The 121,896-nt window shown below is 39.4% G+C and overlaps 1 protein-coding gene and 1 long non-coding RNA gene across 5 annotated transcripts, besides 7 other annotated features; one reads left to right on the top strand and one right to left on the bottom strand.

Annotated features, from left to right (window-relative positions):
* Positions 4,406 to 4,700: an enhancer, noted in NCBI's record as "tiled region #10710; HepG2 Activating DNase matched - State 6:EnhF". NCBI's record gives its function as "activates a minimal TATA promoter and a strong SV40 promoter by Sharpr-MPRA in HepG2 cells {active_cell/tissue: HepG2}" and the evidence as "EXISTENCE:reporter gene assay evidence [ECO:0000049][PMID:27701403]".
* Positions 6,844 to 7,828: an enhancer, noted in NCBI's record as "NANOG-H3K27ac-H3K4me1 hESC enhancer chr18:54305861-54306845 (GRCh37/hg19 assembly coordinates)". NCBI's record gives its function as "activates a minimal SCP1, AML or CMV promoter by ChIP-STARR-seq in naive H9 embryonic stem cells {active_cell/tissue: H9 hESC(naive)}" and the evidence as "EXISTENCE:reporter gene assay evidence [ECO:0000049][PMID:30033119]".
* Positions 6,844 to 7,837: a biological region, named in NCBI's record as "NANOG-H3K27ac-H3K4me1 hESC enhancer GRCh37_chr18:54305861-54306845".
* Positions 7,628 to 7,837: a silencer, noted in NCBI's record as "silent region_9476". NCBI's record gives its function as "represses an Ori minimal core promoter by ATAC-STARR-seq in GM12878 lymphoblastoid cells {active_cell/tissue: GM12878}" and the evidence as "EXISTENCE:reporter gene assay evidence [ECO:0000049][PMID:35858748]".
* Positions 7,829 to 8,814: an enhancer, noted in NCBI's record as "NANOG-H3K27ac-H3K4me1 hESC enhancer chr18:54304875-54305860 (GRCh37/hg19 assembly coordinates)". NCBI's record gives its function as "activates a minimal SCP1, AML or CMV promoter by ChIP-STARR-seq in primed H9 embryonic stem cells {active_cell/tissue: H9 hESC(primed)}" and the evidence as "EXISTENCE:reporter gene assay evidence [ECO:0000049][PMID:30033119]".
* On the top strand, positions 7,866 to 49,249 carry TXNL1 (thioredoxin like 1). Of its 4 annotated transcripts, none has more exons than NR_024546.2 (9): positions 7,866 to 8,115; positions 20,001 to 20,097; positions 20,192 to 20,296; positions 21,997 to 22,170; positions 28,332 to 28,454; positions 30,144 to 30,213; positions 31,862 to 32,034; positions 35,361 to 35,465; positions 43,402 to 49,249. NR_024546.2 is itself a non-coding variant. In XM_024451289.2 (9 exons), the coding sequence occupies exons 1-8, from the start codon at positions 8,018 to 8,020 to the stop codon at positions 42,016 to 42,018; spliced, it is 879 nt and encodes a 292-aa protein (XP_024307057.1). In that variant the 5' UTR covers positions 7,866 to 8,017; the 3' UTR covers positions 42,019 to 42,022; positions 43,402 to 49,249. The 4 variants fall into 4 exon arrangements, 3 of the variants coding, with proteins under 3 accessions (XP_024307057.1, NP_004777.1, XP_024307058.1); XM_024451289.2 differs by lacking the exon at positions 20,192 to 20,296 and adding an exon at positions 41,980 to 42,022; NM_004786.3 differs by lacking the exon at positions 20,192 to 20,296.
* Positions 7,988 to 8,047: an enhancer, noted in NCBI's record as "active region_13363". NCBI's record gives its function as "activates an Ori minimal core promoter by ATAC-STARR-seq in GM12878 lymphoblastoid cells {active_cell/tissue: GM12878}" and the evidence as "EXISTENCE:reporter gene assay evidence [ECO:0000049][PMID:35858748]".
* Positions 49,250 to 71,292: 22,043 nt separating the features above from the next.
* LOC105372135 (uncharacterized) lies at positions 71,293 to 72,961 on the bottom strand. The gene is made up of 2 exons (XR_935514.4): positions 72,756 to 72,961; positions 71,293 to 72,081 (listed from the first exon to the last, which is right to left on the bottom strand). It is a non-coding gene; the product is annotated as an uncharacterized LOC105372135 (long non-coding RNA).
* Positions 82,625 to 83,126: an enhancer, noted in NCBI's record as "H3K4me1 hESC enhancer chr18:54230563-54231064 (GRCh37/hg19 assembly coordinates)". NCBI's record gives its function as "activates a minimal SCP1, AML or CMV promoter by ChIP-STARR-seq in primed H9 embryonic stem cells {active_cell/tissue: H9 hESC(primed)}" and the evidence as "EXISTENCE:reporter gene assay evidence [ECO:0000049][PMID:30033119]".

Raw genomic sequence — 121,896 nt, 5'->3', positions numbered from 1 at the left:
TGTAGTTTCTCAGTTCCAAAGAGTTAACTCTAATAATGCTAGAGACTAAATGTTCATTTCCCCAATATTCATATATTGAAACCCCAGTGTGATGGATTTGGAGATGGGGACCTTTGGGAGGTAACTAGGTCATGAGAGTAGAGCCCTTATGAAAGAAGAGACAAGACAGAATACTTGTTCTCCTGCCTGCCCTTTTCCTCTCCTCTCTTTCTCTCTCTCACCCACTTCTTCCCCACTGTATGAGGATACATCAAAAAGACAGCCCTTTTAAACTGGCAAGAGAACCCTCATTAGACACTGGATTTGGGCCAGCACCTTGATCTTGGATTTCTCAGCCCCCAGAACTGTGAGAAATAAATGTTTGTTTAAGCCACCAACTCCATGGTACTCTGTTAGAGTAGCCTGAACCAAGACAAAACCCTTAACATACTCCTTTAAAAAATTAAAATAAAATTTAAAATGCAGTTTTTATTACAGAGGCTGAGGTGTTAGAAATATTTTTCTAAATATCTGGGCTTCTTAATAGAAACTCTAAGCAGTTTAATGACATCAGATATAAATTTAAGAATAAAAAACTATTTTACATATTTGGCAAACACCCGAACTGACTCTGAGAATTGCCAGTGAGTTTCTTTAGTATGCTGCAGGAGATTGCAGCATGTATGTGACAGTGTGGAACACTCTACAGCTTCCAAGGAAACCCTCTCCTCCAAGGCATAGCCTAGTGTCCAAAACTAAAGAATATAATATTAGCGCGATAAATGGTACATCTGGAGACTTGATGGCATCTAAAGAGACACTTGCTATCAAAGGGGAAATGAGATCCTTTTGACTAAAAATATATTGCGCCACCTAGGGACACCTGGGAAAATAATGTATTCAATTTTCAAATTCAAAGCATACAACTAGAAAGTGTTTGGAAATTATGAAGCAGGATTTCCTTTTTATTTAATATTTATATTACATAAATATCGCACAAATTACACCAGGCTGGAGTGCAGTGGCTCAGTCCTAGCTCACTGCAGCCTTAAACTCCTGGGCTCAAGTGATCCTCCCACTTTAGCCACCCCAAGTATCTGGAACTACAGGTGTATAACATCATGCCTAGCTTGAATTCTTAGATATGACAGCAAAAGCACAGATAACAAAAGGAAAAAATAGGTAAATTGAATTTCATTGAAATTTAAAACACTTGTGCATCAAATGACACCATAAAGAAAGTGAAAAGACAACCCGTAGAATAGAATATCTGAAAGTAATTTACTCTATAAGGGATTGATACCCAGAATATATAAAGAACTCCTACAACCCAACAGCAAAAACAAACAACCTGATTCAAAAATGGGCAAAAGACTTCAACAGACACTTCTCCAAAGAAAATAAAGAAATAAGCATTATGCACATGAAAAGATGTTTAACATCTTAAGTCATTAGGGAAATGTGAGATATCACCTCACCCACAAAGATGACTATTATTAAAAAAATTAAAATTAGCAATTGTTGCTAGGACGTGGAGAAACTGGAACCCTCATACATTCCTAGTAAGAATGCAGAATGGTGCAGGCACTGTGGAAGACAGTTTGGCCGTTTCTCAAATGGTTAAACAGAATCACCATATGATCCAGCAATTCCACTCCTAGGTATATACCAAAAAGAACTGAAAAGCAGGGACTTGAAGAGATCCTTGTACACCAATGTTCACAGCAGCATTGTTAACAACAGCTAAAAGGTGGCAACAGTCTCAGTGTCCATCAACAAATGAATAAGTAAATAAAATGTGATATGCCCATATAATGGAATATTATTGAGCCTTAAAAAGGAATGAAATAAATTTTGATATATGCTATAATACAGAAGAAATTTGAAAACATAGCGCTAAGTTAAATAAGCCAGGCCAGATGCGGTGGCCCACACCTGTAATCCCAGCACTTTGGGAGTCTGAGGCAGGCAGATCACTTGAGGTCAGGAGTTTGAGACCAGCCTGGTCAACATGGTGAAACTCTGCCTCTACTAAAAATACAAAAATTAGCCGGGCATGGTGGCGCATGCCTGTAATCCCTTCATGAGAAGGTTCTGGAAATGGATAGCAGTGAGTGCACTTAATGCTACTGACTTGTGCACTTTAAAACTGGTTAAAATGGGCCAGGTGTGGTGACTCACATCTGTAATCCCAGCACTTTGCAGGGCTGAGGCAGGAGAATTATTTGAGCTCGAGGAGCTCAAGACCAGCAACAAAGTGAGATCTCGTCTCCACAAAAAAATAAAAAATTTGCTCAGCATGGTGGGATGCAACTGTCAGCCCAACTACATGAGAGGCTGAGGCAAGTGGACCAGTTGAGCTCAGGAGGTCGAAGCTGCAGTGAGCCATGATCATGCCACTGCACTCCAGCCTGGGTGATAAAGTGAAGCCCTGTCTCAAAAAACAAAAAGTTAAAATGCTAAATTTTATGTAAGTATATTTACTCAATATATATGTATATACATATATATGAGGAAATCCTGCTTCATAATTTCCAAACTCTGTCTAGTTGTATGCTTTGAATTTGAAAATTGAACACATCATTCAATCATATATACACATAGTGAGTATATATACACACATATATATACACACATACATACATATATACACACATATATACATATATACATACACATATATACATATATATATACACACACACATATATATATATATATGAAACAACTATGGGTTGATCACATGTCTGTGCCTTCCATTTTAGCCCGTACCCCTGGACATGGAGCTATCACAAAAGTGTGTACTCCAAAGGACAGGAACATGTAATAATCATGTTTAACTTCTGAGGCTATGGCACAGTGCCTGCCATACGGGAGGTCCTGAAGAATTTGTTGTGGTTGTCAGTGAGCTGATTCCAATCTTAATTCACTGAACTGTGCGGGTTGTTCAGATAAAAACCAATGACTCCCTTGCTACATTCAAAGGCATTTCACATCTTTTGGTCTTTGACATCCTTCATCCTTTTGGTCTTTGACACTTTACTTTTGTGATAGTCCTCCTGATTCTCTGCTTCTCTTAACTTTTCTCATTTTACTCCCTATTTGTATTTGTCTTTAAATTTCTGTTGTAACTCTTTGCTTTTCTGTATACTTCCTTATGATCTACTTTAGTGGTATCATCTATGACCGCTATGCTGCAAACTCTCATATATTTATCTCTAGCCTGTATGTTAATCCTCTAACCTCCAATTTCCCTGGTGTTAAACAATTCTTAAATTTTTATATCAGGCAGAGTCACAAAAGGAAAAAGCACATTCAAAATGGGTAATCGAGGATAATTTGGTAAGGAGGGTATTAACAAACGTGTAGATAGAGTTTAGGAAAATCAAAAAAGCAATGGTGGGCCGGGCATAGTGGCTCACGCCTGTAATCCCAGCATTTTGGGAAGCCACGGCGGGCTGATCATTTGAGGTCAGGAGTTGGAGACCAGCCTGGCCAACATGGTAAAACCCCGTCTCTACTAAAAATACAAAAATTAGCCCGGTGTGGTGGCAGTCGCCTGTAATCCCAGCTAGTCAAGAGGCTGAGGCAGGAGAACTGCTTGATCCCAGGAGGCAGAGGTTGCAGTAGGCCAAGATCGCACCACTGCACTCCAGCCTGGGTGACAGAAGGAGAGAGGTCTGTCCCCACCCACCCAAAAAAAAGCAATGGTGTTGCTAAAGAGAAAATAAAGACAATGACAGCAAGGATTGAGCAGTGAGTAGAAAAGTTTAACTGTAAAGTAGGGGACTAGATTCATCACACAACTATGCTCTGGGTGGGAAGGGTGGTTCTTTTTAAACCAAAGGATCCTTATTGGTATTAGGAGAGTGAAGTTTCTGGATGTTGCCCATTAGCTGGTGGTATCTGGGCTTACCAGTTAGGCTAGTGCTAGGTGGCTGGAGATAGTTCATGCTATAAGCCTGGGAAGTCCATTTAGGAATTATGGCTTCCAGGTACCTCTGTTTCCTATGGGTGCCTGCCTTGGGATTACAGTGGCAAGTGTTTCTGCTCTTTATGTGAACTATCCAATTCAGTACTGTCTTGTCTAGTCAGGTCTAGGTAGCATCAACAGGCTGTCATGCCCAGTGTCTGGTTCCAGCCCATGCTGAGGTCTGAAGGGAGTAGGTTGATGGGTGGCAGGTAGCTGAAAGAACACTTGGGAGGCCATAGGCCGGTGAAAGATGGTTTTACTCAGCAGCTCTCTTACACTGTGTGTCTTTGTCTCGGCTGCCTGCTCCGGCTCTGCCACTCCCACGCCTGCAGCTGCATTCCCTGGTCTGCAAGGCCAGCTCTCCCTTACAGGGTCAGCAGCTTAATTCTCTCTGGGCATGAGTCGAGCCATGCCGTGCTGTATGTACAGTGTCAGCAGGGCAGTTATACCTTTTACAAACAATAGTGCCTCCAAACCAGGCGATGAGCCTTCCCATGTTATAGCTACATAGCTGTGATTATATAACAAGTGGAGTTATGTGTCTGTGCTCCAAACTCAATGAGTCACACAGGATGTTTACCTTGGCCTATTCTTGACCAAATCACATCCATTTTCCTTACACTAGGTGACTGACCCGGAGTTTCTCTGTTGGTATCCTGGTGCTGCCAACACCCAGGAGTGATTTCTACTTCTATGTCTAAAGAGACAATAGAAGACAGTGTTTGCAGGAACTCAAAGAGGATAATGGTATGACAAGAGCTGTGGCCTTTGGTGGAGACACAGACAACCTGTGGCAACACAGCAGGAAGGGAGCTAAGGGAATTACTAACTGGATCTCATTTTCTTCTACCCTCCAATCTCTTCAAGAAGCTCGAACAGAGGATCCTATTGATGCAGTCCATGTAGGCAGGTTCCTAGGGCTGAGAGCAGAGGGAAGAAAGGTAGAGAGTAGATCTGGAGGGACACATAGTGTCTCTATCAGAGCTAACTTTTACAATGCCTCTTTTCATCTTGCTTCTCAAGAATCTATAATCTATCTTGCTTTCATAAGCCCTGTTCCTCCCTTCATATCTACTATAGCTGCTGTAGTGGAGACCACTTCTACTTGCTTCTTAGGCAAAACTGGAAGGACAGTTGAGAATAATAATAATCCATCTGTTCTGGATAAATTGTGCTCCCTCACCCCACCCAAATTCATAGGTTGAAGCCCCAACCCCCAATATGACGCTAAGTGGAGATAGGACCTTTAAGGAGGTAATTAAAGTTAAGTGACGTCATCAGAGTGGATCCTTAATCTAATAGGACTGGTGTCCTTGTAAGGAAGAGAAACAGACTAGTACTGTATGTGCATGTGTGTGTGTGTGCACAGAGAAAAGGCCATGTGAAGACACAGTGAGAAGGCCGCCATTTAAAAGTGAAGAAGAGAGGCCTTAGGAGAAACCAATACCAGCAGCACTTGGATCCTGGACTCCAAGTCTCCAGAACTGTGAGAAATACATTTCTTCTGTTTAAGTCACTCAGTCTTTGGTATTGTTATAGCCAAAGACTGAGTTGTTATAGCAACCCTAGCTGACTAGCTGAATAGACACCACTGTTTATAAACATTTTTATCAAGTATCTTATGATTTGGTTCTTTATAAACATCATCCAATATAACCTTTTACCATCACAATCCTAGAAGGCAGGTGTTATTAATCCAAGGCTCACAGACAAGGAAGCTGAGGTTCTGAGAGGTTAGTAGTTTGTGCATGGCCATAAAATTTAAGTAGCAAGGCCGGTCATGGTGGCTCATGCCTGTAATCCAAGCACTTTGGGAGGTCGAGGCGGGCGGGTCACCTTAGGTCAGGAGTTTGAGACCAGCCTGGCTAACATGGTGAAACCCCGTCTCTACTAAAAATACAAAAAAGTAGCCAGGCGTGCTGGTGTGTGCCTGTATTCTCAGCTACCCAGGGCGGGCTGAGACAGGAGAATCGCTTGAACCCAGGAGGCGGAGGTTGTGGTGGGCTGAGATTGTGCCACTGCACTCCAGCCTGAACGACAGAGTGAGACTCCGTCTCAAAAAAAAAAAAAGCAAATATTTATTATGGGGACTTCTGTCTATTAAAACCATTACAATGTGCTGATACCACATGAAAAAGGAATGTAATTACTGTGCCTCTGGTGTGGCTGGGTTCAGTTAAGAATTAATTATTTTAATATGTTTCTGCAACACCTTTAGCTTTCTCTTTTCACATGTCCTGGGCTTCAACTATCACCCAATCTGATGACTCTCAAATCTGTAACGTCGTCCTAGTCCTTTTTCTTTAGTTCCAGGCTCATCCCTCTCACGATCTACTATATCTCTCACTTGGATGTCCTACAGGCATTTTAACTCATTTTTAAAAAGCTACACGATTGAAATGTTTTGAGTTATTTTAAATTCCTCTGTCATCTCACTAAATTGGACCAATAATTGTTTCTCAAACATGTTCTTTCCTCTTCATTTCCACTGCAGATGCTTTCCTAATTTAGTTCCTGGATCACCACAGTATCCTCCTAAATGGATCTCACTGCCTTCCATCCTCCTTGATGCTACCTGAGGGCTTTTCTGAAGACACTTTTTCTTTTTCCTTTTTTTTTTTTTTTTGAGACAGGGTCTGGCTCTGTTGCCCAGGCTGGAGTGCAGTGGCGCAATCATGGCTCCCTGCAGCCTTGACCTCCCCAGCTCAAGGAATCCTCCCACCTCGGCCTCCCGAGTAGCTGGGACCACATGTGCGCGCCATGACGCCCGGCTACTTTTTTGTATTTTTGGTAGAGACGGGAGTTTCACCACACTTGTAATTGCAAAATTGCCCTGAAATGATTTTTCCATTCTCTTCCCGACAAAATCCAAATTCCTTAGCTAGTCATTATCTGACCTTGGCCTTCCCTCCAATTTCATCTCCCCAGCTAAATCCAAAGACAGATAATTTGCCACCTAGCCTAATATTTAAAAGAGTACACTGGCGTTAGCCTGCCTTGACTTGAAATCACAGAACCTACTTCACAGGGATTAAATGAACTAGTACACATATAAAGAACTTATGTCTTGCCTGGTACATCATGTGGTAAATATTAGCTATTCTTCTTATCCACCCTCTCAACTCATGCATTTGCACCTGGTGGTCCCCTTGCCTGGAATATTACCTCTCACCATCCATCTAACCCCTGCTTCTCTTTAAAGATTCAATCCAGGAGTCAGATTCCTAGCAAGTTTACCCTGCCCCACCCTTCCATCTCGTTAGTCTCCACCGCTTCCTATTCAAATTATTGTTTGCGTCGGTCACTAGACCGTGAACTTCCTAAAGGAGGGATAGTGTCTTCATCTTTTTGGTCAAAACCTAAAGACAGGTGCACGATACTTTCTGAATGACTGCACAGAAAGCGCCCCATATGTAATTAAGTCTGTTAATAAATATTCCTAAACGTTATTTTGTCTTGTATGTAGACCTGCCCCGAATACAGTACAGGAGCATCTTCAAAGTACTTCCAGTGGGTGCCCTGGACAGCAGCTAAGAACCCCGGGGTAAAACGAGTTTCCTCTCTACTGTTACAAATCAGAAACCTCCTCCGTAAAAGCCTCAGATCTGGGAAACGCGGATGCATATGCCAACTTTTGAGTCTCAGTCTGCGCCTGCGCACGTGACCTCTACACGTCTCCTCTGCGCCTGCGCCGCTCAAGTTAGCGCGAGGCTACTCAGTCGAGGGTGGGACTACGCTTCGCGTTTTGGGATTGGGCGCTGAAGGCCAAACCGGACGACGCGGAAATGACGTCACGCCGGGGGCCCTGCCGCGCGGTGGCTGCTGGGTGCCGCACGCCTTCCCATCCTCCTCCTCTCCCCTCCCCCATCCCTCCCCGCCCCCTCGGCCGCTCCGCTCCCTGGCGTGACTCGGCACTGAGAGTCCCGGGAGAAGACTCGGCGGTCGCCACCTCTTCTGTCCAGGCCTCGGCCTTCCTGAGCATCTCTCCTTCCTCTCCCAGATCGTCTTCTCCTTCAGTTTCAAAGCCAGTGGCGTCGCGGCCACCCTGCCGGGCTCTCTGTGAGGATGGTGGGGGTGAAGCCCGTCGGGAGCGACCCGGATTTCCAGCCAGAGCTGAGCGGCGCGGGCTCCAGACTCGCCGTGGTCAAGTTCACCATGAGAGGGTGAGGCCAGGCTCGAGCTCTGTGGGTCCCCGTCTGTCCTTCCTTGCTTTCCTTTCACTCTTTGTTGGCCCTGGTTTCCTAGCCGTCTGCTGCCCCGGAGTGTCCGGCAGTCGCCGCAGCCCCAGGAGCTGCCGGAATTAGGCCTCGTTTCTCGGGTGTGAACCCCCATTTATGCACAGGGGTTCCTAGACGGGCTCGGGGGCCTGGCTGGCCGGCTTCTCCAGCTCAGGAGATTTCTCACCTGCTCCTTTTCAATTCTTTGACAAACTGGTTTTGGGGGTGGCCCGCCCCTATTCCTTCCAGCCTGTGGGAGTCTCCGCAGCCACCCTTGCCTGAGCCTGACCCCTTCTTTCTGCAGAGCCAGCTGTCATTTGCATCTCCAGAGCTCCAAAAGCTTAATTTACCGAACACTTTGTTTCTCTTCACCACCTACATCTCTCTAAAGCCTTTGAAGATTCAGATGGGGCGATCTAACTAATATGCGTAGCTCTGAGTCCTGAATTTCTGCTAATGCATTTCGAACTAAGTTAACGTTGGGTTAGGGTGCTTTTTAAATTATTTGAACTTTTTTCTTCCTCGTTCGGCCACTAACTTGTAGCTTAGGCTCCCCTATGTATGCGATTGCAACTGGTCACACACGACAGTACATATATAATATATTTCAGGTGGACAGTTGGCCGGATGTCTTAGTTTGACCCGGCTCTGTTTTTTCACTTAAGAGGACAGGGATCTTGAAAAATGTTAACTGTCTTTGGTAAATATCAACAAAATTATAGGTCGTAGAAAAGGTGGACCTTTTATAGTGGATGTGTAGTAAAGTTCCTTTGTAAGAATGACATGTTGGAACTCGGCGTTGAGAACCAAGATTTCAGCGTGTGTGTGTGTTTCACAGATCTCTCCTTGTGTATGTCGATAGTATTTAGTTAGAAGTATGAGAGGTTTCCGCTTTATTTTCCTTGACCCCTTGGCGTTATTTATACATCTAACTTGGAGCAGTCTACTGCTGGTATCACTGTTTATGTAACACACTTTCTTGTCCAAATAACTGTATAAACACAAAATTCCATTTTGAATTTCAGAGCAAAAAACAAAGTTTCTACTAGATGGTTCACTAAATGTTGAGTATATAAATGGTGGCATTAGGATTATATCGTTTTAGGGAATGGATGCAGATAGATATGAAAACAAGTTAAGACTTATTTTTGGACCAGTCTCTCTTACACTGAATTGAAAAAGGATAGTACCTTGCATTTCATATGGTGGGCTAGAGTACCCATATGATATACGGAATTTTGCATTTACTAAATTTAAAAGGATAAGTGATGTCATATATATAAAACACCTAAAAGGAATGTTAGAATTCTATAAATGTGTCTTCTCATTTTTAGCAATTTTGTGATGTCTGTATTCTTAATAATAGGGGAATACCTGTAGTACATTAAGTATCTAGGCCACAGTAGAAAAGGGAAGATAGGATTTCAATAAGGAACCTCACCTCACTTTTAGTTCACTTATTCTAATTCTGGCCCGTCGAAGCTTTTATATTTTTGTCCCTCAATGATATATTGTTTTTCTCCCTTACCATAGCAGTGGGAGAGATAATAAAATAATAAATAAATATTGATTGAAGTGAGAAAACTGGGGAAACATTGCTGCGAAGGAAGGTTTTTTCTATCAGTGTGGTGTCACTTAAGCATAAGCATAACTGCAGACATTGATTGGTAAGGAACTGTTACATTTAAAAAGGTATTTTAGTGGAATTAAAATTTTTTTTCTTTGTAAAAACCGAGGGAAAATTAATGTTTGGATTTAGAGTAAGTTCAAAAGCATATTTATATTACGTTTACAAATCTGGTAAGATTATTGTATTTACCTTTAATATTCCTCGAACTTATTGGCCATTAATACATCCTGTCTAAACTCATTGTCAATAGAACCCCAGAATTATGTATATGACGGGTCAGTATTAGACTCAGAAACAACTGTATTCAGTAAAATCTTGTAAGAATCCTCTTAGATCAAAGTTAATGCTGTCCCAGTTTAGACTGAGGGCATAGTTTCTCCAGCACCTATTTCATTTCCTTTCCAACCCTATTTTAAACCTTTTTTCTTTTTTTTTAACCTCTATGCTTTATGCACTCTCAGTCTAAATTTTACTAAAATGATACATAGATTGTTCTCCTGTGTAAGAATCTTTAGTGGCTTATGATAAAATATATATAACATAAAATTGACCATTTAGCCATTTGTAAGAGTATAATTCATTGGCATTAAGGACAGTCAGCCCTCTGTATCCATGGATTGAACCAAATGTGGATAGAAAATATTTGGAGAAAAAAAATTGCATTTGTGCTGATCATGTACACACTTTTTTCTTGTCATTATTTTCTAAACAATACAGTATAACAACTATTTACATAGCATTTACCTTAGGCATTATAAGTAATCTAGAGATGATTTAAAGTATATGGGAGAATGGTCGTAGGTTATGTGCAGATACCATGTCATTTTCTATTAGGCCCTTGAGCATCTGTGATTTAGTGTCTTGCTGGAGGTCCTGAAACTAATCCCCCAGATACCCAGACATGACTATACAGTCACAATGTTGTGCCACCATCACCACTGTTTCCTATAACTTTAGACAGAAATTCTATATCCATTAAAGGATAACTCCCCATCCTTACTTCTCCAAAGGGACAAAACTGTACCCATTAAGCAGTAATTTGCCCCTCCCCATCTACCTCCTTGGTAACTTCTATTCTGCTTTCTGTCTCTATGAATTTGTCAATTTGTGGCACCTAATATAAGTGAAATCGTAACAATATTTGTCCTTTTGTTTTTGACTTCACTTAGCATAGTATTTTCAAGGTTCATCCATGTCTTAGTATGTCTCAGAATTTCATTCTTCTTTATAACTGCATAACATAATCCATTTATTTATATGGCAAATTTTGTATACCTGTTCATTTTTTGATGGACATTCCAGTTGTGTCTTCCTTTGGCTGTTGTGGATAATGCTGCTAGGGGACATTGCTATGCGGGGATCCCTGCTTACTTGCTTGCTTTTCTTTTTTCTTATTTGTTAGAGACAGGGTCTTGCTCTGTTGCCCAGGCTGGAGTGCAGTTTTGAGACGATGGCTCACTGCAGCATTGAATTCCTGGCCTCAAGCAATCCTCCCACATCAGCCTCTCAAGTAAATGGGACTACAGACACATACCACCATGCCCGCTAATTTATTTTTTGTTTTAGAGACTAAGTCTCACTTTGTTGCCCAGGCTGGTCTAAATCCTGGCTTCAAGCGACCCTCCCACGTCAGCATCCCAAATTGCTGGGGTTACAGGTGTGAGTCACTGCGCTGGGCCTTCTGTGCCCATTTTTGAATTGAGTGGTTTGTTTTTGGGTTGAGTTGCAGGAGTTCTTTATATATGCCGGATGTTAATATTTAATTTGCAAATACTTTGTCCCATTCTTTGGGTTGTCTTTTTCTTGATGGTGTCCTTTGATGCATGAGTTTTAAATTTTGATGAAGTCCAATTTATCTATACTTTTGTTGCCTGTGCTTTTGGTGTCATATTCAAGAAATCATTGCAAGATTCAATGTCATGAAGATTTCTCCCTATGTTTTCATCTAAGAGTTTTATAGTTTTAGCTCTTAAGTTTAGGTCCTTGATCCATTTTGAGTTAATTTTGGTATATGTCATAAAGTTAGGGTCCAGTTCATTTTTTGGCATGTGGATATCCAATTTTTCCAACACCGTTTATCGAAAACACTGTCTTTTCCTCATTGAATGATCAGCACCCTTTTCCCAGAGTATTTTTTAAGGATTAAAATAGTCAACGCTTACATATTCCTTAGTCTGTGTAAGGAACTTGTTTAAGCTCTTATATTGACTCAATTCATTCCTCAGAATAACCCTAACAGCTATCCTTGTTTTACAGTTGAGGACATTGAGTCACAGAGAGGTTAAATAATTTGTTTAAGGTCCCGTTAATAAATGCATCGTTTGAATTATAAAGTGCTGTTCTTGATCTTTCCAGCCTAAGGAGAAAAGAAATGCACGTTCATCTCTGTGTATCTGCACAGAGCCTGACAATTTTCAATATGCCTTTCCTTAAATAATTTACACCTCTGCCTGCAATTCATTTCACTCTCTGATATTCTTTTTGGTAATATTTTTAAACAGTGTCTCCAAATTGTTACTTATGCCCAGATACATTTTAGTGGTTATGAGTAGTACCAGTTTTGTTGTTACTAAAGAGTTAAAAGAATATACATTGTGTCGTTCGTTGTCCCTGGTCTCCCCCCTCCCCACCATTAAACAGTGTGAATGATTTTTTTTTTTTTTTTTTTTTTTTTTGAGATGGAGTCTTGCTCTGTCATCCAGGCTGGAGTGCAGTGGCATGATCTCAGCTCACTGCAACCTCTGCCTCCCAGGTTCAAGCAATTCTCCTGCCTCAGCCTCCTGAGGAGCTGGGATTACAGGTATGCGCCACCACACATGGCTAATTTTTGTATTTTTAGTAGAGACGGGGTTTCACCATGTTGGTCAGGCTGGTCTCGAACTCCTGACCTCGTGATCTGCCCGCCTCGGCCTCTCAAAGTGCTGGGATTACAGGTGTGAGCCACCACACCCAGCCAATGGTTTTTATCTTGAATTGATGAATGTATCACTTTTGTAGATAATGTTTACCATGCACTGATTTTTTTTTTTTTTTTTTTTTGAGACAGGGTCTCGCTCTGTTGCTCAGGCTGCAGTACAGTGATGTGATCATGGCTCAATTGCAGCCTCGACCTCCTGGGCTCAAGCAATCCTCCCAACTCAGCCCCAGCAGTAATCGGAACTACAGGCACGCACCACTATGCCTGGCTAATTTTTTTTTTTTTTTTTTTTTTTGAGACAGAGTCTCGCTCTCTAGCCTAGGCTGGAGTGCAGTGGCACAATCTCAGCTCACTGCAAGCTCCACCTCCCGAGTTCACGCCATTCTCCTGCCTCAGCCTCCCGAGTAGCTGGGACTACAGGTGCCCGCCACCACGCCCGGCTAATTTTTTGTATTTTTAGTAGAGACGGGGTTTCACCGTGTTAGCCAGGATGGTCTCAATCTCCTGACCTCGTGATCCGTCCGCCTCGGCCTCCCAAAGTGCTGGGATTACAGGCGTGAGCCACCGTGCCCTGCCTAAGTTTTAAAATTTTTGTAGAGGTGGGGTTTTGTCGTGTTGCTTAGGCTGGAGATACATTGAATTTTCTTAAAGCAGATCTGCCTTTGTAGTTTGTTAGGGTTTGTTACAATCTAAGAAGGATGTCAGTGTATATTAGGATGTTGAGTTCTAATAGTTACAATAGCTTGTCCAAATAATTGTATATTAAACATATGTTAATTACATACCGCAAAATTACTGATAACTGAAGGAAGTTTATTGAAGTACAGAGTAAGCAGGCCCAGTAGTCCATAGGAACCAGGCAGAAAACGTTAGCAAGTAGCTGTAAGACTAGGGCATATTGAAGCCCTGGAGAACAGAGTTGCTTTATTTGTTAACTTTTTATTGAAGTGCAAATATACAAAAATGTGCAAGAAATAGATCATTAACTCCGGACTCCTCGCACTGTCCCAAGCTTCTTCCCACTACTCTTGAATTCTAACACTATAGATCAGTTTTGCCCGTATTTGAACTTTATAGAAACAGAATCATACAGTTATGTAGTTTGTCTGGCTACCTTTCAAGAGTGTTAACACAGTTTAATCTTGGCAATTGATTTGGAAATAACAATGAAAGGCACTGTGTAGGACATTGTTTTGGACTTTTTAGCATAGCTGTTAAGAGTTGGGTTCTGGGATCTAATTTAAACTTACTAATTTGTTGTTTTTTAGAGTCATAAAGCTTAAATGAGGTGACATGAGTTTGTGAATGCGTAACATACAGTAAGTGCCCAATGAATGCTAGCTGTTTTATGTAATTAATAATACCAATTGTGATTAAGCCTGCCGATTAGTAAACATAGCACATGTATAAATTGCTTAAAGTTTTACCCTGCAGGAAAAAAGAAAAAAAAATTCTTTAACTGTGGCTTTAGAAAGCATATTATCCACTTACCAGTTGTGTATATTGACACAAGTTGTTGCTCAAGATAAGACACTTATCTTGAAGGGAAGGACAGTTAGCTAGTTCATGAAATGGAATTTGTTTTATATTATGACTGTAGTAAAAAGTGTATTAAAAAGAAGCTAATGCTCTTTCAAAGAAAGCTGATCTTGGATTATATTTATGAATTGCCTGTTCTAGTGGTGGCCCTGCCGCCAACTAGGATGTTTGGTGTTGGGCAGGTCATCTTATGATCTTCACTTCTTACTTACTGGTTAATTATATTAGGTTATGTCTGTTTTAAAGTTTTAGTTTTGTGGGTTCCTTTTTTTTTTTTTTTTTGAGACAGAGTTTCGCTGTTTTTGCCTAGGCTAGAGTTCAATGGCGCAATCTCGTCTCACTGTGACCTCTGCCTCCCAGGTTCAAACGATTCTCCTGCCTCAGCCTCCCAAGTAGCTGAGATTACAGGCATGCGTTACTAGGCCCAGCTAATTTTGTATTTTTAGTAGAGACGGGGGTTTCACCATGTTGGTTAGGCTGGTCTCGAACTCCTGACCTCAGGTGATCCACCAGCCTTGGCCTCCCCACAGTGCTGGGATTACAGGCGTGAGCCACTGCGCCCGGCTGGGTTTATTTCTTTATACATTGTAGAAAGCTAGCGGTTTACTGTATTCTTTTTCTCAAACAGCATAACTCAAAATCCTTCTAACATACACATTTTATATATTGGACTAAGCAGATAAGTTTTCAGTCAGAAGGTTTAGAGTAGAAAAGTAACTTTTTTTTTTTCTTCATTTTAAATGTCTGGACTAGGTGATCTCTTGAACCTTTTGCAGTGAAATAAGAAATCGTAGATTGTGCAAAGGGCAGCTAATCAAGGTGTGTGCAAGAGAAAAAGGTGTAATTCTGAAATTCAAGCATACTGGGTGCATAATATTGTAGAGCTGGGAAAAGTCCTTGGAGAGTCCTTTTATTTTATACAGAGAAATCAGGTGACTTGTTCATGATCTCAGCTAATGGAAATTTGTTTACTCTCAACTGCTCCTGTTAAGGAGACAGACATCTTATGTAAAATGATCAATTGGCTGGGCACAGTGGCTCACACTTGTAATCCCAGTACTTTGGGAGGCTGAGGTGGGAGAATCACTTGAGTCTAGGAGTTTGAGACCAGCCTGGGCAACATAGGCAGACCTCGTGTCTTCAAAACATCAAAAATTGGCAGGGTATGGTGGCACGTGCCTGTAGTCTCAGCTGCTTGGGAGGCTGAGGTGGAAGGATCACTTGAGCCTGAGGGAATGAGGCTGCAGTGAGCCATGATTATGCCACTGCACTCAACCTGGGTGACAGAGTGAAACCCTAAAAAAAAAAAGAAAAAAGAAAATGATCGATTTATTTGAATGATTGTTTTGTGAAAGTGTGCTGCTGTATATATTTGTGAGTTTGTATATATTTATGCTTCTCTGCTGATGCATTTTGATTTTTGACCAAAGTTCCAACCTCTGATGGCTAACTGAAATTAAAGAATCTAGATAAAGTTAAATCTTGAAACAGTTTTTTGCACAGTAACCATAATTTTAATAGTCTGTTCAGCTGCAAGATGTGTGTCTGTAACACCAGTTAGCTCGTAAATAATTGATGAATAGAGAGATGTCAATGTGATATGGAAGTTGTATTGGTTCATGTGTGATTATTCCTAGGTAGTGAAAAATAGAAATAAAACCTTCATCTGGAAGCAGAAAGCTCTCAGCCACACAGGCAAATTCCCTCTCTTGTTTATTTTAAGAAAGTTAATGAAGTTAAATAAGAGTGCCTACACCTAGCGTTTGTTCCCCAGAAGGGTTTATTTTCAGTGTTGCATTTTCTCCTGTCCCTTCCTTAATGGCAGCCCCACTGGCTCAGAGCTCCACTTCAGTCTGCTTTGTCACAACACCTGTAAGCATCATTTCCAGTTGATTTTGTTCTTTTCAAATATTCCCCAAGGTCGCTTCCAGCTCTGAGCCACATGCTGGGATGTCCATCTTTTTCCTGAATCCTAGTTACTGTCTTTTTTTTTTTTTTTCTTTTCCAAGTTGGAGTCTTGCTCTGTTGCCCAGGCTGGAGTGCACGATCTTGGTGACCTTGGCTTAACTACAACCTTCCGGGTTCAAGTGATTCTCCTTCCTCAGCCTCCCGAATAGCTGGGACTATAGGCATCCGCTATCACGCCTGGCTAATTTTTGTACTTTTAGTCGAGATGGGGTTTCACCTTGTTGGCCAGGCTGGTCTTGAACTCCCACCCTAAAGTGATCCACCTGCCTTGGCCTCCCAAAGTGCTGAGATTACAGGCATGAGCCATCATCGGGCCCAGTCTGGTTACTATCTTTCTTACTGATCTTGTTACAAAATTGCATGGGTTTCAAGTAGTTTGCCAACAAACTTATTTTTCCCATAAATTCTCTCTTTTTGGTGTGTGTTTTTGCAGGAGGGTGGTTTTCATGAATGGATATATTGTACTATAGAATGGATACCTCTGTAATTTGTGACACCTGTGTAAATGCAGTTAACACTAAATTCTTCTCAACTCATTTAATATTTTAAAATGAAAATACCTATTCATCACAAAAAAGCAAAGGATGCAGAATTATGGATACTAACTGTTCATTGTGCCTGTCTCTGTCTTTTTACCCCCTATGCATTTATATATATACATAGGTTTGAAATGTGATCCTAGAGAACATTTTATAATGAGACTTTCTTCCCCCCTAAACACTGCAAAGTATCAGGCTGGGGTGCAGTGGTGTGATCTTGGCTCACCGCAACCTCCGCTTCCCGGGTGCAAGTGATTCTCCTGCTTCAGCCTTCTGAGTAGCTGGGATTACAGGCATGCGCCACCATGCCTGGCTAATTTTTGTATTTTTAGTAGAGATGGGGTTTCACCATGTTGGCCTGGCTGATCTAGAACTCCTGGACTCAAGTGATCCGCCCATCTTGGCCTCCCAAAGTGCTGGGATTATAGGCGTGAGCCAGCGTGCCTGGCCCCTGTCATAACTTTTTAAACTAGTTTTCCATTAATTGCCATTTAAGTTGTTTTCTAACTTTACTATTACAAACATGTTACATTGAACTTCCTTATACTACATGTTATTGTGAAATAGAGTAAGTGTTGTTAAAATGGAATAGACTTTCAAAAGGGCAATTATTGGGTCTTGGCTTGTGTTCATCTAAAATGAATAGATATGACCCAATCAGTGGCCTTTGAAAAACAGTGTAGTGATATATATTCCCATTTATAAAGTTTAAGACTAATTTTAGTTGACTGTAAATATTATTTTCTTAGATTTTTGGTGTATGGCTTTCAGGATAACACAAGGTGAAATGCTGATTGAAATGTTAAGAATGTGGAGTTGATCACAACTTGAGTTTTAACATTTGTTTTTATTTTGTGCATTAGATTTGCTTTTTCTTGCATTTCTTATTTCTGCAAACTTTTATTGAGACATACATGGCACACAATTAGAAATGTATAGTTCAATTAATTTTCACAAACTGAACACACCTATTTAATCAGCTTCCAGACAAACAAAACATTGCTAGCCTCCAGAAGTCTTATTCTATCAGTAACTCACTAAGGTAACCATTGTCTTGATTTCTGATACCATTGATTGGTTTTGTCTGTATTTGAACTGTATGTAGTCATATAGTATATGCTAGTAGTTGCTTTCTTTCCTCAATGTTATTTGTGAGGTTCATCCATGTTTTTGCAAGAGGTTTTATACCAGTTATTTTCATTATTGTGTAGTATTTCATTGTATAACTATAATTAGCTTACCCATTCTTTTGTTGATAAGAATTTAATTGTTTCTGATTTTTGACTCTTAGAACTATTACTAATAATACTTTTTCAAATGTTCTAAGGTGAACATGTGTCTTAGATGTATTCCCCAGGAATTTTGATGGGTTGGTGTATTTTAGCAGTTTGGTTTTTTTCCCTCCAAAATGGTTAATACCAGCTTGCACTCTCACAGTATATAAAAGTTTAGTTGCTCTGCATTCTTGACAATACTTAATTCTTCTTGTAGCTATTTTTGCTGAGTTGGTTTTAATCTGCATTTCCCGGGTATCCCTGATGACTAATGAAGTAGAACATCTTTCCTGCTTTATAGAAAGTTTTTGACTTTATTTATTGACTGTTTGGATAATCTCATTTGTCAAGTACCTATTCAAGGGTTCATTCTTTTTCTTTTGGGTTTCAGTCTTCTCCTTGTTTTGTAGGAGTTCTTTACGTATTAGAAGTATAAGTCCTTTGTTTGATATGTTTTGCAAATACTTTTTCCTAGTCTCTTAAAGACATTTTTTGATGAATAAAAGGTTTTAATCTTCCAGTTTATCAAATATAGTCCAGTCTGTCAAACCTTTTTTTTTTTTTAGTACTTCTTGTGTTTTGTATAAGAAATCATTGCTTAGTTTGAGGTTTTGAAAGTGTCTTCCTGTATTTTTTCCTAAAACCCTCCTTGTTTCACCTTTTACATTTAGATCTACAACCCATCTGGAATTGGTTTTTGTGTATGGTGTGTTGAGATTCATTTCTTTTCCTGTATGAGTATATAGTTGATCTAGCAGTATTTATTGAAAAGACCATCCTTTTCCCACTGCAATGCTACATCAAGTTTTTCAGACATCAGAGTACTGTATGTGAGATGGGTCTGTTTCTAGACTCTTCTTTCAAAGGAAAACTGATTTGATCATTTTGCTTATTCTTGTACAAGTACTATATTCTCTTAATAAAGGTTTATGATAGTTCTTAAGATCTGATAATATAATTTTTTCAGATTAGAACCTCAAAACGACTTGGGCTGTCCTTGGCATTTCTCTATAATTTTTAGAATGGAAATTTGTTAATTTCTACAAGAAAACCTGCTGAGATCTTACATCAGTTGTAAAGATCAAATTGAGTAAAATTGGTATCTTGGCAATATTGAGTTTCAAATTCATAAGCAGAGTAAATTCCTCCATTTATTTAGGTTTTCTTTAATTTCTCTCAGTGAGAACAAAGCTAGAAGACTTAACACTATTAGTTATGAAGACTAAATGTAACATCTGGGCTCATTAAGACAGTATAGTATTGATACAAGTATATGTAAATAACTTACTCAAATAGACCAGAGAATCAGGCCTAGGGTTATGGTTCATGCCTGTAATGTCTGCACTTTGGGAGGCCCAAGGCAGGAGGATCACTTGAACCCAGGAGTTTGAGACCAGCCTGGGCAATATAGTGAGACCCTGCTTCTCAAAAAAAAAAAAAATGTAGCTTGGTAGCTGGGTGTGGTGGCATGCACCTGTAGTTGCAGCTACTTGGAAGGCTGAGGTGGGAGGATTGCTTGAGCCTGGAAGATTGGGACTGCAGTGAGCCATGATCATGCCACTGTACTCTGGCCTGGGTTATAGAATGAGACCTTGTCTCCAAAAAAAAAAAAAAAAAAAAAAAAGACCGGCTTGGTGGCTCACGCCTGTAATCCCAGCACTTTGGGAGGGGCCAAGGCAGGTGGATCACCTAAGGTCAGGAGTTCGAGACCAGCCTGGCCAACCCAGTGAAACCATGTCTCTACTAAAAATACAAAAATTAGCTGGGCGTGGTGGTGGGCGCCTGGAGTACCACTCTGGCCGACAGAGTGAGACTCTGTCTAAAGCAAAAAACAAAACAAAACAAAAAAAACAGAGAGTCAAAAGCCAGCAGTATCAGTGTTTGTTCTATTTTATGTTTAATTGACGAGTGCTTTAGAATTACAATCTTTAGTGTTATTTTACTTAATTTTCCTTTTCTAACAGGTGTGGGCCATGTTTGAGGATTGCCCCAGCATTCAGTTCTATGAGTAATAAATATCCACAGGCTGTTTTCTTGGAAGTCGATGTACATCAGTGTCAGGTAAGGGAAAGGAATCTTTTTTCTTTTTAATTTACTTTTGAATAAATTTGAAATCCAACATTAATATTCTTCATTTATCTCTTGATGCACATAGTACTTATTCCTTTGAAGATAGGAAGATGTTATGTTGATGTCATTATTACAGATGTCATTATGGCTGCATTAGTTAAGAAGAGTAGCACATTATTAATTGCTTCAGGTTTGTATTAATCACCTTCTGATATAAAATTAATACGATGTTGTTAATAGGTCACCTAGCAGTTCTGTGTATTACATTTCCTTATGTTTTGCAAACCTAGAATTATATCTTCTACCCCCGAGGTATTGGCATTATATAGCAGTGGCAAGGAGTTCTTGGTTGTAGTTTGAATTGATCAGTTTGTTATCTTATCTCCAAATGGACACACTGAGCAGAAACTTTAAAATGGTGATTATTGTTGATTGAGCCACAGTGTTGTAGGTGAATTGCCCTGATTATTTAGTTGGAATGGTATGTGGCAGTTCTGTATTTGTATATGCAGAAATGTGGGGAATTGTTAAGGGAAAAAAAAATTGGAAAGCTCCTTCCAATACTAAAAAGTAGAGTCTTTAGTTCTAACTAAGGAACAACTCTATAGCTCTGCAGCTTTATCTTTGTTAAATTTCTGAGTGTGGAAAAAATTTTAGAATATTATGTAGTGTGTAGTTACTTTGGGGGTTTGTTGAAAACCCTACATTACACACATTTATGTTTCAGCACTTAGTTGCATGTTATTGCACTATATCATTGGCCCCTGATTTAATCACTATTTCTAGAATGAAAATGCTTTTCTCCTGGAGCTGTTCTGTCAGGTATTGTAACCACTGGCTATGTGTGGTTACTGAGCACTTTAACTGTGACAAATTCATATTGATATGTACGGAAAGTATAAAATACAGATCAGATTTTAAAGACAGTATAAAAAATGTAAAATATTGCATTATCTTTTTATGTTGATTAGATTGAAAATGGATATATTAGATTTCCTGTAATATTAAACTTGATTTTACTTATTTTGCTTTTTTAATATAGATAATAGAAAATTTACAATTGCATGTGTAGCTCACATGTGCTACATATCCATTGTTTTGGGCAGCACTTTCCTGAAAGGTCATAGTTTTTTCACCTAGAGGCTTTGAGAAGACATTCCTGTGTTATCTTTATGTTCTTTTTCTTTAAAAAGTATAGTAGTGACTTTCATAATATTTGAATATATAAGGTGCCATATTTGCTTTACTGTTTCCTTTATACTTGTCATGAAAAGCTTAAACTAGGATACTCGGTGGTTATTAGGTAATTTCCATTCAGTAGTTAGTCTTATACAATTGTGGAGCTAGGACAGAATTTATAAAGATAGCTGTTAGAATGTGTTTTGATGGGTGACCAAAAGTCATTTCTGTAAGAATAAAAATTGGGTGACGGTTGCAGTGCAAAATACATTACATGCTCTTTTTAACAGGCAGATTGGCTACCGGTTTTCAGACCTGCACTTTTTTCTAGTAGCAGTGGTTTGTGTTGACTTTATCAATACCCTTCTTGGTTATTCTTTTTGAGAAATACCTGTAATTATGAAAGATCTGTCTGGCATTAAGCACAGTTTCTGCATTGGAAGCTAATTTTTCTACTGGATGATGTATTTACCAGTAAAAATGATAAAAACATGGGGAATGTTCTTTATTGTGTGTGTGATGGTAATGTAGCTATGCCCAAAGGGGAACTCTCTTAGGAATAGGTCTATTTTTTCCTTAAATAACAAAAATGCAGTATTTTACATGTTTTTAGTTCATGCTTATGGTATTTAACTTCCATAAAGGTGTAGAATGAATATTCAAAGTGGTTTAAGATTTAATTCATAACACTGTCCAACTTGCCAATTCTAGGGAACAGCTGCCACCAACAATATATCAGCAACACCTACATTTTTGTTTTTTCGAAACAAAGTGAGAATTGATCAATATCAAGGAGCAGATGCTGTGGGATTAGAAGAAAAAATCAAGCAGCACTTAGAAAATGACCCTGGAAGCAATGAGGACACAGATATTCCAAAAGGCTATGTATGTAGACTGAAAAGTGAAATCATAATGTATAATATCTTGTACATGTCATTATTGGGCTAAAATGAAATATAACTATGTTTCCATCTTCTATCTCTTACTGGTTTAGAATACTTTTAAATAAGAGCTTTCAAATTTATTAGCTGACTATTGAGTTTTGTCTGTATGTGTACGTTTGTGTGTGTGTTAAGCCTCTATCATAAATCATTTTTCCTAAATTTCTCCTAATTTTCTTTGCCACTTTTTAAAAATCTGCTTTCTGAACTATTTTAATAGCCATTTAAAAATACTTGCTTTATACTTTTTTTTCCAGAAAATGTAGAAATGTGCATTAGAAATTTTTTTTTCACTTTTTGACAGTTATGTAAAATGACTTACAGGTTTTAGTTATGGCCATTAACTCCTTTTACTGTCACTCACTTCCTATAGTTTTATCTTTTTAAATGTATGCCCTCTTTTCTGGCACTGTATTTAAAAAAAAAAAAAAGTCTAATTACTGATTTTGTTTTAGAATCAAATTTGACTTTGTTATCACATGTATTCTAGGTTTTAAGAGTAAGTTATTTCAAATAACAACATAAAGACTTAAGAATCTAAAGGATAGTGTGTGGAAACTGCAGAGTATAAATAGTTAGAATGCAGCATTTTTAATTTGAGAGCTATTCAAGAAGGAAGCAAAATTTGGAAGTAGCACTTCATGGTATTAGATTTGCTTATACAAATAGGTAAATCTTGTATACTAAGAGATATATATAGTTTTTAATTTCTCTGGTTACAAAGTTACTGCACTGGCAGATCAAAGAATGAATTTTAAAAAAAGTTACCTCAAGTTAAAGTTAATATCTTTTTTTTTTTTTTTTTTGAGGCGGAGTCCCTCTGTCACCCAGGCTGGAGTGCAGTGGCACGATCTCAGCTCACTGCAACCTCCACCTCCAGGGTTCAAGCTATTCTCCTGCCTCAGCCTCCCCAGTAGCTGGGATTACAGGCACCTGCCACCATGCCCAGCTAATTTTTGTATTTTTCGTAGAGACGAGGTTTCACCATGTTGGCCAGGCTGGTCTCGAACTCCTGACCTCAGGTGATCCACCTGCCTTGGCCTCCCCCAAAGTGTTGGGATTACAGGCGTGAGCCACTGCACCTAGCCAAAGCTAATATCTTAAACAATGTATAACAGGCATATTAAAGCAGATCTGTGTCATGGAGCTACAAGTCCTCCCTGTAAGTCTAAATTCATGCCGAATGAAGAGATGCTATAGTCCAAAAAAAAAAATGAGAGATTCTTTCTATATGGGTGTGTAGTAGGAGATTGTAAGGGTGTCAGAAAGCATCAGTAATGTGATACCAGCATTAATTTAAGGAAGTACAATTACTATTTATTTAAAATAGACCTGTAATTTGAAATTGTAATGTCCAATTAGGAAGTATCAACATATCGTTTATGTCAGGGTTGTTACATCTTTTGGACAGTTTTGGAAATCATTTAACTTGTAAACCATTGTGTTTATATCTTTGTATTTTTTTCCCTTTATTACTAAGGGTGTTTGCATTAAAAAGTCTTAGGAACACAGCAGTCTTGTTGCCTAGCTACAGGCATACTTCTTTACACATCCGCTGTGGTATGAGTGTTTTGGCCTCAGATAGGAAATAGGAAAAAATGAAGTTTTAAGAAATAAAAATTTAGTTTTTGTGCAAATGTTATGGATAAAATATGAAAAGCTGTTATTTTTAAATGTCCCTTTTTTTCTGTCAGGTGTCAATCAAGACATTAAAGTTTTGAACTATTTAGGTCTCACAGGGTTATTCAGTATTTAAATTTGGTAATCTTATATAACGATGATACCATTATAACTCCCAAGAAATTTAATATTGATACAATATTTCTAATTATCCTACAGTTAAATTTTCTTAATTATCCCCAAAATATTCTTTATGGCTGTTTCCCACCATTTAGGATCAAATCAAGGATCATGCATTGCATTTAAGTTGTCCTAATTAATGTTCTTTAGTCTAGAAACTTTTCTCTGCCTTTTTTTTCTGTCATGGTTTTCCATTTTGAAAGTCTAAACCAGCACTGGTCTAGTAATATGGTAGCCACTAGGCACACTTGTCTATTGAACATTTTGTTATATGACTAGTGCAACTGAGGAACTTAATATTTAATTTTATCTAATTTTAATTAATTTAATTTTAAATTGCCACATGTGGCTAATGAGTATCATATTGAATAGCATGGGTCTAGGCTGTTTTATTTAATTAATTTTTTTTTTTTTTTTTTTTGAGATGGAGTTTCACACTTTTGTCTAGGCTGGCGTGAAGTGGCATGATCTGCAACCTCCACCGTCCCCCTGGCCCCTGCCCCTGCCGCTCGTTTGAAGCAGTTCTGCCTCGGGCTCCCAAGTAGCTGGGATTATAGGTGCCCACCACCACACCCAGCTACTTTTTGTATTTTTAGTAGAGAGGGGGTTTCACCATGTTGGCCAGGCTGGTCTCAAACTCCTGACCTCAGGTGATCCACCTGTCTCAGCCTCCCAAAGTGCTAGGATTACACGTGTGAGCCACTGCACCTAGCTAGGATATCTGTTTTATAGACTGTTGCGTATTCTGGATTAACCTGATTATTTTCCCATGATTGGCATGTTGATTATAAAGGTAGCAACATTTATTTCTCATTGCAGGTTTTCAGAATATGTCAGTTTCCAGTTATGTCAACTATGCAATGTAATAATGCCAGTTTGTCCCAGACAGTTTTTATAACAAAATACTTTAATGCACCCCTTTAAATATGTTTTGTGGGCTGGGCGTGTGGTGGCTCACGCCTGTAATCCCAGCACTTTGGGAGGCTGAGGCGGGTGGATCACCTGAGGTCAGGAGTTCAAGACCAGCCTGGCCAACATCAGAAACCCCATCTCTACCAAAAATACAAAAATTAGCCAGGTGCAGTGGCACACTGCTGTAGTCCCAGCAACTCGGGAGGCTGAAGCAGAATTGCAGGAGGCGGAGGTTGCATTGAGCCAAGATTGCGCCACTGCAACTCCAGCCTGGGCAACAGAGGGAGACTTTGTTTCAAAAAAAAAAAAAAAAAATACATATATATGTTTTGTGTGCCCCACAATAAATAAAAACAAAAACTATTTAGAAGAATTTACCCACTTAGTTTATTTTTATCATTTAGGTATTGCAAGTCTGACTGTAATGTTGTCTTAATCCTAGATACCATATTGAAGTGACATATAGATAGGATGGAAGACAAAAACATTTTAAAGATTTTGTCAAAACTGCCCTTTTAAGGCAAATGTTCATAATGCTCCGAATAATTCTGCTATAGTAAAACTTTGCTCTGTAGCCCTTTTTTCTTCCCTCCCCATCTTTTAAATTGGCTATACGTTACCCTGAGTAATACATTTACTATAACATTTCAGCTTTGAAAGCATTTAGGCTGTTTTATCTGTAACTAGAGGTCTATACTAATGATTATTACCATTTTCATATTTACTTGACATACAAAGTTTTCTTCAGTCTTTGAGAATTATGTATGTATGTATTTGTATCTTTAAAAAACATAATGAAAACCCTTTGAGATAGAGAGGTGAACATGTGACTCATCTATAATACTTGGTAGACTTGAAAAGTAATCCTTGTTTAGGAGATAAAATGGATACTTTTCTAGAAAAATACACTTTTACCAAAATCAACTCTACTAGAAGCAGAACACCTAAATAGACCAGCACCATAGAGAAATAGAAGAAATAGTAGTAAAGATTTCTTCCCTAAAGGCTTCTATGACTTTACAGGTAAATGTTGCCAAATCCGTATAAAGATCAGGTAATCTACTGTTACTGTAACTACTTAAGATCTTAAGTAAAAAGAAAACTTTTAAATTTATTTTTGAACTGTGACATTGATCTGATAATTTGACAAAGTATGCACCAAAAAAGAAAGCTGCAGACCAGTTTCAATTATGAATATTGATGTAAAATTTTTAAATAAAGTGTTAGTAAACAAAATTCAATAATATCATCATGGGCTGGGTGTGGTGGCTCATGCCTGTAATCCCAGCACTTTGGGAGGCTGAGGTGGGTAGATCACTTGAGGCCAGGAGTTGGAGACCAGCCTGGCCATTGTGAAAGCCCATCTCTACTAAAAATACAAAAAGTAGCCAGACATGGTGGCACACGCCTGTAATCCCAGCTACTCAGGAGACTGAAGCAGGAGAATCACTTGAACCCGGGAGGTGGAGGTTTCAGTGAGCCAAGATAACACCACTGTACTCCAGCCTGGGCGACAGAGTGAGAATGTCTCAAAAAAATAATAATAATAATAATAACAAAATTGAGTTTTTTTAAAGCATGTAAGAGTTGTTTATGTTAGGAAATTTACTTAATCTGTCACATTAATAGACCTAAGGAGAAAAATCATGATCTCCAAATATGCAGAAAAGGCATTTGACAAAATTTAAATACCCCTTTATTCCTAAAGCATTCAGTAAAATCTTAATAAGGGAACATTGGAAGCATTCCTACTAAAGTCAGAAATAAGACAAGCATGACCAACCGCTGTTAACACAACTCTGATGTGTGGGAGGTATGGAAGTGTTAGAATAAAGTATACAGAGATGGGCATGTGCTGACACCACAGGGAAGTAAACGGTAAAATCCAAAGTATTGAGAAATCTATAAGCTAAATGACTAGATTAAAAGAGATTTCAGAGACATATTAACCAAATACAATTTTTTTTTTTTTTTTTTTTTTTGGAGACAGAGTCTTGCTCTGTCCCCAGGCTGGAGTGCAGTGGTGTGATCTCGGCTCACTGCAACCTCCGCCTCCCAGGTTCAAGAAGTTCTCCTGCCTCAGCTTCCCGAGTAGCTGGGATTATAGGTGCCCGCCACCATGCCTGGCTAATTTTTGTATTTTTAGTAGAGACAGAGTTTCACCATGTTGGACAAGCTGGTCTCAAACTCCTGACCTCAGGCGATTCACCCGCCTCGGCCTCCTAAAATGCTGGGATTGCAGGGGTGAGCCACCCCGACCCGGCCTCCAAATATAATGTTTATACTTTTTTTTTTTTTTTTTTTTTGAGACAGGGTCTTGCTCTGCTGCCTGGGCTGGAGTACAATGGCGCAATTTCAGCTTACTGCAGCCTTGATTTCCTGAGCTCAAGCCATCCTCCCAGCTCAGCCTCCCAATTAGCTGGGACTAAAGGCACATGCCACTGCACCCAGCTAATTTTTTTTTTTAAGTTTTTTAGAGACAAAGTCTCACTATGTTGCCCAGGCTGCTCTTGAACTCCTAAGCTCAAGCTGTCCACCCACCTTGGCCTCCCAAAGTGCTGGGATTAGAAGCATGAGCCATCGTACCAGGCCTTTTTCTTTTTATCTCTATTATTGGTGTATACTTTTTTGGATCTTTATTCTGCGTGTAACAATTCAAGTGTGAAATATTTATGAGACAGTGGAGGAAATTTGACCACTGATTTGATGGTGTTAAGGAATTATTGATTGTGATAATGATATTGAGAATGTTTTTTTTTAAGTTCTTATTGCTTAGAAATTCATACTGAAATGTTCATGAATGAAATGAAAAGATGCTTTTTTTTTTTTCAAACTAATCAGGAGGAGAGTTAGGATGTAGTTGGGGGTTAAAGATGAGGCAAGAGTGGCCTTCAGTTGATGATTATTGTAGCTGGAGGTGGTGGATACATGGGATTTACTATATTATTATATTTTTGTCTGTTTGAAATTTTTCATGATAAAAACTTTAAGTCCTTATTTGCTACTCATCTTAAATTGGACATCTTCATAGATATAAAGAGTCCTTGACCACTAGAAGAGGGAAATAGGCTTTCTTTGGATCTTACGGATATTTTAATTTGCATATTTTCTTCTGTAAAACACTTATTTTTTAAAGTATAAGTCAACATTTTATAATCTTAAAGACATCATTTCTGATACCTTATCAAGTAGGCTAAGCCTAGACTTGGCTTTAATAATTGATGGTAGATCTCAGTCAGAAATGCAAATGAAAGGACTACTGTAAAAGTTTTATGAACTGTTTTAAAAGTGTTTTCTTTAAAATTGCCTAAAGAGAATCAGAGATTTAAATTTTTTAAACATTTTTATACCTAATCCAAATATGTTGCCTAAAATCTTGCAATTTTTTTTCAGATGGATTTAATGCCTTTTATTAACAAAGCTGGTTGTGAATGTCTTAATGAAAGTGATGAGCATGGATTTGACAACTGTTTACGAAAAGACACAACCTTCTTGGAATCTGACTGTGATGAACAGGTAATTGAGGGCTGAAGATAAGCTTGTGGAGATTATCACTATTTATGCCTGCTCTTGTTTCTTGTTCCCATTTTGTGGCTTACGTCTCTCCTTCCCAGATGATCACTTCTTCCTTTCATTTCTATAGCTTTTAGTTTCTTTGACTTTTGTTTTTTGACCATACATACCCACCTTCTTTGTTCTTGTATGTGGGCTGCCAGGTGCACTAAGAAAAATTGCTGAACTCTTGGGTGGGACCCACTGCAGAATTGAGCTCTTACCACTGTTTGGTCTTTTTGTTCATCCTTAACCTGACTTCCATACCTTCTTCCCACTCAGATGAATTTGTATATGAGAAATAGAGACTAATGAAATGAGCACTCCCTGTGTGGCTAATTCCTTTCTCCTAGATAGAAACCTGTATTATATTCCCTATGCTTCCCTGCCTTGCCCTTATCACAAAGTAAGTTGGGTGTTACCACCTTGATCAAGCTTTTTAAATCTTCATTTTGGCTGTTACTTTTCTCAGTTTACTTTCTCTTCCATTGTCACTGATTTGTCCCATTCCAGTTCATCTTCTATACGGTAACAGAAGTTATTTTTCTAAAATATAAAGTTGCATGTTTCCATTCCTTAGAAGAGTAAAATGACTCTTCACTGGCTTTAGGAGGAGGCTGACTTGATCTGTTTTTAACTTTCTCATCTCTTCTGCTCTTCACCTACAGTTCAGTTCCCTAATAATGTCATGCTTATTATTTTTTGATACACTATTATGGGTCAAGTATAAAAAGTATTGGTGTAACTAAAGGAAATAGCCTAGTTATTTTCTTAGGCAGATAAACCACAACATGATTCTGAAATCATAAATCCAAACCCCATCTTTCCATGCTGTAACCCCAGAGCCACCATGTTTTTCAGCTTTGAGAGTATCATTCACATTGTGTTTCTTGTAAATGGTGCCCTAAAAATAATGTAATAATGCTAATCAGCAGGACTGGTTCAGGCTTCATGAAATTTTCCTGCTCAGGAAATCTTCCCAGGGTAGATGCATAGGTACGTACATCAAACACACTTTTGGCTGGAAAGAAGATTGAGCAAATGATCCAGAAGAGTTTCGGAGAGAGAAACATTCTGACAGTGTTTCATATTCCTCTTCCCTTATGTGGCCTTCCAGATTCAGTCAGTCAAGTAAATGTAGAATGGAAGTTTGGAGGTTACTTCAGAGCTATAAGAACCCTATTCTCTTGAGTTTGGGATTAGAGTCCATTTCAGGGCTAGTCTCTGCATAACCTGTGTATTGCCTCTAAATCGTCAAGTGATGTGGATAGATACTTGACAAATAAACCATCGTAGAGCTATGTGCTAAAATGTTAGTTTAAATTTTATTTTGAGAATTTTGTTTGATTTGTTAGAAAGCAGGTTGCTTGCCAGTTTATAGCTCATAAGACCTTACATTCCTATGCATAGTTTTAGTATTTACTTGATTAATTTTTTCTTGTATTCCCTTATATACATAACTAATAGTAGTAGTTCTCAGATGTTATCTAATCAAGTGACTCTCCACTTGCTGATTTTTCATATTACGTTGGTTTTGTTCGATGAATTAGGTTGGTTTTTTTTTTCTTGCCTGTTATTTTCATTCTGCTTCAGTAGTTTATGTACTCAAGGTGTGTACAAGAGCCCTTTAAAATGAAACTCTTATCTTCACAGCTGCTTATTACTGTGGCATTCAATCAACCTGTTAAGCTTTATTCCATGAAATTTCAAGGGCCAGATAATGGTGAGTAAAGGATAGCTTTTCTTTAAACTAACTTCTGCTTTGTAGAACTGTTAGCATAAAATTAAAACTTTTTATTAAATAGAGGTACTTGTTTTTTCTTTTTTTTTTTTTTTGAGACAGAGTCTTGTGCTATTGCCCAGGCTGGAGTGCGGTGGTGCAATCTTAGCTCACTGTAATCTCTGCCTCCTGGGTTCAAGTGATTCTCCCACCTCTGCCTCCCAGGTAGCTGGGACTGGGACTACAGGCAGGCGCCACCACGCCTGGCTGATTTTTGTGTTTAGTACAGGATTTCACCATCTGTTGGCCAGGCTGTTCTTGAACTCCTGACCCCAAGTGATCCACCCACCTTGGCCTCCCAGACTGCTAAGATTATAGGCATGAGCACCGCACCTGGCTTGTTTTGGAACGAAGCAAGATGTAAATGAATGAGTAAATAATGTGAGATTATTAGGTACTGAAAGTATGAAAGAAAGAGAACTTAGTTATTTTTATACTTTTTCATTTTAAAATTTGTTTCCTTTTAATCTGAGAAGTGCTGAATCCTTTTTTCCAACTGTTCTAAAACTGTAGCTTTTGAGCAGCCGTATTTTAGAATCAAAACTGAAAGATTTATTTCAAATTCCTTTTATTTTGAGGAAACTGAGGCTCCAGATATTCCTGTTTGTGCCCTATTAATAGTATCATTTTTTTATATCGATACATGTAAATATGATTGTGCAGACTTAGGATTTCTCTTCTTGTAAAATAAAGAATTTTCCTTTTTTGCCCCCCCCCATTTTTTCTTTTTCTGTTAAGCTTTTTCTGAGGGGGAATAGGGGAATGGAGACTAGGGTTCTGATTTTTTTTTTTTTTTTCGATTGATTGGAAGAAATAACCAAGGCCTTATTTAGAAGATAGCATTTTCTTATTTGTTCTGCTAAATTTTCATGTTAATAATTTTTATTAATAAAATTGTACTTTTACTCTGAAATTACAAAGTATTTGTATAAGCAAATGCTGTAGAAATGAGTCTTACTTTTCCTTCTTCAGCCACAAAATATGGGTCTTAAATCGTGCCTTGAAGTTAAAGGGATTAAGGCATTCTATACATGGGACTTTACCACTTATCACATCCTAATCTAATCCCTAAAATGAAATTTGGCAATTTTTATTAATTTTCTTTTGGCTAAATGTTGTCACTGATAATGCTCTCCTCCTAAATAACTGAATGTACCAACTATTGGCAACTATAAGATCTAGCTCAAATGCTATTTCTTTTATGAAACTTTTTGTTAACCTGCATATATTGTCAGAATCTATTGTCACCTTCCTTGTACCTCCTCTCCTGTGGTATTTTGTTTATCGTAGCATGTCTTTTGTAGTTGGGGGGCAGGGACTCCCTCTGTGTGTGTGTGTCTGTTTAAATCTTATATTCCTAATATTTACCACAGTGTTAGCTCGGCCAAGAAGGAACCAGTAAATGTGTTTTGGAAAATAAAGGATTGGCTACCTGAATACTCAGACTTTTGTACAAGTTCTAATAATGGAGTTATTTGAAGTATATGTGTATTGATTTGTGTGTGTCTGTGTATAGTGTGAGTGTAGTGGTAAAGGGAGTATAGTATATTTGAGGTTTTTAAACATTTTATTTTATTCTACCATTGTATAGGTCAGGGCCCTAAATATGTAAAAATTTTTATCAACCTACCCCGATCTATGGATTTTGAAGAGGCAGAAAGAAGTGAACCAACTCAAGCTCTGGAACTGACAGAGGATGATATTAAAGAAGATGGCATTGTTCCACTTCGTTATGTTAAGTTTCAGAATGTTAACAGTGTAACTGTAAGTAGTATTTCGTTCATATGTATTTAATAGGTTTGTGAGTAACAATACTATTTTCAGTATCCTAGGTAAGTCTAAGTGATTCTTTAAAGTGGTATTTATTCACTCAGTTTGAAATGAGTAAAATGTTTAATGGGATAAATTTTCTTCTTTTTAATTTATGTACCCTAAAGAGGAAGGACAGATTGATTTTTGAATATTTGTGGGGTTTTGTCAGTTATTTTATATGTATATGGTAAGTTTTGCTGGAAGTTTATTCTACAACTTTATACTAAAACTGAAGATATTTGTGCTTTATTCTTTATACCTGGTATAGTAGTGATGTGTTTGTAAAATCTTATTTACTTTTCTTGAATATGGAGTTTTTAAGTGTGGTGGTCATGATCTTAGTAAAAATGACTTTTTATTTATTTATTTTTTTTTGAGATGGAGTCTCGCTGTGTTGCCCGGGCTGACTTGAACTCTTGGGCTCAAATAATCTTCCCGCCTCAGCCTCCTGAGAAGCTGGGATTACAGGCATGCACCACTGCACCTGGCTTAAAAATGACTTTTAAAAAGATAATACTACATTTTATAAGATGACCTAAGGTATATCTGAATTTTTTCTTCCTTTGAGGCAGGTTCTTGCTTTGTTGTCCAGGCTGGAGTACAGTGGCACGACCTTGGTTCAGTATAGCCCTGATCTACTGGGCTCAGGTGATTCTCCCTCAGCCTCCAGAGCAGTTGCAACCGCAGGCACGTGCCACCTCACCCAGCTAATTTTTTATTTTTGTAGAGGTGAAGTCTCTCCCTGTGTGGCCCAGGCTGGTCTCAAACTCCTGGGCTCAAGCAGTCCTCCCACCTCAGCCTCCCAAAGTGCTGGGTTTATAGGCTTCAGCCACTACACCCAGCCTTTCTGAAGATTGACTAGTGCTTGAGGTGATTTTAAGTGATGTATTTTAGATGTCATTATTAAAGTGCCACTCTCAAGAATCAGCTAATTTTTAGCAGTTATTAATTGCTTTTAAAAAATTTAGCATTGAAACCCAGCTCACACTTCTCACCTACAGTCATTTAGAGGAATGGGTAGGACAGTTAGAAAAGAATAGCAGAATACTTAGAAAAAGAAAGTAGGAACCAGCACAGAGCCACTGAGAATGTCATGCCAAACTGGTACAGCTTGTTTGTTGTGATGGAATAATTCTATTTTTGTAAATTAGAAGAATGCTAAAGTATGTGTTCATTTAAGAATGTTTTTGAGAGTTTCACAGAATATACATAGTAGTAGTATGAAGAATTATAATTGGCTGGGTGTTGTGGCTCACTCCTGTAATCCCAGCATTTTGGGAGGCCAAGATGGGCAGATTGCTCGAGCCCATGATTTTGAGACCAGCCTGGGCAACATGGTGAAACCCCATCTCTACAAAAAAATACAAGAACTAGCTGGGCATGGTGATGCGCCTGTAGTCCCAGCTACTCTGGAGGGACCACTTGAGCCTGGGAGATTGAGGCTTCAGTGAGCTGCAGTTGTGTCATTACACTCCAGTCTGGGTGACAAAAAAAAAAAAATTATAATCAAGTTGAGTTTTAAGTATTAGAAATATCCTACCCAAATGAAATCAAAGAAAATTGTTATATTAAACTTAGTATACTCATTATCAAATATTTTCTTGAAATAACATATGGCTGCCTATGAAAACAATAAAAACTGACGAATGAGTGGCATCTCAGAATGAAAGAAGTATGTTGTTTAAATCACGAGAGGCAGTTTTTAACTGGTCATGGGAGTACGCTGGTAGTCCCAGCTACTTGGGAGGCTTAGGCAGGGGCATCACTTGCACTAAAGAGTTCAGGACCAGCCTAGGTAACATAATGAGACCTTGTCTCAAAAAAGAGATAGGTGCAATATTTTAAAGTAGACAGCACCTAGAATATTGTGTTTTTAGAAATGGAGCAAATTTCAAAAATCCAATGTATGACAAAGGATCAATGAGTAAAACTTTTAGTTTTTATCGTGCTGAGGGGAGTTATTAAATATAGAGTCAAGCTTAAAAAAAAAATGAGGCACATAGTATTGTTTTAGGAGCTGATTCCCAATACTATTTTTTCTTTTAATATTCTAGGAAATAGAATGGATACAGGAATATCAGAAAGAATATCACTTTAGAGATTTTCCTCAGTGAAAAACTATGATTTTAATAAAATTTCCAATGATAGTCTGTCCCATTGTAATTGTAACTCTTAATACCCTTTCAACATTCTCTATAAAGAATTTAATTGCTGGGCGCGGTGGCTCACACCTGTAATCCCAGCACTTTGGGAGGCTGAGGCAGGAGGATTGCCTGAGCTCAGAAGTTCGAGACCACCCTGGGCAACACAGTGAAACCCTGTCTCTACTAAATTTAAAAAAAAAAAAAAAAAAAAAAAGATTAGCCGGGCGTGGCAGCATGTGCCTGTAGTCCCCCCTCCTCAGGAGGCTGAGGCAGGAGACTTGCTTGAACCTGAGAGGTGGAGGTTGCAGTGAGCTGAGATGGCACCACTGCACCCCAGCCTGGGCAACAGAGCAAGACTCCATCTCTTAAAAAAAAAAAAAAAAAAATTAGCCGGGTGTGCTGGTGGGCTACTCAGGAGGCTGAGGCTGGAGAATCGTTTGAACCTGGGAGGCGGAGGTTGCAGTGAGTCGAGATCGTGCCATTGCACTCCAGCCTGGGCAACAGAGTGAGACTCCATGTCAAAAAATACATATAGAGAGAGAATTTAATTGTGACTCTGCCATACTATCACACCAAGTTACCATGAACTTATATATATGGGTCTCTTGCCATGACATCTCTGGAGAAAGTGAGAATAGCAGGGCAAACAGCCCTATAATTAGTAGTCCTATCCTATAGGAGTACTAGTCTTAATGTTATATAATTTTGATTAATTTTTTTTTTTTTTTTGAGCCAGAGTTTTGCTCTTGTTGCCCGGGCTGGAGTGCAGTGGCACGATCTCAGCTCACTGCAACCTCCACCTCCTGGATTCAAGCGATTCTCCTGCCCCAGCCTCCCGAGTAGCTAGGATTACAGGTGCCAGTCACCACACCTGGTTAATTTTTTTGTGTTTTTAGTAGAGATGGGGTTTTGCCACGGTGGCCAGGCTGGTCTCGAACTCCTGACCTCAGGTGATCTGCCCACCTCAGCCTCCCAAAGTGCTGGGATTACAGACGTGAGCCACTGCACCCAGCCTAGATTAATTTTTACAAAGAATGGAGAATATTTATGTTATTAATTTAAGGAAATTGATTAAACTTAAAGCATGTTTGTGAAGAAGGATTGTAATTATAAATGCAAACTTTTTTTTGGTAGATATTTGTTCAGTCGAATCAAGGTGAAGAGGAAACAACAAGAATTTCATATTTTACTTTTATTGGTACTCCAGTCCAGGCAACAAATATGAATGACTTCAAACGAGTAAGTTTGCTTAAATGATACTTCGGGATAGTAAAAATATAATTTTAATGGAATAATTTCATGTATCTCAACTGTCACACTTTCTTTTAACAAAATAATTCAAAATTATATCATGTCATGAAATTTTACAAGGCTAAACTAGGATAGAAAGTTCCCCTAACTATATTTTTAGATATCCAACAAAGTAATCTTTAATAAAAAATGATGTCTTAACTGATAAAAGAGTCTTTTAATGAATGACATCAACATAAGGGTAAAAATAATGGCTTGGTTATAGAAAGTGGTTAGTAATAATGGAAAAATGAAAGTAAAATCATTTGAAAGCAGTTGTGAGAATTAAATAACTTAGTTGATAGTAAGATTCTGGTGATTATTTCTGATGAAATTTTAAATTACTTGAATAATTTTATTTAAAAAAAATGGACTGAGTTTTAATATACTGACATGTTAACTTTCCAAACCATGTTTGTATGCTGAAATAGCACATTTCATCAAATAATGATGAACAGGCAAGTTTTCTGAAGTATTTTTGTATATCTTTATGTGTGTGCATATAATTTTCTTTTGAAAAGACACAATTATAAGGTTAGTAAAGAATTAATAGGGTACATGGGACCTTTGTTAATCCAGATTAATTCCTTCTGTACATTACTGGAACGACTTCTAATGGGCAACAGTTCCCTAGCGTCACTCTTAAATATACAGCCAGAGATTATCAAAGTGCTACTGAGAGCTTTATCAGTACAGAGCGTTAGTTGCTATATACTCAGTTTAAATGTGGCAGCACAGAATACATAGGTATCCCACTGTCTCTAATGATTGCATCTGGCAGGCAGTCTAGAACTTGAGGAAGAGTTTCCTTAGGCCTGGCAATTCCTAGATGAAGAGGCTCCCAAGAGACCCTTGTTGTGGAATTGAAGATGGAGAACATCTTGAGCACTCTCATTCTTTTTGGTGCATCTACAGATCTTACTTTAATTCAATTATAGAAAAATGTATTAGATTGCATAACAGAGGATGATCTTACAAAATTGTATGCTGTTTTTACCAAATTGCAAACCTGGACAATAGGTATTTTAACTGGTTGTTTTCCAATTACTATTTTCCTGTCTCATAGCGTGATTACCTTTTGGGGACTGCAGGAATAATTATGCACTTTAGAGCTGTTATGTCTAGATGTTTCACATATGTATTATGACAGGTCAGAAGAAGCAGAGATTAAGCATCTACATTTTTACGATATGAAATATGTTTTATTGGGAAAATGTGTGAGCAACAAAGACGTCTTGGCTGCCTGCTTTACCTTTTTGAATTAGATGCCATTGGACTTGGCTTTAAGTGTGCCTTGTGTGGTTTATTCTTAACTTAGTTTTTTATAAGATCTATTACTATTATCTTATTATTTTCTCATATCATTCATTAATTTGGCTCTAGTTTCCTGTTTCTTACCTCAGTTTATGCTATTTGATTTTCATTTTTTTCTGTAACCACCATTCTATCTTGTTTACCTTCTTACCAGCTAGCCATTCAGTTAAAGTTTCTCTAATTTGCATGAATAATTATCCATCTAACTATCTGCCTCCACCTCGTGTTTAACATCCCCCTCACATCCCTTCTAGCCTAGTATTTTCTCTTTTCTGACTGTCAAACTACGTTTTTGGGGGCTGTCTTTAGGATAGCAAAGGTGTAAGACCTTTTTTGTTTGAGAGTATTTGTGCTTGTTTTATAACAGCCATTTATTCATTTGATTTTTTTTAACTTTAAATTACCATATGATAGCAGTTCTCAAGCTTTTTGATCTCAGGACCTCTTTATATTATTAAATACTATTGAAGGCCAAAAAGAACTTTTGTTTATGTGGGCTATATTTATCTGATATTTGCCATTTATAAGTTAAAAGTGGGAAATATAAAAAATATTTGTAAATAATGAACACATGTTAATGAATATTTTTAAATTAGAAATAAGCATATTTTCTAAAAGAAAAACCAATTTGGTAAGAAGAGCATTGATTCAGAATTTTATGATTTTTTTTTTTTTTTTTTTGAGACAGGGTTTTGTTCTGTCACCCATGCTGCAGTGCAGAGGCACAGTTATGGCTTACTGCAACCTCAAACTCCTGGGCTCAAGTGATCCTCCAGCCTCAGCCTCACGAGTAGCTGAGACTACAGGCGTGTGCCACCACACTCGGCTAATGTTTTATTTTTGTGTGGGGACAGGGTCTTACTATGTTGCCCAGGCTTCTCTGTTTACGAGCCTTATAGTGTCCTTTCCTTCTCATATCTGCTTCTGCATTCAGTCAGCTTTCCTGTCACACATCATATAGCCCCTGGAAAACTCCCCTGGATACTTGTGAAGAGAATAAGAGTCTAAAAGGCAAAAAACGATTTAGCATTATGAAAATAGTGTTGACCTCCCAGACTCCTTGAGAGGGTCTTGGAGACCACACTTTGAGAACTGCTACAAGAATAATTTGAATACCATAATCTACTCCCTTGTTGGTGTTCTGGGCTTCTTAGCCCCTTGCTTTTAATGTTTAATAAATTTTAGTTGATTAAGTGATTTTCTTAGGTATATTAATATTGCATTTTCTTGTAATATTTCTGAATGACATTTGTACTGTAGTTATTCTTTGTCTTTTAGGGTTATTCTTTAAAAGTAAGCTAGTATTTCATTGTTTTTATATTGTACAAAGTAACAACTTCAATGTAGTTAAAAAAAGAAAAAGAGGGTTTACATGTAACTGAAATTGGCCAGCTTAGTCCTTGTACAGATAGATTTGCTTATTAAAAATTATAATTGAGTTTGGTTTTCATTGAAGGAAATAATATGTGGTATGGTATCTTTTGTCCCTGTAGTACGATGCTAGTACAATAGTCTCTCCTTATCTGTCGGGGCGGGGGGATACATTCTTAGACCCCCGGTGGATGCCTGGAACCACAGACACTAACAAACCCTGTACATACTGTGTATTTTCCTATACAGATGGTTCCCAACTTATGATGGTTCAAGTTTACAATAGTGCAAAATTGATAATGCACTCAGTAGAAACCATTCTCTTAAGTGTGGGGCAGTTAAGCATTTTTGACTTACAATATTTTCACCTTACAATGGGTTTACTTATTTTTATTTTTTTGAGATGGAGTTTCACTCTTGTCACCCAGGCTGTAGTGCAATGGTGCGATCTCAGCTCACTGCAACCTCTGCCTCCCGGGTTCAAGTGATTCTCCTGCCTCAGCCTTCCAAGTAGCTAGGATTACAGGCGCCTGCCACCATACCCGGCTAATTTTTGTATTTTTAGTAGAGATGGGGTTTCACCATGTTGGCCAGGCTGGTCTCAAACTCCTGACCTCACTGCCTTCCTTGGTCTTCCAAAGTACTGGGATTAGAGGCATGAGCCACCGTGCCTGGTCTTTACAATGGGTTTAATCGGGATATATTACCCCATCGGAAGTCGAGGAGCATCTGTACATATATACATACCGCTGATAATGTTTAATGTATAAATTAGGCACAGTAAGAGATTTAACAACAAAGCCAGAGCATGGTGGCTCATGCCTATAATCCCATCACTTCCGGAGGCCAAGGCTAGAAGATCACTTAAACCCAGGAGTTCAGGACCAGCTGGCAAACATAGTAAGACTCCATCTCTATTTAAAAAAAAAAAAAAATTACCCATGCAAGACGGTGGGTGCACCTGTAGTCCCAGCTACTTGGGAGGCTGAGGTGGGAAGATCACTTGAGCCCAGGAGTTCAAGACCAGCCTGATAAACATAGTAAGATTCCATCTCTATAAGAATACACACACACACACACACACACACACACACAAAATTACCCAGGCAAGGTGGTGGGCACACCTGTAGTTCTAGCTACCTGGGAGGCTGAGGTGGGAAGATCGCTTGAACCCTGGAGTTCAAGGCTGCAGCGAGCTAGGATCACGCCACTACACTCCAGCCTGGGTGACAGAGCAAGACCCCATATCAAAAAGAAAGAAAAATAAAAAAGATTAACACCAACTAATAATAAAATAGAGCAATTACAACAATATACTGTGGTTAAAAGTTGACATGGATATGGTCTCTCCCATGCTTGCTCTTTCTCTCACTGTCTCAAAATATCTTATTGTACTGCACCATAGGCAGTTGAAACTGCAGAAAGTGAAAGCATGGATAAGGAGGGACTACTCTTCAGTCATGATCTCTGTCTACAGCAGTTTATATTCTTGTAGATAACATAGGGACAAACATAGGGAAAGTTAATCAAAATTAATCAAAGCTTAGTTCAAGGGTTTCTTTGTCCACAGAGTATTCTCAGACGTTACCAGCTAGGTGACTTTTCCTTTTCCCCCAACGACTGGGAAAGTCTGAGAATACTTTGTGAAGAAAGAGGGCCTTGAACTAAGTTTTGAGAGTAGAATTTGGACAGTTCAACAGGCAGCTATGGGCACCCTTGATAGAATGGAAAAGTAGGGACCTGGACATGAACTTAGGAAGGTGGAGGATTCAATCGTTCAAGGACAAGTCACATGTGGCATGTCTTTTCTTTTACTTGTTTGCTCAGTCTGAATTAGTATATACATAGTAATTAGAATTGAAATTTTTTTCTTTTTTTTTGAGACGGAGTCTTGCTCTGTTGTCCAGGCTGGAGTGCAGTGGTGTGATCTCGGCTCACTGCAAGCTCTGCCTCCCGAGTTTACCACATTCTCCTGCCTCAGCCTCTGTAGCAGCTGGGACTACAGGTGCCCGCCGCTACGCCTGGCTAATTTTTTTGTATATTTAGTAGAGACGGGGTTTCACCGTGTTAGCCAGGATGGTCTCGATCTCCTGACCTCGTTGATCCGCCCGCCTGGGCCTCCCAAAGTGCTGGGATTACAGGCGTGAGCCACCATGCCTGGCCTAGAATTGAAAATTTTGAAATAGATTTGGCATATATTTTATAGGCACAGGGAGGAAAATTTTGATGACCTCTGTGTAGTGAAGGGCGCTATATAAAATGGCTTAATGAATAATAAAGTAGATCAAATGTTTAGCATTTTCAGTTTATATTTTTATCTTGTGTGAGCTGTTTCTGGATAATTTCCGTTTTTAGTATGTCACTGACTTCTTATGTCACTAAGATATCTGACAGAAGCTAAGGTAATGCTGTTGAATCTCCAATGTGGACAGAAATCTTAGACAACCTTTCATGCTATTACAACTTTGAAGGTTAGACTTTTAAGGTTTGACAGACTAGAATACCCCTTCCACTTGTCTGGTTTTGGCTCTTATAGGCATCACGCACAGATTATAATCTATACTTTGGCTGTTTGTTGTTGTCAATGGATTTTTTGTGTTGCAGCATGAAAAGCTTGCCATTGCCATCTTAATTGGAAGTAGATGTTTTTGCTAAAATATGCTCTTTATATGGATTGCTTTATTTTAATACAGAATTTTTAATTACAATTTTATAAAAATACAAAAATGAGAAAATTATAGGGGCTTCTGCTTCTTAGGAAATGAGGTGCATGTGAAAAGATTTTTATCACTATAATAAAAATAGACTTTTCTAAACTGGCCATTCACCGTATCAGCTATTTTTGTAACATTTCTGTCTGTTTATTTTTCAGCTTTTTTAATCCAACTCAAATGAACTAAAAACAGAAGATATTTTAAAATGAAGTAATATAAAGATTGACCTTGTCTCACTCTACTCCCCTCCTTGCTTCTCTGCTCATCTAGCACCTGTCTGCTCTCACCCTTCCCATGTTCTCGCCATTGTTGGTGCAAGATTTCTACAGCTTCTATCATCTGGATCAGCCTTGTTACCTAGGTTTCCTCAATCATCTCTTTCTTCAGATCTCATCCTAGTTGTGTTTCTTAATTGGCCTTTTATTTTGTTTTGGCTTTTGTTTTGGGCTTGCAACTAGGTGCTTTAATTTTTTACCATACCGTGTTGCTCACTAGCCTTTTTTTTTTTTTACTTTCTACTGTTTCATATTTAATTTTGTATTACATTTTGAGGCATAACATCACAATAAAATTAAATTGTTATAAAATGTTTTAGATTTAACTAGTTGAATAGTTTTAATCCATTCTAAACTTTAAATTTTATTTCCTAGGAACTATAGAATTCTTTTGGAAAACAAATATAGCAGTTGCATCAAGTTCTTTTATGTTTGTGCTAGTTTAATATATTGATTACATTTCAGTTGAGGGGTGTTGGTTTTCTTTTCCTCGTTGGAATGTTAGCCCCAAAGTCCTTTTGATGATTGATTGGGGCATGTCCTCTGCTTTTGCCCAAGTGAGCTCAAAACCAGTTGAAGGACTTATGGACTGAATATTAGGTTGGGTTAACATATTAATATAGAAGATCAATGGACTCTTTACTGAATAAATATTTTTTACACCTAATTTTTATGTACCTAAATTTTGGTTTGTCTGAGGTGTAATATAAAGACTTAAGAATGAATAAAAGAGCTTTACGTTTGGGATGACAATCCATGTTGGAATGTTGAATTTCTTCTTTTTTACAGAAAATACACATTGGCAAGTTGAGAGTTATCAACCTGTGAAACAGTATGCAGATTTGTGTCTTCTGTATCACATCTGCTAGAAGTTTAATTTTTAATATTTGTTTTTGTTTTCTTTTGCTTAATCTAATAGCTTTGTGTTTTGTGTTTCCCAAGTAATACAATGATCAATAATGCTCTCAGTGTTTATCAGCACAAAATTTACTTGTGATAGAGATAATGCCAGTTCCCCTTCTAGTGGCTCTTAAAACCTGAATTTCTTACTCTTATCCACATTCTTTTATATGAAACTGCCTTTTTATCATCTTGCTACCTTGTGAGCTTTCTAACATGGTGTCTTTGGACCAAAGGGGAGTTCTTTTAAGGTACTAGAAGTGAGTTTTCTTAGGGTGGGAAAAACATTTCTAGGATTGTGTGATTGGGATTTCAGTGGAAAGCTTTCAGGTCTCTCATGAATGATGTTGACCCAGCTATGTTATATTTTAGACCAGACATGTACTGATGACCTTTATGAGTTTTGCTGGTATAGATACTGCCATTTAGAATAGAATCAATGTAAAATACGAAAATTAAATATATAAATGTACACAGAAATCTTTCTACACAAACATACATTCAGTATTTTGCAAGTAGGTTTCTTTCAAGGCATTTTTGCCCTAAGAATACATTATCTAATGATAAACTGTAAGTTGTCAGTACATTTCTCAATTAGAACATAGTTTTCAAACTCTCCTGCAGAGAATTTGTTTTCTAGATTTGTTGGTAGAGAACAAATTTTTATTCTTCACATTTTTATGCTGCCACATATATAGCAACCAGAATGTTTTTTATAATCCTCCAGTAGAGGATTTTTCTAATCATTGACAGAAACAAGGTTTATTCATTTCATTTTTAATAGTACTCTTAAAGTAACCAGGATCTTTTTCTTAAACCAGAAAAAATTAGTCACTTTTAATCTGTTTTCATTGCATGTCAGTGTATTGAGGGGGAAAGTCTGGAAATTTGCTATATTGGGCATGAAGGACATGAGTTTAACATACGCTTCTAATTCCAGATTCTTTTGTGATCGACATTTGATTTCTAACTATCTAAAAATAGTATGTCAAATATGTTTTACTCATATAGCATCATTTTTTAAATTAACTTCTCTAAACTTTCAACCTTGTTTTTAAAAATTGCTATTTAAAAAAAAAAAAAAAACTGTGTGAAACCAAAAATAGCCTGCATGTGTTTTATTTTTAATTCCTTGTGGCTGGGATTGGAGGGGAGGTCACAGTTTGCTTCAACAGTGAAAATACATTGCATGCCAGAAAAGATCCAAGGATAAAAATTAATACCAAGGTTTTAAACTGATTATTAGTATTTTTAATAACTCATATTTAAAATCAATAGGATGTACATATAAACTTATTTTTGTTTTTCTAGGTAGTTGGCAAAAAAGGAGAAAGCCACTAAGGTACAAAAGACACTGGACAACCATATTGCAATCAGATCTACAGCTCCTGGATAATTGCTTGATTCTCGCCAGAGACTGTCAATGTTTCATTCATTGCCATTACCAATAAATCATTGCTTTTGTTCAGATGGTATCACTAGTGTTTCCATTGTAATCTTGACACATGCAATTGTAAATAAAAGTCACCACTTTTGCCAAGCTTAATTTTTGTCTTTCTAAATCAGTATTTTCTCTTTCCATGTATTTGAAAACTGGTTAACTTCTGATTTTAGTAGAGACTTAAGTGTCTGGTAGTATATTGATTGAAAGCCAGTTTCTTTAGAAAAGGAGAAACTGTTCTAGGGAATTAAGAAGTACATGTGTACACATTCATGGCAAGTTATTTTGATAAGTGAACCTGGAACAGCTAACCATGTTAAATTATTACTGCATTTTTATTAAAGGACATTTGTATATCTGAGCTATGGAAATTACTCAAATTATAAATTAGAAGAAATAAACAGGTTTAATGAGATTTAGCTACTCTTACCTAAAACTTAGCTAATGGGTCCACAGATTCTTTCTTGGTATATATCAAGATTTTAATCTCTTCTGGTAAACTTTAAAATTTGAGTCAGCCTTTTTTTTTTTTTTTTTTTTTTTAACTAATAGAAGAATGTGGAAATCAGACAGTTGGGGAAAAAATACAGCATAGTGAATTCAGAAAACAGGAATTGGCCAGGTGTGGTGGCTAATGTCTGTAATCCCAGTACTTTGGGAGGCCAAGGCGGGCGAATCACCAGAGGTCAGGAGTTCGAGTCCAGCTTGGCCAACATGGTGAAACCTCGTCTCTACTAAAAATACAAAAATTAGCCAGGCATGGTGGCGGGTGTCTGTAATCCCAGCTACTTGGGAGGCTGAGACAGAAGAATCGGCTGAACCCGGGAGGCAGAGGTTGCAGTGAGCTGAGATTGCGCCATTGCGCCCCAGCCTGAGCGACAAGAGCAAAACTCCGTCTCCAAAAAAAAAAGGGAATTATTACCCTTAATCAAGTATTTATTACCTGAACTACCAAAACGTGCAGTGTAAATATACAGAGAACATGATTTAAGGTTGAAAATGAGGTGCTCAAATAGAAATGTTTAAAAGGTCTTTCACAAAAGGCTGGTAAAATACCTATTCGTTACCTTTTTTATCTTAAAATTGTAATCTAAAAAGTATTGGTAGTTTTAATTTTAAAATTTCTGAGTATTTTGAAAACTATTTTTAAAGAGTACATAAGACTGTAAAATTGTGATTCAGTTAAACATTTGAGGGCATTCTTGTCTAGGAATATGGTAGAGATACCATTTGCCTTTGTGAGAGCAGTGTGTTTATACTTGTTTATGAAAAAATTCTACAGAAGTTTTAGTGTTGAAAGAGTCCCTTTCTGAAACCCAAGTGTCATTAGATAGTTTAGTTCATTTGTATATGGGCACATTAACTGGTCTGTGATGATCTTAACACTCCTTAAATAGACCATCTCAGATTAATCACATCTGAAATTAAGGATAAGATTAATATGCAGGGTTTTGGTTTACAGTTTTGTACACTTAACCTTTCTGAGTAATTGTTAAAGTGCCTCATCCTAAGTATTGCTGACCTTTTCCTATTTATACTTGATAGTTTGAAAACCCAGTGAAACAAATTTCGTATTTGTAAAGGATTGGACATCAGATTTATATTGTCTATGTGACTCTTCTATAACAATTAGTTGCAGTATGCAAGTATTACATAATTCAAATTGTAAATAGTGAAAAATGAACGTTTATAGGTAACTATAACGTTTCACTTAATGGGAAATCTTACTATTATAAATGTGCATAATTGGCATTTAAAATATCAAACTGAAATGCTGTTTTCTCCTAAAACAGTATATATATATACACACATATGTATATGTAACATTTATATATAACACTGAATTTTCCAGATGAATAAGAGCATTTGAAAAAATGTAACTCTAGTTATTTTAACTGAAGTTATTTATTAGTGCATCTAGAAAACTGGTATTCAGTTTCTTGTTCATTTTGTCGGACATAGCAAAAAAGAATTTCATGATCTCTGTATTTTGATACATTGACATCAGGTGCTTTTGATGAGAAACAACAGTGAAATATCGTGTTCATAATAGAAACGAAAGTCAGGTATTGCAGTAGGAAGTCTTTGTCAGCTTAATGCTGAAGCCAAGAGTAGCACAAGGTACCACATTCTTGTGCCCACGACAGGCTTTTATAATCCTTCTGAGTTCTCTTTGACATCAAGCCCCACGTTGTTCCCCAGTCTCAATATTCTGTTGGAGGCAGCCACGTAACAATTAGAGTTGAAACCTGCCCCACGTTGTTCCCCAGTCTCAATATACTGTTGGAGGCAGCCACGTAACAATTAGAGTTGAAACCTGCCCCACGTTGTTCCCCAGTCTCAATATACTGTTGGAGGCAGCCACATAACAATTAGAGTTGAAACCTGCCCCACGTTGTTCCCCAGTCTCAATATTCTGTTGGAGGCAGCCACGTAACAATTAGAGTTGAAACCTGCCCCACATTGTTCCCCAGTCTCAATATTCTGTTGGAGGCAGCCACGTAACAATTAGAGTTGAAACCTGCCCCACTTTGTTCCCCAGTCTCAATATTCTGTTGGAGGCAGCCACGTAACAATTAGAGTTGAAACCTGCCCCACATTGTTCCCCAGTCTCAATATTCTGTTGGAGGCAGCCACTTAACAATTAGAGTTGAAACCTGTCTGCCATCCTTTGTCTCAATGTTTGAGGATGTATGCAGTGTTTTTGGCAGCGATTATAGGAATGCAGTTGTTTATTTGGCCTCAGCAGTTTATTTATGGCTGCAATTAATATCCCTGATCATGGGCTTTTAAACCTAAAATAGTTCAGATCCTCCCTTGTTCCTCTTAATGTCTAAAAGCTTTGATTCTGTAATAAGAATAAAGTGTTGGAGTTGAATAAATTAGTTACACCCTTTGTAAGCTTTAAAAACATGAAATTTAAGGCTTACTCATGTTGCTTGTATTGATACTCATATAGTTCAATTTAGTAGGTTAATTTTTGTGTTAGGTATATCTCTTCTGGAACTGATAATTTGTAATCTTAGACTATTTTTTTTTTAAGATAAGTAACTTAGAGTAAGAAATCCAGCTGGGAACAGTGGCTCATGCCTGTAATCCCAGCATTTTGGGAGGCCGAGGCGGCTGGATCACTTGAGGTCAGGAGTTTGAGACCAGCCTGGCTAACATGGAGAAACCCTGTCTCTACTAAAAATACAAAAAATTAGCCAGGCATGGTGGCAGGTGCCACACCCAGCTACTTGGGAGGCTGAGGCAGTAGAATCGCTTGAACCCGGGAGGCGGAGGTTGCAGTGAGCCAAGATCGCATGACTGCACACTAGCCCGGGCAACAGAGTGAGACTGTCTCAAAAGAAAAAAAAAAAAAATCCATTCACAGAACTGCTAAAGAAAAACTAGAGGAATATTTTGCTCATTTAGCTTTAAAACTCATTATTAGAGGTGTGTATTTTACAGTTTTGTAAATATAGATTATGCTTTATAATACACATAAAGCAAGTATATATAACATGCATATAGTAAATAAATTTTAAAATATTGACTATTCCCCAGTTAAGCCTATACTTCTTAAGGAAGACTACTGATGTCATTTTAAGCATGTTTCAAAATTCAAGTTTTATTTTTGATCAATAAGGTTTTTTTTTTTTTTTAACATGCTCAGCACTATAGGAATAAGAGGACAGTGGAGATTTGTAGGCTAATAAGATCGCTTTTAAACTTTGTGGTCCATGTAAAATTATTAGTTGGAGAATGTGTAATTAGAGAACTATAAGATAAAGAGATAACCTTTAGAATTTGAATGTACTAAAATTGTACACAGCTTGGAATATTAAAATCTTAAGGATATGCAATGTTAAAACTGCTAGAGTATTTTTCCTTCGTGCTTGCTATGCTTCTCTATGGGAAGAGGAATTTTATTTTGGAATTATTTCTAAGTTGAACAGACCAGAATTAATTGTGAAAACATGATCTGTTGGTTTATAATTGGACACGCATTTGGAGATACTGGCTCATCATACTACCTAGGAGCAAAATCTCTGAAGTTTGAATCCCTGCTCTTCCACTTGTTAGCTGTGTCATCTTGAGCAAGTAACATCCTTCAGAGCTCAAATTTCTTCTTGTGTAAAAATAGGAACATCTATCTCTTAGACTTGTTCTGAAGATGCGCCTTACTTTGTATCTGGAACAAGGATAAGTATCTTCTGTATCCTGCTCTCAGCTGTCACTGCTTTTTAGGCCATCATTACTTGCTTGGCATACTGCAGTGCCTCCTAATTGTCTCTTTGTTTCTGCTCTGGCCTCTCTCATGTATCCCCCACATGGCCGCTGGTTCTCTTTTCTTTATGGGGTCTTTGTAATGTAATCTCTCCTCCTCTAGCCTCCCCATGCCCCTCATTTCTCCAGTGTGCTGTGCTGTATTACCAGGTAGCAGAACGTACCCTAATATCGCATGCCTTCCTCTGACCTAACTTTTCCATCTGACCAATTCCTACTTATCTACAAGGCTCAGTCCAAGGAAAACTGATACCGGGAATAATCATAACAATTGTGCACGCCTCCTCAGCTGCTATGACACCTTGCCATTATTTCATCCGGATACTTATCAAGCTACTTGTAATGATCTGTAGTCTTATTTGGACTACTAGATTGTGAGCTGTAATACAAGTATTTTGTCTCTAGTATTAAGCCAGTTTATTTGGTTTCTATCATTAAATACAATGTTGAAAAAATTCTCAGGGTCCAAGGGGAGATGCTTGGGTTGAGTCAGAGATAAAGTAGGAATATGCAGTTGAGGAAGGTAAGGAAGATAATTTAGCTGAAGTAAAGGAAAAGTGCATAGTGTGTTCATAGAGTGGGAGTTAAGTGTAAGAGACATTCTAGGGAAGTGAAGGAGAAGCTGAAAGAGCAAGTAGAGACGGTAAGGTGAAGCTCCTCTTGCCATGTGAAAGAGATCAAACTTTCTCCTTAATTTATGGGAGGAGCGAGCATAGAGAAGTCTGTGATGTCTCACAAGGTTCTCACTTTTACAATTGAATATAGAAGTAGCTCTTAGGAGAAGCAGAACGTTCAGAGGGGAAGATGAATATGGTTTTGGGTACATTGCCTTAAATTGCATTTTTGGTATTTGGGTGGCGATGTCTAGTAAGTAAAAAGCCAGGAATGTGATTTTAGAGCTTAGAGCTAGAAGCAAGGAACTAGGAGTTGTTTAGATGATGAAAACTGAAATATGTATATGAATGGGAATTTTTAGAATATAAAGGGAGAGAATGAAACTAAGGAGCAAATGTTAGGGAATCCTAAGAAATATTAAAGAATTGGGAAAAGAGGAACCTGGAAGGTAGAGTAGTAAACAGGAAAGGGAGGAAAAACAGGAGGTGGTAATAAAGTAGTGTTAATGAATCCAAGAGGGAGCAGTCACCATCTTCAAATGTGATATTGAAATTAGCTGGGATGTCCAGTTGTTTAATCCATTAAATTGTGGAAACAGTCTTTCTAGTGCTTAATTATAGGAATCATTGATCATATTAATAAACTTTCAGTTGAAGCATCAGCAGATAATTATTCCAAAACCCTCTGGCAAAGAAATGTAGATGCTTTTATAGTCTACCATTGAACACAGTTTTACATGACACTTGGCAAAACTTGGAGATGGATGGCACTATTTTGTAAGAGAATATGAAACACTGCTTTGAAGTTGTCATTAAAGGATCTTATCAGGTGCTTTTTCTCTTGTATTTTGTTTATAAATTTTGTCCTATCTGTCATTCTAGTACTGTTTTTCTTGATTGCTTTTGTTCTCTTAAAAGTTTCTAATTTCACATCACAAAGATGATTCCTGTTAGAGTCCTGAATGGGTCATTGAGTTGCCTTAGTAATAAGGGTTCTAATTTTGGGGGGCATTATCAAATATATTAATTGTTAATACCTGCTCTTCTGGGGTTTCCAGTAAAAAGGAACTCCTTCATTAGATCCCTGTAATCTCCCTGTGACAAAGTATAGTAGAGATAGTATCATAGTTTCATTTCTCTGGTCATATAATTATCTCAAAGGAATTGACACATTGACAGTATTAAGGATGCTGCTGCATGAGTTTAGCCTCGACTGCAGGTGACTTTTACTTTTAAAAATGGGTATTTAACTCAAAACAGACAATGGCAGGGAGCCTGGGCATAAATGCATAGGCCAACTGGAACCCCATTAAAAATTCCTCGGCCAGGCGTGGTGGCTCACACCTGTAATCCCAACACTTAGGGAGGCCGAGGCAGGCAGATCACCTGAGGCCAGGAGTTCAAGACCAGCCAGGCCAACATGGTGAAACTGTGTCTCTACTAAAAATACAAAAATTAGCCAAGCATAGTGGTGTGTGCCTGTAATCCCAGCTACCCGGGAGGCTGAGGCAGGAGAATGGCTTGAACCTGGGAGGTGGAGGTTGCAGTGAGCCAAGATGGTGCCACCGCACTTCAGACAGAGCCAAACTCCGTCTCAAAAAAAAAAAAAAAAAAAATTCATCTGATTTTTATTTGAATCCAGCAACTGTAAGGGAAAGATATTTGGGTGTTTACATTTGGGCTTCAATTTTTACCTTTAAATAATTTCCGGCGTGGTACAGTGGCTCACACCTGTAATCCCAGCACTTTGGAAGGCCAAGGCCGGCGGATTACTTGAGGTCAGGAATTCAAAACCAGCCTGGCCAACATGGCGAAACCCCATCTCTACTAAAAATCCAAAAATTAGCTGGGCGTGGTGGTGGGTGCCTTTAATCCCAGCTAGTCGGGAGGCTGAGGCAGGAGAATCACTTGAACCCGGGAGGTGGAGGTTGTGGTGAGCCAAGATCACGCCATTGCATTCCAGCCTGGGTTACAGAGCGGGACTCTGTTAAAAAAAAAAAGACAGAAAAAAAAATTCCTAGAATAAGAATATTAACCCGCATTTTATATAATTGCTTCATTGCTTCCTCATTTTGGTCCAATGTACTTGCTTTTCAGAGTGCTCTAAGCAGTTGTTACTATGATTCCCTTTAATAAATGTATGCCATTTCAGGAATTAACTGTTTTATGTACATATAACCTGATAAGCTGGTAACTTATTTTATGGAATGAGATAAGCTTCTTTAGAAGATTTACAAGCCATTTGTTATGTATAGCAGTTCTCACCCAGAACAGTATCTCAGATTTATTTTACTATTTTATTTCATTTTTGGAGATAGGGTCTCACTGTGTTGCCCAGGCTAGAGTGTAGTGGCATGATCAGGTATATTTAGATAAAACATAGATTATTGATTACCTTAGTACAATATTAATCCAAAGTTATTAAGCAAAGTTATTTAAGCACATAGACACACTAGAAATCCAAACCCCTTTCATGATAAAACACTCAACAAATGAGGAATAGAACGTTCTTAACTTGATAAAGGCATTTATCAAAAGCCCACAGCTAATATCACACTTTATGGTAAGAGACTGGGTACTTCCTGCTAAGATCAGGATAAAGAAAATGATGTCTGCTGTCACTGCTTATAGTCAACATTGTATTGGAGGTTCTAGTCAGGTTAATAAGTCAAGAAAAAGAAATAAGCATCCAGATCAGAAGAGAAGGAGTAAAACTATTCACAGAAGACATAATATTGTATGTAGAAAATCCTAAAGGAATCCACCTAGCACTAATATGAGTTCAACAAGGTTTCAGGATAAAGGTTCTATATACAAAAAAATAAAATCGTATTTCTACACACAATGAACAATCTGAAAATGAAATTAAGCAAACAATTCACGATAGTATCAAAAAAACTAGGAATAAACTTAAAAGACGTGTAAAACTTATACTCTGAAAATTACAAAACATTGTTGAAAGAAATTAAGATATAAATAAATGAAAACATCCTGTGGTCACATGTGGTCACGAATCAGAAAACTTTATTAACATGGCAATCCTCCCCAAACTGATCTACAGATTCGATGCAATCTCTGTCAGAATTCCAGCCAACTTCTATATAGAAATTGACAAACTGAATCTAATATAAAATTTCAAAGAATCCAGTATATCCAGAACAATCCTGAAAAAGAAGTACAAAGGAGGACTCACACTACCTGATTTGAAAACTTTTTACAAACTAATAGCAATCAAGACAGTGTCATACTGGAACTACTAAACTCCTGTAAGAAAACATACAGGCAAATCTTCATGACCTTGGATTTGTCAAAGGATTCTTATATATGACCAAAAGTATGAACAAAGAAAGAAAAAGTAGTAAATCGAAGTTTCATAAAAATTGAAACCTTTTGTGCTTCAAAGGACACCATCGAGAAAGTGAAAAGACAACCTACGGAATGGAAGAAAATATTTGGACATCATATCTCTGACAAAGGACTGGTGTTTTGACTGCATAAAGAACTCTTAAAACTCAATAATAAGAACAACCCAATTTTTTTTTTTTTTTTTTTTTTTTTTTTTTTTTTTGAGATGAAGTCTTGCTCTTGTCGCCCAGGCTGAAGTGCAATGGCGCAGTCTCGGCTCACTGCAAACTCTGCTTCCTGGGTTCAAGCGATTCTCCTGCCTCAGCCTCCTGAGTAGCTGGGATTCCAGGCACCTGCCACCACATCTGGCTACTTTTTAAATTTTTAGTAGAGATGGAGTTTCACCATGTTGGCGAGGCTGGCCTTGAACTCCTGACCTCAGGCAATCCACCTGCCTCGGCCTTCCAAAGTGCCGGGATTACAGGCATGAGCCACCATGCCCAGCCAAGAACAACCCAATTTTAAAAACAGGCAATATGAATTGAAAAGATTCTAGACAGCCTTAGTCATCAGAAAAAATGCAATTCAAAACCACAATGAGATACCACTTCATATCCACAGGGTAGCTAGAATCAAAAATTCATACAACAACAAGTGTTGGTGAGGATGTGGAGCAGTCACAACCCTCCTACACTACTGGTGGGGATGTAAAATGGTTCAGCTCCTTTGGAAAACAGTTTGACAATTCTTTATAGGATGAAACATAGATTTACCATGTGACCCAATCGTTCCATTTCTAGTTATATGCCTAAGAGGGAAAAAATAGTATGCCCACAGAAATACTTGTACCTGAATGTTTATAGCAGCATTATTCATAATAGCCCCAAAGTGGAAACAACCCAAATGTTCATCAATGGACAAATGAATAAACAAGACATGGTGTATCCATCCATGTTGGCCAGGCTGGTCTCGATCTCCTGACCTCAGATGATCCGCCCACCTCGGCCTTCCAAAGTGCTGGGCTTACAGGCATGAGCCACCACGCCCGGCCTTGGATTTCTTTTAAATGTGGTAGAAATGTTTTAAAATTTATTGTGATTGTTGTGCGTATCTGAATATACTAAAAATCATTGAATTCTACACTTTAAATGGAGGAACTGTAAGATATGTGAATTTTATCTCAGTAAGGCTATCAAAAAGTAAATAAAAATAAAAACAATGCAAATTATACATGATTAGCATAATAGTAAATTAGGGAGAGAAAGATTTCATCTGAATGTGACCCTCAGTTTAGAGATTGATATAGTTTGGATTTGTGTCCCCACCCAAATCTCATGTCAAATTGGAGGAGGGGCCTGGTGGGAGGTGATTGGATTATGAGGGCAGACCTCCCCTTTGCTGTCTTGTGATACAGTTCTCATGAGATCTGCTTTTTTTTTTTAAGTGTGTAGCACTTCCCCCTTTGCCCACTCTCTCTTCCCTGCTGCCACATGAAGACATACTTGCTTCCCCTTCACCCTTCCGCCATGATTGTAAGTTTCCTGAGGCCTCCCCAGCCATGACTTCTGTGGAACTGTGAGTCAATTAAACCTCTTTTCTTTATAAATTACCCAGTCTCAGTTAGTTCTTTATAGCAGTGTGAGAATGGACTAATACAGGGGTCTTCATATTTGCAATGTTATCTGAACTAAAAAAAAAAAATCTACACAAGTTCGCTTGTACATTCAATTTCTACTTTTACATACTTAAGAGGTTTTTTTTAAATTATAAAGGAAATGTAAGAAATGTTTAAAGTATAATCTTTATGCAATGAAACTTACATGAATGAATGACAAACTACTTGCAATTTACTTTTGTGATGATACATACAAACACACACACCCCACATGGATAAAAGGCATCATTTATAAACCAAAATATGAAATTCTGCTATGTTTAATTTGCCCTCCTATTTTATGACTCTTTGATTTTTCATGAAAAATTTTAATTCAATGAAAATCTTTAAATGTTTTATAAATTCTGTAAAGAATAATTTAGCTAAAGAAAGGGGTTTAGGGCCTTTTCTGCCTTTTGGTTTTTTTTCCTCTGTATCCTTTCAAGGACTACTAGTTACTAGCTTATGGATGAACATCGTAGTACTTTGCTGTTTATATTTTGGCTTAGAGTCTCTGAAGCCATTTAAAGTTGTCATCTATTTTAAGATGAAACTTCTCTCCCTTTTAAAAAACACTTTTAAAGTTGATATGCATCTTTCAATTTTTTGTCATCACAGTTTAATTGACTGTTCTTTCTAAATAGACTTCTTGCAGTCTATAGAATCTCAGAATCAATGAAATACAGGAGATTCCTTGCCCCTTTTGCTTTTAAAGGGCTTTAAAGAAGAGAAAGGGATATTGGAAAAAAAAGAGATTAGTTTGAACCCAGGGAAATTTGTGATTCAGTTGTACTTTTATAAGTGTTTATATACATAGAACATTTTCACAGCTCAATATTTATAATTCTTGAACTAAACTTTTACATGCCAAATGAATATTTTAATCTTCCACTTGGAGAATACGTTTACAGGTAGGAAGTTATTTCAGTACTTAGTTTTCCAAAAACTTTAGCTTATTTAATGCAGTCACCATTCTCCTGATAGGCTGGTCTTACCTATAAAATAATAAAGATTAGCTCATGCCTTCTGGAGAATAAAGGTCTCAATCCTTAAGTGGGCTATCAACCAGTAAATGTGTAAGGAATAATGTAGTTAGAAAATCATTCATGGATGCTAAACCTAGTGAATGAAAGTTTGAGGAAAAACATGATATTTACACATCTCAAAATACACCTCCCCAAATAACTTAATTTCATGGGAAAAATAGGCAGACTCCACCTTAACCAAGTAAGTCTTCTTTAATCTCCCTGATTGGTCTAACTGCTTAATTGATTTTCATTCATCATTGGAAATCACCTACTATACTTCAAAAGCCAAGAACAGTACCTTAAGATTCCTACACCTTAAAATTAGACACATTATTTTCTTAGGAGTTAAAAAGTAAATGAAAAGCAACAAAAACTGGGGGGTGGGAGTGGAATTTATATGCAATTATTACTACTTATTCCTTACCACAATTAGGAAAAGCACATGGCTTTGACAGATGTAGCACCAATGGCTTAAAATACTATATTTCTCATGCCAGATGTGCGAAAGATTGCTGATTCTCCTAAGAATGAGAGGCTTATATCCACATAATTAAATTTCAGAGCTGAAGTAGTTCAAACTCCTGCTGCCCCTTTTTTAGGATTTTTGGGCACCAAATTGTACCAAAAACAAACAAACCAAAAAAAACAAACAAACAGACAAAAAAAAAAAAACTAATGATTTCAAGACAAGGAACTTCAAGAATCAGAATTTGTTAAATAAGACTTTGCTCAAAGGAAGAAAGGTAGGCAAAAAGAAGACTGAGAACCTGATCTACAGACTTATGATTTCATACAGTTTTTTACATGGCATTTTTGATGATAACTACAAGACTACATTACAAATAGTGTTTTTTAAAATTACAAATCATAACATGGGCATGTTACAAATCAACATCTAAGTTCCTTTCTTGAACATAGGTCTGAATTTGTTTTCAATCTAATGTCGTAAAGAAAATTATCTGTCAGGAGTTTTATCACAGCAGATTCTAAATTTCTATATAACTTAAAATGAAGAGATTGAATACTTTATAAAGCTTTTTTCATTAGATAATGCTTTAGATAAAGGCTTTATCTATGGCCTTTGGTCTTTGGCCAACGTTAAAAACTAGCACTGAATCTAGACAGTCACACACACACACATATACCCCTAACAACAAAGGTAACAGTAATTATAGTTTTTATATTATGTAGATGTATTTGGTGTTGATAATTTTCTCCCTGCATGAAATTGCCTCCTCAATGGACTTCTGGTCTTATGATCTTCCTTGGACTGGTATGGCAGTCTAATTTTCTTTGCTGTCCCCTGGCTGCCTGAAACTGTGGCTACCTCTTCAAAATGTAGTTGTGAATTAGCCGGGCATGGTGGCATGTGTCTGTAATCCCAGCTACTCGGGAGGCTGAGGCACGAGAATCGCTTGAACCTGGGAGGCGGAGAGGTTGCAGTGAGTTGAGATAGTGCCACTGCACTCCAGCCTGGGCAATAGAGTGAGACTCTGTCTTAAAAAAAAAAAAAAGAAAAAATGTAGTTGTGTGTAAACTTCTTGAAGCTGAATCTTTAATTTTTTCATGTACTTTCGCTGAATATTGAAATGATAGAATTAAAACCAACATTTGAGATGAACTAGAATTCTCACTCTGCACACTGAACTATATCCCCAGATACCTTCTAGTTTCCAAGTGTACCTCAATTAGTGTTGTTTAACCGGGGAGAGCAGTAGGAATATTGTTTCCATGCCAATGTAATACCTTATAAACTTTTAGCTTCAATTCATGCTGTTGGCCCTATGATTTTTTAAAATGTTCACTCTTCTATGATATTAGCTCTCAGCTTCGGGTTATCTGCCTATAAATATCCTTTCACATTTAAAAATATCAAAGCAAGGAAGTATTGTTGATCCACCATAATGTGCCTGTAACTTAAAAAGGTATTTTTTTTTAAGTTTTCAAAAAAAATTGGGCACTTACATATTTTAACCTGACACTGATTCTGGAGAATTACCCACAGTTTGGGGTTTTCTGATATTTCCTCATGATAAGATCCAGGTTATATATATTTTCAGAAATACTACCAAAGTGATGTTGTGCCTTTCTCTGTACATCTTTTCAGGACGCACATGGTGTCTGTTTCAATATTGGTGATATTAGATTTGATGACTTGGTAAAAGTGGAGTCTGCCAATTTTCCCTTTGTAATTAATAAGTACTTTGGGAGGCTGAGGTGGGCGGATCACCTGAGGTCAGGAGTTTGAGACCAGCCTGACCAACATGGCGGAAACCCTGTCTCTACTAAAAATATAGAAAATTAGCTGGGCGTGATGGCACGCACCTGTAATCTCAGCTATTTGGGAGGCTGAGGCAGGAGAATATCGCTTGAATCCGGCAGGTGGAGGCTGCAGTGAGCTGAGATCGTCGTGCCACTGCACTCCAGCCTGGGTGACAGAGTGAGGCTCCATCTAAAAGAAAAAAAAAAGTATTTTTCTTGAAAGCTAATTTGAGATACGTGAATATCCTTTTCCTTACCAACATTTCACTTGCTAATTTTAGCATCCATTAATGATTTTGTAATTCCATTCTTCCTTCTATCTTTCTATTGATAGTTTACCATATGGAAGACCTTTTCCTTTTCCCCTGTTTATTGATTTATTCATTTAATATTTATATCAGCACAGGCTTATGGATTCTAATTTTTTAATGGGTTATATCTTTTTTTTGATGCTTATATTGCCCCAGATTTGTTCTGTGAGAGCCTCTGCCAGTTGGCACTCATGTTGATTTGACACGTCCCCGAGATTCTTTGAATACTTTTTAAACTTTGTGGCATAAAGTTTTCCAAGCTCTTTCTCTACTCCCTGCCACCCCCATCTCCTGCCCCTAACCCAAGCCTGGAATCACTGATTTATTCAATAAGTGGTTCCTTTTAGTGGAGAATGATGCTGAGAAACCAAGATCTGAGTGTTAGCTATGTTTATTCCCACTTGTATGTCTTTGCTTCTAGGCCCTCTCAATGGGCAGAGATAGGAAATGGAATAGAATAGGGTAAAATATTTATGCACATATGTAAACAAACACATTTTTATTTATTTCAATATCCTTTTTTTAAAAAACAACTTCATACTGATACCTTCCTTCAAGTCCAATCCAACAGCACAGAGAACATTCTAGACTTCCTCGTGTCTGTATTTGCAAGTCAATTTCTCATATGAAAAACTGGCTACCATTATCCTCAGTATATTGACACATTTGCTCAAGCCAAGAATACAGGAAGTAGTTTTAAAGATGCTAATATGTACCCCAGAAAATTGAAACCTACTAACTAGAGTTTATTTATTCAGTGTTTCATAAAAGTAAAATTTACATACCTTGAAATGCACAAATTGTCATATGCATCAAATGTCCAATTAATTATATTTCTTTCCCCATTAGTCCTCCTAACCTTAAAACCAACCACTGTTTTTGATGTTTTCACCACAGATTTGTTTTGCTTGTTCTAGAACTTCATATTAATGAAATCATAAAACGTGTATTCTTCAGTATCAACATCGTGCCTTAGCAAATGTATGTGAGATTATCCATGGTGTTGCATGTTTCAGTAGTTTATTTTTTTATTGCTTAGTAGTGTTTCATTGTATGTATGAACATGCCAATTTATTTATACATTCACCCAGTGAAGGACATTTAGGTTGTTTCCAGCTTTGGTCTATTACTAATAAAGCATCTATGAACTATCTTTTACAAGTCTTTTTGAGGATGTAGGCTTTTGTTTTTCTTGGCTAATATCTGTAGAACTTCTGTAGAACTACTGGATCAAAGGATAGGCGAATGTTTAACTTTAAAAACAAACTGCCACATCTTTTCCAAAAGTAAATGGCCCATTTTACACTCCAGCCAACATTGTACGAGAGGTTTAATTGCTTTACATCCTTGCCAGTATTTGGTGTTTCAGTCTTTTTAACTTTAGCCATTCTAGGGGTTATATGCAGGAGTTTCATTATGGTTTTAATCTGCATTTCTCTGATGACTAATGATGCCAAGTATCTCTTCATGTGTTGATTGGATTTTTTTTTGCTTTTATTGTGTGTTTTGTCATAATAATTGTACACATTTATGAGATAGTGATATTTTGATACATGTATAGACCATGTGTAATTAGCATATTCATCACCTCAAACATTTATAATTTATTTGTGTGAAACAGTCAAGATTTGTTCTTCTAGATATTTGAAAATATATGATAAATTGTTAATTATATGGCTGGGCATGGTGGCTCATGCCTGTAATCCCAGCACTTTGGGAGGTTGTGACTGGAGGATCGCTTTAGTCCAGGAGTTTGAGACCAGTCTGGGCAACATGGTGAAACCCCGTCTCTACAAAAAATTAAAAAATTAGCTGGGCATGGTGGCACACGCCTGTAGTCCCAGTGGATTGGGAGGCTGAGGTGTCATGGCTGCAGTGAGCCAAGATCAAACCACTGCACTCTAATCTGGGTGACAGAGCGAAATGCTGTCTCAAAAAAAAAATTGTTAATTACAGTCACCCAATAGTGCTATAGAACACTAGAACTTATTCCTTCTACCTAGCTGTACTTTTGTAAAATTGATAATTTTTATTGGGTAGTTTGTCTTTTTATTATCACATTATAGGATTTCTTTATATACAGATGCTCCTTGACCTATAAAGGGGGTATATACAGATAAAGCTAAGTTGAAAATTCAATTAATACCCCCATAAGCCCATCATCAAATTGGAAAATCATTAAGTCAAACCATCGTAAGTCAGAGACCATCTGTATTCTGAATACATATTCTGTATTAGATAATAGTTTTGTAAATATCCTCTTCCAATGGCTTGCCTGTTCATTTCGTTAATGAATAGACAAAAATTTTGAATAGACAGAATTTTTTATTTTGATGGCATTTAATTTATACATATTTTTCTTTTATAGTTATAGTTTTCTAGATCCTGTCTAGAAAATCTTTGGTTACTCACGATTCACAAAGATATTCTTGTATGTATTCTTCTGAAAGCTGTAAACTTTTATTTTTTAAGTTTATGTCTCTATTAGTCCATTTTCATACTGCTGTAAAGAACTTCCTGAGACTGGGTAATTGATAAAGGAAAGAGGTTTAATTGACGCACAGTTCAGCATGGCTGGGGAGGACTCAGGAAACTTACAATCATGACAGAAGGCAAAGGTGAATCAAGGCATCTTCTTCACAAGGCAGTAGGAAGAAATGCCCAGCGAAAGGGGAAGAGAACCTTATAAAATCATCAGATCTTGTGAGAACTCATTCACTATCACGAGAACAGCATGGGGGAAACCATCTGCATGATTCAATTACCTCCACCTGGTCTCTTCCTTGACCTGTGAGGATTATGGGTATTATGGGGATTGCATTCAAGATGAGATTTGGGTGGGGAGAGTAAGCCTAACTGTTTCAATGTTTATGGTCCATGTGAAATTAATTTTTGTATGTGGTGTCAAGTAGGTAAAGGTTCATTTTTTATTCACAAGACTATCAAATTTTGTAGTATGTTAGAAAAACTTTCCTTTCTTTATTAAATTGCTTTTGCAACTTAGTAAAAAATAATTAACTACATAAATGTGTTTCTGGACTCTCTATTCTGTTCCATAGACTTATTTGTCCACCGTTATGTGACTAGCGCACTGTCTTGATTACTGTAGCTTTGTAGTGTGTCTTGAAGTCAGGTAGTATAATTCCTGTAATTTTTTTTTTTTTTTTGAGACTGACTCTCGCTTTGTTGCCCAAGCTGGAATGCGATGGCACCATCTCAGCTCACTGCAACCTCTGCCTGCCAGGTTCAAGTGATTCTCCTGCCTCAGCCTACCAATTAGCTGGGATTACAGGTGCCTGCCACTACGCCCAGCTAATTTTTGTAGTTTTAGTAGAGCTGAGGTTTCACCATGTTGGCCAGGCTGGTCTCAAACTCCCGACCTCAAGTGATACAACCATTTCAGCCTCCCAAAGTTCTGGGATTACAGGTGTGAGCCACCACTCCTGGCCAATTACTGTAATTTTCTTCTTGAGATTATTTGAGTTACTCTAGGCCCTTTGCATTTCATTTTAGAATCAGCTCATCAATTTTTTTTAAAAAAAAGCTTTCTAGTTGGATTACCTTGAATATGACAACTTAACTATATTGAGTCTTCCAATCTATGTATATAGTAGGTATGTATCTACATCTACCCATATACATGGGTAGATATAAGTATATAGATATGTGTATTAATATATGTATCTATGTGTAGATGTATATATATATGTGTAATTATTTCCATTTATTTAGACCTTTAATTTCTAAATGCATTGTTTTATAGTTTTCAGCATGGAGGCCCTTCATTCATTAGACTTAACATTTCATTTTCCAATTGTTTTGTTGCTGGCATATACTAATACAGTTCATTTTTGTATATTGACCTTTAGTCTGTCATCTTAATAAACTCTTTTATTAGTTTTAATGGTTTTTATACATTTCTTATTTTCTATGTAAACAATCATGTCATATGCAAATAGTTTTAATTATTCCTTTCCTCAGTTTACCTAAGTTTGCGCCTTTGATTTCCTTTACTTGCCTATTGCAATGCCTAGGAATTTCAGCACAATACTAAATAAAAGTAGACAAAGTAGATAATCCTGCTTTATTCTTGATCTTAGGGGGATAGTATTCAGTGTTTCACTACTAAGAGATGTTAGTTGTTAAGTTTTAAAAAAAAGTCCTTTATGAAATTGAAGAAGTTTCTATTTCAAATTTTCTTGAAGTTAAAAAAGAATCATGAATTGGTGATAAATTTTGCTGAGTACTTTTTCTGCATCTATTGAGATGATTATGTGTTTCTTTGTTTTGTCAATATGGTGAATAGTATAAATCAATTTTTAAAATATTAGACCAACCTTGCATTCCTTGGATTAACTGCTTTTGGTCTTGATGAAATATTATTTTCATATATTGGTCAATTAAATTAGCTAATAGTGTAATAAGGATCTTTTGTGACTATGCTTATTAAGGATATTTCTTTACTAGGTTTTGATATCAGGGTTTTTCTGGTTATACTTTAAATGTTTCATAGAACTCACCTGTTTCTTTGTGAGAAGCTTTTAAAATACATATACATGTAAAATACATCTTTAAATATATAAACATTTAGAAGTACATCTTTAAATATATGTACATTTAAAAACACCTATTTTATATATTTGATAGATATTAGGGTTATTGAGATTTTCTATATGACCTTGAGTTTAACTTTTTTGTTGTAAACAAAATTGTAAATTTTATTTTCCAAGAGATTTGTCTTTCATATGTCAAATTTATTAGCATAAGGTTTTAAATAATAATCCCCTATTATCCTTGAATATCTGTGAGCTCTATAGTGCTGACCAGCTTTTCATTCCCATTTTTGGTCATTTATCTTTTTCTCTCTTTCTCTCTCTTTGTAAATTAAGCTGGTAAATGGAGTTATCAATTTTATTAATTTTCTCAATCGTTTTGTCATTTTAAAATTTTACTGATTTACATACACACTTCTTTTTATTATCTTGTTTCTACTTAAATTTGCTTTTCTTTTTCTATCTTATTAATGTAAAAACTTTGATCATAAATAGTAATCTTTCTTCTTTTCTAATATAAGCATTTAAAATTATAAACCTCCTACTGAGCTTTGCTTGCTACTGAGCTAAGCTTCAGTTGCATACAAAAATTTTGGATATTTTTAAATCATCACTTAAATGAAAATATTTTCTAGTTTCTCTTATAATTTATTCTTTGATTCTGGGTAATTTTGAAATCTATTGTTTAATTTCCAAATACTTGGGGATTTTCTAGATATCTTTTTTGTTGATTTTTGGTTTAATTCCATATCTGTAAGAGAACATACTCTAATGTTTTGATCTTTTAGAAATTTTTGAGACTCATTTTATGTCCCAGCATAACAGTTTATCTTGATGAATGTTCTATGTGCACTTCAAAAGAATGTATATTCTGCAGTTGTTGAGTACTTTATAATTTATCAATGAGATCAAGATGGTTGATGATGTTGCTTAGGTGGTTTACATCCTTACTTCAATATTTGTTATTCTATTAAATCCCCCCACCTCCTTTTTTCTTTTTCTTTTTTCTTTTTTTTTTTTTTGAGATGAAGTCTTGCTCTGTCACCCAGGCTGGAGTGCAATGGCGTGATCTTGGCTCACTGCAATCTCCGCCTCCTGGATTGAAGCAATTCTCTTGCCTCAGCCTCCTGAGTAGCTGGGATTACAGGTGCACACCACCACGCCTGGCTACTTTTTGTATTTTTAATAGAGATGGGGTTTCACCATTTTGGCCAGGCTGGTCTCGAACTCCTGACCTCGTGATCTGCCTGCCTCAGCCTCCCAAAGTGCTGAGATTACAGGCATGGGCCACTATGCCTGGCCCCACCTCCTTTTTTCTGAGACAGAGTCTCATTCTGTCACCCATGCTGGAGTGCAGTGATGTGATCCCGGCTCACTGTAGCCTCAACCCCTCAGGCTCAAGTGATCCTCCTGCCTCAGCCCCAGCAAATAGCTGGGAGTACAGGTGCATACCACCACACCTGGCTAATTTTTAATTTTTTTGTAGAGATGGAGTCTTGCCGTGTTGCCCAGGCTAGTCTTGAACTCCTGAGCTCAAACTATCAGCTGCCCTGGACTCCCAAAGTGCTGGGATTACAGGTGTGAGCCACTGGCCCAGCCTATTCTGTTAAATTTTGAGAGAGCAGTGTAATAACTCCAACTATGATTGTACATTTGACTTAAGCACATATACCTTATGTGTTTCTGATGGATTGATTCTTTAATCATAAATGTCTCTCTATATCTCTGGTAATACTCTTTGTCTTGAAGTTTATTTTGTCTGAAGTTAGGAGTATAGTCCTTCTATCTTTATTCTGATTGTTTTCATGGCATTGCTTTTCCCATTTTTTTACTTTCCATATATCTGTGTCTTTGTATTTAAAATATGTCTCTTGTGGAAAGCAATTAGATGGGTCTTTCTTTGTTAATCCAGTGTGAAAAATCTCTGCTTTTTAAATTGGAATTATTCTATTTACATTTAGAGTACTTATTGATATGATTTATTTAGGGCAACCATTTTGCTATTTGTTTTCTAGTTGTCTCATATGTGTTTAGTTTTTCTGTTCTTTTTCACCTGTGTCCTTATGTGTTAATCAGAATTTATCCTAATTCCCTTTAAATTTCTTTTTTATGATTGCTCTAGGGACTGCATCATGTATCTTTAATGTATCACTTAGATTTAACATATTATGCTACTTTGCATAAAATATAGGAAACTCGTAACTTTATGGTTCTACTTAGCCTTCATCAATTGTGCTAATAGTGTCACATATAATTTAAATGTTATAAAATCCACAATATAGAATTATAATTTTTACTTAAAGTCTTTTAACAGTGTGAAAAATTATTTGCCCATTTTCCGTTCCATTTTCTCTCTTCTTTCCTTCTTAATTCCAATTAAATGCTTACCAGTCCTTTTTACTGTATCTTACCATTTCTTCTGTGTGTTCTATCCTTTTACTTTTTTGCATTGCAGTCTACATATTTTCTAATGTAGATTTTCTACATCTTTCAGTTCTCTTATCCTGTCTTCTGGTGTTCTAATCTTCTGTTAAATTTATCTATCAAGTTCTTAATTTCAGCATTTATACTTTTCATTGCTAGAATTTTTATTGGATTCTTTTCAATAGATTCCAATTCTCTGATGATATTCTCCATCTTTTTATATAATTAAAAAAATTTCCCATGTCCATTTCCACATAGCAATTGTACTTATTTTAAAGTCCTTTTCTGCTAACTCTAATATCTGAATCACTTTTGGGGTTGTTTCTACTTTCTATTTTTTTTTCTCTTGGATTTTGGTCATTTGGTTCTATCTCTTGGTATGCCTAATATATTTTATTAATATTTAATATCTGTTGCATTTCAGACATTGCAGATGAACAATTGTAAAGGGTCTGGGTAATATTATCTTCCTACAGAATGGATTTACACTGTCTGCTAAGTGGACGTAGTGGGGCAGGTTACCTTATCCGATGAGTAACTAAGCCGAGTCCAGGCAGCCTGATGTATCAGGTTGGTGAAAAAGGAATTTTGGTTTAAAAGTAATGGCAAAAACTGAAATTACTTTTGCGCCAACCTAATAGGTACTGAGGCCCCTTCCCTGTAAGACTGAACTTCAACTGTTTCTCCTTGACACTGTGAGACTGAGGAATACTCTATTTTTCAGAGTTTTCTTAATTTCTTACTTCTAATCTAACACAGTTTCATAATTTGGCAAATGTCTTGAGGGAAAAATCAGCCATGTGTCAACATTTGTTCTCTACTTCTCTCTTCTCGCTGAGATTTTGGATCCTCAAGTCTCTGACTTTTGTCTGTCTAGATCTGGTAGATGGCCAAAGGGTCTCTGGTTTCTCTGCTTCCCAGAAGTGGCCTTTTGCCTGTATCCTTTGTCCAGACTTTCAGCTGTATCCAGTGAGAGAAAAATGTATCTGCAGAAGGTTGACTTACCTTTCAATAATTCCTCCCTCTGTGAAATCAGCCTCTTAAGTTTTGGTTGCCTCAAGAAGGCTCCAATGTAGATGCAATCACATTTTATCTAGTTTTCTAGTTATTTTCTTGGGCACATTGGTTTGCCAGAAATTACTTTATCATAGCTGGATAAAGCAGTCTAAATATAGCTATTTTAAAGTTTATGTCTGAATATTCAATTATTTGGAGTCCTTTTGAGTCTGTTTCTATGGACTGTTGTTTCTTTTCATTTTTATTCATGTTTTTGATCTTTTTATTTATCTTTTAAATAACAATTTAGATATAATTGACACATTATACAAAATTAGTATATAATTTGATATGTTTTACCCTATGTATACGTCTCTGGAACCATGACAACAGTGAGGAACATGAACACATCCTCACACCCAGTATTTCCTGTGCCCTTCATAACCCCTATTATCTTCCTTCTCAGACACGTACTGATCAGCTTTCTGTCACTATGGATTAGTTTGCATTTTTTAGAATTTTTTCCAAAGGATATTTTCCAAATATTTTTTAGAATTTTATATAAATAAAATTATACAGTATGAATTCCTTTTTTCTGACTTCTTTTATTCAATCTAATTATTTTTAGATCCATCCATCCATGTTGTTGCATGCATTAATAGTTTATTCTTTTTTTCTACTTGTAGTGGAGACTTATCTCATTCATTTAAATATATGCTTTAAGGCATATTTACCTGTAGGGGAACTGGTTTAACTACCATACACAAGGCCTGTTTACTATGGTGTAGAAGACCAAATGTTTTCTAATCTTTTCTTTGTCCCATTAGCTATTCAGAAACACATCTATTAATTTCCAAACAGATGGATATTTTCTAGATATGTTTGTCTTTAATTCCTAGATTAATTGCATTGAGGTCAGAAAACATTTCCCTGATTTAACTGTTGGAATCTGTTGGAATTTGATTCATGGCCCTATATAATACATTTCCATAAATGTTTGTAAGTGTGGTTTTTGAAAATATACTTGAAAAGAATGTGTATTCTTCAATCACTGGATACAGCTTATATAATGTGTCCACTCTGGTAATCTCTGTCTTTTAATTGACATATTTAGACCATTGATATTTAAAGTGATTATTAATATAGTTGGATTAATGCTTACCATATTTGTTACTGTTTTCTGTTTGTTGCCTTACTCTTTGTTCCCCTTTTTGTTTTCCACACTTTTGCTTCCTTTTGTGGTTTTAATTGAGCATTTTGTGTAATTCCGTTTTCTCTTCTTTCTTAGCATATCATTTTTTTATTTTTTAACAATGTTTGCCCGAGAGTTTTCAATATGGATTTCCAACTAATTCAAGTCTATTTTCAAAAAACACTATACCGCTTCTTACATAGCATATAATCCTAATTTCTTCTTCCTATGCCTTGTATCATTTTTGCCATTTATTTCACTTACACATAAGTATAAATAAGCGTGCATCTGTATAAACATACGTAAAATAACATATATTATTGGCATTATTTTTAACAAACTTTGTTAGATCAACTAAGAATATGAAAAATGAAAGTTTTTATGTTACCTTCACTTATTTCTTCTCCAATGCTCTTTATTTAGACCTATATCAATTTCTTTTTCTCTGGAGAACTTATTTTTAACAACACTTCTTGCAAGGCAGGTCTACTGGCAACAAATTCCCTCAGTTTTTGTCTGTCTGAGAAAGTCTGTGAGCTTCCTGGATCTATGGTTTGGTGTCTGGCATTAATATGGGGGAACTCTCAGTTATTATTGCTTCAGATACTGCTTCTGTTTGTTTTCCTCTTTCTTCCCTTTGTGGAATTCCCATTACACATATGTTACACTTTACAGTGGTCTCAGAGTTCTTGAATATTCTGTTCTGTTTTTTTGTTCTTCTTCTTGTTGTTGTCACTGTTGTTTTCAGTCTTTTTTCTCTTTGCTTTTCAGTTTTGGAAGATTCTAACATTATATACTCAAGGTCAGATATGTTTTTCTTAGCCATCGCCAGTCTACTAACGAGCCCATCAAAGGCATTCTTCATTTCTGTGCTTTTTATCTCTAGCATTTCTTTAGATTCTTAGAATTTTTATCTCTCTACTTACATTATCCACCTGTTCTTGCATGTTGTCTACTTTTTCAATTAAAACCCTTTGCATATAAATCACAGTTGTACAAAATTCGTGCTCTGATAATGCCAACCTTCCTTCCAAATCTGGCTCTGGTTCTGATGTTCTTTTAGTCACGTCAGGTTATGTTGTTTATCTTTTAGTATGTTTTGTAATTTTTTATTGTATGGTGGACACGAGGTACTAGGTAAAAGATACTGTGGTAAATAGGCTTTTAGTAATATCATGGAAGGTGCAGGGGAGGGGGATGTTCTATAGTCCTATGAGTAGGTCTCAGTCTCAGTGAGCCTGTGCCTCTGCCCTGTGAACTTCACAAATTCTTCTTAGTACCCCCTTGCCCTCCTTGGGTGGGACAGGGTGGCTAAAGGGGGCTGGAGTTGGGTATTCCCCCTCCCCCAGGTCAGATAAGCTCCAGTAAAACCCCAGCTAGTTAAGCTCTGGTAAAATAATTTCTACCGAGAGCAGTCTTTGTTACGAACAGCATACTTAGGCAAATTTCAAAATGGTTGCTTTTCCCCTCCTCCTGCGGGAAGCACAAGGGGATTTTTCTCTATCTTCATCGTGAGACCCCTGGAAGTAAAATAAAAATGTGGGGTCCCATCCTATTACTGGGTCCCCTTGTGTTCTTATCTCTCAGGCTTATCCACATGGAGCCTCCATCACTTCATCAGTCACAGTTTAGATTTTCTTACCCTGGTGCTGGTTTCTGTGCAGGCTTCTGCTCTGGTACATTGTGATTCCCTGTATCTGCCTCTCTCTCCAATTTTTGGGGCGGTGGCCTCCCCTGTGACCTCACTGATAGATCTCTGTGAGGAGCTGATGGATCTAAGAAGAGTTGTTGATTTTTCAGTATATTTAGTTTTTCACTTGTTGTTTGGATGGAATGGTGACTTTTTTTTTTTTTTTTTTTTTTTTCTGAGATGTCACCCAGGCCGGAGTGCAATGGTGTGATCTCGGCTCACTGCAACCTCTGCCTCCTTGATCCAAACGATTCTCCTGCCTCAGCCTCCCTAGTAGCTGGGATTACAGGTGTGTGCCACCATGACCAGCTAATTTTTGTATTTTTAGTACAGATGGGTTTCACCACGTTGGTCAGTCTGGTCTTGAACTCCTGACCTCAGGTGATCTGCCCGCCTCGGCCTCCCAAAGTGCTGGGATTACAGGTTTGAGCCACCATGCCTGGCCAGAATGGTGACTTTTAAGCACCTTATAGTCTAAACCAGAAAACAGAAGTCACCTTATTAATTTTTAAAATCATATATCCAAAGACCTATATCACCTCACACCAAGGTGAGGACAAATTTTGGGCCAAATTATTTATGGTATTTCAAAATTGAAATACCTTTTTTTTTTTTTTTTGAGACAGAGTCTCACTCTCACCCAGGCTGGAGTGCAGTGGTGCAATCTTGGCTACCCAGAACCTCCTCCTCCTGGGTTCAAGCAATTCTCCTGCTTCAGCCTCCCGATAGCTGGGATGACAGGTGCACACCACCATAGCTGGCTAATTTTTTTGTAATTTTAGTAAAGACAGGATTTTGCCATGTTGGCCAGGCTGGTCTCAAACTCCTGACTTCAAGTGATCTACCTGTCTCAGCCTCCCAAAGTTCTGGGATTACAGGCATGAGCCACTGCGCCCGGCTGAAATATATTTCTTACTAGGTAATACAGCTAGTTTTCAAAGAGTATAAGTATACAGAGAAAAATGATTTCCTCATCTCCATATCTCTACCCTCACTTCTAGTCTCCAGATCTTTCTCACAGGGAAACACCACTCTCTGTTTCTTATATATTATTTTGGAGTTGTTTTTACCTACATGTTTATAATGTCTTTTGGTATATGTTCTGTTTCTTCTCTGTAGCAGAAGATCTATGGAGATATATATCTATATTTTTTTCTTCATTTGTTTTGGGTTTTGTTGAATTTAAATATGCATTAATTATCCATTTGTTTTAAATATATATCTTAAATTCAACAAAATAATTTACATATCTTTATATATTTATTTAACATATATTTAAATTCGACAAAAAACCAAATCAATAAAGCCTCCCTGATTCTGAGATAGTGATTAGATGTATCTTTTCATGACTACTTTCCTGTTTACCAGAACCAAGAAGTGAGCAGACTCGGTTGGAATCCTGCCTTTACTGTGAGAGTGAGGATATATTTTCGTCTTCCAGGGGCACGGTAGGTAGGGAGCCGCAGTGCTGATACGGAGCGTGGCTGGCGTCAGAGCCTCGGTCTGCCAGTGTGTCGGCGCTGGCACGACCTGTCCCACATGCCTGGGAAGCTCTTGCTGAGCAGGGATTAGGATGCCAGCATCTGATGCACAGGGTTGCTTCCTGCTCCCCCTTGGAGTCCTGACGAGAAATGACCTTGTTCAACCCTGCTGAGCTTCCTAGATTTACTGGGCTTATAGCAACACATGGGAAGGAGATTATGTTTATTTTTAAAACATAAAAAATGCAACCTTCCCAAGGCCTTCGTGGTGTCTGTGTGCAACAACACAAATACACACACACATGCAATGTATGTATAATCACTTCTAATTAACTTCAGCTCTTCCTGCAAAACTAAGTGTGAAGTCTTAAAGACTTGTCAGCTTCTCTGCCTGTGAAATTTATCTACTTCTAATTGTGAATAACAATACATTCAAGGTTAGCTATAAATGACTCAGATTTCACAGGAATTGAGTCTTAAAACTACATTTGAAGATGAATACAGTTATGCAAAACATTTTTGTGGTGTGTTTCCAGCTAAAAATGTTGTTATTTATGCTTATCCAGAATGTTTTTCTCCCCCTAAACCAATGTGGTTCTTTCTGACATCCGTGAAAAAATAGATGTGATTGATTTCAAAGTCAGCCCAAATTTAAAAGGTATAAAGCCACAGATATGCCTAAAATAAAAATGAGTATACTATTATAATGGATTGACAGATGAATTCAGTTTACGATTTCACAAAACATAATATTCAAACAGTGAATATCAAATAGGATTAAAAATTGTTTTCCCACCTTCTGCCACGTTTAGAGTACTGGAAACTTTTCCAGATTTCGCCACTAGATGTCATGAAGAGTCCAGTTAAATACAGTAGGCAGGCTTGTGTACAGTCTAATACAGAAACTTTTAAAGTTTTTCCCGATTTTGTAGTTAATTTGGGTAGGAAGCTATTTCCTTTTGAGTTTTATGTCAAAAATATCTGTTATGGATTAATTTTAAGTGAGATGTTAAAAACTCTTAATGCGGTCAGATATTAAACGCTGGGACTCTAACCTATTAAGCAGGCATTGGGATTATCTCCAGGGAGAATGTCATGTGCTGGATGCAGAATCAGAATTGTGCTAAGATCTGCTTTGGAGACATTAGCTTGTAGATCCCTACCTTCCTTTCCTTTTGAAACAGTAATGGGCTTGTCAGATGTGTGGTCATCGAGGTTTCATAGGATTGTTCATAAAACTAGACTAGTGAGAGGAACAAAAAAGGGGAGGACCTCAATGCTTAGGTGACAATGTTTGAATTTAGACTTTGAGATCCATTAACCAAAGTAATTCTGGGAGACTAGAAATGATCAATTGATGTTTAGAGAGATAAAGTTTGATTCAATAAAAAGAACTTCCTAAAAATACAATAGTCCATCATGTAACACAGTGCCTTATGAAGCAATGAAGTCCTTGTTACTGCAAAGGTTCAAGCACCTACATAGTGGCCATCAATGGGGAAGATATCCTAGAAGAGACTATTTGGGGAAGAAAGTTGGACTAAGTGACACTGAGGATTCTTAGATCCATGATTCTACACATGGTGATGACAGTCATTCAACAGCCAAGAAGGCAGCAAGAGTTGAAAATGTGTGCTTACAGAAATACAAATGAAATATTTGAGTTTACTTAAACCAGGGAAAATAGGGTTCTTAAAGAAGCCTCACAGGGGAATTGCCACAATTGTGCTGTTTTGTGAGGCTCTGCCTGGGAAGCACTGGTGAGAAGGAACTGTTCGGCTTTGGTGCTTCCAACCTCTGGTTCCAAAATGCTCCCCATCCCAGGGACACAGCTCTTCCCTCCCAAGGACACATGGTCTATTTGGCCCTCCTCTGCTCATCAAAAGTTGATCTCAACTCATCCTTGTAAAGTAAATCTGAGAGTAACTTAGTGGCAGTCTTTCCAGTGTGTTGCATTTTATTAGGGAACAAAGCCTTAAGGCTAAACTAAAGGACTGAAACTCAGTCTGGGAATGGAAGGTCTCAGCTGGCTCGCAGGGGAGGAAACAGGCCCTTGTTTGACCTCTGGACAGTTGCTTTTTCTGCCAAGACGATAAGCCCCAGAGTATGGCTGGCTCTTGAAGGACATCACGTGAGCTACCAAGATTGATAAAAACAAAACAAAATACTTCCACATACTTCTTGCTCTAAACAAAAGAACCACAGCTGAAATATGACCTAAGGCTACCCAAGACTTTGAGGTGCAATCCTAATATGTATCAGGGAACATGGCTTGATAAAATCGATCTAAATACATGCAATAAAAGCCAGATTATATAACATCTTTCTAAACTCAGAGTTTGGTAAAATATCACATGATTAGCCTAGAAAGTGGGTTTACTATTTCCTTCTCATTCCAAGAGTGAAAGGATTTACTCATGCTCACACTCTCTAGGTATGCAAGAGAGTTGCTCACCTGTTTACTTGGACTCTTGACCAGATGTTAAATGAAATATCTTCATCTCCATTCCCACGGTATCATAGATGCTTAGAGCTGGGGTGATCCCTGATGGATCCCATGGATCTACAGGCCAATGTCTTAATTCCACAGATGAGAAACTGAGGCCTGGAGTAGCTTTCTAGACTGGCAGTTTGCTGTCCCACCACCACACTGTCACCTTCCCAAAGGTGTGTTCTTGAAACACAGAGAGAGGTTTATACCGACCCAGGCACACATCTCCACCTGGCCCTGCAGGGAATCATGAACAGAGATGCGTGGGTGGGAGTGGAAATGTGATCTATTGCCATCATCTACATCGATGGTTCTTATGATTTTACTACCAAGGGCTGAATGTAGTAACTGCTCCCCTCACAGTGGGCCTTATGTCTTCAAAGATTAGGTCTACAAAACAAACCCCATTTGTTAAGTATTTGTTACTGCAATGACTTGCAGACAGGTATTGCTATCAACCTCAACCTTCTGATCAGTACAGAAAGCCGAGGTTTCAGCCTCAAGTTGATGCTAGCCCAGCTCACTGCAAAGAAGTTTGGTGTTTTAGCCTGAGCAATCTTCTGAAAAACTTGCTTTAGGAGTACTGAAATGTAGTACAGCTAAGGCCCTCCAAAGGTCTGGAAGCTCAGGTTCGCTTCCAGATCACCTACCCAAAGGTTATTCACGAGAATCCCTGGCCTTGACTTCATTAGCGCCCCTCCCTGAGTTAACCATGGTTCATCATGGAATCAGTGTGAGGTGAGGTTACAATCCGCCACCATCTAGCATCTACATGATTGCAATGGCCTTGTTACTATCTCCCTGGTTTTACCCTGCCCCGTCCTCCCTGAATCTATGCCCAACAGAGCAGCTATTAAAGTCATTCAACACTCCTCTGCTCCAAACTTGCAATGGCTCTGCCGTCTACTCACAGTGGAAGCAAAGTCATTCCAGTGATTCCAAGGTCCCACCTTCTCTGGCTTTTGCCCCCACCCCTTTACTCCTCTGATGTGGTCTATTCTTTTCTTCAACCCACTCTGCACACTGAGCGGGCTAAGTCAACGCCAACTTGCTGCTTCTCAGTGAGTCCACGCATGTCCGGAATTGGTGGGTTCTTGGTCTCACTTCAAAAACGAAGCCGCGGACCCTCGCGGTGAGTGTTATAGCTCTTAAGGTGGCGCCTCTGGAGTTTGTTCCTTCTGATGTTCGCATGTGTTCTGAGTTTCTTCCTTCTGGTGGGTTCGTGGTCTCGCTGGCTCAGGAGTAAAGCTGCGGACCTTCGCGGTGAGTGTTACAGCTCTTAAGGCGGCGCGTCTGGAGTTGTTAGTTCCTCCCGGTGGGTTCGTGGTCTTGCTGGCTTCAGGGGTGAAGCTGCAGACCTTCGCAGTGAGCGTCACAGCTCAGAAAGGTAGTGTTGACCCAAAGAGTGAGCAGCAGCAGGATTTATTGCAAAGAGCGAAAGAACAAAGCTTCCACACCGTGGGCTGGGATCCGAGCAGCTTGCCACTGCTGGCTCGGGCAGCCTGCTTTTATTCTGTTATTTGGCCCCACCCACATCCTGCTGATTGGTAGAGCCCAGTGGTCTGTTTTGACAGGGGGCTGATTGGTGCCTTTACAATCCCTGAGCTAGACACAAAGGTTCTCCACGTCCCCACCAGATTAGCTAGATACAGAGTGTGGACACAAAGCTTCTCCAAGGCCCCACCAGAGTAGCTAGATACAGAGTGTAGATTGGTGCATTCACAAACCCTGAGCTAGACACAGGGTGCTGATTGGTGTGTTTACAAATTTACAAATCTTGAGCTAGATACAGAGTGCCGATTGGTGTATTTACAGTCCCTGAGCTAGACATAAAGGTTCTCCACGTCCCCACCAGACTCAGGAGCCCAGCTGGCTTCACCCAGTGGATCCCACACCAGGGCTAAAGATGGAGCTGCCTGCCAGTCCCACGCCGTGCGCCCGCACTCCTCAGCCCTTGGGTGGTCGATGGGACTGGGCGCCGTGGAGCAGGGGGCGGCGCTCGTGGAGGAGGCTGGGGCCGCACAGGAGCTCATGGAGGGGGTGGGAGGCTCAGGCATGGCGGGCTACAGGTCCCGAGCCCCGCCACGCGGGAAGGCAGCTAAGGCCCGGCGAGAAATCGAGCTCAGCGCCGGTGGGCTGGCACTGCTGGGGGACCCAGTACACCCTCCGCAGCCGCTGGCCCCGGTGCTAAGCCCCTTATTGCCCGGGGCCGGCAGGGCTGGCCGGCTGCTCGGAGTGCGGGGCCCGCCAAGCCCACGCCTACCCGGAACTCCAGCTGGCCCGCAAGCGCCGCGTGCAGCCCCGGTTCCCGCTCGCGCCTCTCCCTCCACACCTCCCTGCAAGCTGAGGGAGCCGGCTCCGGCCTTGGCCAGCCCAGAAAGGGGCGCCCACAGTGCAGCGGTGGGCTGAAGGGCTCTTCAAGTGCCGCCAAAGTGGGAGCCCAGGCAGAGGAGGCGCCGAGAGCGAGCGAGGGCTGTGAGGACTGCCAGCAAGCACGCTGTCACCTCTTACAGGTACGGTCCTAACTCTGGGCCTTTTCCTTGCTGCTGTCCCTCCCTAGAGCTCTCTTCTCCAGGTATCCGGGCTGGACTCAAAGCCCAGCTCACTCACCTCCCTCATTCTTTACTCAAATGTCACCTTCTCACCACCAGCTTCCTGGCCATCTCATCTACAATTGCAACACCCTAGTCCCCACCACAAGCTCACCAGGGCCAATTCCCCCACTTTATTTTATTTTATTTTTTTTTTTGAGGCAGAGTTTCACTCTTCTAGCCCAGGCTAGTGTGCAGTGGCGCCATCTCAGCTCAGTGCAACCTCCGCCTCCCAGGTTGAAGCAATTCTCCTGCCTCAGCCTCCTGAGTAGTTGGGACTAGAGGCGCCTACCACCACGCTCCACTAATTTTTTGTATTTTTAGTAGAGATGGGGTTTCACCATGTTGCCAGGCTGGTCTTAAACTCCTGACCTCAGTGAGCCACCCACCTCGACCTCCCTAAGTGCTGGGATTACAAGCGTGAGCCACTGCTCCCGGCTGAATTCCCTCACTTTCTATCCTTTTTCTCTGCTTTATTTTTCTCCCTATCAATATCTAAGAACCCAAATATTTTGCTAAATAAACAAAACATTATTGTCTTTCTTCCCAAGTAGAACGTAAATTTTATGAGGATAGAAATTGTCTCTTTTGTTTATGGTTATGTTTAGTGCCTAAAAGAGTGCTTGGTACCTAGTCAGGAGATATTTATTGAGAAACAAGTGTATGAATGCCCACTATGCTCCATACAGCATCAGGCTATGATCTTAAAGGTTTCCGGGCAAAGTAACAAAATACTGCAGTAAATTCTAGGTGCAACATTTTAGGAAAATCACGCAGAACTGTGGGTGAGGAAAAAGCAGGTTGTCATCCTGGCTCTGCTAGAGTCTCATGTTGTGACCTTAGGCAAATTGTGAAATCTCTCTGTGCCTTGTTCCTACATTACAGATGAGAAAACAAATATTGACCTTATTTCTGTCACAAGGCTTTATAAGAGCCAAATGAAAAGGGGCATACAAGCGTCTTGAAAAGTTAGCCTATTCAAATGTAAGAAGTTCTTCTTTCAAAAATTAAATGTGTTCAAAATAGAAAGACTGAAGAGAGGTTCTAAATCTAGTACTGAGGGGGAAATACAGAAAGGAGAGAAGGAATAGAACAGAATGATCAGTATGTCAAACCCCAAACAGAAATAATTAAGAAGAGGATGTTGAAAGTTTGGGTCTTTGGACCCACACTGGAGACCCATAGCACTGGCTGGAGAGGTGAAATATTCTTTGCTCCAAACACATTAGGCCAAGTGATGAGAAGGATCAGATCATGTCATAATAATAACAACTACTGTCTATTTTACTTACTTTTTTTTTTTTTTGAGACAGAGTCTCGCTTGTTGCCCAGGCTAGAGTGCAGTGGCACAATCTTGGTTCACTGCAACCTCTGCTTCCTGGGTTCAAGCAATTCTTGTGCTTCAGCCTCCCAAGTGCTGGGATTGCAGGCATGTGTCACTCTGCCTGGCTAATCTTTGTATTTTTAGTACAGTTGGGGTTTCACCATATTGGCCAGGCTGGTCTTGAACTCATGACTTCAAGTGATCTGCCTGCCTCAGACTCCCAAAATGCTGAGATTACAGGCGTGAGCCATGGCACCCAGCCCTATTTTACTTTCAACTGTGAGCTCCATACTATGGGTTTTAGCTGGGTTGTTTAATCCTCACTACACTCTGAGGTAGGTATTCTGATCTCTATTTCATGGGGCAAAATACCAAGGCTTAGAGAAGTTAAGGGATTAAGTTCAAGTACCTATATATAGTGCCTGGGACATCAAACCTATTCCTTTTCCCCCGCCGACCCTGCTTTCCATTCATTCTCAGCCAAGTAAGAGAGAATTCTGTGGTAGGATTCTAGATACAAAGTCTGGAATTTTTATAGGAACAAAAATTCTCAGGGCTGGGCGTGGTGGCTCATGCCTGTAATCCTAACACTTTGGGAGGCTGAGGCAGGAGGATTACTTGAGGCTGGGAGTTGCAGACCAGCCTGGGCAAAATAGCGAGACACTGTCTCTACAGGAAAATTTAAAAATTAGTATGTCCCTGTAGTCCCAGCTACTTAGGAGGCTGGGATGGGAAGATTGCTTGAGCCCAGGAGTCCAAGACTACAGTGAGCTATGATTATACCACTGTACTCGAGCCCAGATGACAGAGTGAGATCTTGTTTCTTTAAAAAAAAAAAAAACTCAAATTTTCTTCCTTATAATAACATCTCACAATGTAGTACATGATCAAATACCATCAACCATCATTCTCCCATTTCTACATTTGTGCTAATCTTGTCTCTTTAAACAGCTTTTAATTTCTCAGAGTACCTACCATGGTTTTGGGCATTCAGTGGATCCTCACTGAATTGTTTGGCTAAATGGGTTCAGTTTCCTGAATGCTGTTAAACTACTGCGTGACCATTTCTGGGAGACTAGAATTTTAAGCTTTCTCAACTTCCTGTCTCCCACCTCTCTGAAAAAAAAATGAACATTAGATTAGGGAAGTTGGTGAGGAAGAGAAGTTTCCATTTAAGGATTTTTACAAGAATGAGTTGGTGGTGGAGATTTTGACTCTTATTTTTGCATCTAAATAGACTCAAGAAATGTAAGATTCTTAACCCCAAACACTTTAATGTATCATTTCTGCACACTTTCCAGCTTAGAAAAGGGAAGCTATTCATTTTCCAAAATATGAACAATATATAAAAAGTGAATTGATCTAATTTTCCGCCAAATTTTATAGTTCTGGGATAGTCATGGTTCCAGGCACCTAAAATGCACTTGAGCTCTGAAAACAGAAGCAACTTTTAGAGAAGTGACGTGTTGTCTTTCCGTCTCCAAGATTGTATTGGGAAACCACCACAGACTATTGTAGTCCAAATTACTGCTTAACTTGAAGGCCTTTTAACTGATTTAGCAAATGATTGCCCACAGCTTGGCATTGAGCAGCCTGAAACCACAGTGGAAATCACTAGAGTAAAAGAAGAAAACAAAATGTAGAAAAGATGTTTATGTTCATTCAAAAGTCTACATGTGTGTTTAAGTAGAAGTTATAGCCAAGTTCGACTTTCAAAAGTTCCTTAGGAAGTTTTCTGCTGAAGAGAGAGTAGCAGAGAGAAGCTATGCTTTTCCAAGTCTGAAAAACCTATGTGGTGTGCCCTCCAATTCCATGGAGACAAAAAATTAATTTAGATGTATTTTATACCAAAAGACATACTTGAGACATTGAAAGTATGTCTCACATTAAAAAAAAATTTCATCGTATTTTAAGTTCCGAGATACATGTGCAGAATGTGCAGGTTTGTTACATAGGTAAACGTGTGCCATGGTGGTTTGCTGCACCCATCAACCCAACCCCTAGGTATTAAGTTCAGCATGCATTAGCTATTTATCCTGATGCTCTCTGTCCCCGCCCCCCCGGCAACCCCCTCACATTTTTAAATTTTTTCACTGTATGAAATTGAAACCATATATATATATATATATATATATATATATGTAGTTTGTTTGTTTGTATATATATATAGATTGTTTGTTTGTTTGTTTGTTTGAGATGGAGTTTCGCTCTGTCACCCAAACTGGAGTGCAGTGGCGCGATCTCGGCTCACTGCATCCTCCGCCTCCCAGGTTTAAGCAATTCTCTGCCTCAGCCTCCTGAGTAGCTGGGATTACAGGCATCCACCACCATGCCCGGCTAATTTTTTTTTGTATTTTTAGTAGAGACGGGGTTTCACCATCTTGGCCAGGCTGATCTTGAACTCCTGACCTTGTAATCCACCTGCGTTGGCCTTCCAAAGTGCTGGGATTACAGGTGTGAGCCACCGTGCCCGGCCTATTCTTTATTTTTTTTATAGGTGGAGAAGTAAGGAGGCAGTTTGTATATCGCCTCTCAATTTCTCTCTCTCACACCCCCTTATAATATGGATGCTGAGTGACATCACTAACATCCATGTTGAAGACAAGTTGGATTTTAGTGACTGTTTTCCTTAGGTTTTGTGGGTACATAAATTGACTTACATATTTTCTATTTGATAATAGGTTCCAATTTGTATACACTCTCCAAAGTTCAGGTTTTTAGATAGTGTTGTACGATTCCCCCAAACAACATCTGCGATGTCTGAAAGAAAAATAAAATCACTAGCATTCTAGGTGGAATGGAAGAAAAAAAGCAAGAGACATTTCCGATTAACTCTAATTGAAGAGTTTTTGCAAATCATTGCTCACACCTTGGCTTGTTCACGGTGCAGTTTGTGTGGGTTTTAATTTACTTTCAAGTGCAGTTCAAGGTGTGGATATTGATCTATAAACCCCCGATGGTGGGTCCCTGGGTACTGAGCAACATCTTTGTGTACCAATGTGACAGCTGAGGTCAATTAGAGTGCTGGTTAGCCATCCTCAAATCTAAACACTCTGAAAAGGTGTCCTTGATAAAGTGCCCCAAGCTCAAGGGTCTCTTTTCCTGGTTGGCCTGGGTCAGAAAGAATTGCAAAGCAAGGCCACTTAGCCAAAATCTCCATTCTACCCACTCAGGTTCTCTTAGGTCATCCCCCATGCCATGCCCTGCCCCCAGGTTGGGGCTATGGCTTTATTTGATTCTGGGCATTGTGAACAGTTCTTGCTGGGACTGTCTTCCTGTGTCCATGGAACATGCAGTATTGAAATCAGCACTGCTCAAAGCGTGACCCACCAATCAGTGGCATCACTTGGGAGTTGGTTAAATATGCAAATTCTTGGGCCTCATCCCACACCTATTGAATCAGAAACTCTAAGGGTGGGACCAGCAATCTGTGCTTTAAGGAGCCCTCCAGGTGATGCTAATACACTCTAAAGTTTAGGAGCCCCTGGCATATGGGATGATTTCAGGGAGTACGAGGTCTCCCTCCACCTGTTACACACCAGAGCTTCTCCACAGTTTCAAGCTTTGGGTCTTGCAATATGCAAATGCCTAGGAGCACTTTAAGCTGGCATCAGCTATTTATATCTTAATATGAACAGTTTTGTATTTTGCTGGCTTTACTAGAAAAACTGACCTAAAATGCTGATTTTCTTGGGAGGATTCTCTCCAGCTTTTGGTGGAAAATGGTGCCACCAGGAGGAAGCAAGGTACAGAGGAAAAAGTTCCTTTGGGTTACAGTTTTCCTTAGAGCCAGCTTTATGTCTTGTCGTTGGAGCCAATTTGCAGACGAATGTCAGGAGGCTAAAAACTTCTGGGCAAATAGAAAAAATATTGAAGGATCCAACATATTAATCAAGGAGGAGTCTGCTTAGAGTTGAGAAAGTGTAGATTAGTCAGTGTATCCCCAAAATGTTAAGGAAGAAAAGAAGCTAATTTGGGAAATTGAGTGGGACACATCTAAAAGGGAATTTTGTTGCCCAGAAATAATTTACTAGGGGTTCTTTAAAGGCCGTTTTTTTTTTTTTTTTTTTTGAGATGGGGTCTCGCTCTGTCACCCAGGCTGGAGTGCAGTGGTATGATCTTGGCTCACTGCAAGCTCCGCCTCCTGGGTTCAAGTAATTCTCCTGCCTCAGCCTCCCGAGTAGCTGGGATTACAGGTGCATAGCCCAGCTAATGTTTGTGTTTTTAGTAGAAACGGGGTTACACCATGTTGTCCAGGCTGGTCTCGAACTGCTGACCTCAGGTGATCCACCAGCCTCAGCCTCTCAAAGTGCTGGGATTACAGGCATGAGCCAAGGCTCCTGGCCTCTCCAAAGGCTTTCTTTATCTCTACCATAGAAAGAAAAAAGAAAAAGGTTACAATCAGATTTTGCCCACTACCACTATAGCTTGCATCGTTTGTGGAGATAGAGGGGAATTTATATTTTCCTTGTGGTGGAGCTGAGCAATTGTCTTAGAAGCAGCTGGCTTTCCTGGTGGATTGAACATGGGAGCCAGAGACAGGGAGTCTGGCTTTCTTAATCCTTTCTCCACCATCAGTTCAGCCAAGCCCCGCACAAGTCTCTTAACTTCTCTGTGATTGTTTCTTCCCTGTAAAACAGGAATAAAAACGTTCACCTGCCCCTCAGGGGGGACTCTGGGGGACTGACTGGTAGATGACAGGACTGCCCTTTATATTTTCAATGTGCCACATAAAAGCTGTTTTGCTTGTTGGGGCAGTCTTTGTTTGGTTTCTCACAGAGCAACCTTTAATGGCGCTTGAGAAAATCAATTCCATTTGTAAACTCTATCAAGTAATCACATGGAACTTGAAGCTTTAACTTCTGAAACTGAAGTTGCACAATAGGAAATTGCCAAATGTGGATATTATAGGAATTTTAACATGCTGAATGTGGCCTTGCGTTGGATAATAATGGTATTGAGGAATGTGCAGCTGTTTGTACTGGAGTGAGTAGTCCCAGTCCTTGGAGAGCAGGGAATGGCAGGAACTGCCTCTAACTATTGTAATCTACAAGATTATCCCATTAATCATATTTGTCTCTGGGAGTACCTTAGTTCTAACTCTAAGTGTTGTTTTTCCCTTGATGCATCACATGCAAGAAAGCTTCTAATTGAAAACATTACAGGGACAAATTTCAAAATGTTTCCAAATACAAGACGAGTTTTAACTGCCAATAAAATAAAAGTAAACTGCACACATCAAAACCAGGTCTGATTAGATTTTTTTGGCTTTTCTGTTTCTTTGCATTTTTTTAAACCTACAAACTGTTATCATATATTATGATCTGGATCACCGCAGTTTTTTCCTTAGATATTTCTCAGGCCTGCATTCATCACCAGACAAAATGGCTAAGAGTTCCAGGACTGTGGGCTAGCCGGGGAGTGACCCACCTCTTCTCTCCTTTCCACCCAGAACGAAACAAGATCTAGGAGCTGCAGGGTAGTCTGAGGACAAAAATAAAGAGCACATTTAAAAAATGAGACTCAGATGCGTAAGTTTGAGATGATAGATTTTTATTAATGACATAATATCGGAAGACATTAGTCCAGTTGCAGCGTGTTTCAAGGCCCAGGCAGCTTCCTCTTCAGCAGCTGGTGTGACTTTTCATGCTGTTTCTGGAGCTTTCTCCTACTGAGAAGCTGTACAAATTTTAGGGTATGTGTGTTTCATCTCAACAGCTACTTAAGAATATGGTACTATATTGATCCCAGGATTTAAAAATATGCTCTGTGCTTTTGCATGTATCTCTGTAATGAATATATGAGCTGTATATGTTCTTACACACACGTACCATTCATGCAGTTGTTTTTAATATACATCAGAGCTAAAGACCAAATGCTGACAGCGCTGGAAATGAATAATACGTTTATTAACTTACACATAAACCTCAAACAAAGGAGATGACTTTTTGTTTATCTAACAAGCTCTGAATTGATTACAGACCCAAAGTGGCAGTTAATATGTAAAAACACATTTGTAATTGGTAAGAGTATTTGGTTTCTTGGGTCATGTATTTCAACTAAGTGGTCCAGTAAAACTGGTACTTTCAAATTTGAACTATATTAGATGAAAGTATAGAGGGAAATATAATATACTGTTTTTGGAACTGAACTATAAAACCAGAAGTAGGAGTAGTTGTTTCATGAGTTGATAATTCTTAAGTCTCTCTGTTTCTTGAGTCAGGGTCTTGCTCTGTCACCCTTGATGGAGTGCTGTGGCATGATCATAGTTCACTGCAGCCTCAAACTCCTGTGCTCAAGGGATCCTCCCGCCTCAGCCTCCCAAGTAGCTGAGACTACAGGTGCGTGCCACCATGCCCAGCTAAGTTTTGTAATTTTTTTGTAGAGACAAGGTCTCACTGTTTTCCTCAGACTGGTCTCCAACTCCTGGCCTCAAGTGATCCTCCTGCCTCGGCCTTTCAAAGTGTTGGGATTATAGGCGTGAGCCACTGTGCCCAGCCTAAAGTTTCTTCCTTTAAAATGGATCACTACAGTGGGCCAAAGCCAGAGAGAACTGTGTGCAAGTCCAGATTGTCTCTTACTGGTGGTGTGATCTGTGGCAGTTCACTTCAAGGCCTCAATGCTGCTGGCTTTTCATTTTGGTAGATGGCAAGAGCCACCCATGCCTTATAGAGTGTAAAGTGCTGTGTGAAGTGTTTCAAGGACTCCACCCCAAGTCCTGAAACAAGGAGCAGAGGCAGCCAAGGTCCTGGTACTATGCATGAGGTGTGAGGCACATTTGTCCCCTCCACCTCCTTGTGCTGTGGTCTAAAATAGAACGGCAACATCTGCAGCCCCGTGTCAGGGGTGTGGGACAGTCTGGTGAGGGCCACCAGGGGGCTGACTGGCTGCAAGGGGCACAGGCAGCCACATGGCGGCCAGCAGGGGAACTGGGCCTGATCTGTGGGTGTTCCCAACGGGGTCAAATTGCCTGGTGTCAAGTTACCCTGCTTCTCTAATCCACGGGTAGCGGGTAGCGGATAGTCAAGGGTTAGAAATAAGCACTGTGTGCAGTCTCTGGTTTTAGCCTGTAAGATTCCACTGCTTAGCTTTTAGGAGGGGAAGGAAAAGCAATTGAACAGTGAAGGGATAGGGGAATGTCCGCAGGCCCCCTTCCCATGGCAAAATTTCCTCTTGGTGGTACTGTCCCCTGCCAACTCTTTTCTGCCCAAATATCATGCAAGGGGGAGGGGCTATGCAAGAGATGAACAGAAACTCCGTTTATTGTTTTCAATCTCAGCTTAGCAACCATCTCCTTCTGAGAGACTTCCCTGAGTCCTTTAGTCTCCGCCACCCTTAGGACTTACTGTAATTGTCTGCTCACTCGTCTCTACCCCAGACTAGATTGTAAGCTCCAGGAGGGCAAGGATTGTTCCTTTCTTGCTGAATCCTAGGACCCTGTACTCAACACGGACAAATGATCCCAGACATTGGAGTCCAAGGTGGCTGGAATGCGGTATAAACACGTAGGGAAAGGCCTTCCCAGCTTTGTCCTCCCGGTCCCTCGAGTTGAGGCAGTTTCACTAGATTTTCCCTCTGAGCCCAGGTCTGGGGGGTCTCAGGAGCTGGGGCTCCCAGGCTGGTCCTGTTGGTCCCTGTGTCCCCGGGTGCACCACAAAGCCTTTTCTCCCTGGGATTCTGCCCGGGGCATTATGTGGAGTGGGTCCGTACTCTTACCCATCTCACAAAACCTTGCAGTCTAGGGGGAATCTATGAAACCTCTCTCCCTCCAAGCTTCTCTTCCCTGGGAGGAGCCAGCGGGATTGAGAGCCTTGGAAATAATCTACTGTTTTCTGAGAAGGTTGTTGGGTGGCTACAGCAGCAGCATGAGAAGAGGGTATAGCAGTAGAAAGCAGCAAGTGTGAGGCTGCAAGCATTTACAGGAAAGGCAATTGGTCCTGGTGATCGGGAATTGAGAGTTTTGTGTTAGTTCCTCCCAGAGCACAGAGCCTTAATGACGAAGACATCCCCAGCAGCCGGCTGAGTGACTGCAGGGGGAGGACGAGCCATGCATGCTGGGAGGAATGGTGTGAGATGAGCCACTCCTTTATGCTGAGAGAAATCGGGACTCACAATTCAACCCATAAATACTGTAGATAATTTTATGTAGAAAATCCTGTAATTCATTGTCTATGATCAATTTCACTGCTAAGTACAATTTAGCTAGGGACATATCCTTATTGTGTAATATAATTAAAGTCCAATTTCAGAAGTGTAACTGGTTATTTTGTGGAGAGGAAATGCTAAGAACTGGGCAATAGCCAATAATCATAGCTACCATTGGTTAACTTCTTTTTTTTTTTTTTTTTTTTTTTGAGAAGGAATCTCGCTCTGTCACCCAGGCTACAGTGCAGTGGTGCAATCTTGGCTCACTGCAACCTCTGCCTCCCGGGTTCAAGCGATTCTCCTGCCTCAGCCTCTGGAGTAGCTGGGATTACAGGTACGTACCATCATGCCCGGCTAATTTTTGTATATTTAGTAGAGACGGGGTTTCACCGTGTTGGCCAGGCTGGTCTCAAACTCCTGACCTCATAATTTGCCTCCCAAAGTGCTGGGATTACAGGTGTGAACCACTGTGCCCGGCCGGTTAACTTTCTGTGTGCCATGCCCTATTCTAAGTGCCTCGTGCATATTAACTGAAAAAATCCTCATCATAAGTGTATGAGGCAGGAACATTTATTACCCTCATTCCACAGTTGATCAAACCAGGGACATTTGCCTAAAGTCACGCAGCTGAAATGGCAGAGATGGGATGTGGACATGAGGGCCCATGCCCTGAGCTCCCTCTCACAGGAGAACCCTGTGGACCTGACAGCCCTTCCTGGGATGCTCAAAGAAGAGGGCAAGGGTCTGCCCTCTTTCTACTAATCAGGCCAGCAGTCAGGAGGGCGGGAGAGTGATTACCAAGGCTGGCATGCCATCACCTCATTTTCACAATGGTACTGGAGTTGTCTTTCAGTTTACCTTGGAGCATTTGAGCATCTTCCCTCTTTCTCCAGTTTCTATTTTTGTTACCAGAATTTACTCAAGGTGCATTATGAATAATTGATGGATGATTAGAAAATCCAAATTCCAGCCTTTTAGCATCATCTTAATTTTTTTTTTTAAATTGCAACAGTGACATATAAGCAGAAAGAATACCAGTTTTTCTTTCCTGCTGCCAAAAAGCTTCCTATTAACCTCCTGTTTTTCATCTGAGTGATTTTTTTAGAGGCCTCAATGATTTCAAATTTTCTGTAGTCCTCTCCTGTATGATTTGTGTGGCTGTGCTCATAGTTTTTAGAATTTCTTCTCTCTCTTAAACTTAAAGATAACTGCCTCCTTGGGTTAGGCAATGATCCTAGCTCAGCAATGTATAATAGAATGATAATCAACTCTCCAAAAGCTTTTATTGCAGGCTAGGGAGAAGATGCCTGTGAGTCAGGAAATGTGATTGACTCCTAGGCTGGGCTCTGCCACTGATCCCCTGGGGCAGCACTTCCTCTTTCTGGTCCTCAGTTTCCTCACCTAGTAAGTAAGGCGTTGGACTATTTGATAACTCAAGTTCCACAGCTCTAAGCAGGTTTTATGAAATTGCAGGGCCGTGTTGAACTGCCTGAAGCTCTTTTGTTGAAAGAGAACTGAGGTTCTCTTTTTCTTCCCTTTACCAGTCTCTGAACTTTATCTTCTTCTCCGTTTCTTTGATCTGTGTGTCTGAACTGAGACGGCTTATCCAGCATGTCTTCTCTGCTCATCACCAGTAAAATTCCCCATGTTTTTTCCCGATTCTCTGATCAGGTAATACGTTTCTCCCTGCCATTTCCTGTAGTCTATTCCTAATGTCTTCAGATTCCATAGAACATTCTGGAAACATTAACTGTCAAAATAGTTAACAATAATGATAGTTCCTTTGTATACTCTTCTGAGTGCTTTCACATACATTTTCTAGAATCTCTGTCACCAACTAACACAGAACTTTGTTCTTAGTACACGCTAGGTAAATATTCAGTAAAAATGAAATATGTAAAAGGAACCTTCTGATTTTACACATGAAGAAGCTAAGGCAGAAAAGTGAGCTAACTTACTCAAAGCTACAGTGAATTGGTGGTGAAGAGCTGTTCTCAGGTTAGCGCTCATTCCACTAATCCAGACGCCCTTTTGAATCCCAGATGCTGGCATCCAGTTTTCTTGTCTTACGTTTTGGCTTTGGCAAACAGAGTCACCTGCCCCTGCTTGCATTTAGAGGAAGACTCATCATTTCATGCTGCTCTGCTCTTCTCTAGCGGGTGAGGTATGACTCTGACTAGATGGGTACAGAAAGCATGGTGTGGCACCAGCATGCTGCCTGGCACAATGTCCTTGCTTGATAAAAAATGATGGGGCAGAATAGATGAATGATTGACAAATCCACAGACCTGGAATTGAGTCTAGTTACCAGCCAGGAGAACATCTGTAGAATTCCTAGTTTAAATCATTTCACTCCATTGTGCCTCGGATCCACAAACATTCTAGACTGTTCATATGTTTTCAAATACCTGCCATTTTCCAGAACTGTCTTATAGGCTGCCTTAAAGAAGTGGCATTAAACCAACACACATCTAGCAAACTCCACTTATGTTGGAGGACATGAATCTTGATGTCTCTGTTACTGTTCTGCAAGATTGGGCTGATAGGGTCAAGAACACAGCATAGGTAATGAAATTCTTCAACCATCTGCAAATCCTTACATATTTACAGCTTTCAGCTTCTTTTTTTCCTCTAAAATGTTTTCTCACAACTGCCGACGAGAAGCAACACTGATCAATGTGGTTTTCAATTTCTTTCTTTTCCTCCTTCCTGCCATGCTGAGAAGGAGTCTAGTAGTCAAATACCGAATACAGAGGCTGCAGGTGGGAGAAGGACAGAAACAAAGAGACACCCATACACTGGGTTTCCAGCCTTGGTCTGACCCCAGAATTGACGATTTTCTTCCCTCTTGCGGCTGCTCCTCAACCTGATTCCCTTAGCAGGTTTCTGTATTCTAGTCACTGTTCTGGCTGTCCAAGTACAAACCTCTAGTGTCTTTCAAGTGGATCCAGAAGTTATTTTTGAACATTTTCTATGTTTAGCAAATTCACCCAAGCACAAAGCACGAAATACATGAAGCTGAAAATTTTGCTTATGCCAGAGCACTGAGGGGTATTATGTGTGTGTGTGTGTATATATATATGTAATATATATATTTTATATAATTTATATATAATATATAAATTAATATTAACAAATGGGGAAAATGCACATGCAGCCTATAAACGCTTGTTTTAAAGGGTCCTCACCTTGGCTCGCCCATGCAACACACCATGCTTTGCATCTGAGTCATCATAGCAAGCGTGCCAGCCAGCCAGCTAGCCAATGCTCTGTTCCAAGGAAACTCAATTACACCTGCATCTATTTCATGCAGATGAGCTGTGGCCATGGGAGCTCAGCGGCCTTCCACTGTGCTCTGATGTGGACCATGCTTCCTGTGATAGGACCATTTGAGATGCACATGAGAAAGGAAGCATATGGCTGTCAACAAAAATCCCTGCGCCTTTTAATTTATCCCGACTTCACAGATGGGTAACCTGAGCTTCAGAGATGTGCCCAAGGTCATAGAGCTAGCTTTGTTTGAAGCAGAAAGGGCCCTAGGGTTCTGACTTCCAATTCCTGGCTGGGTCCTTTCCTGCCTGAAAATGAAATGTGTTAATAACATTTCTTGATCCTTTCTTCTCTATCTTGATTGATGCTACCTACCATTTTCCTATGATGGTATGACAACAAATGTGCTTATACCACTCAGCCACTCCCAATATACCTTAGTAATTTTTATATCTTTAACTTTGTGCTTTTCATACAATAACTGCTGTTCCTATATAAACAATACCCACTTCAAGTAGTGGATGTGTTACTGAAGGATTGTGAGCAATCAGTTTTTTAAAGTTGTCTGTCTTCTCACTGAGTTATATTTTCTGCCATTATTCCTATTTATGATTGGACTTAATAATGTCTTCTTACTCTAGTCAAATTGATCACCTTTGTTATTAATTTTCGTAGCTATGTCCCCACTCCTAGCTTCTCTGTTAAGTAGTTATGAATCAGTAAATGCTCATTAAATGTGCATTAAATCAAATTCTTTATAATGGAGAGACAGAATACTACAATGGTCATGAATGGGATTTGGATATTCAATGAAACTTGTGTTTGAATCTTGGCTTTTCCTAGATTACGTGGGTTGCCTTAAGCAAGTTAATTAAAATCTCGGTAAAATTAAGATAATAATCCTCTTGGGCTTGTTGAAGTACAGCATGAGATAAAGGACATAGAAACACCTAGTACAGTGTCTGACACACATTAAGCACTCAATAAACTTTAGGTTTTGTTATTAAGCTGTGGTAGGCACTGTGCTAAGCTCTTGAGGACAAAAAGGAAAACGAGGTTCTTTCACTAAATCACATGGGGGTGACAGACCTGTAGACAAACAGTTGTAAAACGGTGTGACATGTGCCGTAATAGAAGCTGGCTCAATGTGCTAAAAGGGCACAGGGATTCAAGCAGTAAAGTCAGATTTCACTTTCACAAGTCAAACCATGCATGGTCTGTGTTCTCTCTTACATATGCTGGGGAACTATATTTTCATATGTTTCCTATCATATAGTCTATGTTATTATATAGCTTATAAATTTATACCCTTGTATTATAAACTTGGGTTTTATTCACACTCATGTTTACTAAACTTCATGGGAGATTTAGGGATTTTGAAGATCAATTTTAATTATTTTTGATTCTAATCCTTTGAGTCTAAGCCTCCCTGCCCTTAAATGCCACTCACCTGTACCTAGGGTTGCTCTGGGTGGTTGAGAAAGGTCTGCTGGAATGATTCATTAATCCAGGTCATTCATTTAGCCAACAGATATGGAGCCCATGCCATGGCCACACATTCTTTTGGATGGGAGGATGCAAAGAGAGTCCACCCAAGGGACCAGGTCTTGCCCTCAAGGGGCTTATTTTTATTTTTATTTTTCTTATTTATTTATTTATTTTAAGACATGGTCTCTCTCTGTTGCCCAGGCTGGAGTGCAGTGGCATGATCTCAGCTCACTGCAACCTCCGCTCTTGGGTTCAAGTGATTCTCCTGCCTTGGCCTCCTGAGTAGCTGGGATCACAGGTGTGTGCCACCACGTCTGGCTACCTTTTGTATTTTTGGTAGAGACGGGGTTTCACCATGTTGGCCAGGCTGGTCTTGAACTCCTGACCTCAGGTGATCCACCCATCTTGGTCTCCCAAAGTGCTGGGATTACAGGCGAAAGCCACTGTGCCCAGCCCAAGGGGCTATTTTTACATGGGGAAAGACAAACAGGCAAGTTGTGTCAAATATGTCACTAGAGTTTTGAAGCCAGGGCTACAGGAGAGTGATCAATTCTGCTGGGGCCAAGTGCAGCAGCAGAGAGTAGGGGAGGCCAAAGCTTGCAGGGTGAGTGAGTAATCACTGCCAATTATAGTTAGAAAATATTTTGCTTCTTCAGAGAAAAGAATTGCAGGTAACTGCCTACAGGCAGAAAGCATGAAGTAATTAAGTCAGACAAATGCATTACCAAGTTCCATTTTAAGGAACTGGAAATAAGGTGTTGTTCTCAGCGACAGGGTTTTATTAACTTTAACATCACTGGGCTTCCAGAGGTCTTCTGTGTGGTTGGTGAAACTCACACTTCCAAACTGACTTCAAAAAGAGATTAATGTATTGTATACTTGAAAATTGCCCAGAGAGTAGATTTTAAATGTTCTCATTACAAAAAGTGATATGTATGTGAGGTGATGGATATGTTAATTAACTTGATTTAATCATCATGTAATGTATACATATATCAAAACATCATGTTGTAGATCATAAATATTTACAATTTTTTCTTTGTCAATTAAAAAATAGATAAAAGATTAACAAGATTAACGAGTGGTATAAACATGCTTTCAGTAAAGTTTATATTTTAAACTTTACTGAAAGTTTAAATTATAAGTAAATGTATTTAATTATATAGCTAATTGAACAAATGTAAACTTATTAGAAGAAAAGAAAAAAAGCCCAGTAATCTTTACCCTCCTAGAAATAACTACTGTTGAAATTCTGATTACTAATCTCCTAGATTTTGTAATATGCAAAAACAAACGAATATGAGATCAAACTATAAATTATTTTGTAAACTCTTCACTCAGCACTATAGTGTCAATATCTTTCTGTGTCAAAATATATATATGTATATTTATAAGGCAAAATAATTCTTATAACTTTAAGAATAAAAAAATAGCAATGATAGAAAAAATACTACAATAACAAGTGAGTATATCTTTGGAATCTTTGCTAGACCCTGTAAGCCTATTTAAAAACAACAACAAAACAGAAGAGAGGACTAAGAGATACACATGGAATTTCAGTCTATAATTACTGTTCTATAAAAGTAATGAGGCCAGGTGTGGTGGTTCATGCCTGTAATCGTAGCACTTTGGGAAGCGGAGGTGGGAGAATCACTTGAGCCCAGGAGTTTACGACCAGCCTGGGCAACATAGGGAGACCTTATCTCTAAATCTCTAAAAAAAAAAAAAAAAAGAAAAAAAAAATTAGCCAGGCATGGTGATGTGCGCCTGGGGTCCCAGCTGCTTGGGAGGCTGAGGTGATGCCTGAGCCTGGGAGGTCAACGCTGCAGTGCTCTATGATCATTTTACTGCACTCCAGCCGGGCAAAAGAGCAAGATCTTGTCTCTAAATAAAATAAAATAAAATAAAAGCAATGCAAAATTTCATATAAGACACCCCTTCCTGGGCTTAACCAACATGGAAAATACCTGTTTATGTGTGTACGACAATCAAGATGGACTTTTCCTGGCTGATACGGTTTGGCCATGTCCCCACCCAAATCTCATCTTGAATTGTAGCTCCCATAATTTTCACATGTTGTGGGAGGGAACTGGTGGGAGATAATTGAATCACAGGGGCAGTTTCCCCCATACTGTTCTCGTGGTAGTCTCATGAGATCTGATGGTTTTATAAGGGGAAACCCTTTTCACTTCATAGTCATTCTCTCTCTTGCCTGCCACCATGTAAGATGCGCCTTTCACCTTCCACCATGATTGTGAGGCCTCCCCAGCAATGTGGAACTGTGAGTCCGTTAACCTCTGTGAGTCCATTAACTATATGAGCTCATTAACCTCCAGCCACGTGGAATGGTGAGTCCATTAACCAGTCTTGGGTATGTCTTCATCAGCAGTGTGAAAACGGACTAATAAACTGGCCCAGTTACCATGACTGCAAGAGAATCACGAACTTATTGTAGCACAAGTCACCTCATCTCTAAAAACAGAAGGCCAGAGGAGATCTCTAGCATGCATTTGGCTCTTTTGATCTATGATACTGTCTTTCGGGAGAAATGGCTTATTTTAGAAGCATAGATAGAGTTAAATAAAAGAAATCCCCTGCAGGAAGGGGTTGTAATATGCCCTGGGTTTAGAGTTCTGATTAGAGTGGCCCATGTTTTCTAATCCAATTCTAAAATGACTATTTAGGGGCTTGTTTCTATTAAGAACAAGTTAATACAGCGGTGTGATAGGCTAGGCCAATTGCTGGGAAGCCAATTAAGAGGGTTAGCCCTGGTCCAAGGACCTGAGCTGGGGCCAGGAAAGCACAGGGCAGAGGTGAGCGTGGGGTTGAGAGGGCTGGGGTCAGCTCTTCCTTGACCGCCAAGGCTTCAGTGTTCTTTGGCAGCTTGAGGTCCTTGATGATTCATTGCCTATGTCTCTGGGGAGATGAGATGGTTCATGTGCACTCTTGTCTCTGCTGCCAACTGCTCAGTGGGTTCAGAAACATGGATTTTGGGCTGCACATGTGGCTCGCGCCTGTAATCCCAGCACTTTGGGAGGCCAAGGAAGGCAGATCATTTGAGGTCAGGAGTTCGAGACCAGCCTGGCCAACATGGTGAAACCTCATCTCTACTAAAAATACAAAGATTAGCTGGGTGTGGTGGCGGGTGCCTGTAATCCCATCTACTCAGAAGGCTGAGGCAGGAGAATTGCTTGAACCCCAGGGGGAAGAAGTTCCAGTGAGCTGAGATCACACCACTGCACTCCAGCCTGGGCAACAGAGTGAGACTCCATCTCAAAACAAACAAACACCAAACCAAACAAAACAAAACACACATCGATTTTTTAAGGGGGAGAGTCTGGCAAAAATGCCCCATAGGGATTGGAAGAGACAGACTGAAGAGACAAAGGCCAGGGAGGAGTCCAAATATGAACCACCACAATTGTAGTTTGTGGATCCCTTCTCTGTATCAGGTACTGTAATGCACACTACATTCATTTGCAAAGATCCTATAGGATAGATACTGCTGTTGTCTCCACCTGATGATCAAGAAATGGAGACTAGGAAAGGTTATGTAACTTGATCAAGGTTACACCGTAATAGAACTGAAATCCGAATTCATGCAATTTGTTTCCAGAATCCATGCTATTAGGCACCATGGCACACCCACAGAGGTGAAGGCACAAAAACCTGGAGGTGGGGGCCGAGGGAGAGATAAGCAGATTGCAGAGTCAGAAACAGTTGTAAATAAAGAACTGACAGAAATAGGCAAGTCTAGGAGGGAATTAGTTTTGATATACTATGTATATTCTATGCATTTATGTATAGCCTATTTCTCAAATGAATTTAAAGTAGCTTCGATTTGATATCTTAATTTTTTAAATTTTTTTCTATGGTCAAAGAATGGATATCCCTAAAGTTTACAACCTGGCATACACACAATTTGCATCCCAGTACAAACGACTTTTTAAAAACATATGACTACATTTAAGCCTAATTGTTTGAGGATCTGTTTCATTACTTGGTCTTTTACTTGGCCATATACACTGAAGAGTGATTATAGCTCCTGAATCTATCTCAATTTCACAAATTTTGCATTTGTTCTAAGAACCTCTGAGGTAAGAACCTTAATTAAGCAAATGATTAGTAATGAGAACAGAAGTAAACATAAGTCCGGTTAAGAATAATTAGATGATATGTTGTCTGCTGGAACATTGATAGATTTTAGCATTTAAATGTATGAACCAAAAATATGGCTTTGTCTTGAGAACTGAAGGACCCACGGGTTTTTTTTTCACTAGTGGTAATACTGTGAACCTATGTTTGAACTTTATTTTTATGCTCTTGCATATAAAGACTGTACTTTGGTTTGAATCTGCAGGTGCTAAACCATAAATGTAATAATCATCAAAGAATGGCCTTAGGAATGCTTCCTGACGTTGTGTCCTTTGTCCTCAGTTCATTCTAATGAGATTAGTGAAGAGAGAGTAGAATCCTGATTTTAAGGTTGAGCAAAGAAAAGCAAAGAGAAGGTGGGGATGCTCACCAGCCCTGCAGCCCCGTGACTGACCTGGGTGCCCTGACTCCGGAGCCAGTGTTCTCTCTAGGAGCTGTTCCTCCGTTTTGTCATTCTCATCAAATTTGAGGATTGTTGTGAAAGAGAGATATTTGAATGGCTGGAGCACACCACCCAAGACAGAATCCCTGCAAAGAATGCTGATGTTTTATAGGGACAGCAGGATCATGGAGAGCATCCACTGGAACTGTCTTGTGCAGTCAGGCACTTGGCTCAGCGTAGCCACTAACTCTCTGGGTACTCCGGGCATTGAGCATTTCATGATCACAGGAATAGCTAACTTTCAGGTAGTTATAAAAGCACTTTGATAAGTATAAAGGGTTCTGCGAGTATGAGGTAGAGCAATTGTTAAAAGAAATTAAAAAGAGGAAATTTCTCTTTTCAGTGGTGAATTTCCCTCCTGTTGGCATAGAAGCTTTTGGCTTGCTGGTGGCTTCCTTTAGGTCTGTTTGTATATTCTTTGAGTTTATCAATATTCCGTTCAGCTAGGTCATTTGTCCGGGAATCAATTTTTCAGCTTGGAGACTCAGCAAGTTATCCAGGCCTGTGTCCACAGAGCCTTCATTCTTTCTTTGCTTCTCTCATGCTATTGCTTCCGTGTGATCTGAAAGGGCTGGGAGTGGAGAGAGGCGGGGAAACAATATCAGTCACACTTTGGGAGGCCAAGGCGGGTGGATCACTTGAGGTCAGGAGTTGGAGACCAGCCTGGCCAACATGGCGAAACCCCATCTCTACTAAAAATACAAAAAAATCATCTGGGCGGGATGGCGCTTGCCTGTAGTCCCAGCTACTCAGAGGCCGAGGCATGAGAATTGCTTCAACCTGGGAGGCAGAGGTTGCAGTGAGCCGAGATCACGCAACTGTATTTCAGCCTGGGTGACAGAGCGAGACCGTGTCTCAACAAACAAACAAGCAAACAAACCCAATGTCAGTCAATTTGGCTACTTCTAGGAGTTATACATTTTGTGTGTGTGTGTGTGTGTGTGTGTGTGTGTGTGTGAGAGAGAGAGAGAGAGAGAGGAGGTTAAAATTAACAGATAAGGTGAGGTGGATTGGTGAATCTTATTTGTTCAGTCTCTTTCTGTTCCTAATTATCAGAGATTAGAGTAAGCTTGGCTGGACTTTCAAAAGGATTTGTAATATTTTTAAAGAAGGTAAAGGGAAAATAAATTTGATTAAAATTTTTTCAGTTCTTGAGGGCTCATTTTGCTTTATGTGTTGTCATTTTGTTTTTATTTCAGGGTTTTAGGGGAAACACAAACCCAAACTACAATTTTAATATATTGTAACAAATTTTAGGGCATACACGTGTGTTTTGCAGCTCCTTTCAATGGAGAATTGCTATTTGTCTTCAAATCATGGGGATTTGGATTAAAGTAATGGAGTGTCTGATTAAAAATTGGAACCTGAGATGAATAATAGGGAATTAAGGCATTTTGTCATAATTTAATTTTTATTCCTTTCTAGAAAAAAATTGCTCAACATAACATAAGCTGGGCCCACTCAAATGGGGGCACGCATATGTTACCCGTTCTGCCAGGCTCACAACCAATTGGAGTGTTAGCTATTTATAAATTCAAGGTTGACTTAAACCATCTCACCACCACACAGAGCTCCCTCCTTAATAAAAGAAGATCCACTGGTAGGTGTTGGGAGCAAATGTTTAACAAGCGTCTTCCGGCCCTGAAATATGGAGGAGGAGAGGAAACGTATGGCAGTTGCAACTGAGGCCATAGATGGCAGTACGAAAAGACTGCAAAGGGAAAGGACGATGCTAGAATCAGTCTGTCCATATGGGGACCTTCCCTGATGGGGAAACCAGTGTGGGAGAGAGGCAACAAAGAAACGTGATGAGAAAAGCATGAGAAATATGCCTACCCCTTCCAACATGATAAAGAGAAAAGCAGGTGGTTATTTTTGACTCTAGGTGGACTTGCTTCCAGTGTGATCTAGAGGTGCTCATTTGAGAAGGTAAGTCAGAGCAATCTGGCAAGCTGTTCTATGTGTTGCTCTATTGCTGGGAAGACGGAGGATATAGAAAAACTCCTTGTCTTTTTCCATGGAGAACTTAAATTGCAGTGATCTAAGGCAGTGGATGGGAAAGAAGATATATCAGTTAAGGCTCATTGAGTTGCAAGTGCCAGAAAAACCCAACTGAAGCTTACTTTAAAAAAGGAATTTATTGGCTGCATTATAGAAGTCCAGGGGCAGTTCTGCCTACAGGGGATAGCTGTATCCAGTGTGTCATTAATAAATGGATTTTTGCATCTTTCCATTCTGTTCGCCTCCCTGATAGCTTCATTCTTGAATTGAATGTGGTGGTGTGATGACTGACAGTACCTTCAGGCCAATGGCATTCCAGATTCCTGCCTGCTGCAAAAGTAGCCTATTTTCTTCCAACAGTTTGAACAAAAAAAAAATCTTGGGCCTAATTTTCCTGGGTTTGAATTGGGTCATGTACTTAACCTTGAGCCAGGAGAATGTAGTGTGCTGATTGCTTAGGTCTGGGTTACACAGCAGCCCTAGAGCTGGCGGTGGAGCCAGACGCAGTAAAGCACAAGGACAGTGTGTAGACAGGAATGGACGCTGGACCACCAAAACACAGCAATGGGCACTAGAGAAGGGAACCTAAAATGTGTTGAGTGCCACCTATGAGGTGTTTGGTTCGTTCACCTTTTCTCATGCAAAGTTCACACTCTTCCTTGGAGGAGGTCTTGATTTCCACCATTTTGTGAATGAGTGAACTGCGATGCAGAGAGGTGAAGTAATGCTCCCAATGATGCACACTAGTAAGTGGCGGAGCTGGGGTTTGAACCTATGCCTTCTCAACTCTGCTAGTATTCTCCATGCATCTAACTAACATCCAAAAACAGTTATCTGGCCAAGCACAGTGACTCATGCTTGTAATCCCAGCACTTTAGGAGGCCGATGAGGGAGGATGGCTTGAGGCCAGAAGTACAAGACCAGCCTGGGAAACAAAGTGAAACACCAAGTCTACAAAGAAGAAGAAAAATAAAAAGAATGGGGCGTGGTGATGTGTGCCTGCAGTCCCAGTTACTTGGGAGGCTTAGGTGGGAAGATCACTTGACCCCAGGAGTTCAAGACTGCAGTGAGCTAAGATCAGTCTGGGTGATAGAGTGTGACCCCATCTCTAAATAAAATAAAATACAAATGGATCACCTACTGATCATCTAACCAAATCCTTAGCTATCCCGACCCCTTTTTGTTTTACAAGTACAGACATGCACTGCACAATGAAATTGTCAATAAGGGACTACATATATGGCAGAGTGGTCCCATAGATTATAATACTGTATTTTTACTGTAGCTTTTCCATGTTTGGATATGTTTAGACACACAGATACTTACTATTGTGTGACAGTTGCTTACAGTATTCAGCACAGTATCACGCTGTACAGGCTTGTAGCCTAGGAGCAATAGGCTACACTATGTAGCCTAAGTATGTGGTAGGCGACACAGTCTAAGTTTGTGTAAGTACACTCTGAAGTCCTTACAACTGCGAAATTGCCTGAGGATGCATTTCTCAGAAAATATTCCCATCATTAAGTGATGTGTGGCTGTTTAGTTCTGTCCTGGATGACACTGAGGTGTCTGTCTATAGGAAGGGTGGGGGTATTTCTTTGCTGACATCAGACCACCACCGCCATTTAGCACTACAGAAATAGGGAAGGCTGAGTTGCCATCTGGGGCCTACTGACTACAAGGATCATAGAGTAGAGGGGTGTCTCTCTTTGTTTCTCTTCCCCCTTCCTTAGATCGCATCATCACTCCATACCTACTTCTACCCGGCACCTAGCCTCTCCTCTACCAGTGGCAACCTCCACTCCACATTGTCAAACCAACCTCACTCCATTGCCCAGTATCTGAAAACACCATATCCTATTCCATCAAACCTCAGGTCCTCTGTCTGGATGTCACGGATCTCTGTAATCTGGTTCCTTATCCCCCTCCCTAGGCCACTCTGCCAATCTTATTTGCTAGTCTCCAACTCAACTCTAGTCAGGTTTGTCTCCTCACTGTCCCACAAACCTGCTAGGCCCTTCTTTGCACCACAACTGCCTGCCTAGAATAACCATCCTCCACCCGCTTCTCCTATCCAGAACCTTCAGGCCCAGCTGTTCAATGAAGTTCTGCATGCTCCCACTGCCGGTCTCCTCGTCCCCTAAACAACATTCCATTTTCATTTGCATATACAGAAACACACACACACACACACACACACACACACACTTCTTCATGAATACACACATATGCATATACATGTATATATACATTCATGCATGAGTGTGTTCACATGTATTTCAAATGTTCCTATGAGAGCATGAACTCCTTGAGGATCGAATTCCTGTTTCCAATTTTAAAATTTTAAATTAATGTTATCTATTTATCGATTTTGGGGGTATCCTTATTGTGCTTGGCCCAGTTGCAGGCTTGTAATATACTCTTTGTCAATAGAAAATTGTTGACTGCTTCAAAAAATGTATCAGAAACATGCATGTGATAATACATTTAATAATAAAGAAGAGCTTATGCTAGAAAGCAACAGTCTCCTGCTCTACTTCTCATCAACAGTTTCAGACTTTAGGCTGGGTGTGGTGGCTCACGCCTGTAATCCCAGCACTCTGGGAGGCTGAGGTGGGCAGATCTCTTGAGCTCAGAAGTTCAAGACCAGCCTGGGCAACAATGGCAGGACCCTGTCTCTACCAAAAATACACACACAGAAAATTAGCAGGGCGTGGTGGCTTGTCTCTATAATCCTGGCACTCAGGGAGCCTGAGGTGGGCGGATCACTTGACCCCAGGAGGTTAAGGCTGCAGAGAGCCATGATTGCCACTGCACTCCAGCCTGGGTGACAGAGTGAGACTCTCAAGAACAAACAAAAAACAGTTTCAGACTTTAGTTCTATCGGTGGTTCTCTCTGTAACTCTATCTAGACAGTCTGTTTACACAGCTATTTCTTGATTTATAATTAGATAATATATGTTGACTCTGCTTTGTGAAAGTTGAGAATTTACCTCATTTTTACTAATTCCTTCTAACCAGTGTTGACCTTTTGGTCTCTATAAGTATAATTTTGAATATTATACTTAATCCTCTATTTCTCGTCCTATTAATTTAAAATATAAATTAACATATTGATTGATTATTTGATGGGAAAGAGTTTGAATTGATAACAAGTCATCTAGCTACTTTTTTTAAAACTTTTTTTTTTTTTCTTTTTGAGGCAGAGTCTCGCTCTGTCACCCAGGCTGGAGTGCAGTGGCATGATCTCAATCTCAGCTCACAGCTCACTGCAACCTCCGCCTCCTAGGTTCAAGTGATTTTCGTGCCTCAGCCTCCTGAGAAGCTGGATTTACAGGCACCTGCCACCACGCCCAGCTAATTTTTGTATTTTTAGTAGAGATGGGGTTTCACCATATTGGCCAGGCTGATCTCGAACTCCTGACCTCAAGCAGTCCGCCTGCCTCAGCTTCCCAAAGTTCTGGGATTGCGGGCATGAGCCACTGCGCCCAACTTCGTCTAGCTATTAACAATGCCCTTTCATGATGTTATGAGTGTATCAGAGAATGTAATGGTTATGCGTATATAGCCCATATAAAACCTGGCTCCCCCATAGTCCCGTCTCACATTATGTGGCATTCAAATAAATATTGATCCTGCACCAATTTCAACTGCTTTAATTGGAAAGCAATTAAAATATATACTACAGTTTCTTGTGAAAGTGTTAAAAACATACAGTTTTTTTAATCACACACATCTATAACTGAATGTATATTCCTTTTATCCTATTGTACATAGGTAAGGTATTATTACATAATATTGTTAAACTGAAAGGCCACATGACCCCTTATTATTGTGTGCTGAATTTAAGTCAATTGCTATTGAAAAGGATGTACTTGTTTAGGAGACAAACAAAGTGGGTGGGTAAACTGCTGAGACTTGGTAAGACAAGATTGCAGCTGGGCGCAGTGGCTCATGCCTGTAATGCCAGAACTTTGGGAGGCCGAGGCCAGTGGATCACCTGAGGTCAGGAGTTTGAGACCAGCCTGACCAACATGGTGAAACTCCGTCTCTACTAAATACGAAAAATTAGCTAGGCATGGTGGCACATGCCTGTAATCCCAGCTACTTGGGAGGCTGAGGCAGGAGAATTGCTTGAACCCGGGAGGTGGTGGTTGCGGTGAGCCGAAATTGCACCATTGCACTCCAGCCTGGGCAACAAGAGCAAAACTCCAACTCAAAAAAAAAAAAAAAAAAAAAAAAAGAAGAAGATTGTATCTGTGAGAGATGGGGCTGAAAGATCAGTGGGAAGCTGAGAGGGAAGGAAGGCAGGCAAAACAACTACTTTTGACAGCAACGATTTTCTTAAGATTAGAATATTTGGGGGCCCAGTGGTTTTGTTATGATGCAAATACAAAATACATGTTACAAAGTTACAGTGGCACAAAAAATATGTAATGAAAAGTATATCTTCCTCTCACCCCTGGACTCCAGGCATTCAGTTATCAGTTTCCTCTATTTTGATAGCCATGTGCATATACAAAGTTATAAACGTACGTTCATTTTCCTCCACATGCTGTAGCGTTCTGTAAACACATACTTGTCCTTGCTTTTTTCCCTTTAACAGTATAATTAGGATCATTTGATGAAAATTCATATAGAGTTGCCTTTTTTTTTAGCATTTTATGAATGTATCACAATTTATGTAAGTTATATTGGAATGGTTTCAAAAGCATATTATCTAAATAAATTCTTTAAATTTATTATTTACGGGCCCCATGGATGGCTTTCTTAAGTGGTTTCCAGTCTTTTGCTGTTTTAAACCATGTTGCAGTGAGTATCTACTTAGATATCTAATTTTGTACATATGTGGTATATTTGTAGTTTAAATTTCCATAAGTGGAATTACTGAGTCCAAAGTATGCTAGTTTAAAATTTTGCACATACTATATATTTGTAAATAGATATCTATGTTATATATCTATGAAGAGGTATTTGCTAAATTTTTGTTCATCAGAATTTTATCAATTTACATTCCTACTCTTTTTTTTTTTTTTTTCTGAGACAGAGTCTTGCTCTGTCACCCAGGCTGGAGTGCAATGGCACGATCTTGGCTCACTGCAACCTCCGCCTCCTGAATTCAAGCAATTCTCCTGCCCTAGTCTCCCAAGTAGCTGGGATCACAGGAGCCTGTCACCACACCTGGCTAATTTTTTTGTATATTTACTAGAGATGGGGTTTCACCATGTTGGCCAGGCTGGTCTCAAACTCCTGACCTCAGGTGATCCACCCGCCTCAACCTCCCAAAGTGTTGGGATTACAGACATGAGCCACTGCACTCAGCCACCCAGCCCCTACTCTTTTAAAACATTAATTTTTTTATTGAGGTAAAAAATGCATAATCTACAATTCACCACCTTAATCATTTTAATTGTACAGTTCAGTAGCTTTAAGTGTATTCACATTGTGCAATCTTTAAAACTTTGGTGTCTTGCGAAATTGAAACTCTATACCCACTAAACAACAATTCCCCATTTCCTTTCCCTCCATGCCCCTGGCAACAAACATTCTACTTTCTGTCTCTGTGAATTTGACCACTCTAGATACTTCATATAAGTGGAATTATACAATATTTTTCCTTTTGTGACTGGCTTATTTCATAATGTCCTCAAGGTTCATCTATGCTGTAACATGTGTCAGAATTTCCTTTCTTTTTAAGGCTGAATAATATTCCATTGTGTGGATATACCACATTCTGTTTACCATTTATCTGTTGTTAAGCAACATTTGGGTTACTTCCACCTCTTGACTATTGTGAATAATGCTGCCATAAACATAGGTGTGGAAATGAGATTCTGCTTTTAAACCTTTTGAGTGTATACTCAGAAGTGGAATTGCTGGATTATACAGTAATTCTATTTTTAATTTTTTAAGGAGCTGCCATATTGTTTTCCACAGTGGCTATACCATTTTACATTCTTGCTAACAGTGCACACTGTCTTATGAATGAGAGTGCCTGTTCTGCAACACTTCTGTCAACTGTAGTACATGACCTGACACTTTGATCTTTGCCAAATTGAGAGACAAAAATGGTTTAATGTTACTTGACATCTCTCTCTCTCTGTATTTCTCTTTTTATAAGAGAGCTCAGTCACATTTTGCTCTATTAATAAGCCTTGCATATTTCCTTTACTGTAAATGGTGATGATATTCTTTGTCCATTTTTCTATTGAGTTGTTAGCATTTTCATTTGTAGAGTCTCTCTATATTAAATAAACAAGCCTGATTTCTGTAATATGAGATGCAAATATTATTTTCCACTTTGTCATTGTGTTTTGATACTGGATTATAGTAATTTTGTTTTTCACTAGACGGGTTTCATTTTGTTGTTGTCAAATTTATCAGTCTAGTCTTTATGGCTTCTGTGTTGTTTCATACATGCTTCAGAAAGGCCCTTTTTGTTTCAAGGTTGTAATAAAATTTTTCATGTTTTTTTCACATATTTTTATGATTTTTTTATGCTTGAAAACTTCATATACGTGGAATTTATTTTGTTCCAAGGTGTCAGGTAAGAATCCAACTTTACTTTCCTCCAGATTCTATTAAACAACTTTCTAATTTTTTCCCCTGATGTGTGGGAATTTTTAAGATCAGAAACCTGTACTATAGAAGCTTGCTTTTAAAATGCATTTGCAAATCAATTTTGGTAAATATTCTTCCTCTCATCCACTTTAGTTCACAGTGAATTTTTGAAAATAATCTGTTCTGCTAAGATGGAAAAAAATTAGAGATTTTATCCATCCCTGGGCTGGGATTTTAAGGGAGAGGAAGTTTGTAGTGATAGCAGGAATCTTGAACAGAGGTTCAAGAGGACAGTGTTTGGGGGCTTCTGGATAGCTGGACATGTGAGATTCCTGGAGGATGGCCTGCTGGGGAGGGTGTGGAAGCTCCATGCCCCTTTCCCCACACTGTGCTGTATGCATCTCTTAATCTGGATCCTGTGTAGTCTCTTATAATTAGCCACTACATGTAAAAAACAGAATATGAGTTTTGGAAAGAATGGTTGGGCCAGTTGCATAGCCTTTTCTTACACAAAAATCTGGGAAAATTAAGCCTTTCTCCCTGTTGCTAATCACAATTATTTTGTTAGTTATGTAATTGGTACTTTGCTACTTGTTTCTTTTTTTAACTTTTTGTGGAGAACTGGGTCTCACTCTGTTTCCCAGGCAGGTCTTGAACTCCTGGGCTCAAGCAGTCCTCCTGCTGCTGTCACCCTAAGTGCTGGAATTACAGATGTGAGCCACTGTGCCTGGCGATACTCGTTTCTTTTGATAGACTTCAAGTTCCAGAAGAGCAGGGAGCATGCCTATGTCATTTATTAATTTGTCTTTAACAACCAGCAGAATACTTGTCTCAAAATGCGCAGAATGAGTGACTAAATTCCTGAAGCCTCCAAATGTATTCCTCATCTTTTGCCCCCAGCAATTTGTGCACCTTTTAGGGAGAGGAACTCCAACTCAATAGTCTTTATGAGCCTTGCACATGGTAACTGTTCATTCTATGCTCTTTGAATGAATGAATTCACATCATTAACAATGATGACAGCACACCAATAGCCACTGATCTAATCACAAACGTGTGAGGTAGACGCTTAATTCACCCAGTCTTACCAGGTGCACAGCAGCTCTGGAAGTTGAGGGAACTCTCTAGGACTCAAACAAGAGCATCTGGACATCCTTTCATGAATCCTGTGTAGCCATCAGAATGTTGACCATGACTTCCACATTGGCAAAGGAAAGAATGAAGAAAACTTGACATTTCTATTGCTGTCTGACTTCTTTGAAGAGGCCTCATGTTAAGGTCAACTTGGAAACACTGACATTTTCTACTTGAATGGAACTAGATTTATGAATCCACTTAACTGACCATTTGAGAACATTATTCTTAATTTACAGGCCAGTTTAAAGATAAAATAAATAAAAATAACATTTATTAGAGTTTGAGACCAGCCTGGGCAACAAAAGGAGACCCCGTCTCTACAGTTTTTTTTTTTTTTTTAATTAGCTAGGCATGGTGGTGTGTACCTGTGGTCTTAGCTACTCTGGAGGCTGAGGTGGGAGGATCTCTTGAGCCCAAGAGTTTGAGGCTGCAGTGATCTCTGATTGTGCCACTACATTCCAGCCTGGGCCACAGAGCGAGACCCTGTCTGAAAAACAAACAAACAAACAAACAATTCCTTAAATGTTAATTAAGGGCAGTTATTTTAGTCAGGAAAGATGTATTCCCTTACCAGTGAAATAATCTTAGCGTTCCCAGCTAGGCTGCTTAAAGATTTTAAAATGCAACTCGATTGATACCTACTTTTCTAAAAAGATACATTTTATAAACAGTGCAGGTTGCCATTTTGTTTCCTTCAAAGACAAAAGAAAAACCAAATTTTGTTCAAGCTTAAATAGCTTATTCTTAAGGCAAAGTCTGTGTCACCTCACCGTGGTGAGCTGACAAAATTGCTCAGTTTGCAAGGAATTAACTCCCACAGCTGACAGATCAGCAAGAATGTAGTTCCAGGGTTGGCCAATTACATGATGTCACTAAAGGGAGAAGGGGAACTTTCAAGGGGACAATAAAAAACAATCATAGAATGAAAACCTAGAGGACCTACAGTCAGGAGATGCCTAAATGGAACAATTGAGGAAGAAACTCATCTAAGACAGAAACACAGAGCAGCTATTGTCTGGAGAATATTGTAAAAACACCGATGATCATATGTCATAATTAGGTGACAAATTAACCTTATAGAATATATCTGAGTTTTGTAGCACTTTAAAAATAATTTTGAACCTCCATTTTATGTTGCGACTTATTGCTGAAAAATATTCCATTAAAAAGAACCCAATATTTATGTCACTTTGTATGTGGTCACATTTAGTACTGTTTTATATTCTGCTCTTTTCACTGGACATGATTTTGTATCTGTATTTGCTTATTGCTACATGGTCCAGTACTCATATTCTTTTAGTAGATACACAGTTTATAGAATTTTTTTTTTAATATGAGGAAAGGAGTTTTATGTTTTCAAATTCATGCAGTAACTGCTGACAGGACAAGGGGAAGTGGAAAAGTTGAAGTTGCCTATGCATTTAAGAGTCTCCTGTAAGTGCTTTAACAGATAAGATGTGCTTCAAATAAGCTCACCCATCGTTTGAATAAAAACTGCTGGGAAGGTGGTGCTTAAGCAGTTTGTGGGCTTTGATGCAAATAGGGTTGACATTCTCTTTGGTTACCACATTGTTCATGCTTCCTTTCAAAGCTGGTGTACTCCAACCTCGGCCCAGTGTGTTCAAAGGGCTGTGCAGAGCCCTGGTATGAAGGTTCTGGTCTCAGCCCTGAATTCCCTGCAGAACTTTCAGAATTCCAGATTCCCAGGCCTTATCCCAGATTGGCTGCATCAGAGAAGGGGTCTGGGTATCAGTGTTTTTTTTCAAAGCTCCCTAAGTTGTTATAACATGCAACCAGGGCTGAGAACCACTGGTCAGGAGACTATTAATTGTTTAATCATATGGGTCCTCTGATTTATATAAACAGGTTGATTTAGGTCACCGGAAAGCAAAAGACTTATTTTGACTCCCTACACAGCAAATTTGTCAACATATGCCAACCACTAAAGTGAAAATGAAACAGACTGAAGTGCTGATGGGTCAAGATCAAAATATGTATTCATTTAACAAATGGTTATTAAGCATCGACTGTAGGCTCTGTTTTAGGCAATAAGAATGACTTAACAAGACACAATCTCTCTTCATAGTGTCATTGGAATTATAAAAAATATAAAATGAATAACAATAATATATAGCAAAATCTGTTTTGATTCACAAGAGCTGTCCAGGCAAAATGCAACCAGAGTTTAGTAATACATTTTGGGGGGAAGGCTTTGAGGAGGAAGGGACATTTGAGCTTCTTGGGATGATTGGGAAGAATTGCACCATGTGAGTGTTGGGGAAGGCCGGGAGAAGAGAAGCTGGAAGGGTGTTAACACTGGTGGGAACAGGGCTGGGAGAGGGAAGACATGGGGAATAGATGGAAAGCGAGAAGTTTTGGTGTGGTCTACATATTCCCGGCCTGTATGGAGCAAAGGGTTAGATAAGGTCTTGCATTTTGGTACAAGGAGACAAGGATACTACATTTTGTGTCAGCTGTGTAAAGGGGGCATTGTTAGAGACAGTTTTCCTTTGGAAAATTTGGGAATGTGTTGATGTAAAAAAATGTGTGGATGAAAAATGTTTTATCTAGATGGAAGACTGTCTTAGTTTGGCTATTATAACAAAGTACCATAGACTGGATTGCTTATAAACAACAGAAAGTTATTTCTTACAGTTCTGGAGGCTGGAAGTCTGAGATCTGGGTGCCAGCATGGTCAGGCGCTGATGAGGGCCAGCTTCCAGGCTGCAGACTGCCCACTTCCTGCCATGTCCCCACACGGCAGAACGAGGGCAAGTGAGCTCTCTGGTGTCTCTTATTTTTATTTTTTATTTATTTATTTTTGAGACCAAGTCTCACTCTGTCACCCAGGCTGGAGTGCAGTGGTGCGATCTCGGCTCACTGCAACCTCTGCCTCCCGGGTTCAAGCGATTCTCCTGCCTCAGCCTCCTGAGTAGCTGGGACTACAGGCACCCGCCACCACGTCCAGCTAATTTTTGTATTTTTAGTACAGATGGGGTTTCACCATGTTGGCCAGGATGGTCTCGAACTCCTGACCTCAGGTGATCCGCCTGTCTTGGCCTCCTAAAGTGCTGGGATTACAGGCGTGAGCCACTGTGCCCGGCCTCTGATGTCTCTTTTTAAGGGCCCCACCTTCACGAACTAATCACCTCCCAAAGGCCCCACCTCCTAATACCTCCATCATGGGATTAGGGTTTCAATATGAATTTGGGGGGACACAGACAGTCCATCGCAAAGACCGTAGAGATAAAGATGTCTAAATCCATCCTGTCTGGTCTAAGGTTTCCTAGATTGTTCATCCTCCCAGGGTGGCCTCTGAGAAGGCCGGGTGAATGTTGTGTGTTTTTTCCCCCCTGCCATATTCAATAATGGCTAAAGACTCAATTAGCTTTATATGAGACCAACAGTTCTAGTTTTCTGTTGCTCAAACACAAAGACATCGTCTGTCTTCCTCAGACACTTCGGCCATTGAATAGGGGAGGAGGATGAGTTTGTTTAAACAGCAGCAGGGGTAGAGGTGTGCAGTGTGCAGTCTTAGGTAAAAGTGTACCCCAAAACCCAGAAGTCTAGAGGAGCTGGCCTGTGGATGAAATGAAATAAACACTGAATGTACCCAACACTGTGTGTGGCACCTGCTCAGTATAGAACAACTCTTAGCATTTAAAGAATCAGTTATGAGCTAGTGGACTCAAAGAAGTTTGACTTGTGTGTTTTTTTGTTTTGTTTTGTTATAATTTTAAGAGACACTTTCCTTTTATTTCTTAAAATACTATTGTCATTATGAAGAGAAGTATAGAATGTTAACTTTATGCCTTATCAACATCTCAGCTTTAGGCCATATTTGCTTCACATTTTTTTTTTCCAAAGGAGTAGAACTGAAACATAGACCTATGATAGCCTGAGCTGTTGATGGTTTAACATTTGATGTAAATGGTGTTTTACTATACATATTATTTGGCAACTTCCTTTTTTTACTTAATATTATGTTTTTTGAGATTTACTTCTATAGATTCTTATAGTTTATTCACTTCATTGGTGGTTTAAGTATATCATGCTGCATAAATATACTACACCTTGTTCATTCACATTGATAGACATTTGAGTTGCTTCCAAAGTGCCGCTTTACAATGGATTTGCCATAGTGAATATTTCTGTATGTGATTTCCTATGAAGATGGGAGAGAATCCCTGGAACATTTGTCCAGAAGAGAAATTGCTGGGTAATTGGATATGTTGCCTGTAATCCCAGAGACTCAGGAGGCTGAGGTGAGAGGATCGCTTAGGCCAGGAGTTCAAGATCAGCCTGGGCAATATAGCAAGACCCAGAAAAACAAAAATTAGCTGGACATGGTGGAGGTGCCTGTAGTCCCAGGAGTTGGAGGCTACCGTAAGCCATGAAAGCACCACTGCTCTCCAGTCTGGGTGATAGAGTGAGAGACACTGTCTCTTAAAAAAAAAAAAAAGAAAAAGAACGCCTAGTTGCTTTTTATCAAAGTCTTCCACATTGTGGTGTCTTCTGCTGTGGTGTAGGAGACAGTGTGGTTTAGTGATTCAGATTTGAGCCATGCATAGGGAATCTTTGGGGATGATAAATATTTTCTTAAATTGGATTATGGTGATGGTTACACAACTCTGTAAATTTACTAAAAAATCATTGGACTGTACAGTTAAAACAGGTGATTTTGATGGCATAAAATCATATTCCTATAAAGCTGTTAACAACAACAAAAAAGATTTAGGCTCTAAAGACAGACAGCTTTGGGTCAAGTTCTGATTCTAAAACTATTTAATTTCTCTGTGCCTTAGTTTGCCCATCTGTCAAGTGAGGATATTATACTGCCTATAATAGCCTGTTAGAAAGGAATAAATAGATAACACATGAGCTTTGTGCCTGGCACTTAGAGCTCAATAAACGTTAGCTTAATATGACTTTCCCAGCACCCAGAGCCCTTGCACTGACTTTGATGTTCCACCTGCTTCTTCCCCACCTGCCACCTGTGCCTGATCAGGTTTCCTTAGCTTATTCTGTGTTTTGGCTCTCTCTCATACCCACCTTCCCTCTTCCTTTACCCAAACAAAATCTGTTCTGAACACCACCACCACTGGAAAAGTTTAGACAGACCGATGCATAAAAAGTTACTCATGACTGATAATGGTTTATTTGCATTTTAAACAGCATAACTGAAAAATAACTAGAGTTAGAAAATGTGAAGACATAATGTATTAGCCTGCAAGGGCTGCCATAATAAAATTCTGGAGATTTGGTGGCTTAAGCAACAAGAATTGTATTTTCTCACAAGTCTAAGGGCTGGAAGTCCAAGATCAAAGTGCTGGCAAGGGTGGTTTCTGGTGAGGGCTCTCTTTCTGACTCGTAGACGGCTGCCTTATTCCTATGTCCTTGCATGGCTTTTCCCTGTGCACATGCACTTCTGGGGTCTCTTCTTATGAGGATACCAGTCCCACCTATAACCTCATTGAACCTTAATAACCTTTTTAAAGATTCTATCTCCAAATTTAGTCACATTGGGGATTAGGACTTCAACAGAAGAATTTTGCAGGGACGCTGGACATAATTCAGTTCAGAACAGATCTTATAGAGGCCATGGTGTACTTGAGCATGAGGGCAGCCAGCCTTCACGCAGGATAGTTTCACAGGGGAGCACTTACTATGATCATCATGTCTTTGGCTCATGTTCTGGTCAAATTAAAAAAAAACCCGGGCACTTGATTCCATCAGTGCAGCCAGAGCTGAGCAGATTCTCAGAGACTCACAATAACTAAACTAACTAGAGATGGAAGTAAAAACCTGAAGCTAGAAGTGAGGGTTGCCCTTTTTTCTTAAGCCCAGCATTCTTGCTTCTCTATTCACTTTGGCCAGCATCAGAGTTCCTGGAGATCAACATTAGTTAGTGCAAGTTAGATGGTGAGTGTGGAGTCACAGCTGAGGATGATAGGCTTGAGAGAGATTTTTTCCAGCCCATTGGAAGCCTGGCAAATTCTCCCTGCTTCATCACTTGGGGCATCTTGTTGATGACCACAGCCAGTGTCTTTCACTCTTCCTAAGTGGTAGAACCAGGCTAGATCCAAGGCTGTCTAGCCTCAAGCCCAAATCTTAACCAGGAGGATTCTGGGCCTCCCTTTCATCTGCTTCATGCAGCTATCTTTTCTTTTAGAACTATTTGTCCTTCATGTAAATTACATTAAAGTTACATAATCTTGAGAGGAATGTACTCAAGATGTCAGTGATCATGAAATCTGTACATGTCATTATTGTATATAATTTTCCCCATAAAATGTGGTGAAGAACAGCTTAAAATTTTAAGCAAGTCTTTAGCCTCTTGGTAAGGATGAATTTCGGTGTGACGGTGAGTGAGTACAGTGGAGCCTGGTTGATAGATGGATGCTGGGTGCTTGATTAGTCTTCTTCTTTAGTCAAAGACTCAGAGTCACAGACTGATCTCACTGTGGGTCTAGTTCAAATTCAGGCCTTGGCAAAATAATAGGTTAACAAAAGTCATAGACCATCAGGATTGTTAAGTGACATATTAAATTTGGTGATGCCAATAAAGAGTATTGTAATGCATCACCTAGTGATGGGGATACGTTCTGAGAAATGCATTGTTAGGCAATCTCTTCATTCTGCGAGCATCGTAGAGCATACTTACGTAAACCTAGATGGCGTAGCCTGCTACACACTTAGGCTATAAGGTCCAGCCTATTGCTCCTAGACTACAAACCTGTACAGCATGTGACTTCACTGAATACCGTAGGCAACTGACCATAATGGTGAATATTTGTGTATCTAAACATAGAAAAGGTACAATAAAAATACAGTATTATAATTTTATTGGACTACTGTGGTATATGTGGTCCATCATTGACCAAAATGTCATTATGTAATGCATAACTCTATAATTCACTGATGAGGTTTCAGCTTTCATAGAAAAAGTCACGATCGTCTTCTACCTTATTTGAAATGACCTCTCAATTGCCTCATTTATCATTAGGTATTCTTGTGTTTCTTCAGCCACACTTTTCTCTTTTTTCTTTTTTTTTTGAGACGTCTCACTCTGTCGCCCAGGCTGGAGGGCAGTGGCGTGATCTCGGTTCACTGCAACCTCCATCTCCCAGGCTCAAGCGATTCTTGTGCCTCAGCCTCCCGAGTAGCTGGGACTACAGGTGCGCGCCACAGCACCCTGCTAATTTTTCTGTTTTTTAGTAGAGATGGGGTTTCTCTGTGTTCCCCAGGCTGATCTCAAACACCTGGCCTCAAGTTATCCACCTTCCCTGGCCTCCCAAATTGCTGGGATTACAGTCAGGAGCCATTGTGCCCAGCCTCGGGTGCACCTTTATAGACAACTTTTTAGAACACTATTAAAACTCTAGGATAAGATGTTTACCAAAGCAGCTAGTATGATTCAATATATGTTGATTAATTTTGCATGTTGATAGAATTCACTTACTAGTTTTCCTTCTTAGAGGTAACCTTTTCAGATTCTGGGGTATTTCAGTTGATTGTTAAACCTGACTATAGCAATCATCTCATTCTGGCCACCTCCCACTTTAAAAGAATCTTTAGAGCCAATATCTAATTTCAAGGAATGAATCTCTTGCATTTGAATTTCAGGCATCAGGCTGGTGAGGGAGATACATGTTCATGCTCCTGGAATTGTGGATCATGGGTGATTAGCTCTCGCTATGTGGAAGAGACTAACCTACTTTCAATTAGCAGTTACCCCAGAAGCATTCCTCTCTCTAATCAGAGGCAGAGTGGGGAAATAGAAGAGGCAAGATGAGGGAAGCACAAGGATTGTCAGGGTCAGGTTGTAGTCTGTTCTCACACTGTTAATAAAGACATATCTGAGACTGGGTAATTTATATATATATAAAAGAGGCTTAATGGACTCACAATTCCACCTGGCTGGGGAGGCCTTACAATCATGGCAGAAGGTAAAGGAGAAGCAAAGGCATGTCTTACATGGTAGCAGGCAAGAGAGCTTGTGCGGGGGATCTTCCATTTATAGAACCATCAGATCTTGTGAGACTTATTCACTACCATGAGAACAGTATGGGGGAAACCACCCCTATAATTCAATTATCTCTACCTGGCTCCTCCGTTGACACATAGGGATTATTACAATTCAAGGTGAGATTTGGCTGGAGACAGGAATCTCATCTTATGGTGACATTACAAGTTCCTAGGTCTGAGTCAAAATAGTTTCGAATCTTTTTGTTTCCCACCTTGACTGCAGGTGCATAAAGAGGGGGAAAAGCCCAATGTCATTAACAGAAGAGAAGGACATAGGCCTACAAGCAGAGAAGCAGAAGTTAGAGCCCCTAGAAAGAAATGAGAGTATGATTGCTGCAGAAACCTGGGAGAGAAAAGATAGAAGCGGACATGGATGAACTAGATATAGGCTGTTGTAGGAAATGCATGAACAGTGATGGTGAGTGGGATGGTTTATTTGCGGAACTCATGCAGTATTGACTTCTTGACACATGTAGCTTCCATGGAATACCAGAAAACCAAAGGCATATTGTCATTTGCAGATGGAGAAGATGCCAAGTAGAAAATCTATAGACATGCCAAGAGGAAATGATCATTTTACTCATTTGGACTAATTTTTGGAAGAAGCAAAGTCAAATTAGCATCAGAAAGACTTAATCAGAATATTTTCATTCGAGTTATTTATTGCTGTGCAACAATTTACCCCAAAACTTTGTGGCTTAAAACAACAACAATTATTTTATTATGCTCATAGATTCTGTGGGTCAGCAATTTGGGGGATGCCTGGCTGGGTGGTTTTGGCTCTGGGTCTTATAAGTCATTGCAGTTACATGTGGCTGAAGCCAATGCAATGGGGGCTGGTGGGCTTGCTCTCTTTCTTCTTGAAGTCTTAGGGTCCTTCCCTGTAATTTGTACATGGACTAGTAGCCTCAGGGAAGTCAAACTGCTACATGAGGGTGCAACTCTTCAAAAGCATGTGTCCTAAAAGAATCAAGTGGAAGTGGAATTGCTTTCTATGCCCTCACCTGAGGTCACATTATATCACTTTCCCCATAGTTATAAGCTTACAGAGATTCAAGGGGAGGGAATATAGACCCTGCCTCTCAATGGGAGGAGGGTTAAAATCATGTTGTAAGTAAAGCCATGTAGGATGGAATACATCATTGTGGTCATCTTTGGAAAATGCTATTAGCTGCAATTTTAGAAATATTTATTTTTATAATTATTTTCAGATATGAGCAGAAATATACATGAGTTACAGAAAAATTTGCACAGTGAAGGACCTTGCACTGCCTGGGATTGTCCTTCACTTGCATCCAAACAGGCGCTGGGCAGCTTTGTATTCAGGCCCTTGTCCTTGTCTAACCCTTTGATTTTTATAAGGAGTTGTTAGTCTTGTGTCCAGCTCAGTTAATTGTCTGTTTGGAATCCTATTTCTCTTAACTGGTTGCAGAGAATATCCCATTCTTAGGTAGTGGCTGGCAGCTTTAAGCACCAGATGAGGGCTGCCCAATACTTATTGTAAGGACTGAATTCTGTCCCCTAAAATTCATATGTTGAAGTCCTAACCCCCAGTATCTCATAATGTGACTGCATTTGGAGACAGGGTCTTTCAAGTGATAATTAAGTTAAAAGGAGGCCTTTAGGGTGGATTCTAATCCAATACAACTCACCTTATAAGAAGAGAACATTTGAACACAGATGCACACGGAAGAGAAACCGTGGGAAGACACAGGGAGAAGACACCCATCTACAAGCCAAGGAGAGAAGTCTCAGAAAAGCCCACCTGCTGCCAACACCTTGATCTCAGACCGTGACTCTCCAATCATAAATTGACAACACTCAGTACATTTCTGTTGTTTAAGCCATCTAGTCTGTGCTATTTGTTATGGCAGCCCTTGCAAACTAATATACTTATTCAAGGTTTCAGCACATGAAAAGTATTTTGAGAGGTGCTTTTGAAGGTTCTATTTCTCTGGACCATGTTTTCAAATTTATTTTTATTTATTTTTATTTTTTGAGTCAGAATTTTGCTCTTCTCACCCAGGCTGTAGTGCAATGGTGCAATCTCAGCTCACTGCAACCTCTGCCTCCTGGGTTCAAGTGATTCTCCTGCCTCAGCCTCTTGAGCAGCTGGGATTACAACCATCCACCACCACGCCTGGCTAATTTTTGTATTTTTAGTAGAGATGGGGTTTAACCATGTTGCACAGGCTGGTCTCAAACTCCTGACCTCAGGTTATCCACCCACCTCAGCCTCCCAAATTGCTGGGATTACAGGTGTGAGCCGCCTTGCCCAGCCTCAAACTTATTTTTTTAAAGGAGCAGATGCCTTTTTTTCTCCAAAACTAAATGCAATTCTTTTATCTATAAAATATACAAATAGTGTTTTATTTGTATACAATTTGTTTAGAAATTTGAAATAGTTCCTTGTAACAAAGACACTCGATGGGAACAATGAAATGGTTTAAGTATACAAGTGCTCAGAAACCTACAGCATTTGGGCAAAAAGTAACAGCAGACTCCTTCACCTCTCCCCTGCCATGGAGACGTGCATTCTTCTTGCTCACAAAGTTCAGCATTCTGTTATGAGACTAGCACTTTAACCTATTTCCAGGCCAGAAAAATGGGAGGTGGAAACGTAGTATGCAACTCATCCAAGGTTGCTGATCTCCTCACCAAATGACTCTTGGCATCTACACCTAAGTTCTAGAGGAAGCCCCAAAGGGCCTGAACAAGACTGCACCTGAGTAAGCCTGCCTGGTGGCTATGCAGAAAGACATGTCATAATCTGCTGCTCTTGTAGTGCACAGTGAAGCAGGCATGGACTTTGGAGCCTGATGATTTAGCTGTGAATCTTAACTTGACCACAACTAGCCATGCAACCCCGGGCCAGATCTGTCACCTCTCTGAGTCTCAGTTTCCTCATCTGTAATAAGAGGGATTTGAACACCAGCCTTGTGGGTTCTTGTGAGGATTAAACAAATTAAAATCCGTGTTTACCCAGCACAGTGTTTGGCATATGGCTTATTAAATATTTATTTTTCTTACCCCTGGGAGAGCAAGTACAGGGCTCAAATGAGATAATGTAGATGGAAGTACTTTGTAGTCTGCGTACAGTCATCTCTGTGCCAGTTGGAACTGTGATGTGGTTTGACATTGACTCATTCCTGACCATGTGGGCCTGAAGTCAATGGAGTCTCATTTTTTCTTGGGTGAGAGAAAGGGGTAAAAACATCCAAAGGGGAACATGGGTGTGCTGGAGACTGTGAATGTGCTCAGTGTCACTTGTGCAGGCTTGAAAAACTGGTGGTCAGAGTGAATTTTGAAACTTTTTTTTTTTTTTTTGAGACACCGTCTCACTCTGTCGCCCAGGCTGGAATGCAGTGGCACGATCTCAGCCCACTGCAACCTCCGCCTCTTGGGTTCAAATGATTCTCCTGCCTCAGCCTCCTGAGTAGCTAGGATTACAGGTGCCCACCACCACACCCAGCTAATTTTTGTATTTTTAGTAGAGACGGGGTTTCCCCATGTTGGTCAGGCTGGTTTTGAACTCCTGACCTCGTGATCCGCCTTCCTCAGCCTCCCAAAGTGCTGGGATTACAGGCGTGAGCCACTGCACCCAGCCCTGAAAATGTTTTTATGGTGTAGCGGGCATGGTGGCTCATCCCTGTAATCCCAGTACTTTGGGAAGCTGAGGTGGGAAGGTCATCACTTGAGGCCAGCCAGGGCAACATAGCAAGACCTCATTTCTACAAAAAGTTTATTTATTTATTTATTTATTTATTTATTTATTTTTATTATTATTATTATACTTTAAGTTTTAGGGTACATATGCACAATGTGCAGGTTAGTTACATATGTATACATGTGCCATGCTGATGTGCTGCACCCATTAACTCGTCATTTAGCATTAGGTATATCTCCTAATGCTATCCCTCCCCTCTCCCCCCACCCCACGACAGTCCCCAGAGTGTGATGTTCCCCTTCCTGTGTCCATGAGTTCTCATTGTTCAATTCCAACCTATGAGTGAGAACACGCAGTGTTTGCTTTTTTGTCCTTGCGATAGTTTACTGAGAATGATGATTTCCAATTTCATCCATGTCCCTACAAAGGACATGAACTCATCCTTTTTTATGGCTGCATAGTATTCCATGGTGTATATGTGCCACATTTTCTTAATCCAGTCTATCATTGTTGGACATTTGGGTTGGTTCCAAGTCTTTGCTATTGTGAATAATGCCGCAATAAACATACGTGTGCATGTGTCTTTATAGCAGCATGATTTACAGTCCTTTGGGTATATACCCAGTAATGGGATGGCTGGGTCAAATGGTATATCTAGTTATAGATCCCTGAGGAATCGCCACACTGACTTCCACATGGTTGAACTAGTTTACAGTCCCACCAACAGTGTAAAAGTGTTCCTATTTCTCCACATCCTCTCCAGCACCTGTTGTTTCCTGACTTTTTAATGATTGCCATTCTAACTGGTGTGAGATGGTATCTCATTGTGGTTTTGATTTGCATTTCTCTGATGGCCAGTGATGGTGAGCATTTTTTCATGTGTTTTTTGGCTGCATAAATGTCTTCTTTTGAGAAGTGTCTGTTCATGTCCTTCGCTCACGTTTTGATGGGGTTGTTTGTTTTTTTCTTGTAAATTTGTTTGAGTTCATTGTAGATTCTGGATATTAGCCCTTTGTCAGATGAGTAGATTGCAAAAATTTTCTCCCATTCTGTAGGTTGCCTGTTCACTCTGATGGTAGTTTCTTTTGCTGTGCAGAAGGTCTTTAGTTAATTAGATCACAGTTGTCAATTTTGGCTTTTGTTGCCATTGCTTTTGGTGTTTTAGACATGAAGTCCTTGCCCATGCCTATGTCCTGAATGGTAATGCCTAGGTTTTCTTCTAGGGTTTTTATGGTTTTAGGTCTAACGTTTAAGTCCTTAATCCATCTTGAATTAATTTTTGTATAAGGTGTAAGGAAGGGATCCAGTTTCAGCTTTCTACCTATGGCTAGCCAGTTTTCCCAGCACCATTTATTAAATAGGGAATCCTTTCCCCATTGCTTGTTTTTGTGAGGTTTGTCAAAGGTCAGATAGTTGTAGATATGCGGCATTATATCTGAGGGCTCTGTTCTGTTCCATTGATCTATATCTCTGTTTTTGTACCAGTACCATGCTGTTTTGGTTACTGTAGCCTTGTAGTATAGTTTGAAGTCAGGTAGCATGATGCCTCCAGCTTTGTTCTTTTGGCTTAGGATTGACTTGGTGATGCGGGCTCTTTTTTGGTTCATATGAACTTTAAAGTAGTTTTTTCCAATTCTGTGAAGAAAGTCATTGGTAGCTTGATGGGGATGGCATTGAATCTATAAATTACCTTGGGCAGTATGGCCATTTTCACGATATTGATTCTTCCTACCCATGAGCATGGAATGTTCCTGCATTTCTTTGTATCCTCTTTTATTTCATTGAGCAGTGGTTTGTAGTTCTCCTTGAAGAGGTCCTTCACATCCCTTGTAAGTTGGATTCCTAGGTATTTTATTCTCTTTGAAGCAATTGTGAATGGGAGTTCACTCATGATTTGGCTCTCTGTTTGTCTGTTATTGGTGTATAAGAATGCTTGTGATTTTTGTACATTGATTTTGTATCCTGAGACTTTGCTGAAGTTGCTTATCAGCTTAAGGAGATTTTGGGCTGAGACAATGGGGTTTTCTAGATATACAATCATGTCATCTGCAAACAGGGACAATTTGACTTCCTCTTTTCCTAATTGAATACCCTTTATTTCCTTCTCCTGCCTAATTGCCCTGGCCAGAACTTCCAACACTATGTTGAATGGGAGTGGTGAGAGAGGGCATCCCTGTCTTGTGCCAGTTTTCAAAGGGAATGCTTCCAGTTTTTGCCCATTCAGTATGATATTGGCTGTGGGTTTGTCATAGATAGCTCTTATTATTTTGAGATACGTCCCATCAATACCTAATTTATTGAGAGTTTTTAGCATGAAGTGTTGTTGAATTTTGTCAAAGGCCTTTTCTGCATCTATTGAGATAATCATGTGGTTTTTGTCTTTGGTTCTGTTTATATGCTGGATTACATTTATTGATTTGCATGTCTTGAACCAGCCTTGCATCCCAGGGATGAAGCCCATTTGATCATGGTGGATAAGCTGTTTGATGTGCTGCTGGATTCGGTTTGCCAGTATTTTATTGAGGATTTTTGCATCAATGTTCATCAAGGATATTGGTCTAAAATTCTCTTTTTTGGTTGTGTCTCTGCCCGGCTTTGGTATTAGGATGATGCTGGCCTCATAATATGAGTTAGGGAGGATTCCCTCTTTTTCTATTGATTGGAATAGTTTCAGAAGGAATGGTACCAGTTCCTCCTTGTACCTCTGGTAGAATTCGGCTGTGAATCAGTCTGGTCCTGGACTCTTTTTGGTTGGTAAGCTATTGATTATTGCCACAATTTCAGATCCTGTTATTGGTCTATTCAGAGATTCAACTTCTTCCTGGTTTAGTCTTGGGAGTGTGTATGTGTCGAGGAATTTATCCATTTCTTCTAGATTTTCTAGTTTATTTGTGTAGAGGTGTTTGTAGTATTCTCTGATGGTAGTTTGTATTTCTGTGGGATCGGTGGTGATATCCCCTTTATCATTTTTTATTGCGTCTATTTGATTCTTCTCTCTTTCTTCTTTATTAGTCTTGCTAGCATCTATCAATTTTGTTGATCCTTTCAAAAAACCAGCCCCTGGATTCATTAATTTTTTGAAGGGTTTTTTGTGTCTCTATTTACTTCAGTTTTGCTCTAATTTTAGTTATTTCTTGCCTTCTGCTAACTTTTGAATGTGTTTGCTCTTGCTTTTCTAGTTCTTTTAATTGTGATGTTAGGGTGTCAATTTTGGATCTTTTCTGCTTTCTTTTGTGGGCATTTAGTGCTATAAATTTCCCTCTACACACTGCTTTGAGTGTGTCCCAGAGATTCTGGTATGTTGTGTCTTTGTTCTCACTGGTTTCAAAGAACATCTTTATTTCTGCCTTCATTTCGTTATGTACCCAGTAGTCATTCAGGTTCCATGTAGTTGAGAGGTTTTGAGTGAGTTTCTTAATCCTGAGTTCTAGTTTGATTGCACTGTGGTCTGAGAGACAGTTTGTTATAATTTCTGTTCTTTTACATTTGCTGAGGAGAGCTTTACTTCCAAGTATGTAGTCAATTTTGGAATAGGTGTGGTGTGGTGCTGAAAAAAATGTATATTCTGTTGATTTGGGGTGGACAGTTCTGTAGATGTCTATTAGGTCTGCTTGGTGCAGAGCTGAGTTCAATTCCTGGGTATCCTTGTTAACTTTCTGTCTCGTTGATCTGTCTGATGTTGACAGTGGGGTGTTAAAGTCTCCCATTATTAATGTGTGGGAGTCTAAGTCTCTTTGTAGGTCACTCAGGACTTGCTTTATGAATCTGGGTGCTCCTGTATTGGGTGCATATATATTTAGGATAGTTAGCTCTTCTTGTTGAATTGATCCCTCTACCATTATGTAATGGCCTTCTTTGTCTCTTTTGATCTTTGTTGGTTTAAAGTCTGTTTTGTCAGAGACTAGGATTGCAACCCCTGCCTTTTTTTGTTTTCCATTGGCTTGGTAGATCTTCCTCCATCCTTTTATTTTGAGCCTATGTGTGTCTCTGCACGTGAGATGGGTTTCCTGGATACAGCACACTGATGGGTCTTGACTCTTTATCCAATTTGCCAGTCTGTGTCTTTTAATTGGAGCATTTAGTCCATTTACATTTAAAGTTAATATTGTTATGTGTGAATTTGATGCTGTCATGATGATGTTAGCTGGTTATTTTGCTCGTTAGTTGATGCAGTTTCTTCCTAGTCTCGATGGTCTTTACATTTTGGCATGATTTTGCAGCGGCTGGTACTGGTTGTTCCTTTCCATGTTTAGTGCTTCCTTCAGGAGCTCTTTTAGGGCAGGCCTGGTGGTGACAAAATCTCTCAACATTTGCTTGTCTGTAAAGGATTTTATTTCTCCTTCACTTATGAAGCTTAGTTTGGCTGGATATGAAATTCTTGGTTGAAAATTCTTTTCTTTAAGAATGTTGAATATTGGCCCCCACTCTCTTCTGGCTTGTAGAGTTTCTGAGATCTGCTGTTAGTCTGATGGGCTTCCCTTTGTGGGTAACCTGACCTTTCTCTCTGGCTGCCCTTAACATTTTTTCCTTCATTTCAACTTTGGTGAATCTGACAATTATGATTCTTGGAGTTGCTCCTCGAGGAGTATCTTTGTGGCATTCTCTGTATTTCCTGAATCTGAATGTTGGCCTGCCTTGATAGATTGGGGAAGTTCTCCTGGGTAATATCCTGCAGAGTGTTTTCCAACTTGGTTCCATTCTCCCCGTCACTTTCAGGTACACCAATCAGGCGTAGATTTGGTCTTTTCACACAGTCTCTTATTTCTTGGAAGCTTTGTTCTTTTCTTTTTATTCCTTTTTCTCTAAACTTCCCTTCTCACTTCATTTCATTCATTTCATCTTCCATCACTGATACCCTTTCTTCCAGTTGATTGCATCGGCTCCTGAGGCTTCTGCATTCTTCACGTAGTTCTCAAGCCTTGGTTTTCAGCTCCATCAGCTCCTTTAAGCACTTCTCTGTATTGGTTATTCTAGTTATACATTCGTCTAAATTTTTTTCAAAGTTTTTAACTTCTTTGCCTTTGGTTTGAATTTCCTCCTGTAGCTTGGAGTAATTTGATCATCTGAAGCCTTCTTCTCTCAACTCGTCAAAGTCATTCTCCGTCCAGCTTTGTTCCATTGCTGGTGAGGAACTGCATTCCTTTGGAGGAGGAGAGGCGCTTTGCTTTTTAGAGTTTCCAGTTTTTCTGCTTTGTTTTTTCCCCATCTTTGTGGTTTTATCTACTTTTGGTCTTTGATGATGGTGATGTACAGATGGGTTTTTGGTGTGGATGTCCTTTCTGTTTGTTAGTTTTCCTTCTAACAGACAGGACCCCCAGCTGCAGGTCTGTTGGAGTTTGCTAGATGTCCACTCCAGACCCTGTTTGCCTGGGTATCAGCAGCGGTGGCTGCAGAACAGCAGATTTTCATGAACCGCGAATGCTGCTGTCTGATCGTTCCTCTGGAAGTTTTGTCTCAGAGGAGTACCCGGCCGTGTGAGGTATCAATCTGCCCCTACTGGGGGGTGCCTCCCAGTTAGGCTCCTCGGGGGTCAGGGCTCAGGGACCCACTTGAGGAGGCAGTCTGCCCGTTCTCAGATCTCCAGCTGCATGCTGGGAGAACCACTGCTCTCTTCAAAGCTGTCAGACAGGGACATTTAAGTCTGCAGAGGTTACTGCTGTCTTTTTGTTTGTCTGTGCCCTGCCCCCAGAGGTGGAGCCTACAGAGGCAGGCAGGCTTCCTTGAGCTGTGGTGGGCTCCACCCAGTTCGAGCTTCCTGGCTGCTTTGTTTACCTAATCAAGCCTGGGCAATGGCGGGCGCCCCTCCCCCAGCCTCGCTGCCAACTTGTAGTTTGATCTCAGACTGCTGTGCTAGCAATCAGCGAGACTCCGTGGGCGTAGGACCCTCCGAGCTATGTGCGGGATATAATCTCCTGGTGCGCTGTTTTTTAAGGCCGTCGGAAAAGCGCAGTATTCGGGTGGGATTGACCTGATTTTCCAGGTGCTGTCTGTCACCCCTTTCTTTGACTGGGAAAGGGAACTCCCTGACCCCTTGTGCTTCCCGAGTGAGGCAATGCCTTGCCCTGCTTTGGCTTGTGCAAGGTGCACTGCACCCACTGTCCTGTGCCCACTGTCTGGCACTCCCTAGTGAGATGAACCCGGTACCTCAGATGGAAATGCAGAAATCACCCGTCTTCTGCATCACTCACACTGGGAGCTGTAGACCGGAGCTGTTCCTATTCGGCCATCTTGGCTCGAGAAGTCTACAAAAAGTTTTAAAGAATAACCGGGTCTGGTGATGTACACCTGTAGTCCTAGCTACCCCAGAGACTGAAGTGAGAGGATCAGTTGAGACCAAGAGGTTGAGGCCACAGTAAGCCATGATTGCTCCACTGTACTGCAGCCTGGGTGACGGAGAGGGACCCGTCTCTAAAACAATAGTGATAATAAAGTAAAATAAAATGTTTCTTCTCAGTTACCAAGTCACTAGTTTTATGAAGGATTTTGGAATGTAATAGACCGCTCAAGAGTTCATGTCTTATCCGAAACACCAAAGGGATTTATGTCAGAATCTGACCATATAATTTCCCAGGTCATCACATTTGCCATTTGGACACTGGCATATTAAATATTATTTAATAAAGTTAGGTTATAGCTAAGAGTCTGTTTTATGGATTTGCCACATCCAAAAAAGGTATTTGTATTGGAAATTTTGTTTAAATCTGCAAAGAACATAGCCATTGGGATGTAGAGAACAGATGGGCCCGAACAGGGCTATTTTCCTTGAGCAATCCTGAATTAGCATCATAGATATTGAAGATGGCATAAGCTAATGTTGCCCTCTGCCAAGAGGGGCAGCTGTGTCCACATGAGCTTCTCACACCCACCTGGGGACCCCCACACTGTGGCCGGGCTCTCATAGTTCATCTTTGCCTCTCTTGTCTGTTGTTTCTGCCAATCATGTACCTTCTGGACTTTTGTCCGTCTTCATTATAGACATCACCCCATCTCCGCCAACACTATGAAGTCATTCTTTTCCTTAAAGCCTCTCTCAAAATGGAAGAATTCCATGTGATAAGCATTCATAAAGTTTTCTCCCTAGTTTTGCAATTTACTCGGCTGCCTTCTGCAAACAATCTTCCCTTTCTCTTGTCTTTCTGTTGGTTGGTTGGGCCTCGAATGCTCCCATCTCTGGCATGTAATGTGTGGATAGGAATGAGCAGGTGGGATAAATACTTGCGTAAAGTTGCCACCTGCTCCTTTG

The sequence above is a fragment of the Homo sapiens genome, chromosome 18 (genome assembly GCF_000001405.40).
Source record: "Homo sapiens chromosome 18, GRCh38.p14 Primary Assembly".
Lineage (NCBI taxonomy): Eukaryota > Metazoa > Chordata > Mammalia > Primates > Hominidae > Homo > Homo sapiens.
Note: the sequence above shows the minus strand (reverse complement) of the source record. Positions and strands in the feature narration are given on the sequence as shown.

Bases quoted from the DNA above. Each gene is read 5' to 3' on its own strand.
- TXNL1 (XM_024451289.2), top strand. From the start codon at position 8,018: ATGGTGGGGGTGAAGCCCGTCGGGAGCGACCCGGATTTCCAGCCAGAG. The intron at 8,116-20,000 runs GTGAGGCCAGGC...CTTTTCTAACAG, and splicing joins GTCAAGTTCACCATGAGAGG to GTGTGGGCCATGTTTGAGGA. The intron at 35,466-41,979 runs GTAAGTTTGCTT...TCTTTTTTACAG, and splicing joins ATATGAATGACTTCAAACGA to AAAATACACATTGGCAAGTT.